This window comes from Anomaloglossus baeobatrachus, chromosome 7 (assembly GCF_048569485.1).
Source record: "Anomaloglossus baeobatrachus isolate aAnoBae1 chromosome 7, aAnoBae1.hap1, whole genome shotgun sequence".
Lineage (NCBI taxonomy): Eukaryota > Metazoa > Chordata > Amphibia > Anura > Aromobatidae > Anomaloglossus > Anomaloglossus baeobatrachus.
In genome coordinates, this window is record NC_134359.1 from 136,133,192 (window position 1) to 136,277,370 (window position 144,179).

Below are 144,179 nucleotides of genomic sequence, written 5' to 3' on the forward strand. Positions count from 1 at the left end.
AATCAGACCTTGGTAACTTACCTCCGCCATTTTATATCCGCGCACCACGACAACTGGGCTAACCTCCTTCCTTGGGCCGAATTTGCCATTAACAATTCGGTCCATGAATCCTCTGGCCAGACTCCGTTCCTACTCAATAATGGACAACATCCCAGAATCCTGGTTCCGATGCCCATTACATCACCCAATACTAGAGTGGAGGATTGGGGCGACCAAGGCCCGGGAGATCTGGGACGACACCCAAGAGGCTCTTAAAAGGGCTAAAGACCGGATGGTGACAATGGCTGATGTTCGCCGCCGCCCTGCACCATCCTTCGCCCCTGGTGACCTAGTATGGCTGTCCTCTAAGAATGTTAACCTACGGGTACAGGCAGCCAAATTCGCCCCTAGGTATCTGGGTCCGTTTAAAGTACTACAGCAGGTAAACCCAGTGGCATATCGACTCCAGCTCCCTCCACGCTGGGCTATAGCCAACACCTTTCACGTGTCCCTCCTGAAACCTGTACGACTTAATAAATTCTCGGGGTCCCTGCCGGCTCAAACCGACTCCCCATCCGACGACCCTGAGGTGGCAAAACTTGTGGAGACAAAAGTCATACAGGGCAAGAGGTACTACCTCGTGGAGTGGGCCGGCCGTGGTCCGGAGCATAGATCCTGGGAGTTGGAGGATCATATCCGCACCCCGGGTTTGATAGCGGCCTTCGAGCACGGACAGGGGGGGGGCCTAGACGGGGGGGTAATGTTACATCTCGTGGCTCTCCTGAGGCAAGGACTGAGGCAGTCTCCCATTCCTTGCCTGCCACGAGCACTCCTGCTCAGCAGCGCCGAAGGTCTGCCAGACTGCGCAGTGTGCAGGAGATACCTTCTCAGAGAGGCAGCAGAAGGGTGACACCTAGTGGTTCTCCTGTTACAAGGAGTGAAGCGGTCTCCCATTCCTGGCCTGCCGCAGACTCTCCTGCTCAGCGGCCCCGAAGGTCTGCGAGGCTGCGCAATGTGCAGAGGTTTACTGCTCAGGGAAGCAGTGAGATTCCCGTTATCTCTGCACATTGTGAGACCGAGGATCCCGCCTCTATTTCCCAGAGGCAAGAGGGTGAGCATGTGCAATGCGTGGTGGGTCCTGATTCGCTCACTGACGTCACACGGCTTGATGACGAGGCTGGTGACGTGGTGAATCCTGACTGGCCAGGCTGGGACGTCGTGGACCCTGATTGGGTCAAGTCCGTCATCTCCGCCTCGCGCCCGCCCTCGGGTGGAGCTGCACCTCCTTAAAAGCTCCCCCTGCCATCATGGCGGCGCGCGACCGTCCTTCTATGTTTGGATGTCTGGCAGCGTGCTGCCACGCAACTGCTCAGGCATTACTGTCTCTTGTGGGCTTGGCCCTTGCTGCTCCGGCAGTACCTCGTTTGCAGGCAGTGTTCCTGCCTTGCTGCTCCGGCAGTACCCCCGTCAACAGGCCGTGTTCCTGTCCCAGGTGAGCTCCTCAAGTCTCCATTGGACTCACCTGGTTATTGAAAGCACACGTGCGTGGGCACCTCTGTGCTACCCTCGTGCCATATTCTCGTGACTTCTACTGGCACACGTGCGTGGGCACCTCTGTGCTTCCCCGTGCAACAGGTACACCGAGCCGTGAGATCTGTGCCATACAACCCTCACGGGTTAGGGCAGATCGGTGTACATAGATCGTCTGTGACATTCCAGACGATCGCTAGCAGCAACCCGCTCACTCTTCACCCACCATAGCGGCGGTCCCTTACACCGCTCAGTGGACCTTGACCGGCGGAAGCAGTCCATTTCCCATCTTGGCACGCTTCCCCGGGTCCCCCTCGTAACACACAAATGTGCACCATGTACCGGAGAGTGCAATGACAGGACCTAGGACAAGACATGACGTCAAAGCCATGTGACCAGTCTGTAGCCAATGAGAAAATAGCCACGTGGCTGGTCACATGGCTATTTTGACGTCACGCTAGGTCCTGCATCACTGCTGGCAGTGCTGGTCACTGGGAGGATTCAGCGACCATCGGATGGAATAGCGGCAGGAGACAGAGTGCAGGAGGGATCGCGGGGACCGGTAAGTGTTATGGCAATGTTTATTAACTGTATGTGTACATTTATAATGCGTTTTTATGTGTCTTTGATTGCCTCCCATTATTTCCTATTGGTTCGAGTTCGGTTCGTCGAACGTTCGCCGAACTGAACTCGAACGAGACCTCCGTTCGACGAACCGAACTCAAGCCGAACCACGGCCGGTTCGCTCATCTCTACTCGTGTTACAGTTTGGGTCCAGGGGCTGTAAAAAAAAGATTATTATTAAATAACATTATGATTATACTTACAGAACCTGCGACGCGTCCTGCAAACTCTGTCTCCTGGCCGCTTCTGCTTCCGCGTCTGATCATTGCTGTGCCATGGGTAACCACTAGAGATGAGCGAACCGGTCCCGGTTCGGCTCGAGGTCGGTTCGCCGAACGGAGGTCCCGTTCGAGTTCGGCTCGTCAAACGTTCGACGAACCGAACTCGAACTGCATAGGAAACAATGGCAGGCAATCACAAACACAGAAAAACACCTAGAAAACACCCTCAAAGGTGTCCAAAAGGTGACAAACAACTCACAACACATGGGAAAGTGACAAGGACATATACTCATGCGAAAACAAAAGAGCTGGACAAGGAAAAAGAGGAGGACACACAGATATATGAGTATATGCAAGGAAACATCGATTCCATTAATGTGCAACTTGAGCCCTGCTCATTTTTGGCTTCCAATCTGGATAAATTGCCTGAGCTCGCCACGTACGCCTCGGGGATCTTGTCGTGTCCTGCAGCCAGCGTTCTCTCGGAACCTGTCTTCAGTGCTGCTGGGGGTCTGCTGGCAGATAAGCACACGTGTCTGTCCACTGACAATGTGGACATGGCTCTCAGAGGACTTTTCTTCCCCTGGGTCAGCCAGGGGACGGGAAAGGCACGCGTATTTTTGAGAGTGCTTCATGCAAAGCATCTTTTTCTTTTTCAAAAGGGGGGTCAACTGATGCCAGTCAAGTGGGGTGTGTGTGGCCCAGTTAGTGGAAACGAGGGAGACTGTGGTTGGAGTCCCCTCGCTGTGTTTCTAAAAGAACCAAGATGAACAAGTCATGGCTCTCAGAGGACTTTTCTTCCCCTGGGTCAGCCAGGGGACGGGAAAGGCACGCGTATTTTTGAGAGTGCTTCATGCAAAGCATCTTTTTCTTCTTGAAAATTGGGTCAACTGATGCCAGTCAAGTGGGGTGTGTGTGGCCCATTTAGTGGAAATGAGGGAGACTGTGGTTGGAGTCCCCTCGCTGTGTTTCTAAAAGAACCAAGATGAACAAGTCATGGCTCTCAGAGGACTTTTCTTCCCCTGGGTCAGCCAGGGGACGGGAAAGGCACGCGTATTTTTGAGAGTGCTTCATGCAAAGCATCTTTTTCTTTTTCAAAAGGGGGGTCAACTGATGCCAGTCAAGTGGGGTGTGTGTGGCCCATTTAGTGGAAATGAGGGAGACTGTGGTTGGAGTCTCCTCGCTGTGTTTCTCAAAGAACCAAGATGAACAAGTCATGGCTCTCAGAGGACTTTTCTTCCCCTGGGTCAGCCAGGGGACGGGAAAGGCACGCGCATTTTTGAGAGTGCTTCATGCAAAGCATCTTTTTCTTTTTCAAAAGGGGGCTCAACCGATCACAGGCAAGTGGGGTGTGTGTGGCCCAGTTAGTGGAAACAAGGGAGACTGTGGTTGGAGTCCCCTCGCTGTGTTTTACATGCTTTTAGAAGGGCATGACATGGCTTGGAGGTTGACTTTCAGCATCTGCAAACTGTTGGCTACCAAAATGCTGCCTTTCCAACACCTGTGGTTATAGACAATGAGGAACATACTGATGAAGATGAGACGCAGATACCCGATTGGGATGACAACTTAAATATTCGGTCAGGGCAAGAAGAGGCTCGGTCTGAGGGGGAGGGGAGTGCAAACACAACAATTGATGATGAAGTTCTAGATCCCACCTACTGTCAACCCACAGTCAGACACTCGAGGAGGTCAACAGAGGCGGTGGGGGAGGATGCAACCGACGACGAAGTTACCTTGCGCCTTCCTGGACACAGTCGGAGCACTGGTAGCACGTCTACAACTGTATCCTCAGCCCCCACTCTGCCTCTGAGCATTATTCGGGGTGGATCAACAGGTCGCATGGCCTCTAAGCCTTGCCTAGCCTGGTCCTTTTTTGACATAGAAAAAGATCGCCCAAATTATGTGATCTGTAAAATTTGTCATGGTTCTCTTAGTAGAGGTCAAAACCTCAGCAGTTTGACAACTTCTTCCATGAATCGTCACATGAATAAATATCATATGGCCTGGTGGGAAGCTCACCGTGCTGCAATGCGGCCTAGCGGAGCGAACCATCCACCGCCTGCCGCTTCCAGTGCATCCGCGAGCTCGTCATCTTCTAGGACTGTGGGGACAGCTGTCACACCTGTTTTTCCACCCACAACTTCCACCACTGTAACCGCAACAGGCAGTTTGCTTGGTAGGTCGTCAGTTGGTTTGGAAGGGGAAACAAGTGAGTGTGTACAGCTCTCTCAAACATCGATAGCACCAAAGTTGGATGAAGGCAACATCATGTCTCCGCCTGCACTTTCCTCACAAACCTGCATTTTTCCAGGGACACCCTACTCAACACCATCTACACACAGCAGCCAGATCTCTGTCCCTCAGATGTGGTCAAATAAAAGGCCACTTCCTGCGACCCATGACAAAGCTAAGAGGTTGACTCTATCCCTCTGTAAGCTGTTGGCTACCGAAATGCTGCCTTTCCGCCTAGTGGACACACAGGATTTTAGAGACCTTATGTCTGTCGCTGTGCCCCAGTACCAGATGCCCAATCACCACTGCTTCTCCAAGAAAAGCATGCCCGCGCTACACCAGCATGTCGCACACAACATCACCACTTCCTTGAGAAACTCTGTGTGCGACAGGGTGCATTTCAACACAGATACTTGGACCAGTAAGCATAGACAGGGTCATTACATGTCACTGACTGGGCACTGGCAAACTATGGTGAGAGATGGAGAAGGGTCTGCTGTACATGTCTTGCCGTCCCCACGAGTTGTTTCAATCCTTCTTCTGTATGTAGAAGTTAATACACTGCTTCTGCCTCTTCAACCTCGTGTGGGTCCTCCACCTTGGCGCAAACCCTGTGTGGTCAGGCCACCCTTCCTTGTAACTGCGCACAAGGACTACCACACACCTCCTTACTATGCTGGCAGCAGAGCTCAATGCCATCAGGCGGTCAAAGTTTTACTTTGAAATGTATGGGAAATGTGAGTCACACCGCTGAGAAGTTGTGGACGGTTAGCTCTGGATACCGAGCTTCATCAATGGTTGTCTCCACTCAACCAGCAGCCAGGGAAGGCCGGGTGCGACAATGATGCAAACATGGGTGCGGCCCTTCGCTGTGACAATGTGAGACACATGCCTTGTGTGGTTCACGTGTTGAACCTGGTTGTCCAGCAATTTTTAAAGCACTATCCTGGCCCACATGGCCTTCTGCAGAGAGCACGGTGTAACGCCTTCCTTGATCCACACACTCAGATGGGCTGTTAATGATAGGCTAGAGGGAAGCCACTCACCAAGCAGGACCCCTAGAACCCTGAAACCCTTTAACCCCTATACAGGGATTAGGAATTGCACAGGGCCCAAGGTGATTAATACCTGTGGAAGGCTGCAGTTCCAGAGAATAGTAGTCAGGCAGGGTCAAAACATTAATTGAGGAACAGGAACAGAATGGGACGGCCAGGACTTAATCAGAAAACAAGCAGAGGTGAAATGCGGATCGGCCAACAAGGTACATAAACAGCAAGCAGGAAAAGTAGTCAGGTAACAAGCACACAAAATCATAAAACTGAACTGGGGGTAAAATTAACCAGAGGTTCATAGCTATGTCTGGCAGTGGTCTGCAGACAGGATGTGCATAAAAAAGGGTGTGGTGTCTTCCCATTGGTTGTAGCTTAATGATGGTATTTCATCTGTGAGATACCCACCAGCTACATTCAGCCAGAGATTCTGCATCTGTCAAGGTAATGCAGCCCAGTGGGTGAGCATAACCTGCGTCCACCTGCGCCGCTGGCATCGACTCCTCTCCCATCATCAGCACTATTCATGAAAGGAACACGTTGTCACCTGGCGACCGGAGTACAAATTGACGGAGCGGACTCCGTTGGTGACTTAATAGCCGTGTGCGGCAATGATGCAAACCTGGCTGCGGGCCATCGTCAGGGCAATGTGACACACGTGCCTTGTATGGCTCACGTGTTGAACCTAATTCTCCAGCAATTTTTAAAACACCATCACGGCCTACATGGCCTTGTGCAGCGTGCACGCTCGCTATGTGCTCACTTCCATCGTGCGCACACAGCAGCTCAACAACTTTTGTCGCTACAGAAGTCTTTAGGTCTGGTGGTTAAACGCCTAAAATGCGATGTGCCCACACGCAGGAATTTGAATCTGCACATGTTGCAGCGTTTGTGGCAGCACCGCCGAACCCTGCTGCAATACGTTATGACATATAGCCTGGGATAACTTGATCCAGAGGTGGTGCAGATCACGCTGCTGGAGTGGTGTCAGATCAAGGACCTATGCACCCTGCTACACAGTTTTGAAATGTCGACGAAGATGTTTAGCACTGGCAATGTCATTCTCAGCGTGACAATTCTGGTCATCTACATGATGGAGCACACTGTAATTATTATTCGGAGTCAGGTGTTGGGACAAGAGGAAGGGGAGGAAGTACAGGAGGAGTCATATGTGGAAGGGATAACAAGATCTACGAGGTCCAGATGGTCAGCGGCACCTATGCGGCAGTCATGGTGAGGGAGAGGGATTAACAAGGGCGCATAGTATCAGCAAAAAGTGTTGAGGAAGGTGCAGGAGCCCATGAAGAAATGGAGGACGAACTGGCGATGGGCATGGAAGACTCAGCAGATGAGTGAGAGCTTGCTCACATTTCGGTTGTGCGAGGTTGTGGGGAGAGGGCAGAGGAAGGAGGCACGATTCTCACCTCTCTGCCACCAACACACCAAGGACTTGGTCCTCCTGGATGCACAAGACACATGAGCGGCTTCTTGCTGCACTACCTACAACATGACCCTCGGATTGTATGAATTCAAAGTAATCCAGAATACTGGGTTGCCACACTGTTACATCCCCGGTACAAGACAAAATTTGGCAAAATAATTCCTGCCATAGAAATGGACGCACGTATACAGGAGTATCTGCAGAATGTGGTACGCAATCTTAGATCTACTTTTCCACTAAACACCAGTGCTGCACAGAGTGAATCTCAACCCTTTGTCATGGATAGGAGGAAATGGTCTTTTACTTGTCCACATCTGAGGGACCGAGGGCTGGCTGCTGTGCTGAGATGGCGTTGAGTACGGTGTCCCTGCACAGTTGCACTTTTGGTCATATACCAAAATGAGTTGAAAAAGGACAGATGCTGTTGGAAAGGGGAACAGGTGTGTTGGAAAGGGGAAAAAAGTTTTGGTCCGTGGATTTGGTGGTTAAGCAACAGTAACATTTGCTGAAGAAACACCATCTGTTACAGTGGGACTGGCAGATTTGGATAAAGTGGTATATACTATGTTACCGCTATATAACGAAAATTAATAAGAAAAGAAAGAGAAAGGTATATATCCCCATCAGCAGTCAGTGTCCACCGTGCTCCCAGTTGGAAAAGGAGAGGTTGGCAACTGGAAGGTTTGGTGGAGGATACAGAGCTGTGTGGCTACGAAACTAATAGTAGCCTGAACCGAGTTAGACGCCATTCAGATCTGGAGACTGTGAGCCCTGTTAGCGTCACAGGGTCCACATGCCCACCCAGCCCAGGAACTCCCTGTTAACAACACAGGGGCCATTGAGTACGCTGACCGTGTGCGTAGGGGCACACCTGTGGACAGCAGGCGCATCAGCAGCAGCAGGCCTGTTAATGCCACTGGGCTGCACAAGCAGGACTGGTAGGACAGGAGCTGGTCTTAACCGTTCTGCATTACCAACTGTGGTGGTGGCCTGCATCGACACCCTATCCTTGCCTACCTCTGGCCTAAAGCCGCAATGGGTTCAACACATGGAGGTGTGCTCTTTCGGAGCATAATAGAAGACTGCGCACCTCCTTGTTGGCTCAAGCCCCTTTTATAACCTGGGTCCGCCCCAAACCAGGGTGAACCACAATGCACCTCCTGGAGACAAAAGTAGAGTGACACGTCATGAGTGGCATAACTAGCGTCCTATTTGGAACCGCAACTTCAATGATGACCTCATGGCTGCCATGACCCAAACACCTCACCAGTCATCGTCTGACCATCAATAATGCGGTGACAAGTCATAGGGGTGGCCCTCTGCAAGCCATTTGGGAGGACACCTGATGCCCTGTGGTCTATATGTGCCCCCCCACATCAGGGGCAGGGCCAAAGAGTTCATTACCGGACCTAGTCTCTGATGCAGTAAGTGCCTGAGCATTCTCAGTAGCATGAAATACAGTATCTGAAAAAAGACTATCAGCTTTAGCATGGTGTCTAGGCACAAAACAGGACTTAGACCCGGCACGTAATGCAAGCACCTGTGCAAAGAGGCTTTTCACACTTAGTGTGGGAGCATGCGCTGTATCCCGAAATGAAGACTTAGCGTCAGGAATAGCACAGTCAGGCTGAGCATACTCACTAGGCGAAACACTGTAATTAGGCTGCAGCTGGGGTAAATCGGCACACGCATGCGCACTAGCATCCTCTACACACTTAGACGTGGAGGGGAAATTGCTCTTGGAGATGCTGTCTATGAACAGAAGGAAAAGCTAAAGAAAGCCTGACTTTCTATCCCTCCGAATTATGAAATGCAGCAATGAATTCCATGAGTTTGCTATAACATTAGCGTAGCAAAATGTGCATGAGGGTGTCATGTAGAGGTGCTAGAAATAGCTTGGCACCAGTGGGGCACTAATGGAATACAACAGCCAGTTCTATGATGCCACTAAATGGCAGTATTTTTTGCTATCATTATAGCTTATTAAAAACAGAGCAGGAGGGTGTCATGCAGAGGTGCTAGAAATAGCTTGGCACCAGTGGGGCACTAATGGAATACAACAGCCAGTTCTATGATGCCACTAAATGGCAGTATTTTTTGCTATCATTATAGCTTATTAAAAACAGAGCAGGAGGGTGTCATGCAGAGGTGCTGCACATAGATTTGCACTAGTGTGACTAGACAAAAGTACAATAGCCACGTTTAGGATGCCACTAGGTACACTGACTGTTTGCTAGTATAATGGCTTAGTTAAAAAGAGTTGGAGTGTGCAATGCAGGCAGACGTGATGCAAATATCTTTGCACTACTGTGACTAGACAAAAGTACAATAGCCACGTTTAGGATGCCACTAGGTACACTGACTGTTTGCTAGTATAATGGCTTAGTTAAAAAGAGTTGGAGTGTGCAATGCAGGCAGACGTGCTGCAAATATCTTTGCACTACTGTGACTAGACAAAAGTACAATAGCCACGTTTAGGATGCCACTAGGTACACTGACTGTTTGCTAGTATAATGGCTTAGTTAAAAAGAGTTTGAGTGTGCAATGCAGGCAGACGTGCTGCAAATATCTTTACAATAGTGTGAATAGACAAAAGTACAATAGCCACGTTTATGATGCCACTAGGTACACTGACTGTTTGCTAGTATAATGGCTTAGTTAAAAAGAGTTTGAGTGTGCAATGCAGGCAGACGTGCTGCAAATATCTTTACAATAGTGTGAATAGACAAAAGTACAATAGCCACGTTTAGGATGCCACTAGGTACACTGACTGTTTGCTAGTATAATGCCTTAGTTAAAAAGAGTTGGAGTGTGCAATGCAGGCAGACGTGCTGCAAATATCTTTGCACTACTGTGACTACACAAAAGTCCAATAGCCACGTTTAGGATGCCACTAGGTACACTGACTGTTTGCTAGCATAATGGCTTAGTTAAAAAGAGTTGGAGTGTGCAGAGGACAGGAGGGTACAGTGCCAGGATTGTGGGGCTCTGGGTAGAGGAATGGAAGCCTGCCTTTCTATTCCCTCCTAATGGGGAAATGCAGCGACGAAATCCCTGACCTTGGCTACACAGACGCTGTCTCTGTTTTCAGGACCTGTCACCTATGGCTCTGACCCTACCGGTTTCAGCCCTTAAAAGGACTGATAGAAAGTGCTATCCCTATGCTGTCTAACGCTGTGTATGGAGCGCATACAGCTGTATCGGCGATAGGACTCAGGAGGACGGAGCTGCGACAGTGATGTCTGACACCAAAGACGCAGAAGAGATAATGGCGTCCTGGAGGAAAATGTCCGGTTTTATAATGCAGGGACATGTGACATGGACATCCTATCACACATGCCGTTGCTTCTCTGGCTAAAAGTCCACTTAGCTGTGTGTGTGTCTGGGATTGGCTGACATGCTGGCCCGCCCCACTACACGCGCGCGCTTAGGGAAGGAAGACAAGGAAAAAAAAAAAAATGGCGATTGCCATTATAGAAACAGCAGTGATCTGAAGGCGCTGTTCACGCACACTATACACTGAAATGTCATAATAGTGTGATTCACAGAGTGACTTACACTATTACAGCGGAAACCAAGCTAGGAATTAGCTGTTTTTTTGCTGCTAGAACCGTTCTCGAACGTTTCTAGAACTATCGAGCTTTTGCAAAAAGCTCGAGTTCTAGTTCGATCTAGAACAGGCCCCAAAATCACTCGAGCCTAGAACTGGAGAACCTCGAACCACGAACCGCGCTCAACTCTAGTAACCACCACTGACTAAAAGACCTTCAATGACGTCATAGCCATGTGACCAGTCTGGTGTGAATGTTGCACAGACATTGGCTTACAGACTGGTCACATGGCTATGACATCTTGGAAGGGGTATACACTGCACTGCTCGTCACTCGGCTGTTTTTTGCCATGTTCACGGTGACGTTAGGGTTCATCAGAGTCCATGGCTCATGGACTCAGTTGAAATTTGACTGACACTGTGCGAGTCTCGCATCACATCACCCGGCACGGTGCACACTCTCGCAACAGGAGCGGGTCGGCAGCATGTATTTTCATGCAGCTGAGGCACTCTTGTTAGGAGAGTGTCAAGCCCTGCAGGGTGTTGCAATGCGAGACTCGCACAAGTCATACGCAAGTGGAATCATACCCTCAGTGCAAGCCTGTTTCTCTCTCTGTAGAGTGGCTTGTCTTACAGAGCGATGAAGCAGAGCTAACAATGCTCTCTCTGCTTCTTGCTCTGTAGAGACACTTGTCTGTACAGAGTGATGAAGCAGAGCTGACATTGCTCTCCCTGCTTCTTGCTCTGTAGAGACACTTGTCTGTACAGAGTGATGAAGCAGAGCTGACATTGCTCTACCTGCTTCTCGCTCTGTAGAGACACTTGTCTGTCCAGAGTGATGAAGCAGAGCTAACATTGCTCTCCCTGCTTCTCACTTTGTACAGACATTTGTCTATACAGAACGATGAAGCAGAGCTGACATTGCTCTACATGTGGACTACATCGGACTAAGGATTTGTTATAATAAGATGGAGTCTCTAAATTTTTTTTGTTTTATTTCTATTAAAAAAATGTTTCTTTATGTTTTGTTTTTTTAGTGTTTACTAGAAAATCATGGTGGCCATGTTTAATTTGGCATGGACCATGATTTTTGGGCTTAGTGCCAGCTGAGAATACAAAACTGGTATAAACTCCTTTATTACCCAGCATGCCACCGCCACCAGGGCCGCTAGACAAGCCGGGTAAAGCGCCTGGAAATGGTGCTAAGAAACAATGGGCCATTTCCAGGGGCGGCTGAAGGCTGTGATATTTAGCGTGGGGGGCCCAGAACGCTTGGGCCTTACCACGCTGAGAATCCAAGCCTCTAGCTGCCTGGCTTTACCTGACTGGCAATCAAAATACGTTGGGAGCCCATGCATTTTTTTTCATTATTTTTTTAAATAGTTTAAAAAATAATTAATGGGCTTCCCTGTATTTTTATTGGCAAGCTGTTCGCTTTATCTGCGCTGACAATCAAAAGTACCGTGGAGCGCTACATCATTTTTTTAAATTAATTATTTATTTATTTTTACACTACTATATGTGTGAGGGACCCAACAGCCAATCACAGATGCTGTCATGCAGAATGGGCGTCTGTGATTGGCTGTTGGATTAACCTGGAATCTGCCCATACATTACTAGATGCTAGATTATATGGGCTAGTTTCAGGATACTCCAGCATCCAATCACAGATGCCCACTCTGGGATAGCATCTGTGATTGTCTGTTATTTTAATTGCAAAATAAAAAAACAACACAGAGAAAAAATATTTTATTAGAAATATAATAGAAGACATTTAGGACTCCATCTTTATTACTCAAAAAAAACCCTCTGACATAGTCCAAAGGCGGGCAAGCATTTTTACCTCTGCTACATCTGACTTTCAGGACCTTCCATGACATCCTCACCATGTGACCAGTCTGGTGTGAATGTTGCTACCTCGTGGGTTACTGGCCCCAGGGTTATGGGAGCGATAGTCCTTGGTTTTTAGTTGTGGCAGCAGCAGGTGTAGAGAATCTGATTTGGGTAAATAGATGGATGGATTCTCTATCCAAGGTGGATGGATGGACAGATGGATGGATGTGGCAGCAGTTGATGAGGATGCTAGCGGCAGCAGGAAATGTGGCTGGTGCGGCAGCAGCAGGATAGGTAATATGGCAGCAGCACACAAGAATATAAATGGATGTCAGCACTGGAACCAGCACAGTATAACAGCAGTAGAAGAGACAGAAGCACAGTGCTAGGGAACCTGACTACAGCAATGAATCTAACTCAAACTCATTGCCCAGGTAACTCTTAAATGTTTAGAGTTGCCTTAAACACTTGCAACCTCCCAGCTGTCCTGGGACACCCTTCCAGGTTCAAAGGACATTAAGAACGGGTGTATGGCCATGGGCGTGCCCTATGGGCTGAGGCCTGGAGCCTTTCAGGAGTACAGACGCTCTGTGGGGCTGCAGCATGGGATGGGGACAGGACGTCTGGATAGGTGAGGGAATCAGCGATCTCGTTGGGGGAGGGGAACAGGAGAGTGCAAGGACACCGGCATGGACATTACACCTTGCATGACATTAGATATATTTTTTGGTTTATATTTAACACAAGTTACACAAGCAATAAAAGCATAGATTTACTCTGAATGTATTACTTATATTTGAAAATGAGAGAGAAGAACATTTATTTAGTTAAAAAAAAAAAAGGGCTGATAAAGGTGGGAATGTAGTCCTTAAAGAAAGGGAATGTTATTTAAAAGATTCTCATAGGCAACTTCACAATGCAGATACATGATACATTATAATTTATCAAAAGATCCCAGATAAACCCCTTAACTATTTTCCATTTTTCATTTTAGTTTTTTCCTCCCCATCTTACTGAGCCATAACTTTTTTATTTTTCCGTCCATATAACTGTGACGGGGTGTACATCAGAGCAAAGAGAGACAACAGGCCGAGGATGATCCAACAGGTTTACTAACAGGAATACAGGAACAGCACACGACAAGTTCAAATAAAACAGATTCGGGGGCACCTCCCGATAATCCAAAGTGCCAGATCACGACGAAATAGTCCTCTTCAGAGTCCCAGAAATCCCACACAATCCACTGGACGGCGAGATCTGTCCGCAGAATCTGATCTCACACAATCCACTGGACGGCGAGATCTGTCCACAGAATCAGATCTCGCTCCCTTCCTCCTCAACACTCAGCTCCCAACTGCATTTAGAAACAGGAGTGAATTGTCTGAGCTCGTGGGCCCGCCCCTCAAGGGTAGGGGTCTATGCAATGGTTGGGCCCACTAGAAGATTCTAGAAGGTTGGCTCCGAGATGTCTACAGGTTTGTGTAGTTGGCGTTATCCACTGCTTACGAAACAATGAGAAGTTCCCCTGGCTGTGTGGACAAGAGATAATTGCATTATGGGCCCAGAGACACAGGAGATGGGGGAGAAGGTATGGTTACTTACATCCCAAGACATAGTATTACAGCAAATACAGTGAGAAGGTAAAATACTCATGACAATAACCATATGAGGGTTTGCTTTTTGAGGGACGCATTGTATTTTTGTAACAAATTTTTTATTGTCATCCATTATACATCATTACAAAAAAAACAAGGAGAAAAATTGTAGGAAAAATACCCTGACTATAAATAAATAAATTGCAAGTGCTTAATAACAGGGTACTTAGTATATACATTTTTGCAAAAAGGTAAGAAGCTGTCTCACCTCATCACGGTGTACCCGTCTGGGACAGTCCCTAACCAACTAAAGTTAAAACCATTATACATAACTGACTTGTGTTTATCAAAAACTCCAATGTGAATGGTAACAAGTGGTCAGCTGGGTCCCAGATTAACCTCTTCACGACCGGCCGATTTTTCGCTTTCCGGTTTTTTTTTTCGCCATTCTTTTTCTGAGAGACGTAACTTTTTTATTTTTCAGTCAATATGGTCAAGTGATGGCTCTTTTTTTGCGGAACGAGCTGTACTTTTAAATGAAATCATCAGTTTTACCATATAGTGTACTAGAAAGCGGCAAAAAAAAATCCAAATGCTGAAAAATTGCAAAAAAAGTGCAATAGCACTATGGTTTTTGAGATATTTTATTCACTGTGTTCACTATATGGTAAAACTGATTTATGAGTGTGATGCCTCAGGTCAGTGCGAGTTCGTAGACACAAAATATGTATAGGTTTACTTTTATATAAGGGGTTAAAAAAAAATCGGAAGTTTGTCCGAAAAAAGTGGCGCACGTTTTACGCCATATTCCGTGACCCGTAGCGTTCTCATTTTTCAAAATCTATGGCTCAATGACAGCTTATTTTTTGCGTCTCAAGCTGACGTTTTTAACGATACCATTTTTGTGCACATGCTACATTTTGATCCCCTCTTATTGCATTTTGCGCAAAAGTTGTGGCGACAAAAAAACATCGCTTTGGCGTTTGGAATTTTTTTGCCGCTACGCCGTATACTGATCAGATTAATTGATTTTATATTTTGATAGATCGGGCGTTTCTGAACGCGGCAATACCAAATGTGTGTATATTTTTTATTTTTTTAACCCTTTAATTTTCAATGGGGCGAATGGGGGGTGATTTGAACTTTTAGGTTTTTTGTTACTTTTTTAAAACTTTTTTTTAACTTTTTTTTTTTATCTTACTAGTCCCCCTAGGGGGCTATTGCGATCAGCATTCCGATAGCTCTGCAGTATCTGCTGATCACAGCTACAAGGCTGTAAACAGCAGATAAGCTCTCTTTCTCTTTTGCTGTGCCGCTGGCACAGCGAAAGTGAAACCAAGTCAGGTGTAGTACAGGAGTCATCACATGACCCTGTGCTACCATGACAACTATCGGGAGTCACGTGATCGCGTCACGTGACTTCCGGTATCGGGCGGTAAGGAAAACATTACCGCAATCGCGCTTATAATGGCGCTGTCACGTATTGACAGCGCCATATAAGGGGTTAATCGGCACGAGCAGATAATGATTCTGCTCGTGCCTAGCAGGCACACATCTCAGCTGTGAAAATCAGCTGAGATGTGCGCCGAACGCGGCATGCTGCCGCCGGAGGACCGCGGGCAGTAACATTATGACATTTAGGACGTAATTTTACTGCCCGCGGTCATTAAGGGGTTAACTACACAGCAAAGTAGGAAGCACTTAGTTGTCCAGCCTCAGTATAAGGAAGGCTGCGCCCCCAACTTGCAATAAAGCAAGATAGCAGACAAAAAACACCAAAAAACTGAGCTGTAACAAATGTTCAATAAACATGCAACATTACAAGCATGTGAATTGCAGCCTCAAGACTAGAAAAAAACAAGGAGAAAAATTGTCTGGATAGGTGAGGGAATCAGCGATCTCGTTGGGGGAGGGGAACAGGAGAGTGCAAGGACACCGGCATGGACATTACACCTTGCATGACATTAGATATACTTTTTGGTTTAGATTTAACAAAGGTTACACAAGCAATAAAAGCATAGATTTACTCTGAATGTATTACTTATATTTGAAAATGAGAGAGAAAAACATTCATTTAGTAAAAAAAAAAAAATAAAGAAAAAAAGGGCTGATAAAGGTGGGAATGTAGTCCTTAAAGAAAGGGAATGTTATTTAAAAGATTCTCATAGGCAACTTCACAATGCAGATACATGATACATCATAATTTATCAAAAGATCCTAGATACACCCCTTAACTATTTTCCATTTTTCATTTTAGTTTTTTCCTCCCCATCTTACTGAGCCATAACGTTTTTATTTTTCCGTCCATATAACCATAAGAGGGTTTGCTTTTTGACGGACGCATTGTATTTTTGTAACAAATTTTTTATTGTCATCCATTATACATCATTACAAAAAAGTAAAGTGTTATAAGCTCATAGTGTTCACATGGTATACTTGTATAAGCTATTGTAAAGCTTCTGGTATTTTTAGATAAACTGAATAACATTCAAACAAACTTTAACATAAAAGTATGTAGATATGTAGATAAATGAGAAGACATATGCACCTGTGAGTCACGCTTGTAATAAACATAGCTACTAGTAATGCTCACCAAGAGCTCACCACTCCTACCCCTAACTTTCAATTTCACATAAGTACGCTTCTTTCCAGCATTAAACGACTCCAACATTTATTACGATTCAACGTAGGTAGCACAAAAATTTAGAAAAGGCCGGCCATTTTCCCCAACTTACTTCAAATTGATATGCTTTGTCAATTCTTCTCGCAACCATATGCTCCATAATATACTTATGCATTTTCATAATAATTTCTTGTATAGACAGCACCTGCGTTTGTATCCAATTTTTCGCAATACTAGCTCTCACTACCATCAGGATATGTGCGACGATAATGGCATTGTCATGAGACATTGTTTCAAAACCCAAGAATACTAATGCCACTTCTGGACCCATGTCAAAGGCATATCCCAGAACTTTATTAAGGAGCTTTTGCACAGATTTCCATAGCTGCTGAATTCTTTCACACTCCCAACATATCTTCATTAAAGATCCTGGGAGATTATTGTAACTCCAGCAAATATTGGATGCATGTGGGAAAATTTTGTTTAATCTAACTGGCGTATAGTACCACCTGTAAAGGATCTTCCTGGAGACTTCTAAATTGTTGACGCAATGTGACTTTTTTTGTGTAATTGGAAAGCGTGCAAACACTCCATAGCTCATCTGAATATTGAGTGCCTAGGTCTTTCTCGCAGTTCTTTACACATAACAAAGAATGTGGCTTTAAAAAGCATCGAGATCCCTTTGGCCAAAAATAAATTTTCATATTTGGTTATTAGAGCGTCTGTGTAGCGCCTGGTCCCACCAGATTCCGAGGGGGGCGCTCTTCCTCTCACCTGCCCAGCCCCAGCATCACTCCCACGCGCACTCCCGCTCCCAGCCTCCGATAGCGACGTCCTTCCTCTTACCTGTCCCATGGCTCTGCAGGCTCTGCTCCTGATTCAGGTCCTGCTGTGCTTCCTACTCACTCCCAGGTCATGCACTCTGCTCAAAAGGCTGCTGCAGCCTCTTCCTGCCTCCCGGCCACACACAGATCTGCAGTAAGTGATCTTAGGCTGCGTGTGAGGCCACGCCCCCTTTTTTAAAGTGGTAGCGTCCCATTACCTGGAAGTGACCTCAGAGGTTACCTGTTACCAAAAGGGTATTTAAGTTCGCCTTCCCTGACAGAAGGCGCCCGAGCAACGCTCCTAATTGTGCATTGCTAGTATCTAGGCCCCTGTGTACTATTGTTTGTATCTGTGCACCAGCTACTTGTTCCTAACCCTTTGTCTCGCCATAGTGCCACTCCCGCGCTATACCTGCTGTGGACGCGCCCTGTAACATACCTGCTGTGGACGTCACCTGTACCATACCTGCTGTGGACGTCACCTGTGCCATACCTGTTGTGGATGCCACCTGTGCCATACCTGCTGTGGGCATCACCTGTGCCATACCTGGTGTGGACATAACCTGTGCCATACCCGTGTCCTACCTGCTGTGAACGTCACACCTGGGCAATACCTGGCCTTAAAGAGACTATTGCTACCGATTCCTGGCTGTCGCGCATTTAGGCCCTTTGCGGAGGCACCACACAGTCCCTGTACAGGGGTTCGCTGCTGGTTGCGTTCTCAAGGGAGTCCGGTGCACGGTCCAGTGGGTCCACCCCGGATGCTCGCCGCCCCTCGGTGAGCGTAACAGTCTGATTCCAATGTTTTACACGATCCAAGATGCCGGATTTGTAGAAACTTATAAAAGTCCCTCTTATGGACTGCAAATTTATCTGTGATATCTGAAAAGCTCCTCAAGTCGGAACCCCGCATAATGCTTCCTGTTGTAGAAATACCCTTAGATATCCACTCATCCAACTTTATATAGGGAATTGCCCTTTGAATGGCTGAAATTGGGATCTATTTACTCTTGTGGGGATCAGCCTTTGACGGATACCTTTTTCCAGCCACATTTTGGCCCACGCCTTGATTGTCGGATAGTTGGGGATCACCACATCTTTTGAGAGGCGGAGGTGCCTCAGAAAAGAGGACATTAAGGGATAATTTGTTATTTGTGCCTCTATATGTACCCATGCCTTAGATGGATCCTCCATCCACCAACACTTAAGCTGGTCCAACAATGCGGCTTGATAATATGCACGTATATTTGGGCACCCTAGTCCTCCTGCCTTAACTGGTAAGAACAGAAGTTTGAGTGGGACTCTCGCTTTTTGCTGGTTCTATATAAAGCTAGTAAAGGCTGACTGGATTTTTTTTTTTAGGGTAGGCGGCGATTATAAAATAGGTCGATTGCGGAAATAGTAAAGAACCTGAGGCAGGATCATCATTTTGACTATGGAGACCCGGCCTATCCAGGATACCAGTGTCATATTATATGTTTGCAACTCTTTAGATATAATTTGCAGTAAGTTTGAATAGTTAATACACACTTTGGGAGTTTAGCATACAACCTATTCTCCTTGAGAATGCATAGCACCTTTCTGATATGTTCAAAATGAAACCCATAATCCCATGAATATGTACGAATATCATCTAAGTAAACAATTACAGACTTCTCTAAAAGATGAGAAAAAACATAATTAATGAAGTGTTTCACTACTGCGAGTGCATTGGTAAGTTTGGAAAGCATCACAAGGATTTCAAAGTACCCTTCTAGTGTATTAAAAACTGTTTTCCCCTCCTTCCCCTGTTTTACGTGGATCAGATAATAAGCCCCCCTAAAATTAAGTTTTGTAATAGTATATTTGGACAACATTTAATTTATTTGCTGGATCTAGTTTGACACCACGTACATGTGAGGCAGATTCTACATGTACTAGGGAGAACAAACTCTATGCCAAGTTGGAAAAATGCATGTTTGCCATTCAGGAGATTCAATTTTTTGGGTATCTATTATCATTCACCTGTTTTCCTATGGATATCACTAAAGTCCGGGCTGTCCTGGACTTGGAGTTTCCTTAAAATCTGAAAGCTTTATAGAGGTTTCTTGGTTTGGACAACTATTACGATAGTCCATCAAGAAGTGTTCTATAGTGATCAAACATTAACTGATATGACAAGAAAGGGGATCAACTTTTCTAAATGGTCCAATCTTGCCCGTTTTGCATTTACTATTTTAAAGAAAAGTTTTGCTTCTCCACTGGTCCTCATACAGTCTGATGTTATTCAACCATTCATTCTAGAGGTAGATGCATCGGAATTTGGGGTGGGGGCTGTACTGCTCCAGGGATTGTCTCCTGGTAATTGGCGTCCGTGTGCCTTTTTCTCTAAAAAGTTGTCCTACACTGAAAGAAATTACAATATCGGCAATAGAGAACTCCTGGCAATAAAGTTGGCTTTTGAGGAATTGCGTAATTTTTTTGAAGGGGGCAGTACATCCGGTCTTTACAGATATTGGAAATTATGATTCTGACACTCCTAACCATGATTTCTCTAGTATTTCTGACTTACATGTTGTGAATGTCGTCTGTGTGGGTGCTGTTTTGGAGCTCCCTCTGGTGGCCAGGAATGGTAGTGACTCAGACAGGTGTCGGCGTTAATTGGGAATTAAGGAAGTCCTATTACAGACAAGCCTGGTGTATATAGGAGAGCACTTTTTGCCTTGCTGGCGCCGGTGATAGTTCAATTTTCCTCAGTCTCTGAACCTGGCTTGGAGTTCTGTCCTTCCCTGTTTTCCTGTGCAAGACTTCTGCAAATAAGTTTGCAAGGTTTTGCTTTGCTTCCTTGGTTACACCTTAGGGTGTTTGTTTTTCTTTTGTTTTGTTTTGAATCTGTTTCTTCCAGGTGAAAATTTGCTTTTCAAGTTTGGTGAGCATGGGGTTTTCCCCTTTGCTAGCTCTTCTGCAAGAAAAGGGAGATTCTCCCTGTCAAACTTGATTATTTGCACTTTTGTATTTTTTGTGTTCTTTTTGGCATTTTGTCTCTCCCATTATTTACAAGAGTACCTGATATAGTGGGGGTGAGGTCATTCGACCTCCAGGCCCATTTTTACTATCAGGAGATTTGTATTTTTCTGTAGGGTTTTTGTACTGACCGCAATCAGTTTCCTTTTCTTTCCTTTGTATCTAGGTAGTCGGGCCTCGTCTTTGCTAAATCTATTTTTCCTGTGTATCGTGTTTTCCTACATCATTGTAATCTTTATATGACCGGGGCTGGGTATTCCTTTGGTGACTTCTCTGAGGCAAGGTAGATTTCCTCATTTCTATCTGTGAGGTGTAGCTAGTTTCTTCGGCTGTGACGTGGCATCTAGGTGTGTTTAGGAACGCTCCACGGCTACTTCTAGTGGGGTATGATAGTTAGGGGATTGCAGTCAGCTCAGGTTCCAACTACTGTTGTTTTTCTTGGTGTTTTTCTACTAATGGGAGTTTTTTGTAATCTTCCACGGTTACCAGATCATAACAGTATCACCGGCCAACAAAAGAAGGTATTTAAAAGAAGGGAAAATATTTTTTTTATCTCTATTTATTTTTCCTCTTATTCTTTAGGTACCGTAGAAGATTTTCTGTTGACATGGATACTAAACAGTTGGTTGAGCGTGTTGAGAATCTCTCCTGTAAGGTTCAGGCAATTTCAGCTTATCTTACACAGACTCCTGTTTTAGAACCTAAAATTCCTGTTCCTGAATTGTTCTCGGGGGAAAGGTCTAAATTGTTGAACTTTAAAATAATTGTAAATTGTTTTTTGCCTTAAAATCTAAGTCCTCATGGAGTCCTGTGCAGCAGGTTAAGATTGTCATCTCTTTGTTGCGTGGTGACCCTCAGGACTGGGCCTTTTCATTGGCTCCTGATGATCCGATCCTTGCTACTGTGGATTCCTTTTTTCAGGCCCTGGGATTGTTGTATGATGAACCCAATGTTATTGATCAAGCAGAGAAAGCCTTGCTGGCTTTGATACAAAGTCAGGATTCCGCTGAAATTTTTTGTCAGAAATTCAGAAAGTGGGTAGTCCTTACCAAATAGAATGATGATGCACATGCGGCACTTGTTCATAAAGATCTCGCGGATGCAGTGATGGATGTTATGGTGGGATTTCCTTTTCCTTCTGGTCTCGATGCCTCTATGACTTTAGCTATTCAGATTGATAGGCGTTTACACGAGTGTGTCGCCTAGGGATAGGGGGTACTTAGAGGTATCACAGTGGCGTGATCCGGTCTGTGATCCCTGGCTCCACAACAAAAGGGGAATATGTAAAGGGGGATTGTCTGTGACGTTACCCGTGGGTTGTGGTGATGAGATGGTGGCACCGCCGCTGCCTCTGGGGACCGTGCCTGGAACTGATGGTGTGAGGCAGCAAGGTGGGATCTCCTCCACGGGTAGGGGAGTTGTAGTACCGGGGCTCAATTGGGAGTTGTGGTGGTGGCAGGTATTGCAGGGAGCAGGAAACTCACAGTTCGGTTGTCTTGGTGTAGGATGAAGCTAGGCTGATGTGTGTGGTCAGAAAACACACAGTCCTTTGTAAACCAACTTGCCAAATGGCCGGTCACCGTTGGCGGGTGTCTTCGGGTCCCACACCCAAATGTACAACCAGGGCCCTCCTTTCCACACATTCTGTCTGTCTCTTTCCTGTCTGGACTAATCCATTTGAACAGCCTCCAGCTCGGGTCCCTCTCCCAGCACCGGCAGGCTACAACCTTGTCCCGGTCACCTCAGGTTCCCCCCTTCCGGATATCCGTCGCTTGTGGCCTTCACAGCCACCTAGTCCGGTAGTCCAGGGCTCCAACCCCGGCTGCCACTTTCTCCGGGGAGCTGCAAGCTTCCCCTCTAAGCTTTCCACTGACTACAGCACGACTGAACTAAATTCTGCTCTGTCACTTCCTTAACTCCCCTCACCCCCTCCCTTTTCCTTGGGAGGGGGTGAGTAGGGCCTGATTGGCTGCTGTACATCTGTGGGGGATTGTGTAGCTGCCAAGGAGGAATAACTCTTTCTGTGACTACTTGGTTTTACCAGGGCGTCACACTCCCCCTTGGTTGAATACAGCCCATCCGCAGGCTGTCCAGCCACTGACGTTTATTTTAGCGGGAAAAGAAAAAAATGAACACATTACAACCATACATCTTCCCACATCGGGAGGTACGTTTTCTTAAACCTTTAAGTATCCTCCCACCCCCCACCTGCTATACAGATGGCCTCCTCCGGGAACTTGAGGACGTTCAACAGGGGTGACAGTCCACAAAACAGTCATTCTTTAAACTTGCGGGTAGCCGTCGTTGCGGCCGGGCGGACTGCCGTAGCCGACGTCATCACCATTGCGGCCATGCTCGGGGCCGGGTGAGATGTCATTGGGGTTGCAGCCTGGCTCGGAGCCGGACGGGATGTCATCGGGGTTGCAGCCTGCTGTGACATCTTGCCGCTCTTGTGTGCAGGAACAGAATTTTGCAGAGTCCTGGCGTCCCTGCACTTTACACTTCCAGTTACATGCCACTGCTTCTCTGCCCGCCCCCCCTTGATCTTTTGCGGGCTCTCCTTCCGGCCGTGTTCCCAGAGGGCAGGGCTTCACCTTTGCACCATTTTCGGGGAAGAAGAAGATGGTGCAGTTGTTTTGGCGCCAAAAATGGCAGGCAAGATAGCGGCAGGTCAACATTTTTCAAACAGTTCACGGATTACAAGGCGCACGTCATCCAGGTCACGGATGGGGTAAGAATCCTGTTCGTGATGTCAAATTGTGTCGCCCAGGAATAGGGGGTACTCAGAGCCGGGCCAATGGGGTCGCTTCTAGAGGTATCACAGTGGCGTGACAGGTCTGTGATCCCAGGCTCCACAACAAAAGGGGAATATGTAAAGGGGGATTGTCTGTGACGCCACCCGTGGGTTGCGGTGATGAGATGGTGGCACCGCCGCTGCCTCTGGGGACCATGCCTGGGACTGATGGTGTGGGGCAGCAAGGTGGGATCCCCTCCACGGGTAGGGGAGTTGTAGTCCCGGGGCTCAATTGGCAGTTGTGGTGGTGGCAGGGATTGCAGGGAGCAGGAAACTCACAGTTCAGTTGTCTTGGTGTAGGATGAAGCTAGGCTGATGTGTGTGGTCAGAAAACACACAGTGCTTTGTAAACCAACTTTCAAAATGGCCGGTCACCGTTGGCGGGTGTCTTCGGGTCCCACACCCAGATGTACAGCCAAGGCCCTTCTTTCCACACTCTCTGTCTGTCTCTTTCCTGTCTGGACTAGTCCATTTGAACGGCCTCCAGCTCGAGTCCCTCTCCCAGCACCGGCGGACTACAACCCTGTCCCGGTCGCCTCAGGTTCCCCACTGCCAGATCTCTGTCGCTTGTGGCCCTCATAGCCACCTAGTCCGGTAGTCCAGGGCTCCAAACCCGGCTACCATTTTCTCCGGGGAGCTGCAAGCCTCCCCTCTCAGCTTTCCACTGACTACAGCACAACTGAACTAAATTCTGCTCTGTCACTTCCTTAACTCCCCTCGCCCACTCCCTTTTCCTTGGGAGGGGGTGAGTAGGGCCTGATTGGCTGCTGTACATCTGTGTGGGGATTGTGTAGCTGCCAAGGAGGAATAACTCTTTCTGTGACTACCTGGTTTTACCAAGGCGTCACACGAGCGCAAAACGATGCGTCTTCAAAGCCTATGCAGTATGATAGGGTCCTCTCTAATGAAGAGTGGCAGGGTTTTAGATGGGAAAATAAGGTAGGTGTCTATTGTGGTGACGCGTCTCACACTATTTCTTTCTGCTCTAAACGGGAAAAGAGATTTGCTCGTTCTTTTGCTGTGTGGACTGTGCATCCTAAATTTCTTTTGTCCGTCTCTTTGATTTGCTCTTTATCCTCGTTCTCGGTTATAGCCTTTCTTGATTCAGGGGCCGCCCTGAACTTGATGGATTTTGGTTTTGCTAATAATTGTGGTTTTCCTATGGTACCTTTACAAACTCCTATTCCTTTAAGGTGCATTGATGCTACTTCTCTAGCTGAAAATAAACCCCAGTTTTGGACCCAGGTAACTATGAAGGTTGCGCCAGCTCATCAGGAGAATTGTACATTTTTAGTGTTACACAACTTGCATAATATTTTGGTACCCTTGGTTGCAAACCCATAATCCAGTTCTTGATTGGAGATCCTTGTCTGTGGTTAGTTGGGGTTGTCAATATGTGTATAATGATCTTTATGTGTTGTCTATTTCTCCTCTGCCACATGGTGTACCTGAGTATTTGTCTGATTTTCTTGACGTGTTTTCTGAGACTGGTTCTCATTCTTTGCCCCCCCCACAGGGAGTGTGATTGTGCCATTAAATTAGTGCCAGGTTGCAAATTTCCTAAGGAACAGATCTTCAATCTATCTGTTCTCGAACATGATGCTATGAGAACCTACAGTGCCTTGTGAAAGTATTCAGTCCCCTTTAATTTTTTAACCTTTTCCCACATTTCAGGCTTCAAACATAAAGATAAAAATGTTAATGTTATGGTGAAGAATCAACAAGTGGGACACAATTGTGAAGGTGAACGATATTTATTGCTTATTTTAAATTTTTGTAATATTATTTGGCCCCTTTAAGTTAATACTTTGTTGCGCCACCTTTTGCTGCGATTACAGATGCAAGTCGCTTGGGGTATGTCTCTATCAGTTTTGCACATCGAGAGACTAAAATTCTTTCCAATTCTTCCTTTGCAAACAGCTAGAGCTGAGTGAGGTTGGATGGAGAGCGTTTGTGAACAGCAGTTTTCAGGTCTTTCCACAGATTCTCGATTGGTTTCAGGTCTGGACTTTGACTTGGCCATTCTAACACCTGGATATGTTTATTTGTGAATGATTCCATTGTAGATTTTGCTTTATGTTTTGCATCATTGTCTTGTTGAAAGACAAATCTCTGTCCCAGTCTCAGGTCTTTTGCAGACTCCAACAGGTTTTCTTTAAGAATGGTCCTGTATTTGGCTCCATCCATCTTCCCATCAATTTTAACCATCTTCCATTTCCCTGCTGAAGAAAAGCAGGCCCAAAACATGATGCTGCCACCCCCATGTTTGACAGTGGGGATGGTGTGTTCAGGGTGATGAGCTGTGTTGCTTTTACGCCAAACATATCATTTGGGATTGTGCCCAAAAAGTTCGATTTTGATTTAATCTAACCAGAGCACCTTCTTCCCCATGTTTGGTGTGTCTCCCAGGTGGCTTGTGACAAACTTTAAACAATACTTTTTATGGATATCTTTGAGAAATCACTTTCTTCTTGCCACTCTTCCATAAAGGCCAGATCTGTGCAGCGTACAACTGATTGTTGTCCTATGGACAGACTCTCCCACCTCAGCTGTAGACCTCTGCAGTTCATCCAGATTGATCATGGGCCTCTTGGCTGCATCTCTGATCAGTCTTCTCCCTGTTTGACATGAAAATTTTAGAAAGATGGCCGGGTCTTGGTAGGCTTGCAGTGGTATGATACTCCTTCCATTTCAATATGATCGCTTGCACAGTGCTTCTTGGGATGTTTAAAGTTTTGGAAATCTTTTTGCAACTAAATCCGGCTTTAAACTTCTCTACAACAGTATCACAGACCTGCCAGTTGCGTTCCTTCATGATGCTCTCTGTGCTTTAAACAGAACACTGAGACTATCACAGAGCAGGTGCATTTATACGGAGACTTGATTACACACATGTGGATTATATATATATATATATATATATCATCAGTCATTTAGGACAACCTTGGATCATTCAGGGACCCTCAATGAACTTCTGGAGTGAGTTTGCTGCACTGAAAGCAAAGGGGCCGAATAATGTTGCACGCCCCACTTTTCAGTTATTTTTTTTTTTTTTTTTTAAATTTAAAATAAGCAATAAATATCATTCACCTTCACAACTGTGTCCCACTTGTTGTTGATCCTTCACCATAAAGTTAAATTTTTTCATCTTTATGTTTGAAGCCTGAAATGTGGGAAAAGGTTGAAAAATTCAAGGGGACCAAATACTTTCGCAAGGCAATGTATATAGGAGTCATTGGAGAAAGGTCATATTAGACCATCCTCGTCACCTATGGGTGTCGGTTTTTTCTTTGTGTCCAAGAAGGATGGGTCATTGAGACCTTGTATTGACTATCGTCTCCTTAATAAAATCACTGTTAAATATCAGTATCCATTACGCTTGATGTCAGACCTGTTTTCCAGAGTAAAGGAAGCTAAGTGGTTTACTAAACTTGATATTAAGGGGACGTACAATCTCATTCAAATTAAGGAGGGTGATGAATGGAAGACGGCCTTTAATACCCCGGAGCGACATTTTGAGTGCCTTTTGGGATTATTAATGCCCCCTCCGTCTTTCAGTCATTCATGAATGATATTTTTCAGGATCTAATTGGCAAATTTCTGATTATCTATTTGGTTGATATTTTGATTTTTTTCTGATGATTGGGGCTCTCATGTTCAGCAGGTTTGGAGAGTTTTTCATATACTTAAGAAAAATTAATTGTACGTTAAGGAATCAAAATGTCTTTTTGGCGTGCAGAAAATTTCCTTTTTGGGGTTATTTTGTCCCTGGCTTCTATTAAAATGGATCTGGTGAAGGTTCAGACCATTCATGACTGGGTTCAGCTAACCTCTTTTAAATCCCTTCTAAAATTTTTGGGATTTGCCAATTTCTACCGTATATTTATAGGCAATTTCTCTAGTGTGGTTAAGCCTTTGACTGAATTGACCAAAAAGTGAGCTGATGTTGAGAATTGGACTTCAGAGGCAAGTATAGCATTCTAGGAGCTTAAAAAGAGGTTCAGTTCTGCTCCAGTCCTGCAGCAACCTAATGTTTCTCCTCCGTTTCAAGTGGAGATAGATGCCTCAGAGATTGGACAGGTGCAGTTTTGTCTCATAGAGATCCCAGTACTTCCAAGCCTAAGCCTTGTGCCTTCTTCTCTCGGACGTTTTCTCCATCTGAACGAAATTATGATGTGGGTAATCGGGAATTATTGGCAATGAAGTGCGCCTTTGAGGAATGGAGACACTGGCTGGAGGGGGCGAGACATCAAATTGTGGTGCTCACTGATCATAAGAATCTGACCTATCTTGAATCTGCCAAGAGACTGAATCCTAGGCAGGGTAGGTGGGCTCTATTTTTTTACACATTTCAATTTTGTGGTCTCTTTTCCTCTGGGCACTAAGAATATTAAAGCCGATGCTCTCTCTAGGAGTTTCTTTGCTGATTCTCTGGATGTTACGGAGCCATCTAACATCCTGAATGAAGATGTGGTCCTCTACGCTATTTCACCTGATTTGAGGTTAACACTTCAGAGATTTCAGGGGGACAAACCTGAGAGATGTCCTGTGGGGAAACTGTATGTTCCTGCTCAATGGAGGACTAGAGTTATGTCCGAGATTCATTGTTCCGCATTGGCTGGTCATCCTGGGATTTTCGGTACTAGGCATCTCGTGAGTACGTATTTTTGGTGGCCTTCTTTGTCTCGGGATGTCAGGAGTTTTGTGCAATCTTGTGGGATTTGTCCCAGATCCAAGCCTTGTTGTTCACGTTCTAGTGGGTTGTTGTTGCCATTACCTGTGCCTAAGAGACCCTGGACTCATATTGCTATGGATTTTATTTCGGATCCTCCTGTTTCTCAAAGGATAATGGTTATTTGGGTTATTTGTGATAGATTCTCTAAGATGGTATATTTGGTACCATTGCCGAAGTTGCCGTCTTCTTCAGAGTTGGTGCCCTTGTTTTTTCAACAGGTGGTTTGTTAACATGGTATTCCTGAAAATATCGTGTCAGACAGAGGAGTTCAGTTTGTGTCCAGATTTTGAAGAGCAATTTCTTCTAGATTAGGAATTGAGCTGTCTTTTTCTTCTTCTTTTCATCCTCAGACCAATGGCCAGACTGAGAAAGCTAATCAGACCTTGGAAACCGATTTGAGATGTTTTGTATCTGCGGATCAAGAAGACTGTTTTTTTGCCCTTGGCAGAGGTTGCTCACAATAATAGGGCGAGCTCTGCTACTTTGATGTCTCCTTTTTTCTGCAATTTTGGATTTCAACCTAGGTTCTATTCAGGGCAGGTTCTTCGGCCTGCCCGGGGGTTAATTCTGTGGGGGAGAGAATGCAGCAGATTTGGGCTCAAGTAGTGGACAAATTGTTTCAGTCCCAGGAGAATGCTCAAAGGTTTGCCAACCGACGTAGGACAGTTGGTCCCCAGTTTAAAGGGGGGGACATGTTTTGGTTGTCCTCCAGGAATGTTCCTATGAGTGTTTCTTTACCTAAATTTCAGCCTAAATTTATTGGGCCCTATAAGATTTTGGAGATTATTAATCCCGTATCTTTTCATTTGGCTCTTCCTAAGTCGGTTAAAATTCACAATGTTTTTCATAAGTCTTTGTTGAAGAAACATGTGGAGCCAGTAGTTCCCACGGTGGCACCTCTAGATCCTGTGTTGGTAGAAGGGGATCTGGAGTATGAGGTAGAAAAAATTAACCTTGTTAAGTGGAAGGGTTATGGTCAGGAGGACAATTCTTGGGTCTTTGCTTGTGACATTCACGATGACAGATTGGTTCGTGCCTTCCATCATGCCCATCCTGGCAGACCTGGTGGTTCTGGTGAGGGTTCGGTGACCCCTCCTCAAGGGGAGGGTTCTATTGTGAATGTCGTCTGTGTAGGTGCTGTTTTGGAGCTCCCTCTGGTGGCCAGGAATGGTAATGAAGTTGAGTATGAGTCTGTGACTCAGACAGGTGTTGGCGTTAATTGGGAATTAAGGAAGTCCTATTGCAGACAAGCCTGGTGTATATAGGAGAGCACTTTTTGCCTTGCTGGCGCCAGTGATAGTTCAATTTTTCTCAGTCTGTGAAACTGGCTTGGCGTTCATTCCTTCCCTGTTTTCCTGTGCTAGACTTCTGCAGATAAGTTTGCAAGCTTTTGCTTTGCTTCCTTGGTTACACCTTAGGGTGTTTGTTTTTCTTTTGTTTTGTATTTAATCTTTTTTTTTGCAGGTGAAGATTTGCTTTTCTAGTTTGGTAAGCATGGGGGTTCCCCCTTTGCTAGCTCTTCTGCAAGAAAAGGGAGATTCTCCCTGTCAAACATGATTATTTGGACTTTTGTATTTTTTGTGTTCTTTTTGGTATTTTGTCTCTCCCATTATTTACAAGAGTACCTGATTTCCAGATGGTGGAATCTGTCTTCTACACTGACTGTAGCTTTTTGTGTTGGTCTGTTTGATCCCAGTCCTGTTGGTGATTACATTGTGTGGTGCTTGGAGTTGTTGTGAAATCCTCTTGTTGTCTTCCTGTTTCCTTTCTACTCCTATTTTCCTCCTTCTCTTAGGGTAAGTTCACACAGTGCGTTTAATGCGGCGTTTTTGCGCGTTTTTGGGGTGCGTTTTTGGCCTTAAAACTGCATGACTTTGCTTCCCCCAGCAAAGTCTATGAGTTTTAATTTTTGCTGTCCGCACACAACTTTTTTTTTAAGCTGCGTTTTTGAACTTTAAAAAAAATGGACATGTCAGTTCTTTCCTGCGTTTTTCTGCGTTTTGCCCCCATGCAATGCATTGGAAAAACACAGAAAAACGCAGAGATCAAAAATGCAGCAAAATGCAGCCAAAAATGCACCAAATCGCGGTAAAACGCATGCGTTTTTTGCCGCGTTGTTTTGCCGCGGGTGCGTTTTTGCAGCGTCAAAAAAATGCAGCGTGTGCACATAGCCTTATACCTTTGTATGAGCATACTGTGAGATAGAGTTTTGGTTTAATCTGTCTATCTGTGTTGGTTTTATCCCCCTGGGTAGGGAGGGGGTAAAAGATAAGGGCTGGAAAGGAGCAGGGTCAGGTTAAGGTACCGTCACACTAAGCAACATCGCTAGCAACATCGCTGCTGAGGCACAACTTGCTAGCGATGTTGCTGTGTGTGACATCCAGCAACGACCTGGCCCCTGCTGTGGTTGCTCGCTGATTGTTGCTGAATATCCTGGACCTTTTGTTACTTGTTGCTCTCCCGCTGTGAAGCACACATCGCTCTGTGTGACAGCGAGAGATCAACAACTTAATGTGTAGTGAGCAGGGAGCTGGCTTCTGCGGATGCTGGTAACCAATGTAAATATCGGGTAACCAAAAAGCCCTTTCCTTGGTTACCCGATATTTACCCTCGTTACCAGTGTCCGCCGCTCTCACGCTGTCAGTGCCGGATCCCTGCTCCCTGCATACATAGCTGGAGTACACATTGGGTAATTAATCCGATGTATACTCTGGCTAGGAGTGCAGGGAGCCAGCGCTAAGCGGTGTGCGCTGGTAACCAAGGTAAATATCAGGTTGGTTACCCAATATTTACCTTAGTTACCAAGTGCAGCATCGCTTCCATGCGTTGCTGCTGGCTGGGGGCTGGTCACTGGAGAGATCTGCCTGTGTGACAGCTCACCAGCAACCCGTGTAGCGACGCTCCAGCGATCCCTGCCAGGTCAGGTTGCTGGTGAGATCACTGGAGCGTCGCTTAGTGTGACGGTACCTTTAAAGGCACAGACATTCTCACCTTCAGAGTTAACTGTAAGATAAGGGATTGCTAGGGCCCCATAGTCTGAAAGCCAGTCTATGAGGCCCAGTTCCCTGCCCTCCCTATTCATCATGACATTATAGACCTCCCATAATTACATTTTTGGCATGGACCCAGTTGCTGCACTATCTAGGCAGTTGCAGTTCTTGTCCCTCCAGGTGGCAGAATTAAATGGGGTAGTACAGCAACAAGCTCAGTCTGCCACTCCGGTGTAATCTGCGTTGGTTGCCAAATCAAAACTGCCCCTTTCGGAAGATTTTCTCTGGAGTGCAGCCATTTTGTTTCCTTTAGGGAAGCATGCAAATGGTATTTCTGTCTTTGTTCCTGCTCTTCTGGTAGGATGGCGGAGCGAGTGGGAATTGTGGTCTCGCTCCTGAGTAGGGACCCACAAACATGTTTTTTTTCCTTGCCCCCTGAGTCACCTATATTTGTGTCGGTGGATGGATTTTTCTCTGCACTTGGACTTATCTATGGTGACCCAGATAAGGTTTCTTTAGCTGAGTTTAAAATCCATTTACTGCATCAGGTGATTATTGCGCTGAATTCTGGTGCTGGTCCATGAACACACAGTGGAACAACCCTGCACTCAAATACTAGTTTTTACAGGGTGTCTGAGAGGTTAAAGGAGGCGTTGGTGATGCCGTTTGGTCTGACCAACGCTCCTGTGGTTTTTCAGCACTTTGTTAATGATGTATTTGCTCACATATTAGGGAAGTTTGTAGTTATTTATCTGGATGACATTTTCATATATTCTCAGGATTTTGAGTCTCATATGAAACACGTTAGAAAGGTTTTTGAAATTTTCAGAGATAATAAGTTGTATGCAAAATTAGAAAAGTAAAAACACCAAGAAAACTGGATCTCATAGTAATTAGGTTACATTAGCCCCACATGGTTAATTGAATGCAGAAAATAGAAAAAGGGGGGTTCCATAATGGTAATATCTAATAGAAATAAGTAATATGCCTCATAAAATTCTTTTAAGCTGCTTTTTTAAATGAAAAAAGTGCGCATAATCCAGCCAGAAAAATGGCAAGTGATTTAAAAACAAGTGAACATAAAGTACCAGAAAAAAAGGGGTATGAGGACGAAAAAAGATCCCACAAATATAAAAACATCCACCTGGATGATTTAGTGAAGGTTACAGATTTTAGAAAAAGTTAAGATTAGTAAAACAGAGGTCAGACACAGGTCCACTTAATTAACAACCAACCAATAGTTCCATTAAAATAGCCAATATAACAGCATGTTTAACAATTGTAGAGGCATTGGTGATGAAGTAACACCTCCTCTGTTTTACTAATGCTAACTTTATATAAAATCTGCAACCTTTACTAAATCATCCAGGAGAATGTTTTCATGTGTGTGGGATCTTTTTTCCTCCTCATACCCCTTTTTTCTGGTACTTCATGTTCACTTGTATTTTAAATCACTTGCCATTTTTCTGGCTGTATTTATGTGCACTTTTTTCAAATAAAAAAGCAGCTTAAAAGAATTTTATGTGGCATATTACTTATTTCTATTAGATATTAACATTATGAAACCCCCTTTTTTCTATTTTCTGCATAAAATTAGAAAAGTGTGACTTTACCTTTCAGGAACTCCCATTTTTGGATTACATAATTTTTTCTTCCATTTTAATGATGCATCGCTTTAAGTTACAGGCTATATTGAAATGGGACCATCCTGAGAACCTTAAGGCGCTACGATGTTTCATATGGTTTGGAAATTATTACAGGAAGTTTATTAAAAATGTATAATTTTTATTATTTATTTTATCCATGGAGTTCCATCTAATATTGTTTCTGATAGAGGAACTCAATTATTGTCAACTTTTGGAGTGCGTTCTGCTCTTGGCTAGGAATTAAACTGTCTCATTCATCGGCGTTAGTGTTGAGCGAGTATGCTTGTCACTACTCGGTACTCGCACGAGTATCACTGTACTTGGGCTACTCGGCGGGGACCGAGTAATCTCGCGATACTCGTGCTGTACTCGTGGTCTTCAACCCAGCATGTTGGCGCTCTTTTGAGAGCCAGCCCTCATGCAGGGATTGGCTGGAAGACCACTGCAATGCCACAGCCCTGTTAGTTGTGGAATTGCAGTGATTGGCCGGCCTGCACAGCGTGACCGAGCCTTTATACCGGCGGGCGCGCTGTGCTCTGCACACAGCCATCCAGACAGTCAGTGCAGGGAGAGTGTTGCTGCTTCAGGGAAAGGTTTGCGGCCCTTTATAGTTATTTCCGTAGCAGGGTTGCAAACAGTGTGACCAGAAGTCCTTCTCAGGACTATTGTAGTTGTATACAGGCAGGCAGGGTATAGCCAGGTCAGAGTACAGGAGCAGAGTCCTTCTCAGGACTATTGTTGCTGTATACAGGCAGGGCAGGCAGGGTATAGCCAGGTCGGAATACAGGCTAGTGACCAGAAGAGTCCTTCTCAGGACTATTGTAGCTGTATACAGGCAGGCAGGCAGGGTATATAGCCAATCCTAGTGGTGACCGTATACCAGCCTTCATCATATCTGGGGCTGGTGTACACAGTCTAAAACAGTCCTGATAGTGTCAGACTTCTCAGTAATTGTCGCTCCTAAAAACCTGTTAGGTTCTTAGTGCGTCCGTGCTTGCATTTAAAAACCACACGTGTGTGCCTGTCGGTGGCAGCGTACATGTGCACGTTTTGCACAAACTAGTATATAATGCACAAGTCTAGTGAATAATACACGTCAGTCAGCAGGGTCTGATAGTGTCAAACTTCTCAGTAATTGTCGCTCCTATAAACCTGTTCGGTTCTTAGTGCGTCTGTGCTTGCATTTAAAAACCGCACGTGTGTGCCTGTCAGTGGCAGCGTACAGGTGCACGTTTTGCACAAACTAGTATATAATGCACAAGTCTAGTGAATAATACACGTCAGCAGTGTCTGATAGTGTCAAATTTCTCAGTAATTGTCGCTCCTAAAAACCTGTTAGGTTCTTATTCCGTCCGTGCTTGCATTTAAAAACCGCACGTGTGTGGCAGTCGGTGGCAGCGTCAGGCTCCACATTGTCCTTGGATAGAGACGTGCATGGTGGCCTGTAAACCTGAAGTGCCCATTGTAAGGAAGTGGGTCTATTGTAATATAGCCCTTAGGCAGGGCAGCCAAAAATTTGGATTCTCCACATTGTCCCTGGATAGAGACATGCATGAGGGCCTGTAAACCTGAAGTGCCCATTGTAAGGAAGTGGGTCTATTGTAGTATAGCCCTTTGGCAGGGCAGCCAAATATTGGGAGGCTCCACATTGTCCCTGGATAGAGACGTGCATGAGGGCCTCAAAACATTGTTCCCATTGCAAAGGAGCGGGTCTCCTGTCGTTGTAATGCCCATTCTGAAAGAATGGGCGAAAAAATTTGCCACTGGGGGTATACCTGAAACAACGGCCTAACTATTGTAACGGTCATCATGGTGGCGCATGAGGAGAAGGAGGAGCAGTCCAGCGATTAGCCAAAGTCCAGAAGTGTGTACCCATGGGTGAGTGGAGGTACATGGAAAATTCCCGTTACAAACTTTAAATTCCGCTGTCATTTGCTGGTGAAGTCTGGCCCAATCCAACCCTTGTTCATCTTGATCAGAGTCAGCCTGTCAGCATTTTCAGTTGACAGGCGGGTGCGTTTATCTGTAATGATTCCACCTGCGGCACTAAAAACACGCTCTGACAAAACGCTAGCGGCAGGGCAGGCCAGGACTTCCAAGGCGTAGAGAGCCAATTCATGCCACGTGTCCAGCTTGGATACCCAATAATTGTAAGGCACAGAGGAATGTCGGAGTACAGTTGTTCGATCTGCAAGGTACTCCTTGAGCATCTGGGCAAACTTAGAATTTCTTGTGGCACTACCCCGCACCTCAGGGGCTGTGGTATGTGAGGGGCTGAGAAAACTGCCCCACATCTTAAAGACTGTTCCCCTACCTCTGGCGGATTGGACTTGTGCCCCTCTCGGCTGTATGCCTTGGTTGTCCACTGATTCCTGACCTATGCCGCTAGCGTTTTGTGAGGGGAATACTTTGCCTACTTCCGTGACTATGGCCTTCTGGAACTGATGCATTTTGCCTGACCTCTCCACCTCGGGAATAAGAGACATAAAGTTCTCCTTTTACCGTGGGTCTAACAGTGTTACCAACCACTAATGATTGTCGGCCAAGATGTTCTTAACGCGAGGGTCACGAGACAGGCAGCTTACCATAAAGTCAGCCATGTGCGCCAGACTCTTAACAGCCATCACTTCAGTATCCTGACCAACATGATGACTGAACATGCTGTCCTCCTCCTCCTCCTCCTCCTCCTCATCATCTACCCTGCCCTCTGGCCAGCCACGCTGAACCGAGGATATGACTGCATGTCATATCCTCAATTTGGCCAGAGAGTTGCTCAATGTCTTCATCCTCCTCCTCGTCATAGTCCTCCACTGCACGTTGTGATGAGACTAGGCTGGGCTGTGTGTTATCACCCACACCCACTACTGTTTCTTGCTCCAACTCATCGCGCTCCGCCTGCAATGCATCATGTTTGTTTTTGAGCAGAGACCATTTTAGAAGGCAGAGAAGCGGTATGGTGACGCTAATAATGTCGTCATCGCCGCTCACCATCTTGGTGGAGTCCTCAAAGTTTTGGCGGATGGTACATAGGTCGGACATCCATCTCCACTCCTCAGGTGTTATGTGTGGAGTTTGACCCATTTCCCGACGGCTTAGGTGATGCAGGTACTCAACAACTGCCCTCTTCTGCTCACATATCCTGACCAACATGTGCAGAGTTGAATTTCAACGCGTGGGGACATCACACACCAGGCTGTGAGCCGGAAGATGCAAATGGCGCTGAAAGCCGGCAAGGCCGGCTGAAGCAGTAGGTGACTTTCGAAAATGTGCAGACAGGTGGCGAACTTTTACCAGCAGATCAGACAGCTCTGGGTATGACTTTAGAAACCGCTGAACCACGAGGTTGAGCACATGGGCCATGCATGGAACATGTGTCAGCTGGCCTCGCCTCAAAGCCGCCACCAGGTTCCGGCCATTGTCACACATGACCTTTCCTGGCTTTAGGTTCAGAGGTGTGAGCCAGTGATCTGCCTGCTGTTTCAGAGCTGTCCACACCTCTTCTGCATTGTGGGGTTTGTCACCTATGCAGATTAGCTTCAGCACAGCCTGTTGCCGCTTCGCCGAGGCAGTGCTGCAGTGCTTCCAGCTTGGGACTGGTGTGGAGGGTAAAGTGGATGAGGATGCGCAGGAGGAGGAGGAGGCTGAGGAGCATGACATTCCGGAGCTGTAGAGTGTAGGTGAAACCCTGACTGAGGTAGGGCCTGCAAACCTTGGTGTGGGAAGGACGTGTTCCGTCCCTTGCTCAGACCTGGTCCCAGCTTCCACAATATTAACCCAGTTTAAGGGATGACATGCAAAAATATGTTGCAGAAAATAATATAATAACTGACAGACAGCATGGATTCATGAAAGATAAGTCGTGTCTAACCAACCTGTTGGGGTTCTATGAGGGGATAAGTGGAAACCTGGATATTGGTAATGCAGCTGATGTGATTTATTTGGACTTTGAAAAGGCATTTGATACTGTACCACATAATAGCCTTATACTAAAGCTCCAGAAGCAAGGACTAGGGGAAACTATATGCAACTGGGTAAGGAATTGGCTAAAAGATAGGAAACAAAGAGTAGTCATAAATGGAACATTCTCTAAATGGGCCATAGTCAGCAGTGGGGTGCCGCAGGGATCTGTGCTAGGACCAATTATTTTTAATCTTTTTATTAATGACCTTGTGGATGGGATTGATAGTAAAGTGTCAGTCTTTGCTGATGACACCAAACTATGTAGGATATTAAAAACTGAACTTGATAGTATAATATTACAAAAAGATCTGGATAAGATGTCAGAATGGGCAGATACTTGGCAAATGAGATTTAATGTTGATAAATGTAAAGTAATGCACCTAGGACGGAGTAATCCTATAACTGCGTATACATTAAATGGAAGTAAACACGGGACTACAGAACAGGAGAAGGACTTGGGTATTCTCATTACAAATAAGCTGAGCAGCAGCACTCAATGTCAAGCAGCAGCTGCAAAAGCAAACAAGATTCTAGGGTGTATAAAAAGAGAGATTAGATCCCGTGATCCCAACGTATTGTTACCCCTCTATACATCACTTGTAAGGCCACATCTGGAATATGGGATTCAGTTTTGGGCTCCACATTTTAAAAAGGACATTCAGAAGTTATAGTCAGTTCAAAGGCAGGCAACTAGACTACTACAAGGAATGGAAGCCTCCCATATGATGACAGGTTGAAAAAGTTAGATATGTTTAGCTTAGAAAAAAGACGTCTCAGAGGAGATCTCATTTATATGTATAAATGCATGTGTGGTCAATATAAAGGACTGGCACATGACTTATTTCTTCCGAAGACAATACTAAGGACCAGGGGGCATTCACTGCGAGTGAAAGAAAAGCGATTCCGACAGCTAAATAGGAAAGGGTTCTTTACAGTTAGAGCAGTCAGACTGTGGAATGCCCTACCACAAGAGGTAGTAATGGCAGATACTATAACAGCTTTCAAAAAAGGGCTGGATGATTTCCTCAGTACACACAACATTGTTGGTTATAAATGACTTGGTGACCAGGTGTAGAACTGGTGGAGGAAGGTTGAACTAGATGGACCTAGGTCTTTTTTCAACCTTAGTAACTATGTAACTATGTAACTATGTAACTATATGTGCCGTCAACGAGATGTAGCGGCCTTGCCCACAAGCACTTATCCACGTGTCTGTGGTTAGGTGGACTTTGGCTGAAACAGCATTGTTCAGGGCACGTGTGATGTTTTGTGACACGTGGTTATGCAATGTGGGCACGGCACACCGGGAGAAATAGTGGTGGCTGGGGACCGAGTAACGTGGGACAGCTGCCGCCATCAGGTCGTGGAATGCTTCTGTCACCACCAGCCTAAAAGGCAACATTTCCAACCCAAGCAGTCGCGAAATGTTAGTATTTAGAAGTGTGGCATGTGGGGCGTTGGCAGTGTATTTGCGCCTGCGTTCAAAGGTTTGCTGAATGGATAACTGAACGCTGCGCTGGGACAAGGACATGCTTGATGATGGTGTTATTTCTGCGTGGGCAACTGCAGGTGCAGGGCTGGAGGAGGCTTGTTCGCGGGCAGCATGGACAGGGGATTGGCTCGCATGCACAACAAGCGAAGACCCAGCAGTGACATCAGCAAGCACTGTTCCTCGACTCTGTTGTACATCCCACAAAGTCGGGTGCTTGGCTGACATGTGCCTGATCATGCTGGTGGTGGTCAGGCTGCTAGTTTTGGTACCCCTGCTGATGCTGGCATGGCAGGTGTTGCAAATGGCCTTTTTAGAATCATCTGGAGCCAACTTAAAAAACTGCCAGAGTCGGGAAGACCTAACATTTGTACAGGCACCTTGTGTCGTGTTGTTGTTCCGGGGAACAGTTGCCTGACTTCTGCCTGGGGCCACCACCCTGCTTCTTACTGCCTGTTGGGATGCTACGCCTCCCTCCCCCTGTGCACTGCTGTCCTCGCTCTGCATATCCTCCTGCCAGGTTGGGTCAGTTACTGGATCATCCACCACGTTGTCTTCCTCTTCCGCACCCTGCTCCTCCTCCTGACTTCCTAACAATTGTGTCTCATCATCGTCCACCCCTTGTTGAGACACATTGCCAACTTCGTGAGAACGTGTCTGCTCAAATATTTGGGCATCTGTACATACAATCTCGTCATGACCCACTTCAACAGGAGCTGGCGAGAGGCCAGAATGTGTGAATGGAAACGTGAACAGCTCTTCCGAGTGTCCGTGGACGTGTACTCGGCCTGGTGGTAGGAAGGACTGCGGTGTACTGCTGCGGTCCCCAAGAATTTGGGACAGGATGTGCGAGCGAGTAGATGTGGCCCTTTGTTGTGGCGAAATTAGAGCTTGCACACGACCTCGGTCTCTGCCTGCACCACCATCACGTCCACTTCCTTGTTCGTTGCCAATGCCCTTGCGCATTTTGCAAAGCTGTGCTGATGTGTATTCACTAGACTTGTGCGTTATATCCAATTTTGTGCAAAACGCACACAAGTACACCTGAACGCTGCCACGAACAGGCACACACGTGCGGTTTTTAAATGCAAGCACGGACGCACTAAGAACCTAACAGGTCTCTATCCAGGGACAATGTGGAACCTCCCAATTTTTGGCTGCCCTGCCAAAGGGCTATACTACAATAGTCCCACTTCCTTACAATGGGCACTTCTGGTTTACAGGCCATCATGCACGTCTCTATCCAGGGACAATGTGGAGCCTCCCAATTTTTGGCTGCCCTGCCAAAGGGCTATACTAAAATAGACCCACTTCCTTACAATGGGCACTTCTGGTTTACAGGCCATCATGCACGTCTCTATCCAGGGACAATGTGGAGCCTCCCAATTTTTGGCTGCCCTGCCAAAGGGCTATACTACAATAGACCCACTTCCTTACAATGGGCACTTCAGGTTTACAGGCCCTCATGCACGTCTGTATGCAGGGGCATTGGTGAACCTCACAATTTTGGACTGCCCTGGCAAAGGAAAATACTACAAAGACTCACTTCCTCAAAATGGGCACATTAGACTCAAGAGGCCTTCATGTACGTCTCTTCTCAGGGACATCGGAGTGCCACACAATGTTTTCACGTAAAATCTTTCATGTAATCTCCAAAAGTAACATACACCAGCTCTATCTCACTATTGGGTATGTGCCCTTAACATTTCTGCCATGAAAATTCATTTTGGTGTCATTTTTGAAGGTTTTCTGGTGAGTCCGTAAAAATGGCGTAAAACGCGGACAAAATTGTTCACAGCTGTGACTTTTGAGTGATACATGCTTCAAGGGGTCTTTCCCATGCTGTTATCATGTCATTTGAGCACTCTTCTGAGACTTTTGTGACATTTTTAGGGTTTCTACATGCTGCCGGGGGGTCATTTCATAAAAATACTCGGGTCTCCCATAAGATAACATTGGGCTCGGTGCTCGGGCCGAGTACACGAGTATCTTGGGATGCTCGGCCCGAGCCTCGAGCACCCGAGCTTTTTAGTACTTGCTCATCACTAGTCGGCGTCCATAGTCTAATAGACAAACAGAGCAAATGTATAGAATTTGGAGCAATATTTCTGCTGTTTTCTTTCCGATAAACAGAAGGAATGGTCCTCATTCCTTCCTCTTGCCAAGTCTGCTATCAATAATCGCCACCATGAATCCTCTGGTGTGATTGTATAAGCGTGCAGTTGACTGTAAACGTGTGTCTGGTCTTGACCTGTGTGTGGGTGATCTAGTGTGGTTGTCCATGAAAAACATTCAGCTTAAAGTGACTTCACTAAAGTTAAGTTCTTCATAATAACTGCTTTCCTCAATCCGTTTCCTTTCCCCCTGGTGTTACCAACATCATATAAAATCCATAACATTTTTCACAAATCTCTGTTAAAGCAGTTTGTGGGGTCAGGAGCCCCTCTTCCCGTACCTCCACCTTCCAATATTTTAGGTAAGCCAATCCCCCTTACAAATTCTTGAATCTGGCCCTGTGTTTTAGAGAATCTAGAGCTGAATAGAAGTCACAGAATAGTCTATACTGCTGTATAAAGTTTGGAGCGTCACATAAGCAAGACCCCATCTCCATCCCTTAATGTACATCATGTTCCAAATTATTATGCAAATGATATTTTTCTCTGATTTTCCTAAATGGTCAGTGCAAATGACAGTCAGTCTAATAAAAGTCATCACCTGTTAGAGTATACATTGCATTTTATTGAAGAAACCTCCCAATGATAACAGTATAATCTTCAAAATTAAAAAAAGAACTAAAAAGGCACTGTTCCAAATATTAGGCACAGTAGACTTTCTAAACATTTTAGATGTTTCAAAGACCTTTAAATGCTCATTTGTGGAATGTGCAGCATTAGGAGCTCCAATTCACTGAAATAAAAAGCTATCTAAATCCAAAACATCCTAACAGACCAAGTTACATTTTAAAATAGGAACCCTTCTTTGATACCACCTTCTCAATTCAATTCTTGCATCCATTGAACTTGTGAGTTTTTGGAGAGTTTCTGCTTGAATTTCTTTGCATGATGTCAGAATAGCCTCCCAGAGATACTGTTTTGATGTGAACTGCCTCCCACCCTCATAGATCTTTTGCTTGATGATACTCCAAATGTTCTCTATAAGGATGAGATCAGGGGAAGATGGTGGCCACATCATGAGTTTATCTCCTTTTATGCCCATAGAAGCCAATGACACAGAGGTATTCTTTGCAGAATGAGATGGTGCATTGTCATGCACGAAGATGATTTTGCTCCTGAAGGCACGTTTCTGCTTTTTATACCATAGAAGAAAATTGTCAGTCAGAAACTCTATATACTTTGCAGAGGTCATTTTCACACCTTCAAGGGGGTCATTTTCACACCTTCCAACCCTAAAAGGGCCTACCAGATGTCTCCCCATGATTCCGGCCCAAAACATGACTCCTGCACCTCCTTGCTGACATTGCAGCCTTGTTGGGGCATAGTGGCCATCCACCAACCATCCAGTACTCTATCCATATGGACCATCGAGGGTTGCTCGACACTCATCAGTAAACAAGACTGTTTGAAAATTAGTCTTCATGTATGTCTGGGCCCACTGCCACCGTTTCTGCTTCTGAGCACTGGTTGGGGGTGGCCGAATAGTAGGTTTATGCACCACAGCAAGTCTTTGAAGGATCCTACACCTTGAAGTTCAAGGGACTCCAGAGGCACCAGCAGCTTCAAATATCTGTTTACTGGTTTGTAATGGTTTTTATGTTTTTTTTAGCAGCTGCTCTCTTAATCTGATGGACTTGCCTGGCAGACACCTTCCTCATTCTGCCTTTATCAGTACAAACACGTTTGTGCTCAGAATAAGCCACAAATCTTTTCACAGTATGATGATCACGCTTAAGTTTTTGTGAAATATCTAATGTTTTCATCCCTTGTCCAAAGAATTGAACTATTGGATGTTTTTCAGCAGCAGAGAGATCCTTTATCTTTCCCATGTTGCTTAAAAACTGTGGCCTGCTTAATTTTGTGGAACATCCAGTTTTCCTTATATTGGGCTCACCTGGCAAACTAATTATCACAGGTATATGAGATTGATTTCAGTGATCCAAAGAACCCTGAGACACAATACCATCAATGAGTTTCATTGAAAAAAAATAATAATAATAATTGCTATGACACTTAAATCCAATTTGCATAATAATTTGGAACATGGTGTAGTAATGTGTACATTTCATTACTGTGCCTCTGCCACCAGTATCAGAACATGTCCCACTTAATCACCTTCTTCAAAATAAAATTGTTGTTGAAATGCAATTTTAATTTTGCATCTAATGGAACCATTCCTTGGGAGTTCCAGGGGAGGAGTGGTTCTCTTCATCCATTTCTACTGTGTGGCAAGGGGTTCTGAATAATTTGAAGGTGATAGGTGCCAAATATAAAAGTATAGCTGATTATAAGCACTTGGCTGGTCCGGACCTGTGTGTGGATAATATGGTTTGGTTGTCTACCAAGAGCATTAGGTTGAAGGTCCATTTTTGGAAGCTGGGACCCAGGTTCATTGTGCCGTATAAGGTAGTCGCCGTTATCAATCCGGTAGCTTTTGACTTGCATTGCCACCTTCATTCAAAATTTATGTGTTTCATAGTTCTCTCCTCAAAAAATATGCTGCTTCCTCAGAACCAGCTCTTTTACCAGAACAACCTCCTTCCCCAGTTATTATTGATGAAAATTTAGAATTTCAGATAGCAAAGATTATTGATCCTTGCTTAGTACACCGGACACTTCAATACTTGGGTACATCATAAGGGTTACAGTCGAGAGGAGAGAATGTGGGTACCAACATCTGATGTCCATGACATTTCATTCTTCACATCCATACAGGCCTGGTTCTCAAGGTGCTGAGTCCCCTCTTAGGAGAGGGGTTACTGTTACGAGGGTACCATGACCAAGAGGGGTCCATCCTATTTCTGGTGTCAGGAGATCGCAGCACAGGACTACATACACAATTGCACAAGTTAATATTGCTGTCTGTGCAAATTCTCCTTTATCCAGTGCTGCTAAGGTTAAGTAGTTCCTCTGGTCTTCTATGCTGTGGATGAAAGCTTGTATCAGCTATTTTATGTTTGTAATTATCCCGCTATAAAGACTTCCCTCCCAGCTCCGGTAAATGCTGATGATAGTTTCTGCTTAGTTTGCCTCTAGAGGGAACCTGTGAGCTGGGACCAAGAAGTCATTGAGAGATCGTTTGCTGTGTGAAAGCTGGGTTGTGTTTTTACCTTCCTTATTCCTCTTTGGTTTTGCCTCTCTTATCCATTCCTCATTACTTCCTCCTGTCGTTTTGAGTGCCTTATATGATTGTTGTTTATTTTACTTCTGTCTGTCCAATCCTCTGTGTCTTTAATCTAAAGCGGGACTAGCATTTTTGTTGTCCTGCTAACTAGATAGGGCTAAGTCTAGGGAAAGATAGGGATTAGTATGTGATTGGTGATTGGGTGAAAGTACCCGTGTAGGGATGTTAGGGAGTGGAGGGATCATCCTCAGGAGTTTAGGAGCTTACCCTTCTCCCGTTTCCCTAGCACTAGGGCCCACCGTTGTAACATGTACCCTGTTGGTTGTGGGGCTCACCAGGGGTTCCCGTGTACCTTTCAGAACCCCAGTAGTCACTGAGTGACACCACACAGTACTTTATAGTACATAAAATGGAACATGTGATGTGCATAATAAAATGCCCCTGAATTTTTTCTGTGTTGTAAAAACCATAAGGAACATGCAGACATATTTTGGAAAATAGTTTAGATCTACTTCATCGGCGACTACATTTCCTAGATTAACAAGGAACGTGCGAGGAACTGCAGCAAAGTGCAGGGATTGCAGATAAGTGTGGCATAGTTTAAACACAATTTCATAGTTTGACACAAGAACATAGTTTGAATTTATCCTTATACTTTTCCCATTTTTTTTTTCTTTCTTTGCTTTTCTACTTTACTGTTTATCCCCATTTAATAGGTGCTCCATGGACAATGCTACCAGGTGTTTATCTTGTCAGATGTATGCATGCCTTGAGCAGCCGTTCGAGGGTGAATATGTCTACACTCGATGCAAGCATGTTGCGTATTTGGAAGCCAAGGTAACTGATCTAAATAAGCAGCTTGCAACACTCAGGGGCATTGCAAACCTGGAGAGGAGTTTAGAGCTCTCTGAGCTTTCTCTGGCTGGGGCCAGTGATATGGAGGAGGGTGGAGGTAGGGAAGATCAGGACCCAGAGGTAGGTAGCTGGGTAACAGTTAGAAGAAGAGGTAGGGGGAAAAGTGTCAGGGAGCTGAGTCCTGACCTGGCACAACCTAGTAAATATGCCTGTTTGGCTGATATTAGGAATGAAGGGCCAGGACTAGGGTCACTGCAGCAGGACGTTGCTCCTAGCAACCAGGAAAATGACTGCTGTAGGAAGGAGGGAAATAGGAGTGCAGCAAAGCCCAGACAGATGTTGGTGGTAGGGGACTCTATAATTAGGCGGACAGACAGGGTCATCTATCACCGAGACCGTGAATGCCGAACAGTCTGTTGTCTGCCGGGGGCTCGGGTTCGGCATATTGCAGATCGGATAGACAGATTGCTAGGTGGGGCTGGGGAAAACCCAGTGGTCATAGTGCACATTGGTACTAATGACAAAGTTAGAGGCAGGTGGAAGGTCCTAAAAAATGATTACAGGGAACTAGTAGAAAAGCTGAAGTCCAGGACCTCCAATGTGGTGTTTTCAGAAATACTACCGGTGCCACGAGCGTCACTAGAAAGACAGCGGGAGCTTAGGGAGATAAATACGTGGCTTAGAAATTGGTGCAGGAAGGAAGGGTTCGGGTTCATGGAGAACTGGGCCGACTTCTCAATCTGCTACAGGATCTACGGTAAGGACGGGCTGCACATCAATGGGGAAGGTGCAGCTGTGCTGGGGGAGAAAATGGTCAGACGGATGGAGGAGCTTTTAAACTAGGATCTGGGGGGAGGGAGGGTAGTGGAGCAAAAAAGAGGGTAGATAGAGCAGATACAGACAGTGAGGCGGTAGGGGTCAATGAAGGATTAGGGGGGATGGGACATGCAAGGAACGTAGGGAGGCTAGGAGTAATAAAGGTGTTACTAGTATTAAATGTCTACTGGCAAATGCAAGAAGTCTTGCAAACAAAATGAATGAATTGGAGACACTTATGTCAACCATGGATTATGATGTGGTGGGCATTACGGAACCCTGGCTGGATGAAAGCCATGACTGGGTGAAAAACATACAGTCACGGCCAAAAGTTTTGAGAATGCTACAAATATTAATTTTTACAAAGTCTACTGCTTAAGTTTTTCTAATGGCAATTTGCATATACTCCAGAATGTCATAAAGAGTGATCAGCTTAACAGCAATTACTTGCACAGTCAATATTGGCTAAGAAAATTAACATTAACCCCCAAAACACATTTCAACATCATTGCATTCCTGCCTTAAAAGGAGCAGCTAACATTGTTTTAGTGATTGTTCCATTAACACAGGTGTGGGTGTTGATGAGGACAGGGCTGGTGATCAATCAGTCATGATTAAGTAAGAATGACACCACTGGACACTTTAAAAGGAGGCTGGTGCTTGGTATCATTGTTTCTCTTCAGTTAACCATGGTTATCTCTAAAGAAACACGTGCAGCCATCATTGCTCGGCACAAAAATGTCCTAACAGGGAAGAGTATCGCAGCTACAAAGATTGTACCTCAGTCAACAATCTATCACATCATCAAGAACTTCAAGGAGAGAGCTTCCATTGTTGCCAAAAAGGCTCCTGGGCGCCCAAGAAGGACCAGCAAACGCCAGGACCGTATCTTAAAACTGTTTCAGCTGCGGGATCGGACTACCAGCAATGCCGAGCTAGCTCAGCAATGGCAGCAGGCTGGTGTGAGTGCTTCTGCACGCACTGTGAGGCGGAGACTCTTTGAGCAAGGCCTGGTTTCAAGGAGGGCAGCAAAGAAGCCACTTCTCTCCAGAAAAAAATATCAGGGACCGACTGATATTCTGCAAAAGGTACAGGGAGTTGACTGCTGAGGACTGGGGTAAAGTCATTTTCTCACATGAATCCCCTTTTCGATTGTTTGGACATCTGGAAAACAGCTTATTAGGAGAAGAACAGGTGAGCGCTACCACCAGTCTTGTCTCATGCCAACTGTTAAGCATCCTGAAACGATTCATGTGTGGGGTTGCATCTCAGCCAAGGGAATCGGCTCACTCACAGTCTTGCCTAAAAACACAGCCATGAATAAAGAATGGTACCAGAATGTCCTCCAAGAGCAACTTCTCCCAACTGTCCAAGAGCAGTTTGGCACCCAACAATGCCTTTTCCAGCATGATGGAAACCTTGCCATAAAGCAAAGGTGATCACTAAATGGCTCATGGAAAAAAACATAGAGATATTGGGTCCATGGCCTGGAAACTCCCCAGATCTTAATCCCATTGAGAACTTGTGGGCAATCATCAAGAGACGGGTGGACAAATAAAAACCAACAAATTCTGGCAAAATGCAAGCATTGCTTATGCAAGAATGGACAGCTATCAGTCAGGATTTGGTCCAGAAGTTGATTGAGAGCATGCTAGGGAGAATTGCAGAGGTCCTGAAGAAGAAGGGTCAACACTGCAAATATTGACTTGCTGCATTAACTCATTCTAACTGTCAATTTAACCTTTTGGCACTCATAAATTATAATATGATTGCAATTATATTTCAGTATGTGATGTAAACATCAGACAAACACAATTAAAAACCAGAGGGCAACAGATCATGTGAAAATATAATTTTGGTGTCATTCTCAAAACTTTTGGCCATGACTGTACAGGGTTATAGTACATTTAGGAGGGACAGGAAAGACAAAAAAGGTGTCGGGTCTGTATATTTATCAAATCTTACCTAAAACCTGTGTTCAATGATGACATTGGGAGGAACTGCAACAATGTAGAGTCATTATGGGTAAATGTACATGGGAAGGGGAATAATGGAAAAATGCTAATTGGAGTTTGCTAACATACCTGAACAAATAGAGGGTGAAATGCTGCAACAAGTTGAAAAGGCAGCTAATAATAATTTTCGGGTTCTTATTATGGGGGATTTCAACTATCCAGACATACAGTGGGACATAGAATCTTCTAGTTGTGCTAAAAGCTGTAAATTCTTATCTACTATTCAAGACAATTTCCTCTCTCAGATGGTAAATGAACCGACGAGGGGAGATAATTTGCTAGATCTGGTCCTGACAAATAGACCGGATACAATTTCAGATCTACAGATCCGGGAGCACTTGGGCACCAGCGATCATAATATGGTAAGCTTCAAAGTAATATTCAATAGAACATTTCAAAGGGGGAATGCTAAAACCTGGAATTTTAGGAAAGCTGATTTCAACAAATTAAGGGAAGAGCTTAAATATGTAGATTGGGACAAAGTCATGGTAACTGGGGATACTGAACATAAATGGGGAAAGTTTAAGGATATACTGCTCGAGTCCTGTCAAAAACTTATACCCTCTAGTAATAAAATGTCCAGGAATAAAAAGAAACCACTATGGATAAATAAGACTGTACAAAGTATAATAAAACAAAAACAAAGGGCGTTTAACATCTTAAAGGCTGAGAATACAGAAATAGCATTTCAGATGTATAAAGATTTTAATAGGAAATGCAAAAAAAGAAATCAAACAAGCAAAACTAGCTACTGAAACAAAAATCGCCAATGACAATAAAATAAATCCCAAAATCTTTTATAAATACATTAATGCCAAAAGGAAAACAAAGGATATTATTGACCCCTTAAAATATAATAACAAGTTAGTTATAGAGGACAAACAAAAGACTGAGATATTAAATAGGCATTTCTCATCTGTGTTCACCAAGGAACTGACTGTACCAGGGATCATTCAACAAGTGAAAAATCAAAGTACACCTCCCGATATAATTAATTTAACACAAGAAGTACGCCTATGTCTGAGTAAATTAAACATTGACAAATCCCCAGGGCCAGATGGCATTCATCCACGAATATTGAGGGAATTGAGCTCCGTAATTGACAGACCGCTGTATCTCATCTTTTTAGACTCACTTGTAACAGGGTTGGTGCCTCAGGATTGGAGGATTCCTGATGTGGTACCGATATTTAAGAAAGGTAAGAGGGTAGATCCAGGCAACTACCCTCCAGTAAGTCTGACATCAGTAGTATGCAAAGTTTTTGAGGGCATTTTAAGGGATGACATGCAAAAATATATTGCAGGAAATAATATAATAACTGACAGACAGCATGGATTCATGAAAGATAAGTTGTGTCTAACCAACCTGTTGGGGTTCTATGAGGGGGTAAGTGCAAACCTGGATATTGGTAATGCAGCTGTTGTGATTTATTTGGACTTTGCAAAGGCATTTGATACTGTACCACATAATAGCCTTATACTAAAGCTCCAGAAGCAAGGACTAGGGGACACAATATGCAACTGGGTAAGGAATTGGCTAAGAGATAGGAAACAAAGAGTAGTCATAAATGGTACATTCTCTAAATGCGCTATAGTCAGCAGTGGGGTGCCACAGGGATCTGTGCTAGGACCGATTCTTTTTAATCTCTTTATTAATGACCTTGTGGATGGGATTGATAGTTTGGTGTCATCAGCAAAGACTGACACTTTACTATGTAGGATATTAAAAACTGACCTTGATAGTACAATATTACAAAAAGATCTGGATAAGATGTCAGAATGCTTGGCAAATGAGATTTAATGTTGATAAATGTAAAGTGGTGCACCTAGGACGGAGTAATCCTATTACTGTAACTTGTATACGTATTTTGTATGTAATCCCCTTCTCATGTACAGCACCATGGAATTAATGGTGCTCTATAAATAAATAATAATAATAATAATAATAATAATAATAACTGCATATACATTAAATGGAAGTAGTCTCGGGACTACAGAACAGGAGAAGGACTTGGGTATTCTCATTACAAATAAGCTGAGCAGCAGCACTCAATGTAAAGCAGCAGCTGCTAAAGCAAACAAGAATTTAGGGTGTATAAAAAGAGATCCCATGATCCCAACGTATATAAATCACTTGTAAGGCCACATCTGGAATATGGGATCCAGTTTTGGGCTCCACATTTTAAAAAGGACATTCAGAAGTTAGAGTCAGTTCAAAGGCGGTCAACTAGACTACTACAAGGAATGGAAGGCTTCCCATATGATGACAGGTTGAAAAAGTTAGATATGTTTAGCTTAGAAAAAAGACGTCTCAGAAAAGATCTCATTTATATGTATAAATATATGTGTTGTCACTATAAAGATATGGCACCTGACTTATTTCTTCCAAAGACAATACTAAGGACCAGGGGGCACTCATTGCGAGTGGAAGAAAAGCGATTCCAACAGCTAAATAGGAAAGGGTTCTTTACAGTTAGAGCAGTCAGACTGTGGAATACCCTACCACAAGAGGTAGTAATGGCAGATACTATAACAGCTTTTAAAAAAGGGCTGGATGAATTCCTCTGTACACAAAACATTGTTGGTTATAAATGACTTTGTGACCTAATGTAGAACTGGTGGTGAAAGGTTGAACTAGATGGACCTAGGTCTTTTTTCAACCTAAGTAACTATTTAACTATGTAACAACACATATAAAAGAAAACATGATGGTAATCGGAATGGTATCAGTTTGCCAGTATTAATAGAATAGATATGCCCCCATATGGATAGGAACTGAATCATTTTAAGTTGTGAGGCTAAATTGGATACTAAAGACCAAAGCTTTAGGAACCATGGGTCTTAATAGTCATAATTACTTAAACATTTTCCTGTAGGACTATAGTTTGACATTTATAGCATGTATTTTATGTACTTGCTATTGATAATTACTCTTAAGTGTATTTTGTACTTTCTCTTAATAATGTTGTGCAATACAGGAGCATGTTCTGCATTGTTTCTATGGTAATAGCATGACAGATGCAATTAAATATCATCATTAATCATCAAATGTTAGCTACAGAGGCCAGTTGAAGAGTATGTAATGTAAAACCACTGAGCTCTAGCTCCCTCCCCTGAAAGTACAATAATGCATGTTGTTTTCAATGAAGACCGAATAGAAAACCAACATTATTAATCTACAGTAAGTTCCCTTTATATCACTCATTAAAGATGTTCACCTTTTCCTAATTTTATAAAAAACAGGACTGAATGAATAACGTGAATTCAGTGATGAAGAGGTGTGCCCCAATACTTTTGACCATATACAAGATAAACAGTGTGTGCAGATTTATACACTCCTCTGATACTGCAACACCAAGAAGGGAAAATTGTGGAATTATGGAAATTACTGGGTGGATAGTCATATTAATAATATGCAAATTATAAGAAATGGAAAAAAGGTTTTTAAACTATCTTGATTTACTCAGTATCGACTATGAACACTACGAGATGGAATCCATACACGTCCACACCTTGGCTACTATCACTGAGGTTATTAATGGTTGAGCCATGCTGAATGCACTTGCTGGCAGCTCCCTTTATAATTGCTGACCAATAACATGCCAGATGTGTTAGATGGGAGGCAAGTCCAGAGACGCTGCAGGCCATGGTGCAATGCATATGCCACACAGGTTTCTCACAGTAGCAGTAGTAACATGCGGCCCTACATTGTAGTTTTGATAAACAGCTCCTGAGGCACTTTAGAATATGGACCGTACCACTGGATCTGTGACGCCCTGGCCTATCAGGTCGTCACAAGGGTGCCATGCAGTCTGCCCTTCTGCATGGTACCCGCTCCTCCTTGGTTACGGGTCCTGTCACTTTGGTGTTGCTACCAACAGGCATACACAAATCCTGATGAACACTTTACACCACACCCACCAAACACCCATTGGGCAGCCTGAGGGGAATAGGGCCACCCGGATGGGGGGGGCTGGTAGCAGGAGGGCAGAAGTGTCAGGCAGTTGTAGAGTTGTAGAGTTGGAGTTGGAGGAGAGAGACAGCAGTGACAGTCCAGGTCACGCTGTGGAGCTGGGCTCCTGTACCCATCCCAGGTGCCAGATGTTGGCCTGGCCAGAAGGAGCTGGAACCCCGGTCGCAGGGGGTAGTGGCAGGAAGCACGGTGCTGCTACAGAGAGCAGGCCGGCTGCCTTGTGCTACAACCGGGCAGGGACTAGGGCACGGCGGGGTGCGCGGACCCTAGGCTTGGAAGTAGCTTCACGCAGCCCAGTAATTCACCTGTCGGGAACGGAATCTTCAGGAACTGTTCCCCACCTGATCCAGAATCAAATGGCGCATTCTAACGGAATCCGCCACCATAGGCGTCCATTATAAAAACAATGGACGCCGAACGGATTTCTGAAGGTTGCGTTTTTTTGACACTCCGCCAAGCGCAGAAAAACGTTAGGCTAGTTTCACACTTGCGTTCAGCGCATTCTGTCACTATGGAGAATAGCGCAGTCCGTTAACGCACTGCGCTATTCTCCATAGACTTGTATGGACGACGCACTGTAACGCAAGTGTCTGCGTTGCATCCGCTGGGCGACGCAGCGTCGTTATTTTGACGCTGCATCGGGCAGATGGAACGCAGCATGGACCGTTTTTCTGCGCTTGGCGGAGTGTCAAAAAAACGCAATCTGCAGGAATCTGTTAGGCGTCCGTTGTTTTTATAATGGACGCCTATGGTGGCGGATTCCGTTAGAATGCGTCATTTGACGGATTCCGTTAACGCAGCTGTCTTTACACAACTGCACATGCTCAGATGTGTAAAGTCAAGGAAAAAAAACTACAACGGATTGCGTTATTTTGTACGATCTGTAGCATGCGTTGTGCCACTATATGCAACGCATCCGTTGCATGCGTCACACAACGCAATGCTACGGATCCCGTCCAACGCAAGTGTGAAACTAGCCTTACATGCTGCGTTCCATCCGCCCGACGCAGCGTCAAAATAACGACGCTGCGTCGGCCAGCGGATGCAACGCAGACACTTGCGTTACAGTGCGTCGTCCATACAAGTCTATGGAGAATAGCGCAGTGCGTTACCGGACTGCACTATTCTCCATAGTGACGGAATGCGCTGAACGCAAGTGTGAAACTAGCCTAAGGTGTTTTCATTGTGTTACCCACATGGTCTTGTCAAATTGGAAGAATGGTGAGTAATGGTCCAGTCTGCACTACAAGTGAAATTAGACATCAGATACCAAAGCAAAAGTATCAAACAGTGTCTACACATACCATCAGATTGCATTTGCACCACATTGGATTACAAGCCAGAGGTCCTGCTACAGGGGCTCCATTGACCTTATGCAACTGCTCTCAAAGACTATAATGATGCATAGCAAGACAGAAATGGAGGCTGGAGTGGCAGTCTATCCTCTACAGCAAATAGTCCCTTTTTGGTCTTTAACACAATGTTGGCCAGAAATTTGTCTAAAGACCATGATGAAAATGTCATAAAGAAGCCTTCAAGAGGGAATGTGAAAGTTTCTCAGGAGACATATTTCAACATGACAATGCTGGCTGCTTGTTGCTTGTGCTTCTGTGAGTGTGGCCTAAATATGCTAGCATGGACTACAGCGTCTCTGGATTTAACTTTAAATGCACATAGGCACATATGCACAATTCAAGTGGCAGGACATTCCTCAGACAACCATTAATAACCAAACTAATCGCATGCTAAGACCTGTAAATGTGTATTTCTGCATGTGGCTCTTGCGCTTGATACTGAATACATCAAAATGTATTGGAAATGCTGTTTCCATTTTTCATCATTTGCATATAATTAACATGTCTATCAATCCTGTGATTCAATAATTCCAGAATTTTTCCTTCTTGTTGCAATTTCAATATACGTTCAATAGCTGTATTGATACATGTATGTGTGTGTATGTGTGTGTGTGTGTGTGTGTGTGTGTGTGTGTGTGTGTGTGTGTGTGTGTGTGTGTGTGTGTGTGTGTGTGTGTGTGTGTGTGTGTGTGTCTAAATGCTCAGTATTTCCTTTCTTTTAAGTATCTTAAGTGAAGTGCAATAGCCTCATCCTCAGCATTCTGGTTTGCAATATAAAGTTTATTGGCAGAGTAGCCTTGTCCTTTGAATTCACTGTTAATGGCACGATCCTATGCTGCACTATTTATCACCGTGGCGTAAGCATCATGTCACATCACTGACTCTGCTCATTGGTCCTCGGAGCCTGACCATCTCTCAGCAGTTCTTTTCCTGAGATAAGAAGCTTCAGTTATGAGCTGATCTGCATGAATACATTAGCAAGTTGAGGTCTCCATTGCATTAGGCTGCATCCTGTAATCATTTTAGTATTGATCCACTGCTCACAATGATGAAACTGCTGGAACAATCTTAACACAGCTTCTTCACTCTCAGGACCTTTTCTTTTGTAAAAAAAAATAAATAAAAAAAGCAGAACATATGATAATGACTAATTATATCTCAGTTGATACACTACATTCATCAGGCCTCCTCAATTATATACAAGCATGTTGGAAAAATTAGAAAGGCAGCCATTTTAAACTCCCTTGAGACGTGGGGAGGAGGAGAACGCTGCAGACTGAATGGCAGAGAGATTTAACATTTTTTTAAATGCATAGTAGCAATGCCTCTAATTAACTACATAAACTATGTTGAATGCCATAACATGCTTCTGAGATAGGCACAGCAGCAGTAGGCTATATCCCCATCTCCAGTTGCTTCTAGCAAAAGATAAATTAAAAACATTATTTTTCATTTGCTTATTGGGACACATGAAGAATGGGCTTTCATTTTAACTGCTTATTCACCTACAAGTAGCTTTTGCAAGTAAGGACTGATGAATCATTTGAGGTTTCCATGATCCCATAAGAAATGAAGAATAACATATCATTAAACAATTTGATATAGTGTTTTAAAACATTTTTCCACATAAAGTGAATCTTTGATTTCTTTATATAGAAGGTCTTCAACATGGCTGCACATCAAATGGCCCGCGAGCCGCATGCTGCCCACTGAACAATGTTATGCAGCCCGCAGAGAACCGGAAGGCTCAGTTTCACCCCCCCTATATTTAGTTGCATGCAGTCAAACACTTTGTCACTAAGAATAGGGCAGAGTAGAGCAGTGCTTGTCATCCCTCGCCCTGATGTACAGCAGCATTATGAGGTCATCACATCACGTTGTGACCTCATCACACTGCTGCTGATGCCGCAGCTGAGGGGAGGCAAAGACGTATTAGAAAAAGTAAAAGGTAGGAATAAGTTACTTTGAGGCCACTTTTCGGGGCATCAAGCAAGAGGATTGTGAGGCAGGCATGGTATGCAGGTAGGCAGGGTGTGAGGGTGTAATAAGGAGAAGAGTTGTGTGTGGGGGGAATTATGGAGAGAAGATGTATGGGGGAGAATATTGTGAAGAGGAGTTGTGTGGGGATGAATGATATGAAGAAGAGCTGTGTGGGGTGGGAAGTTATGGAGAGAAGGTTTGTGTTTTAGGGAATATTATGAAGAGGAGCTGTGTTTGGGAGGTAATTATGGAGAGGAGCTGTATGTGTGTGGGTAATTACAGAGAGGAGCTGTGTGTAGGGAAATTACAGAAAGGAGCTGTGTGGCAAGAATATTATGAAGAGGTGATGTGTGTGGGAAGATTTAGGGATATCAGCTGTGTAATGGGGAAATTACAGAGACGAGCTGTGTGTGGGGAATATGACAGAGATGAGCTGTGTGTGGGAGCAAATTATGGAGAGGAGCTGCTTAGTGGGGAATATTATGAAGAGAAGCTGTGTGGTGAAAAGGAATTACAGATATGAGATGTGTGGGTTGAACATTTTGGAGAGAAACTGTTTCGAGGAATATTAAGAAGAAAATCTGTGTCGGGGGAATATTAGAGAGAAGAGCTATGTGGGGTGAATTATCGAGAGGAGCTGTATGGGGGGATTACAGAGAGGAGCTGTCTGTGGAGAGATGAATATTAAGGAGAGGAGCTGTGTGTAAGTAGTAGTACATTATGAAGAGCAGCTGTATGGGGAGGATATTACAGAGAGGAGATGTGGTTGGGGTAATATTATAAGAGAAACTGTGTGGATGATAATAGACATAGAAGAGTTGTGTGGGAAGAAATATTGTGGAGAGGAGTTGTGGTGGGGGTGATACATGGACAGTAGCTGTAAAATGTGGGGGCAACATTATAAAGAGGAGCTGTGTGGGGCACATTACAGACAGGTGTTGTGAGGGGGGACATTATGGAGACAGTGAGGAGGGAAATATCAAAGATGGGTACTGTGGGAGGGTTATTAGGGAGAGGGGCAGTGTGGGGGGAATATTATGGAGAGGGACAATGTGGGGAGGATATTATAAAGAGAAGCAATTTGGGTGGATATTTTTTGAAGGAAGCACAGTTAGGGGCAATTATTTATACAGGACTGCAGCATGGAAGATACTTTTACTACTGAACAGTATAATGATTCTTTTATTTTTAAGGTCAACGTGTCGGGGTATGCTGCTGAAGATGGAGAAGAGGTAAGAGAGATGAGCACTGGGCACGAAATCTCATCATGGCATCTGTACTACATGGATACAAAAGGAGTGGTAACGATCAGAGAAGATGTCACCTATAAAGTACCTGTATGTAAAGATTTGGGATCCTTTCTGCATCTCATTAGTACGGTTGTTCTTGGATGGTCTATAGTCAATCTATTGTTTAGGATATACAGAGCATTGCAGACTAACATGATACAAGTATATGTATAGTGTAACACCCTGGACTATTCAGGTAGTTACAGGTAGGCCCCCCTGCACAAACACCAGCCCCTAAAAAGGTATCAGCAGCCAACCTAAAAACCATGAGCCACCCCTCTCAGGTCTTGATGTTCACACCCGGGACCGGAGCCAGGCGGTTGGCCAAGCCCACCGAGGAGTTTGGATAGCCTGAGGCGGGAAAAACAGAGAGACCAGTTTGGGAAGTGAAAGGGAGAGGAGGTGAAGTGGAGTAGAGAGGAGTAACGTCTGTCAGGGATCTAGGTAGGAGTCCGGATACCCTGTGGCCAGGAGGCAGACGGCGGTGGCTGCCTGCAGGAGCCGGAAAGACAACCAGTGGAACCGTCAGGGACCGGGAAAGGGTAGTGGCCCACCGGTACTGAACTGGGGAACCAAATGGAAACTGGAGCACCAGGAGGGGTACTCAGACCCAGTACGAGGCCCAGAAGCCACTGGACCGAGTCAAATTCACTGATTGGGGTCTGGACCTTAAGTTCTTTCCCACCCAAGTCCCGACTAAAGGCAACAGCCCAACGAGGGGGATAGAAAGCCACCGCCCAGGGATAGAGATCCCACGGGCCAGCGTCTGCGGGCAAATGGGCTCCCCCGACATCCACTAGCCGGGGAGCAGACTCCCATCGCTGAAGTGAAGGAAGTCAGCATTCTACTACAGAGGTGCAGGAGAAAGGCGGGGACCACCAACCTGAGTAAGGGGCAAAGCGCAGCCGGCTGCGGGCACCGACCACCATCCTTTTGGTTTACCAGAGACTCTGGTGTATTTATAATAGTGAGTACAACACTGCCTTCGGGCAACGCATCGCACTGCACCATCCCGCCCGCACCTCTCGCCCAATCGGGCACCCGGGGCCACCAAGCCCTGCCCACGGAGAGAATCAACACCAGGCTGCACAACACCGTCCCCGGGAGCCTAGTCAACAGCAGCGGTGGTGCCCACTCACTCACCACAACCCGTGGGTGGCGTCACGAACTTAACCCCCAAACAATCGCGGCCCCGGCCGTGAACCTCCCCACCGAACATCACCCCTCATGTAGCGCCAGCATCCCTTCAGAGCAACGTGACCCCCGGGTCCGGGAGATGCTCGAGCCACCCACCGACATGCAGGGATCCGAGTGGCTCGGCAGCCAGCCTAGCCCCGGGGCGGTACAATAGTATATGGGGCTAATCTTAAATTGCAATTGATCACTGTACTAAGCTTGGTGATTAGTGATGAGAGAATGTTCTCGGCACTATTTGCTACTCACACAAATATTAAGGTATTCGCAATATCTGTTACATGTCAAGTATTTTGGTATTCGCCTTGTGAGATTCAAAGCCCTCCCAGCATGTGTAGCGCCTGATTTTTAGCTACAAAAACATGTTAGGATTGCCTTCCAATATAAGTAATGCTGTAGTCATATTTGCTACTGGCATTAATATGATTGGGAGGTGCAGTGCAAAAAAAAAGTGACTTATTGAGATTCCCCGCGGCTGTCACACTACTTCCGGGTCGACTCATTAGATCTCACACATATGCACTGTTTCCCCCACCCACCTTCTCTGCCAGCGTCTGTGATTGGCTGTAGTCAGACTGCCAACACTCCGGTGTGTCTGATTGGCTGCCCTAACAGTAGCAGACTGGGTCCCCTAATGGAGTATAAAAATAGATAAAAAAGTCACAAGGTTTCCCGTTTATAGATACCCAGCACAGATAATGCTGTGTGCATTATCTTGGCTGTGTGTCAAAATAAGAGGGAACCAACGTGGCTTTTTTAAAAGTATTTAAAAAAATAAGTTAAAAAAAAAAAACAAGGTGTGCGATTCCCCCCAATTTTGATACCCAGCTAAGATAAAGCCAACAGATGGGTGCTGCTATTCTCGCTCTGGGTATGCCCATGGTTATTGGGGCATCCCCAGCCTAAAAATAATATCCAGCAGCTGTCCAGAATTGTCGCACCCATTAGATGGGACAATTCCGGTGCTTTACCCGGCTCATTCCAATTGACCTGGTGTGGTGGCAATCGGGGAAATATAAGAGATTAATGACAGCTGTGATTTGTCAAAAATAACAGGTGCCCCTAAACCCTGGATTAGTAAGGGGGAAACACATAATACAGCAGAGGTAGAAAATTAATTAAAAAAAACTTTTAATACCACAGTTAAAATTGAGTACCCAATGAAATGCAAACACAAAAAGAAAAACCTGTGTGAACAATGAAAATTATTTGAGTTTCCCCTTGACTTGCATTAGGTTTGTTATTTTATATGGATACACGAATAATATAAATTATTCGGCTTTAATAATCCGAACACGAATATTTCACTATTTGCCCATTGGTGATGCATTCATATTTCACTATTTGCCCATTAGTGATGCATTCAGGTACTGCCAGTGGTTTTGATCATTTAGCAAGCCATACCTTGCTTCATGTTAAAACTGAAAAATTCTTAAAATTAACTTTTGAGATTATGAGGAGGGTTTAATTAAGTTTCTGCTCAAAAATTCAGAGAAGTTTGGGTGTGTTCACATTGATTTATTGGAGCAGAAACACTCAAAATCCTTCTCAAATACTCGAAACTTGGTTTAGCAGATGAATTCATGGAAATACCCTTTACATTTTTTTTTTGCGGTCCTTCAGATTGGTTTAGTATGACAATGTGGCCCTTGAACCAAAAAATGTTGTGCACCCCTGGTCTTCAAACTTCTCATAGTGCTGTAGTTTAGAATACTGGAAAAATACAGAATTTCTGCAAGAAACATTGCAAAGATCACAAATTTTCTACAGTTTTTGCTGTTAGACTGTCATAATGGAAAGGCTCAGCCAAAGGACATGGTTTACCTTAAGTAGTCATCTTCAGCAATAATTAGACTTACTAAACTGTAATGTGCGCAGTAAAGATGAGCAAATGGATTGGAGGTAAATTTAATTTGCCTCAAACATTGCAAATATTCATATTCTCTTGAATGGAAATTTTTTTGTTATTCACTTTGTTCGACTTCAGCAAAATGGCGGCTGGTTAAACGTTTTATGATTTGTATAGCCAAAAAAAACCTAAAAGCAATATATATTAATTAAATCACAATCCCCGTCTAGTGTCACTCACAGACTAGGGGATGTCCGGCGATGTGCGCAACACAGATATTACAATGGGATGGAAAGGTAGAGGAAGACCCTGACAATAGAGAGCATATGATGGGACATCTCCTGACACTAACATGTGTCTTGCCCCTGAACTCCCCTATCGTCGATATATCGTCCAGTCTTTTCCCTTATCGCCATCACGTGCGTAATCCCTAACTGACCCTGATCTAACCCTGTGTAGTGCCAAGGCCAGTTAGTACACTAGATGTCACCGCTACTGTAATATAACAAAAGGGAAGGAGAACAGAAAGGGAAACATAAACAAAAGGATATTAAACAAACTTGACTACTTCAACCGAGCACCAGGGCTGCAGGCAACACGACTCCAACAACAGATCTCCAGCAGCAGATCTCCAGAACAAGGTCTCCAGCAGCCACGTCTTACTTTCAAGGTGGTCAGAACAGAATAATCTATTAACGGCATCAGGTGATGGATCATGTTACTATTTAACGGGAAGGAGAGTGGTCACAAGCCTACTACAGCTGAGCTGAACTAACCAGGAGCTACCATAAAGGAAAATGTTATTAACTCTTGCTGCACCAAAAGAACAAATTCAAAGTCTCACTAGATCATATAAAGCACAGATCCCCTAGCTGTCACAAGTCTCCGAATTACGAGAGATACCCCTGACAACCGGTCCTTCACACAATTTCTTCTAGTCTCTTATTTACTTTTGACACATATGTGCAAAGTCCTCTACGGCATTTCGAATGCTAACACATTGATGTTTTAGCACCTAATTAAAGGGATTGTTCAGCCTTGGTGTACAAGCTCGGAGTCACTCTATGTACCTTAGGTTAATAGTACCACTTCAGCTGTGAAAAAAAAAATAAAAATGCTGGAGTGGTGCTTTAAGCAGACCCTCCGAAGTGATCATGGAAATCCCTACCTACAGTCATATGAAATAGTTTAGGCACCCCTATTAATGTTAACCTTTTTTCTTTATAACAATTTGGGTTTTTGCAACAGCTATTTCAGTTTCATATATCTAATAACTGATGGACTCAGTAATATTTCTGGATTGAAATGAGGTTTATTGTACTAACAGAAAATGTGCAATCCGCATTTAAACAAAATTTGACCGATGCAAAAGTATGGGCACACTTATCAATTTCTTGATTTGAACACTCCTAACTACTTTTAACTGCCTTACTAAAGCACTAAATTGGTTTTGTAACCTCATTGAGCTTTGAACTTCATAGGCAGGTGTATCCAATCATGAGAAAAGGTTTTTAAGGTGGCCACTTGCAAGTTGTTCTCCTATTTGAATCGCCTATGAAGAGTGGCATCATGGGCTCCTCAAAACAACTCTCAAATGATCTGAAAACAAAGATTATTCAACATAGTTGTTCAGGGGAAGGATACAAAAAGTTGTCTCAGAGATTTAAACTGTCAGTTTCCACTGTGAGAAACATAGTAAGGAAATGGAAGAACACAGGTACAGTTCTTGTTAAGCCCAGAAGTGTCAGGCCAAGAAAAATATCAGAAAGGCAGAGAAGAAGAATGGTGAGAACAGTCAAGGACAATCCACAGACCACCTCCAAAGACCTGCAGCATCATCTTGCTGCAGATGGTGTCAATGTGCATCGGTCAACAATACAGCGCACTTTGCACAAGGAGAAGCTGTATGGGAGAGTGATGCGAAAGAAGCCGTTTCTGCAAGCACGCCACAAACAGTCGCCTGAGGTATGCAAAAGCACTTTTGGACAAGCCAGTTACATTTTGGAAGAAGGTCCTGTGGACTGATGAAACAAAGATTGAGTTGTTTGGTCATACAAAAAGGCGTTATGCATGGAGGCAAAAAAACCACGGCATTCCAAGAAAAGCACTTGCTAGCCACAGTAACATCATGCTTTGGGGCTGTGTGGCCAATGCCGGCACCGGGAATGTTGTTAAAGTTGAGGGTCGCATGGATTCAACTCAGTATCAGCAGATTCTTGACAATAATGTGCAAGAATCAGTGACGAAGTTGAAGTTACGCAGGGGATGGATATTTCAGCAAGACAATGATCCAAAACATCGCTCCAAATCTACTCAGACATTCATGCAGAGGAACAATTACAATGCTCTGGAATGGCCATCCCAGTCCCCAGACCTGAATATCATTGAACATCTGTGGGATGATTTGAAGCGTGCTGTCCATGCTCGGCGACCATCGAACTTAACTGAACTGGAATTGTTTTGTAAACAGGAATGGTCAAATATACCTTCATCCAGGAACTCATTAAATGCTACAGGAAGCGACTAGAGGCTGTTATTTTTGCAAAAGGAGGATCTACAAAATATTAATGTCACTTTTATGTTAAGGTGCCCATACTTTTGCACCGGTCAAATTTTGTTTAAATGCGAATTGCACGTTTCTGTTAGTACGATAAACCTCATTTCAATCCAGAAATATTACTCAGTCCATCAGTTATTAGATATATGAAACTGAAATAGCTGTTGCAAAAACCCAAATTGTTATAAAGAAAAAAGGTTAACATTAATAGCGGTGCCCATACTTTTTCATATGACTGTATTTAAAACCATGAAGAAAAACAAGAAGCCAACACTAAAAATTCCAAACTATAAATATAAAAATTTTGAGATTATTGTCAAAGAAATTGCAATTTTTTGAGCTACCCCGCCACGTCACGGCAAATCTCATTTGGGGCAGTTCTACACTAAAATATTTTTATAAAATGTGCCATACGGCCTCACATATGAATAGTAGAACTGCTCTTAGCAGCACTCACCTGGTCTATTTCAATCCCGTACCCATGACTGAGTCATGGCTGTGGGCAGGATAGGTCCAAGCAAATGCTGCATGAAGTAAATAGCCTATGGACAGGGCCTGATGACTGCATGTGAACAGTCAGCAACCGCCATAATCTAGATAGGTGGAATACATCCCAAATTGGGGTGCATAGCACGGTGGGGTCAGCCACCGACCAATTCAATGAAGAAAAAACAAAAGCCAGCACTAAATGTGCACTTCAGAACTAAAAATTCCAAACTGTACATATTATAAAAATGTTGAGATTTTTGGCAAAAAATTGCAATTTCTTGAGCTACCCCGCCATGTTACGGCTAGAGATGAGCGAACCGGTCCCGGTTCGGCTCGAGGCCGGTTCGCCGAACGGGGGTCCCGTTCGAGTTCGGTTCGTCGAACGTTCGACGAACCGAACTCAAACGTATAGGCTATAATGGGAGGCAATCACAAACACATAAAAATGCATTATAAATGTACACAAACAGTTAATAAACATTGCCATAACACTTACCGGTCCTCGCGATCCCTTCTGCACTCTGTCTCCTGTTCCATCCGATGATCGCTGAATCCTCCCGGTGACTTGCACTGCCAGCAGAGATGCAGGACCTATCGTGACGTCAAAATAGCCATGTGACCAGTCACGTGGCTATTATCTCATTGGCTACAGACTGGTCACATGACTATGACACGTCATGTAGGACCTGCGAGTGCATCTCTCCGGTACACGGTGCACATATGTGTGTCGCCGTGTACCGGCGACATGCTCTAGCACACGGTCGACTCCCCGTTCTGTTAGGGACCGGCTGACACAGCCGGTCATTAACGGAGATCACCGTTGCCATAGCAACGCAGTTAGCGGTGACGTCACCGCTAACCGCGGCTCCGAGAGCACGGTTGCTATGGTAACGCGTCTGTCAGCGTTACCGCTAGCAGCCAGCAGTGATCACTCACGGAGTGAAGGCTGCACGCTGCTTCCCGATTGTAGTGATGATTGTAGTGAGGATGGTGGTTCCCCAGCCCCAAGTGATGAGCTGGTGAATCTCATCCTTCCTCACTACAATCGTCACTACTACTACACTAGTGATGATTGTAGTGAGGATGGAGGTTCCCCAGCCCCAAGTGATGAGCTGGTGAATCTCATCCTTCCTCACTACAATCGTCACTACTACTACACTAGTGATGATTGTAGTGAGGATGGAGGTTCCCCAGCCCCAAGTGATGAGCTGGTGAATCTCATCCTCACTACAATCGTCACTACTACTACACTAGAAAGAAAGAAGACAGAAGAGCAGGATCATGGAGGGCTGACAGGTGGTAATAAAGATGGAGTCTCTAATGTGTCTGTGAATTTATTTCTATTAAAGTATTTTTTCTCTGTGTGGTGTCTTTTTTTTAACCCTTTATTGGAGATTCTTAATGGCCGGGTCAAACGTGCCTGACATTAAGAATCTCTGGCTTAATACTGGCTGGTAAAACAAAGCCAGTATTAACTCATGATTACCCAACAAGCCACCCGGCTCCAGGGCTGTTGGAAGAGTTGGATACAGCGCCAGATGATGGCGCTTCTATGAGAGCGCCATTTTCTGGGACGGCTGCGGACTGAAATCCGCAGTAGAGGCGCCCACAAACCTCGGGCTAACCTGTGCTGCGGATTCCAATCCCCAGCTGCCTAGTTGTACCCGGCTGGACACAAAAATGGGGCGAAGCCCACGTCATTTGTTTTTTGATTATTTCATGAAATAAGTGAAATAATTAAAAAAAACGGACTTCCCTATATTTTTGGTTCCCAGCCGGGTACAAATAGGCAACTGGGGGTTGGAGGCAGCCCGTGGCTGCCTGCTGTACCTGGCTAGCATACAAAAATATGGCGAAGCCCACGTCATTTTTTTGGTGGGCAAAAAACTTCTGCATACAGTCCTGGATGGAGTATGCTGAGCCTTGTAGTTCTGCAGCTGCTGTCTGCTCTTCTCCATACAGACAGACAGCAGCTGCAGAACTACAAGGCTCAGCATACTCCATCCAGGACTGTATGCAGACGTTTTTTGCCCCCTGAAACAATTATGTGGGCTTCGCCATATTTTTGTATGCTAGCCAGGTACAGCAGGCAGGTACGGCTGCCCCCAACCCCCAGTTGCCTATTTGTACCCGGCTGGGAACCAAAAATAAAGGGAAGCCCTTTTTTTATTATTTCATGAATTTCATGAAATAATTAGAAAACAAATGACGTAGGCTTTGCCCCATTTTTGTGTCCAGCCAGGTACAACTAGGCAGCTGGGGATTGGAATCCGCACCACAGGTTGGCCTGAGCTTTCTGGGCCCCACTGCTGCGAATTGCAGTCTGCAGCCGCCTCAGAAAATGGCATTTTCATAGAAGCGCCATCTTCTGGCGCTGTATCCAACTCTTCCAGCACCTGCCTGCTATTCCTGGCTAGCATACAAAAATATGGCGAAGCTCACGTCCTTTTTTTGTAGTTTTTTGGCAAAAAAAATAAAAAATGCTTCCCTGGATTTTCCATTGCCAGTGAAGGTAACACCAAGCAGTGGGGGTTAGCAGCCAGTAGCTGCTTGGATTACCCTTAGCTAGCAATACAAAAAATGCAGCGGGAGCCCATATATATTTTTTTTAATTATTTATTTAAATAACTAAAAATAAAATGGGCTTCCCTGTATTTTGATTGCTGGACATCACAGTGCTGTAAAAATAAATCTTTAAAAAAATGACGTAGCGCTCCGCGGTATTTTTGATTCTCAGTGCAGATAAAGCAGACAGCTATGGGTTGCCACCCCCATCTGCCTGCCGTTACCTTGGTTGGCAATCAAAATACAGGGAAGCCCATTAATTTTTTCTATTTAAAAAATAGTTAAAAAAAAAAAATGACGTTGGGTCCCCCCATTTTTGGTAGCCAGCTAGGGTAAAGCAGACGGCTGTAGCCTGAAAACCACAGCTGGCAGCTTTACCGTGGTTGGGGATCCAATGTGGAGGTCCCCTCAGGCTCTTTTTTATAATTATTTTATAAATATTAATAATTACACAATAAAAGTAGGGTCCCCCCCAAATTGGATCACCAGCCAAGGTAAAGCGGACAGCTGTGGTCTGGTATTCTCAGGGTGGGAAGGTCCATAGTTATTGGGCCTTCACAGCCTAAAAATAGCAGGCCGCAGGCACCCCAGACGTGGCGCATCCACTAGATGCGCCAATTCTGGCGCTTCACCCCAGCTCATCCCGTGCCCTGGTGCAGTGGCAAACGGTGTAATAAATCGGGTTGATACTAGCTGTAAAGTCACCTGAGATCAAGCCCAGCAGTTTGTGATGTCATGGCGTCTATTAGATACCCAACATCATAAACTGTCAGTACTAACAAAAACAAAAAATCGACAAAAGAAATTTATTTGAAAAAACAGTCCCCAAAACATTTCCTCTTTCACCAATTTATTGTAAGAAAAAAAATAAAGGGGTCCCACGACGACTCTGGACCGTCTAGAATATGGGGGGGAGACACTCAGGAAACGTATCCCCCATTTTCTAGGAGTGCGGACCCTTCATGTGAGGAGTGTGGGTGCAATGAATCTGCACTCACTCTCCCCGGGTCCACAGCAGCAGAGTCCATGTCGTAATGGTTGCTACCAAAGCTGCAATGCCCTGCTCATGAGGTAAGGGCATGCCTAATCAGGAGAACTACTGTAGAGGAAGCTCTGCTCACTGGTATATAGGTGCTCAGAGGTAATAATAGATAAAATTAGTGAGTAACCTCGGCACTCTAAATCTCCCAGACTAAGTCAGTAAGTCACAATGGATAGTAATGCAAAATCACTTTTTATTGGTCCGTATTAAGAAATTTTTTTTTTTCATAAGCATATATGTTTTTGTCCAAAACAAGTTACAAATGACGTTTCGGCCTGAGCCTTCGTCAGATTGGACTTATCTGCATGTAATCATGAAAAATGACAATAATCAGTATCACATAAGAGCGAGAGAACAATAACATAAACTCGAACAATGTAGAGGTACAATTGGCATGCAGCAAAAAAATTGCAACACAGCAAAAAATGAAACACATGATACACATGTCATAATACAGTACAAGGACAATATAGTAATGACAAATATGGGGTCAGAGTAGGCTTAGACAGCTCTGGTACGAAAGAGATGTCAATCATAAAGTAACATGTGCAGTAGGTGTAGAGCTACAGTATGCATGGCAGAGCTAATGGGTAGACCGACCATAGAAAAAGAACGGAGAAAAAGTGGAGAATAAGTGGAGAAAAAGTGGAGAATAAGTGGAGAATAAGTGGAGAAAAAGTGGAGAAAAAGTGGAGAAAAAAATGGAGAAAAAGTGGAGAAAAAGTGGAGAATAAATGGAGAAAAAGTGGAGAATAAATGGAGAAAAAGTGGAGAAAAAGTGGAGAAAAAGTGGAGAAAAAGTGGAGAAAAAGTGGAGAAAAAATGGAGAAAAAGTGGAGCACCCTTTGGTGCCTTTTTATGTGGCACTAAAGGGTGCTTAGCTTTGTATTTAGCCAAAAAAATGAAAAAAAAAAATGACGTAGGGTTCCCCCTAGTTTTGTAGCCAGCTAGGGTGAAGCAGACGGCTGTAGCCTGCAGTCCACAGCTGGCAACCTCACCTTGGCTGGTAATCCAAAACTGAGGGCACCCCACGCTGTTATTTTAAATTAAATAAATAATTTAAAAAAAAAAAACACGTAGGGGTCCCCCAAAATTGGATCACCAGCCAAGGTAAAGCAGACAGCTGGGGCCTGATATTCTCAGACTAGGGAGGTCCATGGTTATTGGACTCTCCCAAGCCTAAAAATAGCAGGCCGCAGCCGCCCCAGAAGTGGCGCATCCATTAGATGCTGTCACGCTCCCCGGGTCCTCGGCTCCCCTTCCCGGGTCCCCTGCCCCGCTCCCCGGCTCACCTGCCACGCTCCCCGCGTCCCAGTCCCTTGTGCCCGTCCTTCCTGGGCTTCCTGGCCGCCGATCCCGGCGCCCGACGGCCTCCCAGGCCCTGCTCGGCTCCCCTGCGTCCTCCTCTCAGCCTCCTTCCCTGGCTTCTGGCACCCGGGCCGCGCGCACGCGCATTAGGGCGCGCGCGCGCGGTCACTGACCCTTTCTTAAAGGGCCAGCGCCCATTAACAGGAAATGAGGTTAGACAGGTACGGGGTATAAAGGGGGTTATTGTCCAAGGGGGCGGGGCCTGATCTTCGTGTTTTCTGAGCTAGGAGTCAGGTCTCCTTGTGTTTTCCTGCCATACTTACGTATCTCTCTTCTAGAGCTGATCCCGCCTCGCCATCCAGTCCTGCTGAATCCCGAGCCCCGCACGCTGTCCGTCTGCCATCTGACGGTCCGTACCATCTCGGATCCCTGCGGTGACCCGTCATCTCGCTCCCAAGGTTCCGGACCCCGCCTGACATCATCTCGGCCTCCGAACCTGAGCTACGTCACCCGGACTACCATCTGTGACTCCGTGGTCCCAGGGACTCCTTCGCTACCTTCACTTGCACGGACTGTTCTGCTGCCCATCAGTGCTTCAGCTACCGGACTCCCTACCACCATCTTAGAGTTCGGTCCAGTGGATCCACCTCCTGGGTCTGCCCGACCGCCCGGCCCTGACAGTAAGATCAGGCCATGGATCCCGCTGCAGCACTATTGGCCCTGCAAGAGGAACTCCAACGCCAGCGTGAAGTCCAGACCCGCATGCTGCAATTTATGACCTCCGTGGACACTCGCCTGTACACATTACAAGCATCAATGACGCCTGCAGCACCCAGGTCTCCCACTAGGCAATCCACGGCTCCCGCACCAGTGGCAGCCGCGTCGGATGCTTCCCGACTCCGTTTGGCGTCACCTCCTCGTTATGCTGGAGATCCCAAGACCTGCAGGGGCTTCATAAACCAATGCTCCCTTCACTTCACGCAGCTGCCCCATCTGTTCGCCTCCGACCAAGCCAAGGTCGCCTTTATAATGTCTCACCTGGAGGGCGAGGCACTGGCGTGGATGAACCCCTTGTGGGAGAAGGAGGACCCCATGACCAAGGATCTTCAAGAGTTCCTGCAGGCCTTTCGCAGTACCTTTGACGAGCCGGGACGCGCCTCTGCGTCTGCTTCATCACTTCTCCGCCTACGTCAAGGAACCCTGACGGTGGGCCAATACGCCATCCGTTTCCGCACTTTGGCTTCTGAACTCGGGTGGAATAATGAGGCCCTGACAGCCGCCTTCTGGGAAGGACTGTCAAGTCGCATCAAAGATGAGTTGGCGGGTCGTGACATGCCCTCCACCCTAGATGCCCTGATTGCCCTAGCCACGCGAGTGGACATTCGTTTTCAGGAGCGCTCCAAAGAGCTGGTTCGTGAGCGACGTGCGGTACGGCACTCCTCTCCGCCACAGAAGTCCTCTGTGCCACAGTCATCTACAGCTGGGATTCCTGTCCACGAACCCATGCAGGTTGATCGAGTACGACAGTCTGACCAACGTCGAGCAGAGCGGCTCGCCAAGGGCCTCTGCTTTTACTGCGGAGGGGACACACATCTCCTACGCTCCTGTCCGGAAAGGCCGGGAAACTCCAAAGCCTAGGGTTGGTAGGAGAGGCCACCCTAGGTGCTGGGACTCTCTCCGACCCAGTTATGTGGACGGTACAAGTATCAACAGGAGAGACGCGCTTCACGGCTGAGGCATACCTCGACTCCGGAGCAGCAGGCAATTTTATCCAGCAGGCCACGGTGGACAAATACCAGCTGCCTGTTACTCTACTCGAGAAACCCCTACTGATTGCCTCGGTGGATGGGAGACCCCTCTCTGATACCATCTCCTGGATCACGAAGCCGGTGGAACTGCGTATCGGTGCTCTGCACACCGAGAACATCGCTCTCTACGTCCTTCCACACATGTCCCACCAAGTCCTGCTGGGACTTCCTTGGTTGCGAACACACGAACCCTCAGTCAACTGGGGTACTGGCGAAATCACCCGTTGGGGCTCTGCCTGTCATGAGAGATGTCTAAAGGCTATACAACCAGTCCGACGACCTCCGGTTCCTGAGAACCTACCGGGTCTGCCCTCGGCCTATTGGTCCTTCACGGACGTTTTTGACAAGAAGGAGTCTGAGGTACTTCCGCCACACCGTCCCTACGATTGCGCCATCGACCTGCTCCCAGGAACAACACCACCTCGAGGACGGATATATCCGTTGTCTCCAGCCGAAACCAGGGCCATGTCCACCTACATCATGGAAAGCCTGGCAAAGGGATTCATCCGGAGATCCTCCTCTCCTGCGGGAGCAGGCTTCTTCTTCGTTAAGAAGAAAGAGGGTGACCTTCGCCCATGCATTGACTACCGGGGCTTGAATCAGATTACTATAAAAAACAAGTACCCCCTACCGCTCATCCCCGAACTGTTCGATCGGCTCAGAGGAGCCCGTGTGTTCACCAAACTGGATCTTCGGGGTGCCTACAACCTAGTTCGTATCCGCTCTGGGGACGAATGGAAGACCGCGTTTAATACTCGCGATGGGCACTATGAATACTGTGTGATGCCCTTCGGTCTGTGTAACGCTCCTGCCGTATTCCAAGAACTGGTGAACGACATTTTTCGGGACCTCCTCTACGTATGTGTAGTAGTTTATCTGGATGACATTCTTGTTTTCTCTCCGGACCTCCAGACCCACAGAGAGAACGTAAAGCTGGTTCTACAAAGACTGAGAGAGAATCGTCTCTACGCCAAATATGAGAAGTGCGTCTTTGAGCAGTCTTCTCTTCCTTTCCTGGGATACATCATCTCGGGGACTGGGCTGCAGATGGATCCCAAGAAGGTCTCCGCCATTCTCAACTGGCCTCCCCCTTCTGGGCTGAAGGCAATCCAACGGTTCCTGGGATTTGCCAACTACTACCGCCAGTTTATTCCTCACTTCTCCGCCCTGACTGCTCCTCTCTCCGCTCTGACCAAAAAGGAGGCTAATCCAAAGGACTGGTCACCTGCGGCCGACGCCGCATTTTGCTCCCTGAAGCGAGCATTCGCCTCCTCTCCTGTACTCCACCGACCAGAGTTAAACCGCCAGTTCACCTTAGAGGTGGATGCTTCCTCCTCAGGAGCCGGAGCAGTGCTCATGCAAAAATCCTCCTCCGGGAAGATGGTGACTTGCGGTTTCTTCTCTAAAAGCTTCTCAGCACCTGAACGTAATTACACCATCGGTGACCGAGAGCTATTAGCGGTCAAACTGGCTCTGGAGGAGTGGCGCTACCTCCTGGAAGGAGCAGTGTACCCCGTGATTATCTACACGGACCACAAGAACCTGGAATACCTGCGGTCCGCTCAGCGACTGAACCCACGGCAAGCCAGGTGGTCCTTATTCTTTGCCAGGTTTGACTTCCAGCTTCATTTCCGACCCGCGGACAAGAATATACGCGCTGATGCCTTGTCTAGGTCTCTCATGCCCCTGGAGCAGGAGGAAGAGACTATCCAACCTATCATCTCTCCTAACAAGATTGTTCCGGTGGCTCCTGTCACTCTGGCCCAGATACCACCCGGGGAAGACCTATGTCTCTGAGACCGACAGGGAAAAAGTGTTACACTGGGGTCATGCCTCGAAAACAGCCGGCCATGCAGGCCAGAAGAGAACATGGGGTGCGATTGTACGCCATTACTGGTGGCCATCCCTTCGCACGGACGTTGCCGCCTTTGTCTCTGCCTGCCCCTCTTGTGCCAGGAACAAGACGCCCAAACACCTGCCCTATGGCCGTCTTCTGCCTCTGCCGATACCCTCAGTTCCATGGCAACACATAGCGATGGACTTTATTACGGACTTGCCAGTATCCTCCGGACACACAGTCATATGGGTCGTGGTGGATCGGTTCTCCAAAATGGCTCACTTCGTCCCTATGCCCGGACTGCCCTCTGCTCAGGAACTCGCGGAAGCCTATATACAACACGTCTTTCGCTTACATGGCTTTCCTTCCCACATCGTGTCCGACAGAGGAACTCAGTTCACCTCCCGCTTCTGGAGGGCTCTCTGCAAACATCTGGGAGTGACTCTGGACTTTTCTTCCGCTTACCATCCTCAGTCTAATGGCCAAGTGGAGAGGGTCAATCAAATCTTGACATCCTTCTTACGTCACTATGTCAACGTCCATCACGACGACTGGTCCACGCTTCTGCCTTGGGCTGAGTTCTCCCATAACCACCACGTCAGTGAGTCGTCCTCCAAATCTCCCTTCCATGTCGTTTACGGACTACAGCCTTCCGTCCCGTTGCCTATATCCCCTTCTTCGGATGTCCCTGCTGCTGATACTGTAGCCCGTGACTTCGCTACCATTTGGGACTCTGTCAAGGCGTCCCTTGGGCGCGCTTCCCAGCGGATGAAGAAACACGCTGACAAAAGGCGTCTAGACCCTCCGTGTTTCTCTCCTGGTGACCTGGTCTGGCTTGCTTCCCAGTACATCCGACTGAAGATTCCTTCCTACAAGCTGGGTCCTCGCTACATCGGGCCGTTTAAGGTCCTCAGCAAGATCAATGAGGTCTCCTACAAACTGAAGCTTCCGGCCACGATGAGAATACCCAACTCCTTCCACGTCTCTCTCCTCAAGCCGGTGTTCCTTGGTCCCTTCTCCGCTGCTGCCAGCCCGGCTCCTCCTCCTATTGCTGAGGACGACATCTACGCGGTAAGAGATATCGTGGCCATGAAGACTGTTCGTGGCCGGCAGTTCTTCCTGGTGGACTGGGAGGGGTATGGTCCTGAGGATAGATCCTGGGAACCCAGGGAGAATGTGGGCACTCCTCTGATCCGTGCCTTCATGTCTCGGTTGCGGGGAGGGGGGCGTGGGGGGGGGTACTGTCACGCTCCCCGGGTTCTCGGCTCCCCTTCCCGGGTCCCCTGCCCCGCTCCCCGGCTCACCTGCCACGCTCCCCGCGTCCCAGTCCCTTGTGCCCGTCCTTCCTGGGCTTCCTGGCCGCCGATCCCGGCGCCCGACGGCCTCCCAGGCCCTGCTCGGCTCCCCTGCGTCCTCCTCTCAGCCTCCTTCCCTGGCTTCTGGCACCCGGGCCGCGCGCACGCGCATTAGGGCGCGCGCGCGGTCACTGACCCTTTCTTAAAGGGCCAGCGCCCATTAACAGGAAATGAGGTTAGACAGGTACGGGGTATAAAGGGGGTTATTGTCCAAGGGGGCGGGGCCTGATCTTCGTGTTTTCTGAGCTAGGAGTCAGGTCTCCTTGTGTTTTCCTGCCATACTTACGTATCTCTCTTCTAGAGCTGATCCCGCCTCGCCATCCAGTCCTGCTGAATCCCGAGCCCCGCACGCTGTCCGTCTGCCATCTGACGGTCCGTACCATCTCGGATCCCTGCGGTGACCCGTCATCTCGCTCCCAAGGTTCCGGACCCCGCCTGACATCATCTCGGCCTCCGAACCTGAGCTACGTCACCCGGACTACCATCTGTGACTCCGTGGTCCCAGGGACTCCTTCGCTACCTTCACTTGCACGGACTGTTCTGCTGCCCATCAGTGCTTCAGCTACCGGACTCCCTACCACCATCTTAGAGTTCGGTCCAGTGGATCCACCTCCTGGGTCTGCCCGACCGCCCGGCCCTGACAGATGCGTCAATCCTGGTGCTTCGCCCCAGCTCATCCCGCGCCCTGGTGCGGTGGCAAACGGGGTAATATATGGGGTTAATACCAGATGTGTAATGTCACCTGGCATCAAGCCCTGGGGTTGGTGAGGTCAGGCGTCTATCAGATACCCGACATCACCAACCCAGTCAGTAATAAAAAAAAATAGACGACAAACACATTTTTATTTGAAAAAACACTCCCCAAAACATTCCCTCTTTAACCAATTTATTAGAAAGAAAAACAAATCCAGGTCTGGTGTAATCCAAGGGGTTGCCATGACGATCCACACTGTCCCAGTCAATGAAGAGCAGGATGTTCCCCATTGGCTGGGAGAGCAATGCAGTGACCTGAGCTAACATCAATGGGTCAGCCCAGGTCACTGCAGGGGATGACAAGTGCTGCTGTCAGCGAGGTACATTACCTGCGCTGATCTCCAGCACACTGACAGCCCCTGTCACTGAGGTCAATGACCGGCGCCTTCACATCAAGTATCGCGAGAGGTCCGTGACGTCACCGCCAGTGTCAGTCTCGGGTCGGAAGCGATAGGTGATGTGACAAGCGGCGGCCATGGAGGACAGTGACAGCGCTGAGGTCGGGATGGCGGGACTTCATCACCGCAGGTAAGCCGAGCGGGGGGGGGGGGGGTGAGAGTGTGTGTGTGTGTGTGTGTGTGTGTATATGTATGTATACATGCCGCGGGCAGGAGGGGGCGGAGCGAGCTGAGCGGGGAAGTGTGGGCTTCCTGCACGTAACTAAGATAAACATCGGGTTACTAACCAAAGCGCTTTGCTTGGATACCCGATGTTTATCTTGGTTACCAGCTTGTGGCAGGCTGCCAGCGATGGCTCCTGCACACTGTAGCTGTAAAAAGCCCTGCTTTTTGCTGCTAGAACCGTTCTCGAACGTATCTAGAACTATCGAGCTTTTGCAAAAAGCTCGAGTTCTAGTTCGATCTCGAACAGCCCCAAAAACCACTCGAGCTTAGAACTGGAGAACCTCGAACCGCGAACCGCGCTCAACTCTAGTCACGGCAAATCTCATTTGGGGCAGTCCTACACTAAAATATTTTTATAAAATGTGCCATACGGCCTCACATATGAATAGTAGAACTGCTCTTAGCAGCACTCACCTGGTCTATTTCAATCCCGTACCCATGACTGAGTCATGGCTGTGGGCGGGACAGGTCCAAGCAAATGCGGCATAAAGTAAATAGCCTGTGGACAGGGCCTGATGACTGAATGTGAGTGCTGCTAAGAGCAGTTCTACTATTTCATATGTGAGGTCGTCTGACACATTTTATAAAAATATTTTATCGTAGGACTGCTCCAAAGAGATTTGCCGTGACGTGGCGGGGTAGCTCAAGAAATTGCAATTTTTTGCCAAAAATCTCAAATTAATAATAAGTAAAGTTGGAATTTTTAGTGCTGTAGTGCACATTTAGTGCTGTTTTTTTTGTTTTTTCTATTTAAAACCATGTAAGTCTAAGAGTGGTGGACTGTTGTTGTTGCGTTCCTGCCCCTGAAGACACTCATTGTGTAAAGTCATGTATTGCTATGTGTTCTTGTGTAATCTATCCTGTGATATGTGATGTATAATGTATAACAAGTTTACATGTGGTTGCTAGACTGAAAGGCAAGAAATAGTTCAGTGTTGGGACTAGATCACAATGGGAGGGGTTAGTTGATAGGGAAAGAGACAGTTCTTTCTAGAAAGTTATTAAAGAACCAGTACGTAACAGAGTCAGACAGGTATTCTGGAGATTTTCGAGGCCGTATGCAGTGGGTGACTTGTGGCAGGAGGAAAAATGAGACCTGAATGGAGACAGCATGATCTTCGGGTGTTAACTGGAACATCAAGAGAAAACAAAAGTGAATCTAGAGACTGATCCTCATACTGAGCAACCCCAGACAATAGGAGCCAGAGAACAGGGATGTAGCATAGTGGCCAAGCCCATAACAAACAAGGTAATGGGTTAAAAATGATTGGCGAGTGAACAGACGACTTACCCTGGTGGATGCTCTAAAAGCATCAAAAAGCATGGGTTTCTATTTAGCTGAAGTGACAACAATCCCACACACCCTCTTCTACTAGGGGGATAGTTGTGAAGCCATAGAAAGGGATGTAACTGTCATGGAATTTACTATTGTAGTGATTGTGACTCGCCCACCCCAGGGCCTTAGGTGACTCGGTGTTGGGCCGGCCTAGTCCAGGGTAGTCAGCGGTGGCGGGGCCCGACTCCGTGACCCTAGTGGAGTCAGTTAATGTGGCGGTATTGGGGGTGATGATAGTGTTAAAGTTTATATAAGATTCGTGACGCCACCTGTGGTAATTTGCAGCTATGGAGCCGCAGCTGCTGGAAGGGACCTCCAGGGCTGATGTTATGGCAGCTAAGGTGTTTCTTGCTCTCCACAGGTAGAGCGGGTACCCCGGGGCAACGTTTGGTGCTTGTAAAGTCTATGGTGTTAGTGGACGAGGTGCAGGATAAAGCAGACAACACAGGATTTGCAGTTAAGATCTTTACTAACAGTTAAGCGGGCTTTACACGCTACGACATCGCTAATGCGGAGTCGTTGGGGTCACGGAATTCGTGACGCACATCTGGCCGCATTAGCGATGCCATTGCGTGTGACATCGATTAGCGATTTTGCATCGTTGCAAAACAGTGCAAAATCGCTAATCGGCGGCACGGGGGTCCATTCCCAATTATCGTTACTTCAGCAGTAACGAGGTTGTTCGTCGTTCCTGCGGCAGCACACATCGCTGCGTGTGACGCCGCAGGAGCGAGGAAACTCTCCCTACCTGCCTCCCGGCCGCTATGCGGAAGGAAGGAGGTGGGCGGGATGTTACGTCCCGCTCATCTCCGCCCCTCCGCTGCGATTGGGCGGCGGTTCAGTGACGTTTCAGTGACGTCGCTGTGACGCCGCATGGACCGCCCCCTTAGAAAGGAGGCGGTTCGCCCGTCACAGCGACGTCGCCGGACAGGTAAGTATGTGTGACAGCTGTGGGCGATGTTGTGCGGCACGGGCAGCGATATGCCCGTGTCGCGCAACAGATGGGGGCGGGTACCCACACTAGCGATATCGGGGCCGATATCGCAGTGTGTAAAGTAGCCTTTAGTCTCAATTAGGCAGCTGTCTGACTGCCCATAGTATGCTGGGATCCACTGTTAGGTGACTCCGCCGATCCCGGGTAGTTCAGAGGTCAATACCGGTGCACCCCTCCTGTGTTTCTTTCCTGACTGTCTTCCTAGCCTTGACCGTTGTAGTGTCGCGGGCAAGGAGGACGTCGTCGCTGCTGCGCTTTCGCTAACGCTCGGGTCCGGCGCTGCTGTGGCTGCTGCTGCTGCTCGGTGGCTCGAGCGGTGGGCCGGATCCGGGGACTCGAGCGGCACTGCTCGCCCGTGAGCGAAAGGGGTGGTTGGTTTGGGGGATTTAGTCCGTGACTCCACCCACGGGTCGTGATGAAGATAGGCACCACCGCTGCTGATGACGGGGATCCCGGGAGCGATGGTAGGGAGCAGCTGGGATGTTGTTTTCATCCTCCGTGGGTAGGGGACGGTGGTCCCGGGGCCCAGTGATGTTGTGGGGAGGCAGGGTTGGTGAGGTGCAGGGTTGCAGGGACAGCGCGGCGCGGTGCCGGATGGCACGGGTGTACTCACTCAGCAAGAAAGGTACAAAGTCCTCGGTAAACCAAAAGGCTGGATGGACAGGTCCCGCAGCCGGCTGCTGTGTCTCTCCCCGGACAGGTGATGGCGGCTGTCTTTCCCTGCACCTTGATGTTTTCCTTCTGACTACTATGGATTCCCAACGCTAGTCCGCTCCCCGGTGTATGGGTACCAGAGCAGGCCGTTTGCCCGCAGGCACTGGCCCTTGGGTCTCTAGCCTTAGGCGGTAGCTGTATACCCTCACAGTGTGGGCGGTAGCCTTCAATCGGGACTTTTGCTGTTGCGAAACCCCTGGGGTTCCAGTCACATTCGGATCTGACTATTGACGGTGACTCCAAGCCTGGTCGGGGTCTGATGGCCCTGCCTGTCTGTGCTGGCTTCACGTCGCTCCCCAGTCGGTAGCGGCGGGCCGTCACCCAACCCCGGTCCTACGGTTCCGCGTTGCTCCACCACTCCTGCAGACGGCCACTACCATCTGCCAACCTTGCTGTTAGTGCCTGGGCCACAAACCCAGACATCCAAGTGCTTGCTCCTCTCACTTCAAACTCCAACACTCAACTACTGTCACTTTTCCCGCCTCCAGGCCTGTGAACTCCTCGGTGGGTGGGGCCAACCGCTTGGCTCTGTCCCACCTGGTGTGGACATCAGACACTGGAGGGAGGCAACAAGGGTTTTTGTTTGGCTGGTGTCCCTGTCTAATGGGGGTGGGGGTGTTTGTATGTTATCTGTGACGACCTGGCTAGGCCAGGGCGCCACATTCCCCCTTGGTGAAATGCAGACCGTCCGCGGGCTACCCATCCATCACCAGTTTTATTTTTTTCAAAAACTGAAAATGTTTATATGTTAATTTATATTTTTACAAACATAAGCATTTTTGTTAGAACACTTGAACGTTGCACATATATAAAACAAGAACATTTTTAATAATAACAGACGGACGGACGGATGTCTTCCGCTCTCCCACCCAAACAAGCTAGCCCTGATGCTGCCCCTAAGAAGTGGGCAGCACCCCTTGACCCCAGTCCAGGTTCAGGCTGCCCGAGGAGGAACGGGTACGGTTACTCGCACCCGGCTGACACTTCAGGGGACCCCACGTCTTTGGGGGGCCCCTGACCCCCGGAGGATGGCCACCAGTCCTGGTGGTGGCCGGGCCCCAGCCTGCTCTGCTGCGGGCCCTTCCTCCAATCTGCCTCTCCGGAGGCGGCTCCGACGGAAAATCACCCATTAACTTATTTACAAGCCCACAAGTTCGTGGGTGGCCTGCCAGTTCTCGGCCATGTCCATGAGTAGTCTCTCATGCAGGTTGTAAAACACACAGGGGCCCTCCGGGGACAACTTGCCGGCAACGGCCGGAATAATCACACAGTCAATCAGTTAAAGGTTCACGGTTCATTAAAGTCATTCATTTAAACTGCTGAGGGTCCCAACGGGGGACAACTGCTTGCAACGGCGAACCGCTGACACTACTTAAGGTCATACTCCTCCAGGACCTCTTCCTGCTCCACATCCGGACGGCTTGCTGGAGGAGGGGGCTGGGGCCGCGTCTGCTCACTGCTGCTATTCCTCTGTTTGACATCCAGGGCGAACAAGCCCCTCTCTACGCAGTGGCGGGTATAAGTCACTAGGTCGCCCGGCAATAGGTCACAACCTGGATGGCCCGTGGGGAGGTGCAAATTGACATCGCGGCGGGCCACGAACACTTCGGCCTCCAGGCCCGGCTCATAGATGAAGCCAAACTTCCTCCATTGGTCGAACTGCCTGACTTGACCCTCGTACACCGGGCCCCGCACCCGAAAGGTGGCATGGCAGAGTGCATCCTTCTCTCTGATCACCCTCGCCAGTTCTTCGGCCCTCTGCTGCTCTCTAGCAGTGATCTCCCAGCCCAACGGGTTTGGTTCCCTGTCCCAGAATGGGGCGTTGGCAGACCCCTGCGCCCGGGTCGGGCCCCGCTGGACTGCACCCACACCGGCCACTACCGGTTCTCTTTCGTGGGGGTCCTGCGGTGACATGGCCTGGACTGCGGCTCTGCAGTTGCAACCCGGCGCAGCCTCAGCCAAGGAGGGGGACTCAGGGCCGGTTCTTCCATGGCCGGGCGGACAGCCGGAGCTGGGACGGCTTCAGGTGCGGCCACTTCCGGGGTCGATGGCTCCTCTTCGCGGACGGCTACTTCCCGCGGGGCCTTCCACAGTAGCGAAAGGGACACAGGCCGTTCCTGAAGAACGCCCCCAGGCAGGTCCTCTAGGGCGGACGGGTTGGCTTCCGCTACCGGTGTTGGGGGTAGCGGACCGAGCGGAGGGGCAACAGCAGCCGGTACGGATGGCGGGGGAAGCAGGAGGGTGAGCGGGCACAGGCCAGGCCCCTCAGCCGCAACGGCCGGTCCTTCTCGGACATAGGGACGTGGGTCGCTTACCCGCTCCTCCAACTCTGTCTCCACCTCTCGTCTCCGTTATTTTTGGGGTCTGAAAGGCGAGTCAGGGCCAAGGTGCACCTTCATAGAATGCAGCCCAGGAGCTGCAGAAGGTGATTTTTTTAGTTTAATAGGGACAAATCTGGTGACAGGTTCCCTTTAAAATTGTGTGTAAGAATGCTTTGTACTGAAGAAATAACCTGGAAGTTATGTGCCCACTATCTCATGTGTGAAGTTATTACAGAGGAACTCTTAAGTAAAGAAGCTAGTGGTCTTCTGAATTGACATCTGGTCCTGGCCAGCCAAAATTAACGGCAGTATGTGGCCTGCGTGGCTGAACACCCCATATGTCACAAGTCCACACATGCAGCTCAGACCATGTATTTCATGTAGCGTGCCAGGTCTTGGGTCAATACGTTTGACACGACTATCGCCGCATGGAACCATGCATAAGTTGTAGTTAAAAGCACTGTTGGTGGGTTTTTTTGCTTTATTTTGTAAAATAAGAGTGAGGACTGCATAGCAACTGATAACTTTAGATGACCAGGAGCGGGATTGCTAGCAATGCAAATACACCGTCCTGGTACGTAGGATGGTGAGTAACTGATATGCGCCAGAGGCAGTGCCCTCTGTCTCTCCCTTGCCTGAGGTTCCATTTGTAGCCACTGCTTTATCTAGGCACTGGTCTCAATGGATGGCTCAATCTCATGATGTTCTGCGGGCTGAATCTGCTCAGTCAGATTCTAAGTGCAGAAAATGAGCCACTGAGCATATGCGGGCTGAATCTGCTCTGCCAGATTCTAAGCACAGAAAACAGGCCACTGAGCTTGCTCATGACGTGGCACCTTCTGATTGGCCGTGCGAAGTCAGCTGCTCTGATGATACGGCATCCCTGGATTGGCCGGTGGACGACACCCACGCTGCTCGGGCGTGAGTTTATTTGGGGAGATGTTTAGGTTATATATGGACGCCGATGGACGGTGCTCAGTCCTATTCAGCCTTATGGTGTGAGGGTGTTAGGCAGGTCGCTTGAATTGCGTCTTCAGTACCAGTGTGTGCGCTGGTTAAGCGCGCTGTCTACTGCATACAGGCAGGTCGCTTAAATTGCGTCTTCAGTACCGCTGTGTGCTGGTTAAGCGTGCTTTGCACCGCATATAGGCAGGTCACTTGAATTTACTTTTATGTTACTACTTGTGCAGTCTTTGTGCAACTAAGGCTAGTTTCACACTTGCATTGTGTGAAATCCGCTGGGTCCATTGTTGCGTCGTTTTGACGCATCTGTTTTTTTTCTGGTGTCAACGGAAGCAACGGATCCGTTATTTCACAGGAATCCGTTAACGGTTTCCTGTGGAAAAACGGATCCGTTGCTACCGTTGCGTCCGTTATGCGTCCGTTAAACGGAATCCGTCGGATCCGTTTTGTTTTTTTTTTGTTTTTTTGGGACAGTCCAATGGGAGTGCCAGACGTTTTGGAGACTTTATATATATATATATATATATATATGTGTGTGTTCCGACCGGCCATCTGTAGAGGCTGCCAGAGAAAGAAGAGAGATGGATGTTATTACCGGGAGGATCGTCCAAGCGTACATCGATTATTCTTATCAAGCAAATGCTCTTGCGTTTTACATTGCTGAAAAGGAGCGGCAACGTAGGAGGCGTCGCATTCGCCGCTTCTGGGTCCACCCCATCAATGATGTACGTCTATCCCGTGGCGTTTTTACAACCCTCTATTTAGAGCTAAGGAGCCATCCGGACCAGTTTTTCCGATACGTTCGAATGTCAGCGGCGATGTTTGACACCTTGGTGGAGCGGGTGGAGCCTCTCATCCGTCGCAATGACACCTTTTGCCGGCTGGCAATAACTCCTGCAGAGCGTCTCATGATCACTCTCAGGTAAGCCCAAAAATTGTATTGTGCTACCCATCATGTGATGTAATGGTTGTTTTGTGACCGTTAACTAATTGTTCTGTTTTTATTTTTTCAGATTTTTGGCAACTGGGGAGTCTTACTGCATTATCAGTTCCGGGTAGCAATCCCTACTATTTCCGGCATCGTAAGTAACACTTGCAGGGCATTATGGGATTCCTTATATGTAGAATACATGCCGCAACCAACGCAACAACTCTGGATGTCCACAGCAGCCCAGTTTTATGAAATATCTGACTTCCCCAATTGTTGCGGTGCGGTGGATGGAAAGCATGTTCGGATAGTGAAGCCAGCAAACACCGGATCCGAACACTTCAATTATAAAAAATTATTTTCGGTAGTCCTGATGGCTATTGCCGATGCCAATTATAAAATTCCTGACAGTGGACATAGGAGCCTATGGAAGAAGTAATGACTCCCAGGTTTTTAAAACCTCTACCATGGGCCGTAATCTTTATGGAGACCGATTCAGCTTCCCACAACCAAGCCCACTTCCCCAAACGTCTGGTCCACCCCTGCCTTTTGTCTACCTTGCTGACGAGGCATTCCAATTGGACACACACCTTTTTAAACCTTATTCAAGTCGTGGGTTGTCATACCAACAGAAAATACTTAATTATCGTTTGAGTCGTGCACGGCGCATGGTTGAGTGCTCGTTTGGCATCCTTACGGCTAAGTGGAGAGTTCTGACCACTGCCATAAATGTAAAAGTTGACACCGTGGATGATATCTTTAAAGCCTGCGTTGTGTTACATAACTATCTGTTAACCAATGGAGTTACCCCAGTAGAAGAGGAACTGTCAAATTGTAATCTGCCAGACTACACCAACATTACCTTCCGCAGCGGTAGGGAAATCATTGCAATCCGCGACCAATTTGCTGCCTATTTTGTTACTGAAGCAGGGAGACTGGAGTGGCAGGACAGCATGATTTGATGTTTTATTTTCTTTATCCTTTTCTTTTGTGCCTTTTTTTCAGGCATTTATATTTGTTTTATTTCAATACTTTTACTGAGAGATTGTATTAAAATTACAATATTGTATTTTCTAACACATGCTTTTGTTTTTGCTACAGTTATGTAATGCAAACCACCTGTTTTAAATGTTTTTAGTCATTTTCACAAAATTTGTTATTTCATTAAAAACATGAGACAATATATAAGTTGAATAAAAAAGAATTTTATTAAATAATACACATTCAATTTTTTTTTAGAAATTAAAGTATCTATGTGGGGTGGAGATATCGCTGGTGTTGCGCGCAGGACTGACCCCTTCAACATGCGGTGTATTCAGAGAGGATGGGGAGGGAGAAGGTTGGACAGTTGAAGAAGGTGAGGGTGTGGAAAAACAAATGGATGTTGGTGGAAAAAATGGTGTAGCAACAGGAGATGGCTGAGGGCTTGGAGATGGCTGAGGGCTGGGAGATGGCTGAGGGCTAAGTGATGGGTGATGTACGGAAGGTGTATAGGTGGGTATTGCAAAGGATGGTTGGGTTTGGATTAAGAGGGGTGAAAAATTAGAATGATGGTATGGGGAATGGAGTGTCGGTGTAGAAGACAGTGATGAAGGACATGTACTTGGGACAGGCATGACATGTGAAGACAGGGACTGAAGGGATGTTTGGACAGGGTAAGTATGCTGGGAAGGGATTTTGTGCTGGGTGGGTAGTGAAGAGTGGTAATAATGGGGAGGGGGCTGCATCGGGGCAGGGGGCTGCATCGGGGCAGGGGGCTGAATCGGGACAGGGGGCTGAATCGGGGCAGGGGGCTGAATCGGGGCAGGGGGCTGAGGAGGTGCTGTGGGATAAGGTGGTGCAGTGGTGGTAGGGGGTAGTGGATTCAGTAGCATAATAGCATTCTGGAAAGCCCTCATCACATGTATTTGCTGTTCAGACAGTAGGTTTTCAAGCTGACAAATTACTGAATGAAAATAATGCTGGCTAGGTGTCTGTCTTACAGCTGAAAGCACCTGATCCATCTTGCTGGTCAACTCCTGTAAACTATGGTTTATCAGGTTGAAGCCAGCAATAATTTGGTCAGATATTACTTTAATAAAACTATGGATGGATGCATTCAGATGTAAGAATTCGGCGCTGCCCCTATCCTGTCCCCTCTGTTGCTGTCGCCCAGAACCTAACACGGTTCTAGTGTCGGGAGCGTCAGAAGGGTTGGATAAGGGAACACCTACTTTCTGACCAGCCTCATGTAATGAGGACTGCCAGTATGCTGATGGGCAGGGTGGGTAAGATGGGAAAGATGGGAGGGTAGATTGTGAGGGATCAGAGGTAGAGGTGGACGGGACGGAGGGATCAGAAGTAGAGGTGGAAGGGAGGGAGGGATCAGAAGTAGAGGTGGAAGGGAGGGAGGGATCAGAAGAAGAGGTGGAAGGAATGGAGAGAGCAGAAGAGGGATCACCAGACATGTTGGAGGGGTCACTGGTACCGGTCACTTGTGGGATCACTCCAGGAGGGTGATGGCCGGATGCAGGCTCCAATGTGTTCGTGAATGTTCTGTGTGAAGAAAAACAAAAAGGAAAAAAGAAAAAAAAATCAATGAAAATTAGATTAGGAACTTTACACTGAAATGCTGTTGGAGACAATTTTTTGACAATTAAAAACATTACAAAATCAACCAAAAACAGTTTACTTAACGTCTTGGCAGCATCGTGCTTCTAAGGAACGCAAGGGCTACTGGCATATCTGTATTGGGAGCCCTTGCGTCCTGCCGATCCACTTGGAGCCTGCATCTCCAAGTTGTAGTCCCTCCTGAAGCGATCACGTAATGACCGCCACCGGATTATCAGACGTCGCACTGAAAATAAAATAGAAGAACAAGGTTAACCCTTGAATAAGGAATTTGACAACACCGATTTTTGAAGTAGTTTACTTACCTGTTTTTGATTTTGTCCTTTCATTGAGATCCTCCCATCCATCTATTACTTCGGAGGCAACATGTTCCCAGAGCCGTCGGGTGATGACAGAATCAATATGGCGGTGGTCTTGCATGTCCCACAACGACTGCTGGGCATGGACGAGGTTGATGAGGAGGTCCATGTCTATACCCGGTTCCCCCCCCATCAGATTCCTTGTCCTGCTGCCGTTGTGAAACCTGTGGCAAGGACAAAAAAAATATAAAAAACCTGATATTAGTTATAATGCATTGTACAAATTTTATTTACCCAAAAATGTTCTGCCAAAAATACTCACACGCTGTTGACCACCGCCGCGCCCTAGACGTCCCCGGGAGCCCCTGGGAGGAACTCTAATGCCTGCTTTACACGCTTCAATAAATCTTTCAATCCGTCGTCGGGGTCAAGTTGTAAGTGACGCACATCCTGCATCGTTCGTGACGTATTTGCGTGTGACACCTAGGTGCAATCAAGATTGAATGAAAATACGGTGATCGCATACACGTCGTTTATTCCTCATACATTGGACATTTTGTTGTATGAACCTAGTCAATTGTAACGTGTGACATCCCTCATACGATTTTGATGTCTGAGGCTATGTGCGCAGGTGTGCGCTCTGCACCGCAGCTTAAAAAAGGTCCGCTTCAGAGCGCAGCTGAAAAGCTGCGTTCTGAAGCGCCTCACAATGTCTGTCATTCACTAATCTCTGTCAGTCCGTCACTATCTCTGTCCCTCTCTCTCTGTCCATGTCAGTCTATCCCTCTTACCCCCTCTCTCATACTCACCGATCTCCGATCCCCGGCCCGGCTCTGCACGGCATTCACACTGCTCCGGCGGCTTTTACTGTTTTGAAAAAGCCGGCCGCCCATTAAACAATCTCGTATTCCCTGCTTTCCCCGCCCACCGGCGCCTATGATTGGTTACAGTGAGACACGCCCCCACGCTGAGTGACAGGTGTCACACTGCACCCAATCACAGCAGCCGGTGGGCGTGTCTATACTGTGCAGTGAAATAAATAATTAAATAATTAAAAAAAACGGTGTGCGGTCCCCCCCAATTTTAAAACCAGCCAGATAAAGCCATACGGCTGAAGGCTGGTATTCTCAGGATGGGGAGCTCCACGTTATGGGGAGTCCCCAAGCCTAACAATATCAGTCAGCAGCCGCCCAGAATTGCCGCATACATTAGATGCGACAGTTCTGGGGCTGTACCCGGCTCTTCCCGATTTGCCCTGGTGTGTTGGCAAATCGGGGTAATAAGGAGTTATTGGCAGCCCATAGCTGCCAATAAGTCCTAGATTAATCATGTCAGGCGTCTATGAGACACCTTCCATGATTAATCTGTAAATTACAGTAAATAAACACACACACGCCCGAAAAAATCCTTTATTAGAAATAAAAAACACAAACATATACCCTGGTTCACCACTTTAATCAGCCCCAAAAAGCCCTCCATGTCCGGCGTACTCCAGGATGGTCCAGCGTCGCATCCAGCGCTGCTGCATGGAGGTGACCGGAGCTGCAGCAGACACAGCCGCTCCGGTCACCTCCACACAGCAAATGAAGACAGCCGCGCGATCAGCTGAGCTGTCACTGAGGTTACCCGCTGTCACTGGATCCAGCGGTGGATGCAGCGGTGGCCGCGGGTAACCTCAGTGACAGCTCAGCTGATCGCGCTACTCACCTCAGTTGCTGCATGGAGGTGAGAGGAGCAGCGGTGAGTAGCGCGATCAGCTGAGCTGTCACTGAGGTTACCCGCGGCCACCGCTGCATCCACAGCTGGATCCAGTGACAGCGGGTAACCTCAGTGACAGCTCAGCTGATCGCGCGGCTGTCTTCATTTGCTGTGTGGAAGTGACAGGAGCGGCTGTGTCTTCTGCAGCTCCGGTCACCTCCATGCAGCAGCACTGGATGCGACGCTGGACCATCCTGGAGTACGCCGGACAAGGAGGGCTTTTTGGGGCTGATTAAAGTGGTGAACCAGGGTATATGTTTGTGCTTTTTATTTCTAATAAAGGATTTTTTCGGGCGTGTGTGTGTTTATTTACTGTAATTTACAGATTAATCAAGGAAAGTGTCTCATAGATGCCTGACATTATTAATCTAGGACTTATTGGCAGCTATGGGCTGCCAATAACTCCTTATTACCCCGATTTGCCAACGCACCAGGGCAAATCGGGAAGAGCCGGGTACAGTCCCAGAACTGTCGCATCTAATGTATGCGGCAATTCTGGGCGGCTGCTGACTGATATTGTTAGGCTTGGGGACTCCCCATAACGTGGAGCTCCCCATCCTGAGAATAGCAGCCTTCAGCCGTATGGCTTTATCTGGCTGGTTTTAAAATTGGGGGGACCGCACGCCGTTTTTTTTAATTATTTAATTATTTATTTCACTGCACAGTATAGACACGCCCACCGGCTGCTGTGATTGGGTGCAGTGTGACACCTGTCACTCAGCGTGGGGGCGTGTCTCACTGTAACCAATCATAGGCGCCGGTGGGCGGGGAAAGCAGGGAATACGAGATTGTTTAATGGGCGGCCGGTGTTTTCAAAACAGTAAAAGCCGCCGGAGCAGTGTGAATGCCGTGCAGCGCCGGGGATCGGGTATCGGTGAGTATATGAGAGAGGGCTGCTCAATTCACTTACTCAGGAGTTTAGCGGTCACCGGTGAGTCCTTCACAGGTGACCGCTAATCAGGACGCGACACAGACAGAGCCGCAGCATGACAATGAAGTCGGGTGAGGTTCACCTGAGTTCATTCTGACAGTGCGGCTCTGTCTGTGTCTGCTGTCATCTGCCATTCAGCTCTGCTACATGGCTGTCTGTGTCTGCTGTTAGCGGCCATGTAGCAGAGCTGAATGGCAGATGACATAGTAAAAACGCATCCCTACACATTACACACGCTTGGCAAGTCAATAAATAAAAAAAAAAAAGGGTGCCCAATGCATACGTCACAGAACACATGATCTAAAGGATCGCTCACAAAATTGATCAATTTAACATAGACTACTAACGCTCGTGTGACAGCAAATGAACGACCTACGTGCAATCTCATTCAATCGCATATGCGACCTGGGCGTGTCACATCGCATACGAGATCGCACACCTAATTGTAAGGTGTAAAGCTGGCTTAAGACGGACAGGCAGTGCAACCTGAAAAAAGAAAAAATACATTACAGATAGGCAAATGTATAGTTTTACTTTTAAATATGTCAGGCATGATGGTAATGATAGCAACCTATGATTTTTGGGGAAATTTGTCGTGTTAGCATGTCTGGTGTAATGGTTATGATGTCATTGTTGTGGATACACTTACATCCTGAGAGCCTTCACCACTATTTTCTCTACCCCGTCCTGCTTCTGGCACCCACGGTTCAGCTGCAGCTTCCTCCTATATCCAAATTAAAAAATTGTTAGTACTAGTTGCATTCAACATATTCAAAAAAAAAAAAAAATTACTTGAACATTTAACCTCCATTCGCTGACGCCTTTTAGGGGGGCTGTCATCAGAAGACATTCTGGCTGGGCTGTTTGGGTTGCTGCCGCTGGTTGAGCTGGCTGGGTTGCTGCCGCTGCTTGGGCTGGCTGGGTTGCTGCCGCTGGTTGGTGTTTGATCTATTGGAGAAAAAAACAACACATTAAAAAAGTAAACAGCTTTGGACCACTCACCTGTTCAGTTGGGCTGAAGAAATACTTACATGGGTACCTATAAAGTTGGGCGTCTGGCTGGCTGGGTTGCTGCGGCTGGTTGGGTTGGCTGGGTTGCTGCCGCTGCTTGGGCTGGCTGGGCTGCTGCCGCTGCTTGGGCTGGCTGGGCTGGCTGGGTTGCTGCCGCTGATTGGGCTGGCTGGGTTGCTGCCGCTGGTTGGTGTTTGATCTATTGGGGAAAAAAACAACACATTAAAAAAATAAACAGCTTTGGACCACTCACCTGTTCAGTTGGGCTGAAGAAATACTTACATGGGTACCTATAAAGTTGGGCGTCTGGCTGGCTGGGTTGCTGCCGCTGGTTGGGCTGGCTGGGTTGCTGCCGCTGGTTGGTGTTTGATCTGTTGGAGAAAAAAACAACACATTAAAAAAATAAACAGCTTTGGACCACTCACCTGTTCAGTTGGGCTTAAGAAATATTTACATGGGTACCTATAAAGTTGGGCATCTGGCTGGCTGGGTTGCTGCCGCTGCTTGGGCTGGCTGGGTTGCTGCCGCTGCTTTTGCTGGCTGGGTTGCTGCCGCTGGTTGGGCTGGCTGGGTTGCTGCCGCTGGTTGGCGTTTAGTCTATTGGAGAAAAAAACAACACAAAATTTCTAGGAGTTTTGCCAAATAAAAAAATTTGGTTGCTTATTTGTGAGCCAACGCACGACCCCCCTCAAAAAAACACACTAATTAAAATTAGCAACATAACAAAACTTACCCCCATTACCAATCAATAGCCACACCCTAACCCACCTCCCATGACCAAACAATAGACCCACCTCCCATGACCAAACAATAGACCCACCTCCTATGACCAAACAATAGCCCCACCCTAACCAACCTCCCATGACCAAACAATAGACCCACCTCCCATGACCAAACAATAGCCCCACCCTGACCCACCTCCCATGACCAAACAATAGACCCACCTCCCATGACCAAACAATAGACCCACCTCCCATGACCAAACAATAGCCCCACCCTAACCCACCTCCCATTACCAAGCAATAGACCCACCTCCCATGACCAAACAATAGCCCCACCCTAACCCACCTCCCATTACCAAACAATAGCCCCACCTCCCATGACCAAACAATAGCCCCACCGGAACCAACTTCCCAATACCAAACAATACACCCATCCTAAAACCCACCTCACACCTCCAATTACCACATTTGAAAGTTAACCCCAATTATAAAAAAAACCCACATTAGCTAAAAAGGCGCAAAATAAATCAACAAAACAAAAATTGGGTACATTTTTATTAGATTTTTTTGGGGGGTTTCATTTTTTTAAAAATTATAAATCATAAAAAGGAGCATAAGTTCTTTATTTAAGATTTAAAAATATAAACATGAAAAAACAAAAATAAATAAATAAAACAGCTAGACAAAATATGGGCACAATGGGGCGATGATTTTTCTCACCTAGGAATTTCCTCCAGGACTCCAGCTTCTTTCTTCAGCTTCTGTCTTCAGGGCTTTGCTTCAGGGCTTGTCAGCAGGTCGAAAGGCATTGTTTGCTGCTTTAAATTAGAGCTTTTATATACCTTTCCAGAGAAGGAGCCTGGACAACCTGATTGGTTGCATTCTGGGCATGCTCAGTAAAAATTAGCGGAATCCAGCAGCGGATTCCATTGTAAAGCAACTTACAACGAAATCCGCCAACATAGGGAACCATTATAAATTTTAACGGAACCAACGGAATCCGCTGGTCGGCGTCATTTTGATGCAAGCAATTAACGTAACAATCAGCATTGCTTCCGCTCGGCGGAAGCAATGCAGCGTCGCCCAGCGGAAGCAACGCAGGTACTTTTGGCACCATCCGTCATCTATACAAGTCTATGGGAAACAGCGGAATCCGTTAACGGATTCCACTGTTTTCCAAAAGGGCGGATGGCACCAAAAGATAAACAACGCAAGTGTGAAAGTACCCTAACACAGAACCTAGTGCGCTCATTAATAACCAGCTATACGTTAATCTGCTGTTATCTGCCCTGCTCTCTGAATTCTTACCACCTATATTCTATCCTTAGCACAGTGGACCCCGGGTTGTGCTTAGGATTGTACATTCCTTCTTTCCTAAGTCGTCAAACCCGCAACAGTAGAGTTTAAGTGCATGAGGGCAAACAATATCAACATGCTTCATCTCTCCTTTAATCAGCAAGCACCATGTCTACTAAATCATTGATGGGTTACCAGATCGTTTTTTTTTTTTCTTAATCACACTCAACTCTTATAAGACTGCTATATGATCATATACAAACATACAGGGCTGCCACTAAGAATTTAAGGGCCCCATACTGGCAAAAGTTCGGGGCCCCCTTGAAGCTCCGCCCCAGCTCCGCCTCCACCCCACGAATCTTCCACAGTCCCACCGCCACTCTTGGAAAACTTCACTTCTGCACTACAGCCTCACCAATCACACATTAACCCTTTACACTGAACACCGTATCACACACGCAGCCATCAGATTTTTTTAAGCCTGCCTCCACGACAAGGCAGACTCTTTTGGCCGGGCCCTACTGTACTCTAACTTTTTTTTTTCTTTTTAAATCTAACTTATTTGGTATATATTTATTTTTGGTATATCTGTTTTTTTTCTTTAAGGGAATGTGTCACATACAGTTTTTAAACTAATTGAAAACAAATGGTAATAATGCAGACTTGTGGATTAAGACCTAAGTAACAACCCCTTCAAAGGGAATCTGTCACCAGGTTTTTAAAACCTAATCAGAGCGCAGCATAACATAGGGGAAGAGATCCTGATTCCAGCAATTGTCCCTTATTGGGCTGCTTAGTGCAGTTTTGATAACATCATTGGTTAATCAGCAGGAGATTATCATTACAGGGCTACTTGTCATGCTGCAGGTAGTCCAGCATATTCATGAGCTCTGTATAACTGCTAGATCTGCAGCAGAGAAAACATGGATTTTATCACAATGAAAGCAAACAGCCCAGTAAGTGACACACCGCTGGAATCAGGATATCTGTTTCTACTTTATGCTGCTCTCAGATGGGGGAGCAAAAACCTGCTGACAAATTCCCTTTAAGGCTCTTTCAGCAGATAGATAGATAGATAGATAGATAGATAGATAGATGGATATGTGGCACCCCTGAGGCTTCAGTCACCACAGGGTACTGCACCTCACTTAAGGTGCAGTACTCATCCTGGATCCAGAGGAGGTCGGTACCAGTTCCACAACACAAACTCATATACACAACCAGGATGCCCTCCCCATTGGGGACCAGGCTAGGGTCGGGTCTTAAGCTAGTCACCAAACATGGGGGGCGGCCACCCACTAGTGACAGGGAACTGGGGGAGGAGCAGCCACCAGGGGGCGTTAGGAGCTTACACAACAGTTAGAGTGTTCTCCAGCAGGAGAGAACAGGAGTGGGACCGGTGCGGTTCAGGGTGCAGAGCCTTAGGGTGGAACAGACCACCTTGTATCACCAGAATCTGCAGGACAGGGGGATTGCAAGCTCCTCTGACCACCACGAGATCCCGGAGCACAGTGCCACATAGGGTCCGGAGTCGTGATTACAGTCATGTCCCACAGCGGCCCCGCGTCACCTACACACGAGACAGGAGCTAACACTACACGAACCGGGATCCCCAAGCAGCATCAGGCTCGGGGATCCATCTGTAAAGGCACAAGAAACAAGGGTCCATCAACCACCGTACCGGTTCTAGCATCCAATGGATCCGGGATCAGCTGGGGGCCATCACGGCTGGAACCACAGCAGCTAATTCAGCCTTTTGATTGCCGTCGCCTCGCGCTTTGTCACCAACGGCCACTACTCTCCTCATCATCCTCCCCGGGGCCCCGCTCCACCTGTGGGGAGCAGAAACATCCTTGCTGCAACACCACCTGCGCTGGAGGACAGAAACAGCAGCGGCGGCTATTCTCTGACCACGTACCACAGGTGGCGTCACAAGACTATCATCCTTATCATTCCCCCACCATCATCCAAATCCCCTTTTATTGTACTCCTCGGGGACACGAAGCCGGGCAGGGCCACCTGTGACATCCCCCTGATCCGATATCACTGGCCTGGCGATGAGGGACAGAGGGACGGATAGACAGAGGGACGGATAGACGGTGGGGGGTCTCACAGCAGGTGGGGGGTCTCACAGCAGGTGGGGGGGTCTCACAGCAGGTGGAGAGGTCTCACAGCAGGTTGGGGGGTCTCACAGCAGGTGGGGGGTCTCACAGCAGGTGGGGGGGTCTCACAGCAGGTGGAGGGTCTCACAGCAGGTGGGGGAGTCTCACAGCAGATGGGGGGTCTCACAGCAGGTGGGGGGGGATCTCACAGCAGGTGGAGGGGGTCTCACAGCAGGTGGGGGGTCTCACAGCAGGTGGGGGGGTCTCACAGCAGGTGGAGGCGTCTCACAGCAGGTGGTGGAGGCGTCTCACAGCAGGTGGGGGGGGTCACAGCAGGTGGGGGAGGTCACAGCAGGTGGGGGGGTCACAGCAGGTCGGGGTGGGGTCACAGCAGGTGGGGAGATCACAGCAGGTGGGGAGATCACAGCAGATGGAGAAAGGTGAGAGGTGGGAGGGGGGGCAGCAGATGAGGGAGGGGGGGCAGCAGATGAGTGAGGGGGGACAGCAGATGAGGAAGGGGGGGCAGCAGATGAAGGAGGGGAGCAGCAGATGAGGGAGAGGGGCAGGAGATGAGGGAGGGGGGCAGCAGATGAGGGAGGGGGGGCAGCGGCTGATGGGGGAGGGGGTAGCAGATAGGTTCAGTGCCACTGGATCAGGGGCAGTGACTGCTGCAGCCGGCAGCTGAAGGCTGGGGGCTGGGGCAATGGCGGCGGCTGAAAGGAGACAGTGTCTTTAAACTTACCGATCGCTCCCCTCACCTTCCACAGACGCTGGAGTGAAGCTGAAGGGAGTGGTCACCGGCCCCAGATCCACAGTGATTGGAGAGATCGGTCACAAGGCTGATCTCTCCAATCAAAGCTGGGGGCGGGTGAAACCAGCTCTAGCCAATGATCGGTGCTACAGCTGCACTGATCAGGGCTGGATTTTAATGTTTCAGACATTTTCAATGGCTATAATTATAACTGGACAAGGAGAAATATTTTCTCCCATTCTCTTCCTCTTTCCCTTACAATGCATATTGACAGGGGTCTAATCTACCGATGCTTTCTTATATGGAATACTAATGAGTGATGAAAGATATCCATATGGATTTGATTTTTTCTACTATGACTGTTTAATGACTGTTCTATATAATCATGCATCAGTGTATTATATGATTATACTATAATAATTATATGACATGTTTTTTTTTAACCATTTATTTTTAACCCCCTCCAATTTCTCACTAGCATTTTTTCCATTTTCTTTCTCTTTCTTCTTCTTCCTTTTCTCCTTTTCATCTTATTCTTCTTTCCCATTCCTCTATTTTACTGTTTTTTCGTTTTCCTCTTTATTCTTTCTGCATTTTCTCTCTCTTTTTTCCGTTTCACTATGGAAAAACCGCAATGCATATACCCTTATAATGGGATGTGTTCTATTGTGAAAGTTCCCTTGATGGAAACATGTGTTTTTAATTTGGGAGGATGTGTGTTATATGATATAGGAAGCCGACATCCCTTCCTCCCCAGAGCATGATTAAGACTCACGTCGAAACGCGTAGCTTTGTGGGGTCCTAATAATATCTATGCTATATCTTGCTGACCGCCTGTAAACCCCTATTTTATGGATTGATCAATAAAGATGACTTTTTATATGAGAACTTGGACCGCGCTGGAAATTTTTCTTCCTTGACTTTTGTTTTGGAAGGTTTTGCCGCATGGAAATAGCGTTTATCGGCTATTACCCATCGTATGGAGGTTTATCTTTCGGCCCCTGAGGTTCCTAAGGTATGAACTTCAACTTTGCGGTTAAGGTCATTTCTATTGCTGTCATTGTTTCCAAGGCGCCTTTCCTAGGCTTTCCGGTGTAGGACTATGCGGCAGGGTCACGTTACCCGGTATCGGTACATTGGTCCAACCCTAGGTGCGGTAAGTTTAAATTTTATTTTCCGCTACATGGGATCAGGGACCTGAAAAGGAGGAACTGATTGGCAGCTGAATTTTCTTTAAGCTTCAACGGCTACATTCGCTTCAAGAGCAGTAACGGTTGAATCGATAGGGGGTGTATTTAACAGCAGCAGGTCTGGCTGTTCGGGTTTGTTTTCAACACAACGATAATAAAAAAAAAAAAACTGTCTAACCACCTGTTTACAACTTTTCTTTTCAGTAGTGGGCTGTTTAGGCTTTTCGGTTTTTAGAATGCGCATAAGTTAACGAAAGGTTAAGTCATACCAGGTATCCAGTTGCTGGGATAGTATGGTTTACTCCCTATTGATTTTCCAATTCCAGGTATCCTCCTTAACTCCGTCCGCTGGCAGGTCCAAAGGGTTTTGATTCTTTAAATTCGTAATGGTGCTCCCATCGAAAGGAGGCCGAGGACCCGGCCTCTCGTTAAAACACAGACATGATGGGCTTATAGCAGGGTATGCAGCGAGTGGGGTTTACCAGGCGGGTGAAAAGCATGATGATTTTCAAGCGATCCCTTGCTAATGTATAACCGGCAGTATTTAGTGTTTCTACTTCACCAACGGGTACCAATTTTTCCTGTTATGAGCAAACTGGTATGGGGTTTTTGCCCTGAAATTTTTTCAGGTGCGGAACTGGACCTGCGTGACCAAGGCCTAGTGGGACCCACGGTATGAAATGGGTAATGGTTTAGCGGCAGGTGGGTGGATGTCAGGAGGCCTAATACTCCTGGCCATTTGTCGATCTTATAAGGTACCGGGCCAGGTGGTTACGTCCATTGTGATTTTGATCTTAAAGCTTAGTCACACAGGCTGAAGAAAGGCCTAGGTCTCTCTAGCCAAGCCTGTCTTTCCTCACAGTTTTGGGATCTTTTTCCCCACCTCTGGTTGGTATGCCTAAGGTGTTAGTGATAGCCCTCAGATGAACAGGGATGACGGGGAGCATTTTTTAACCATGAATATTTTTTCCCATATTTGGCGGGCAATTTCATGGCGGTAAATTGGTGATGGTTATTGTGGGTGCGTTAGTTGCAGTACCTGGGATGTAAACACCCCTCCCTTCCCCCCCCCCAGAACTGGGGTGCTGCTGAAGCTTTGGGGCAAGTGTGTATGAGCGTGGTTATAATGGGATGGGTTTGGCAACGCAAATGCATTTTGGGGAACGTCCGTACTGAGTTTGTTTTATAAACAGTCACTAGTAGAAGGGCAAGAGGCTAATGACTATCATATAGGTTAGCGTAACATTACATACGTTTCAGATTTGTGTATTAATTAAAAAAAAAAATAACGCGAGTTTTTGCCAAATCAACCCCAAGGGAAAGGGGGTCTGCTGTTTAAGAGAATTTGGATGGTTTCGAGAGTTTTTCCTTTCTGACAATGTTTTCCTTTTCAGATTTAAACGGCCTAGGTTTCAAGCTTAGGTCATGCCCATACTTTTCGGGCAGCGGGAAAAGGTGATCCTCGCTCTGGCGGTTGGTCCGTGGTTTCTATTGGCCTGGATGTGATTGGAGAAGTTGCCGGGAGCTGGTTGAGCTGAGTGTGCTACCTGAGGTGTTTAGGATTGTGGAGCCGCCCTCCACAGTTGACTTGGCGACACAAGTAGATGTCACAGATTTGGTCTCCTGCAACCTAGCTGCGCTTCGCCTCGTACCCTCATCCGGGCAGAGATGGTACAACTTTTCCTGTTATTTTCCTAATTTAAGATGGGCAAGCCAGAGGTGATTTTCAGCTCATATTGGAACGTATCCAAGGAAGGATGTGTTACGGGGCTGCCCTTGGTGCACGGGAAACCAATACCTACCTAAGTTGATCGTGTATTAACTTTGCTGTCCTTATGAGGGAGCGGGTGCATTTTCCATGATGCGGTTTTCGGATGGATTAATGGTGGGAATGTGTGAGGAGATGGCTCAGGTATTGTGGTTTTTGGGGGGGGTCGCAGCTTGCTAGCGCTGTGCTGCTCCTTGGCGGAAGGGGTAGGAAAAGTGGTGGTGAAATACCCGCACCGGACGGCCGGTGGCGGAAAATTTCCCAAAACCCCATGGTGTTGGCTGGTAATGCCTAATTTGAAAGCTGCGACCATAATTTATGCCATAGTAAAAGATGAGAGTGTTTTTTCCCTATGCCTCTCCATAAGTGAAAAATAAAAGTAATTTAATTTATAAAGAACTGTGTGGTTTCTTTCTAGGGGGGAAAAGGTGGTGTTTGGGTCCTGGCAGTCTGAGGGGCACTGCAGCCAAAATTTGAGATGCTGCCACCTGACTGCAGGCCCCCTATGCTAATTTTAGGTGGTTTCTCCCCCTGGAAAGACTCACCAGCTACCCCCACCCGGCTCCTGTGGTATGATCTGCTCTGATATAAGTCACTGCGTTGCCCAGCTTCCGGTCTCTTTGTTCCTGGACCCGGACCTGTTTCCCACCCTCCCTCCCTTTTGTTTTATGAGTTTTGTGGAGTGTCTCTGTGTTAAGTCGCAGCAGCGGAAGGGGTAGGAAAAGTAGTGGTGAAATACCCGCACCGGACGGCCGGTGGCGGAAAATTTCCCAAAACCCCATGGTGTTGGCTGGTAATGCCTAATTTGAAAGCTGCGACCATAATTTATGCCAAAGTAAAAGATGAGAGTGTTTTTTCCCTATGCCTCTCCATAAGTGAAAAATAAAAGTAATTTAATTTATAAAGAACTGTGTGGTGTCTTTCTAGGGGGGAAAAGGTGGTGTTTGGGTCCTGACAGTCATATACAAATTATAAAACTCAAGAAAGGGTGACTGAGGCTTTACACAAAGAGAACAAAAGGCTCAGTGCCCTAAGTGAGCTACATTTTCAGCCCCCCTGAGAATTTTTCAAACATTATTAAGGCTTACGTATTTTAACTTTTTTTTTTATTATAAAATCCTTTCTTATGTTTGTATGCAAGTAATAAAACTGAGGTTAGTAGACTTTAGTTTACAGTAGAGTCCTCTGTTATTTTACCATGCAGAGGAAATGAGACAATAATGATGTTTATATTTAGATGCTCAGCTTGCTGACTCAGAACTTCTCCTCATAAGTCACAGCTCACAAGGGGACAGGGGACTGCAGGGATGATATTTATATCTGAAACTGGAGAGGGCAAGATTTACATAAGAATTACAAATGGAGATGTTAAGTCTCCTCTTTACAGTATATGTAGTCATTTCCACTTCTTCCTAAGCATCTAGTTCACATGTCATCAGGCTAAAATGTGATATACTGTATGGATATAAAAAAAAGAAAATTGGGCCACTTTTTTGAATTAGCAATTGAGTTAGTGGTTACAAAATGACCAATTGCACATTATACTGTCGCCAGGATAATTCTTTAAATTAGAAGGATTCAGCATCATTCCTGCAGGTTCTACCAGAGCAATGCAGCCTATATTTATAGTAGTCAGAGATTTATGCATACTCTAAAAAAGTAAGTAGGATCCAATAACGGTGGCATTTTTTTTAATTAAACCCCTGGAGTGGTGCTTTAAATGTATGTCCTCTGACCCCTGTCTTATACTCGCCTGCCGCCATCTTCATCTGTTTCCAACAACGCTCTCGTCATTCTCCTGTGATTTGTGACCTGTTGCACCAATATATCATGGAGCGCACCGGAGGTCACAAGTCAATACAGCTCTATGAGAGCCTTTTTCTGGCTCTCATGGAGTTGCATTGAGACCTTGTGATGTAACTTCTGACTTCCAATAAGTAGATCATTATTTCTCCCATCATCAGTGTCTGGCTGAGTGCTAGTAGCCCCAATGTTACATACAGTATATTTCCATTAAGACATGCAGTCAGCATGGAAAGAACGCCACTGTATCTAATAGCATCATGCATCATGGACCTCCAAGCTTGCGGCAATCACATACAGACAGTTTTCTGTCCCTCCGTATCAGCTGATGAATTCCTTGCAAGACCATAAATGAGGAGGGAAACATGTCAGGCAGATGAGTATTAGTTTTCTAAAACCAATGTATATGACTTTTGGAATTATCTTTTCTTATTTTCTTTTTTTAAAAAGCTGTGATAGTTTCTTATAAGAAGTAAATTTTTGGTTGCACTGATGTGCACTCTTTGCTAATCTATATTGGTTTGTGAATCTATGTAACCCATAATTGCTGATTACACCACTTGTATTGATTAACATACCACCTATGACCCGTAACACACATCCGTGTAATTTGTACGTGTGCGGTACGTATTTGCACATACCGGAGACACGGAGACACGGAGACCCATGTTATTCAAAGGAAGATGGCACACGTACGTAAAATCACACGGAACGTGTGTCCGTGTCGTAAGTACGTGTGTGCGCTTTTCTACATGGACGACATGTCCGTTTTTGGCCGGCAGCACGCAGGCACGGACCCGCTTTAGTCTATGGGTCCGTGCCTTCACGGACCGCACATGGAGTATGTAAATGTAAATCTGAAACACTTGTTACCAATCTATCAGGTCAATTGATGGCCATTAATTTTGGTGCCAAACATACATTCCGTGTCTCATTTGCACGCCAGACAGCAGCTGGGCACCTGTCCTCTCACTGCAGGGGAACTTTGAGCACAGCGAACAACACAGGTACTAAGCATGGCGCCCAGAATCGATACAGAGAGGCTGATTGGAGAAGTAGAGAGGCATCCAGAGCTGTGGGACACACGTGTTGATGGCTACCATGACAGGTTAATGGTGGAACGAGCATGGATGGCTGTGGCAGAGCTAGTCTACCCTAGGAATGGATGGTCTCAATGTACCCCTGGAAGGAAAAATAGATATGGTGAGTACAGATATTTGCATTGCTTCTGTCTTTACCTGTATGTGCACATTCTGTAGGCAGAGTATAAACATATCTGTATAGTTTGTTTGGCATTTATTAATGGGCCTGACTCATTTTGAGATACACTGGAGACTCACAAACAGGAGAGTGTATTTATTTGGCCTTTTGAAGTATTCATTGCAGTTTTCTAGTAATATCAGCATGTGTATATGTGGGCTGCAAAGCATTTTATGCATGTCCAAAAGGCATTTCAGGGTGGGGAAGCCACTATTAAACATGTTTGGGGTTTGTTTTGGTTTGCATTTCTGTGCTTTTTCTATTGCTATTGTGCAGAGATTTCTCTATACATTTTGAGTTGTATTTCTATGTTTGGTTTATTATGCATGTTCCTTAGTGTCACCATGTCTGGAATGGTAACAGTAATGTGTAGTGTATAATGGAAAATATATGTGGAACATATGGCACTTCATGGGTTAGTAGTCATTTTGTTGCTCATGGCTTACTGTAGGATTATTTTTTTTTTGATAAATTAAAAGGAGATGAATGATTATTCAGTGGTTTAAGATTTTTACTGGTGAACTTTTTTTCTTTACCATGGTTATAGTGTTATTATGTCACTATATGAGTGGTATGGGTTGTTGTTTTCATACACATGGATGTGTGTTCCTATTTTTGACAATTGCTGCAATACAAGACTAATGTCTAATTTTTTGGAATCTACAATTGTTAGAATTTGTGAGCTTATTTTTTGTTTTTTGTTTTTTTTTTACAGTGGATCTTGTCAAACGGCGATGGCGCTCAGCCCGTGACCAGTTCCGCAGAGAATATAACCCTGTGGCCACCACAGCTGCCGCAGCCAAAAAAGAAGAAATATGTCCATTATGAAAAACTGAGCTTCCTTATGCCCATTATGGAAGTACCAAAGTAAGTTTATACCATTACATCACATGGTGATTTTATTTAAAAGGCACACACTAATTTTTTTTTTTGTCATCAAAGTACAGAGGATAACCTAGAAGATAGTAAGGAAGCCCAGTCAGCAGTATTAACAGCGACCTCTGCTTCTGAGATGGAGCCTACCTCATATCAACCTTCACCAATCCCCAACACCAGCCAGCCAGACGCAGAAGAAATGTCCTCTGATTTGGGTTTGGGCACAAGTCAATCCACTAATGTAATTGCAGGCCAGTCTACAGGGCAACAAAGTGGCCCTTCACCAGTTCTTGCAGAGACTAGTCCACAGCAACATGCAGGCACACAGCCAAGAATATCAACTAATACCATGCGCACAGTAGCACAATCTATCCGTGGTCGCAGACATAGGCGTTATGAAGATTTACGTTCCCTGCCAGATATCATTAATACCAGAATTATACACATGATGAATTCACTGATACCAGAGAGTGGTGGAGAGAGACTTTGCCGCTCCCTTTCTCCCTCTCTTGCATTGGTTGCACCTGATAGGCAGGACAGATTGAGGACGTCCTTAATAACACTAATATCTGCTACCCAACGTGAGCCAGAACCCATTTATTGTTTTGAAGTGATAGAACAATGGAGAGCCAATCCACGTGGCCCACACACAAACACAACTCAACAAACTGTGGAAACCAAAACAGATGAACATGTCTCTAATTTTCAACTAAATCCTGTAGTGCAAGAAACACATATACAGTGGCCTTCTTCTTCTATGGTAACTGATGTACAAATTAGGCCAACAGTTTTCCCACACCAAACAGGTACATTAATGACACAAAGGCCATCTCAACAACCAACATTTGTCCCACAAATACCCCAACAAACACCAATGCAAACCTCTTTTAACTATCCCAGTATTGGTAGTAATGTTCATAGACTACCTCAAATGTTTCAACAACCAACATCCTACCAGGTTCCTAATAATCTACAACAACAGTACTTTCAACAACAGACTTACCCAACTAACTTCACATACACACATACTCAGCCTCTTCCAACACATCATTATGTACCACCTACACTTGGTCTTCCATCTGCTCAAACAACTGCATCATTATTTGTTCCAAGTACAACTGTTACTAGTGGAAACACTAATCAGTCACTCACTACAACATCTACTGTTGTGCAGCAAACATATTCTGTAGATGTCAGTGCAATGGAGCCTACACAGGAAAACATCACTAGCCTAGAGGATTTAGTTGAATCATAATGTGATATTGTATGTATTATATTACATTTTGTTATGTTTTCTAGGGTATTGCTGGTGGGGAAACATATCAAAATGTAACACATTACTTACTCTATATACATGTGGTCATATTTTTTGTTTTCATTTACAAAAATTCTATACAAATTACTCTTTCACTTCAAATACAATACCTGCCTGTTAGAATGATGTCTTGCTCAGGACATGTTGTTTGGACCATCTATTAGAATAAACTGGGTTTAGGGAAAAAATGCACACACATAAACTACTACACTAACATTCAGACACCTTTATTATTAAAAATCCAGCCACTATGCAGTATCTGCATATGGTCTGGTCCCATACTTGTATTCCAATAGTGTCAAACAAATTATGTTTGCGTGACATTATTGCAAAATAAAGTATGGTGTTTTGTATGGGCTAATGTCCCTGACAAAATTGTATTTTAAAAAAAAAAAAAATACAGGGTGTCTTGCAAAAGATAACATACATACAAAGGTAAAATAGTAATTCTGGACTAACTTTTTCAAATCAAAATTGCCATAATTTTATTAGTCATGTACATTCAGTAGTACTGTTTTTAGATTAACAAAAATTTCTGATGTTAAAACAATATAGTTATATCACAATAGCTTATGGGGACCATAAACACAACCAACCAACAAAAACACCACAAATTATACCTATGTATGGTCATTTTCTCTTTTGTATTACATACCGTATTTTTCGCTTTATAAGACGCACCGGAATATAAGACGCACCCCAAACTTAGACATAAAAAAGGTAAAAAAAAGAAAAATGGGGTCCGTCTTATACTCCGGTGTTCTCTTACCGGAGGGGGGCAGCAGTGGTGGTGAAGCGGGGTCACAGGAGGCACAGGTTGTGCTGGCAGGCGCGGCAGGTCAGTGGCAGCGGGGTCCGTGGTTGCAGGTGCCGTGGTTGCAGGCGCGGTGGCGTCCGCGGTGGCAGGATCCGTGGGGTCCGTGGTGGCGGCAGCAGCCGTGGCGTGTGAGCCGTGCAGCAGGCCGGTGCAGTGAGTGTCCGCGGTCCCGGTTCAGTGGTGGCAGCGGCGGCGGCAACTGCTCAGTGGTGGCAGCGGCAGGGACTGCTCAGTGGTGGCAGCGGCAGGGACTGCTCAGTGGTGGCGTGTGTCCGCGGTCCCGGTTCAGTGGTGGCAGCGGCGGCGGCGGCTCAGTGGTGGGAGCGGCGGCAACTGCTCAGTGGTGGCAGCGGCAGGGACTGCTCAGTGGTGGCGTGTGTCCGCGGTCCCGGTTCAGTGGTGGCAGCGGCGGCTCAGTAGTGGGAGCGGCGGCGACGGCTCAGTGGTGGAGTGTGTCCGCGGTCCCGATTCAAGTAATGGCGCCCGGAGCGACGCATGCGCAGATGGAGCTCTCATCCAAGGGCTCCATCTGCGCACGCGCTGACTCCCGGAGCAGCGCGTGCGCAGATGGAGCTCTCATCCAAGAGCTCCACCGGCGCCATCATTTGAAAGTGGGACCGCGGACAACTGGTAAGCTGCACAGCCGCCCGCCCCGCATGCACAGAGTGGCAGCCAGCAGGCTGCCCGCCCACCCCGCGTACAAGCCGCCGGGTACCTGTGCTTGCGTGCGGTGGCAGCCGGGTACCCATGGCTGTGTGCGGGCGGCAGATGGGTGACTGTGTGAGGGCGGCAGCCGAGTACCTGCACGGGCACCCGACTGCCGCTCGCACACAGCACCCGGCTGCCGCCCGCACACAGCCATGGGTACCCGTCTGCCACCGCATGCAAGCACAGGTACCTGGCTGCCGACCCCACACAGCACCCGCTGCCGCCCGTACACAGCCACGGGTACCCGGCTGCCGCTGCATGCAAGTACAGGTACCCGGGCGCTTGCATGCAGCCACAGGCACCCGCCCGATCGCCTCAGACAGGACCCCCCCCCCCCCGCTACCGCTTTATAAGACGCACCCCCCATTTTCCTCCCAAAATTTGGGGAGGAAAAGTGCGTCTTATAAAGCGAAAAATACGGTATGTGTTTGTGCTTATGTAACCAAGTGATAAAAAATATAACAATGCCAAAATTATAAATAACTATGGCCATTTAAACTAAAATAATCTTTAAACTGATTCCTCACTTGTAGACCAGAAGTGGACACAGTGGTTATAACACTACCATTCTGTACAAATGGTGCATTTAAAGCTGGCAACTCCTCAATGTCTTCGTCATTGCTTTCATTTAATCTACAGTAGTTATGTAACACTACTGTCGATTTAATGACAGCCTTGACGGTGGTTGGTTGGAGTTGGATGGTGGTTTGATAAATGCGCCATCTTGAGGCCAAAATGCCAAAGGCACCTTCAACATAGCAACGTGCTCTTGCCAATTTGCTATTAAATAGGGCTTTTGATCTGTCCAGCCCCCTTCTGGGATATGGACGCATCAAATGCCTAGACAATGCAAACCCCTGATCTGCAACCATTACAAAAGGGACAATTGGGCCATTAGTACCAGGCAATGGTCTTGGTGCAGGCAAACTTAAACTATTAGACATTAATCGTCTTGCTAAACGTGAACTTCTGAAAATGCGTGCATCTGAGGCACTGCCATAGGCCCCAATATCAGCAAATAAAAAGCAGTAGTTTGTATCTACCATGGCCAAAATAACTACAGAAAATAACTTATGATAATTAAAATATCTTGATGCAGAGTTCGGTGGTTTCTTCACTCTAATGTGCTTTCCGTCAATGGCACCAATACAATTAGGGAAAGCTGTTTTCTCCAAAAATTTATCTGAAATGTGCATCCATTCCTATGTTGAAGGCTGCTGCATGACATGATTCCCAAGGATCTCCCAAAGCACAGTGCAGGTATGCAGGATAATCTTGCCAATTGTGGACCTTCCCAATAAGAATTCGAAATGTAGACTGCTGATGGATTGCCCAGTTGCTAGGTAACTGAAATAGAATAAAAACATGACATTACTTTGACTATTCATGTAATTTGTATTTCTCACCAAATATTTGTATCATCCAATGATTGGCGAGATACTGTGTATGTTTTTTTTATAATTTCTTTGGTTGGTAAAAGCATATGTGATCTTTACTTTCCATATTGGAAATATATTTAATTTTGTGTTTAATAAACAAGCTTGTTTGAGTTAAGCCTCTTGTTTCTTCAATTTTGGTAGAGATAGAATGGTAGATGTGACTTCTCAGATCTTAATTTTAAATTGCACTATGGTTAAGTGATCTACAAAATTATGCCTTAGCGACTTTACATGTATTTCAATATAACCGTTAAAGCATGAGTATACATGACAACACCTACCGTAAAGTCACCAACAGTCGTTCCTCAGGGGAGATGCTGAGGTGCATAGAGGTGTCCTGATGCTTAAACGATGGTACACAAGGCCAAGGATGTTGTCAAATGAATTCATGGTGAGATCGCAGTAGGCTTGGAATTTAGGAGGAAATTTCCGCATTTCTCCATATAAAATATTAAAATGCCCATGTGTTTTCCTGAGCTTCACAAGGGGGTGAATCCACATCCTTTTCTCCAGTGGTGGCTCTTCTTCAATCATATGTCGCCTAACCCCAAATCTCCTAGATATCAACCAGAGCAAATACATGGTTGCTTCATTGGAGAGAGACATTTTGTAGTGTGTCCAATGTGAGAATGAGCTCTGAAGCCATGTTTTTTAAGGTGTTTTAAACAAACTAAACAAATTGGGTAGTTAATTGACCAATTTAACACATCAGGAGCACATTTGGAAGGGCTAACAAGGTTTTTTGTGTGAAAATACGTATCTGAAAAAACGGACGGCATACGGACTGCACACGTACGTATTTTGTGTCAATACGGACATTTCACACGTACACACGGCTCGCATACGCCATCACACGGATGTCATATGTACCGGAGAAACGCCCCAAAAAAACGGAACATGGACCCGAAAAACGGACCGTGTCACACGGACGTTTTTTTTGCGGAAGTGTGTTTTAGGCCTATTAGAGTATTTGCCTTTTTTATGCAGTCATGGAGTATAATAGTAAATAGGTTTTTAAGCCAATACATGAGATTTCACTTGCAGTGGTTGTGAGGCTGTTTCATATTTTAGGAAAAAGACCTGGCGGGCTACTCCATAAATCATTCACCATGAAACTCTATGGATCAAAAGCAATATCTTTTGTTATAGGGTGATCGACAGTGGTCCCACTGGGCTGGACAGCATCATTCAGGCGGCTGGGGAAGAGCTGAGTTAGGCCTTGTGCGCACTATGCGTTTTTGCTGCGTTTTTAGAGGCGTTTTTTACCGCATTTTTGTGCTGAAAACGCAGTGACATTGCTTCCCCAGCAATGTCTATGGGTTTTCAGAAGTGCTGTCCGCACACAGCGGTTTTTTGTAGCTGCGTTTTTGTGGTGACCACAAAAATGCAGCAGTTCAATTATTTCTGCGTTTTTCACTGCGTTTTTCACCCATTGAGTTCAATGAGATGTTCAACAACGCAATGAAAAACGCATATAGCTGCGTTTCTATGACTAAAAACGCAGCTATAAACGCAAGGGGTGGGCAGTAAAGTGACGTGTACAGGAAGAGGATTCCTTGTGTTGGTAAACACAGAAGCATGAATCCTCCCGGTACCGTCACCGCTGCGTCCACAACCCGCCCGGTGCCATGTCAGCTCCGTGCGGCGCCATGTCTGGGCGGGAGGTGGAGGCAGCGGCGAAAACAAAAGTGAACAGTAGAAAAAAAAAATGTCATATATACTCACCTGTCTGCAGGGTCCCGGTGCCATGCCCGCTCCAATCTCCTCCCGGTACCGCCGCTCTGGCTGTGTGCAGTCTCCCCGGGGCACGTACGAAGCTTGCAGGACCTGGCGGTGGATCACCTGATGCAGTCACCTGACGCATCAGCTGATCGTAATTCTCGCGGTGTCGCCGGCTTTTTCGCGCCCGGCCGGCTATCAGCTGATCCTGCCGTCAGGGGACTTCATCAGCTGATTACCGGCAGCTCCTGCAGCGATCGGACAGGATCAGACTCTCATGCGATCGCTGCAGGAGCTGCCGGTAATCAGCAGAGACGTGAGTATTTATTTTTTTGTTTTGCACTGATGCTTCAGCTGATTGTATAATCTGCTTTTATACAATCAGCTGATGTGTGATGTGCTTCAGCCCCTAGAACCTGACACATCATCTGATCGCTCTGCCTTCCAGCAAACCGATCAGATGATATTGGATCCGGATTGGACAGCGCGGGACCCTTTACCCAGAATTACTGCGGAGGGGGGTTCTTTATTTCAATAAAGATGGAGTCACTAATTGTGTTGTGTTTTATTTCTAATAAAAATATTTTTCTGTGTTGTGTTTTTTTTTATTATTACTAGAAATTCATGGTGGCCATGTCTAATATTGGCGTGACACCATGAATTTCGGGCTTAGGGCCAGCTGATAATATACAGCTAGCCCTAACTTTATTATTACCCAGTGAGCCACCCGGCATCAGGGCAGCTGGAAGAGTTGGATACAGCGCCAGAAGATGGCGCTTCTATGAAACCGCCATTTTCTGGGGTGGCTGCGGACTGCAATTCGCAGTGGGGGTGCCCAGAAAGCATGGGCACTCTGCACTGCGGATTCCAATCCCCAGCTGCCTCGTTGTACCTGGCTGGACTCAAAAATTGGGCGAAGCCTATGTCATTTTTTTTTTAATTATTTCTTGAAATTCATGAAATAAAAAAAAAAAAAAAGGGCTTCCCTATATTTTTGATTCCCAGTCGGGTACAAATAGGCAGGTGGGGATTGGGGGCAGCCTGTACCTGCCTGCTGTACCTGGCTAGCATACAAAAATATAGCGAAGCCCATGTCATTTTTTTTTCTTTTTGGGCAAAAAACTCCTGCATACAGTCCTGGATGGAGGATGCTGAGCCTTGTAGTTCTGCAGCTGCTGTCTGCTCTCCTGCATACACTAGTTCTGCAGCTGTCTGCTCTCCTGCATACAATGAACATTTTGAAGAAGGAAATGACATCAGACCTTTTTCTTTTTTATCATCAACAATCTTTAATGGCATTGTGCACTGATTAAAAACGCAGTGAGTAAAAACGCAGCAAAAAACGCACCAAATCGCAGTAAAAACGCATGCGTTTTTGTTGCGTTTTTTAGCCGCGGGTCCGTTTTTTGAGACAAAAACGCACATAAAAACGCAGCGTGAAGAAAACGCCTAGTGCGCACATACCCTTAAGGGGGAAATGGAATGGATATGTGTGGACCCAGTGGGAGTCAGTGAATTGCACTGGATTGGATCTAAGGTCTTTTTCTCAGTTGCTTATGTCGTGGGCGGGGAGGACGCCACTGCGCTGCGCTCGCTAATGCTCGGGTCTGGCACTGCTGCGATGGCTGCTCGGTGGCTCGAGCGCTGGGCCGGATCCGGGGACTCGAGCGGCGCTCCTCGCCCGTGAGTGAAAGTGGTGGTTGGTTTGGGGGATTTAGTCCGTGACGCCACCCACGAGTCATGGTGAAGATAGGCACCACCGATGCTGATGACAGGGATCCCGGGAGCGATGGTGGGGAGGAGCTGGGATGTTGTTTTCCCCCTCCGTGGGTAGGGGTCGGTGGTCCCGGGGCCCGATGATGTTGTGACGGGGAGGCAGGGTCGGTGAGGTGCAGGGTTGCAGGGACAGCGCGGCGCGGTGCCGGATGGCATGGGTGTACTCACTCAGCAAGAAAGGTACAAAGTCCTTGGTAAACCAAACGGCTGGATGGACGGGTCCTGCAGCCGGCTGCTGTGTTTCTCCCCGGACAGATGATGGCGGCTGGCTTTCCCTGCACCTTGATGTTCTCCTTCTGACTACTATGGATTCCCAATGGTAGTCCGCTCCCCGGTGTATGGGTACCGGAGGAGCCCATTTGCCCGCAGACGCTGGCCCTTGGGTCTCTAGTCTTAGGCGGTAGCTGTATACCCTCACGGTGTGGGCTGTTGCCTTCAATCGGGACTTTTGCTGTTGTGAAACCCCTAGGGTTCCAGTCACATTCGGATTTGACTATTGACAGCGCCTCCAAGCCTGGTCGGGGACCGATGGCTCTGCCTGTGTGTGCTGGCTTCACTTCGCTCCCCGGTCGGTACCGGCGGGCCGTCGCCTGACCCCGGTCCTACGGTTCCGCGTTGCGCCACCACTCCTGCAAACGCCCACCACCATCTGCCAACCTTGCTGTCAGTGCCTGGGCCACAAACCCAGACACCCAAGTGTTTACTCCTCTCTCTTCCACCTCCTGGACTAAACTGTCACTTTTCCCGCCTCCAGGCCTGTGAACTCCTCGGTGGGTGGGGCCAACCGCTTGGCTCCGCCCCACCTGGTGTGGACATCAGACACTGGAGGGAGGCAACAAGGATTTTTGTTTGGCTGGTGTCCCTGTCTAATGGGGGTGGGGGTGTTTGTATGTTATCTGTAACGACCTGGCTAGGCCAGGGCGCCACATTCCCCCTTGGAGAAATGCAGACCGTCCGCGGGCTGCTCGCCCATCACCGGTTTTATTTATTTTTCAAAAGCTGTAAAAAGATATAAATTAACATATAAACATTTTCAAACATAAGCATTTTTGTGAGGACATTTGAACGTTACACATATATAACATTTTTATTAATAACAGATGGACGGACGGACGCCTTCCGCTCTCCCACCCAAGCAACCTAGCCCTGATGCTGCCCCTAAGAAGTGGGCAGCACCCCTTGACCCCAGTCCAGGTTCAGGCTGCCCGAGCGGGAACGGGTACGGTGACTCGCACCCGGCTGTCACTTCAGGGGACCCCACGTCCTTGGGGGACCCCTGACCCCCGGAGGATAGCCACCGGTCCTGGTGGTGGCCGGGCCCCAGCCTGCTCTGCTGCGGGCCCTTCCACCAATCTGCCTCTCCGGAGGTGGCAACGGCTTCCATCCCATAAAACTATTTACATGCCCACCAGTTCGTTGGTGGCCTGCCAGTTCTCGGCCATGTCCATGAGTAGTTTCTCATGCAGGTGGTAAAAACACACAGAGTCTCTTCGGGGACAACTTGCCGGCAATGGCCGGGATAATTACTGTAGCTAATCAGATGATCTTTTTGGTTGATTTTTGTCATTCATTCTGCTGAGGGTCCCAACGGGGGACAACTTTATGCAACGGCGGACCGCTGTCGATTCAACTCTCTACAGAATAAACGCGGGCATGCACATCCGCTCTCCTGCCCAGGGGCCAGGACCACCTGGGTGCCCACAGCGCCGGCCATGACCGGCCTCTCACACTGCCGTGGGCCCCACCGATCAGTGGCTTGCTCCGGATCAGCCTGCATGGGGGACGGGCCCAGCTGCAGTCCCTCCATTCCGGCTACGACCGGCACTTTCAGTAATGAGGGACCCCACTGTGACGTAGCCTGCTCTGCCACTTGGCAGCTGCGTCCCTGCCGTGCTTCAGCCGAGGCCGGGTGTCTGGCCTTCTGGGCAAGGGTCACCTCCCTTGCGGCCGGGCGGACTGCCGGGGCCGTCGTCAGCTCCGTCGCGGCCAAGATGGAAGCCGGGACGGGTGCCAGGGCGGTGGCAAAGGTAAGGCCCGGGGGCTACAGGTCTGGGCCCTCTCCCACAGATGCTGCGGGCTCCGCTACCGGTGGCAGGGGTAACGGGTCGGTCGGGGCGTTGGCCGCGGGCATGGGCAGTGAGGGAGGTAGCGTGGTGGACGGCAGCAGGCCAGGCCCCTCAGCCGTATCAACCGATCCCTCGGGGACATAGGGGAGTGGGTCGCTTACCCGCTCCTCTGAGACCACCTCCACTTCGGATGCCCAAACGGTTGCGGCCAGGCCCTTCATCTCCGGCGTCCACTTCGCCAGCATGAAGTGGACTTGGGCCTGGTGCTCATGGCACATCTTGTGGCTGGATCCAGGAACGTGTTTCAGCAGAGTCCTGGCGTCCCTGCATGCTGCAGCGCTAGTTACATGCCGCCATTCCATCTGTGGGTGCTGACATCTTTTTCCCGTCCCCCCTTGGTTCTCTTCAGCACTTCCGTTTGTTGGGGGTGGGGCTTCGCTTTCGCGCCTTTTCTGCTCGGAGAAGATGCTCGAGTGGGAGATTTTCGCGCCAAGATGGCGGCACTTCAAAATTTTCGGCCGGACGCCCAGGCGGAGATCACAAGGCACACTTCTACTGGTAAGTAGAGGGGTTAAATCCTGTTCGTGACGCCAAGTTGTCGCAGGCGGGGAGGACACCACTGCGCTGCGCTCACTAATGCTCGGGTCCGGCGCTGCTGCGATGACTGCTTGGTGGCTCGAACGGTGGGCCGGATCCGGGGACTGGAGCGGCGCTCCTCGCCCGTGAGTGAAAGGGGTGGTTGGTTTGGGGGATTTAGTCCGTGACGCCACCCACGGGTCGTGGTGAAGATAGTGGTTCCTATCTTCACCATGACCCGTGGGTGGCGTCACGGCGCAACCGCTGCTGATGACGGGGATCCTGGGAGCGATGGTGGGAAGCAGCTGGGATGTTGTTTTCCCCCTCCGTGGGTAGGGGTCGGTGGTCCCGGGGCCCGATAATGTTCTGACGGGGAGGCAGGGTCGGTGAGGTGCAGGGTTGCAGGGACAGCGCGGCGCGGTGCCGGATGGCACGGGTGTACTCATTCAGCAAGAAAGGTACAATGTCCTCGGTAAACCAAATGGCTGGATGGACGGGTCCCGCAGCCGGCTGCAGTGTTTCTCCCCGGACAGGTGATGGCGGCTGTCTTTCCCTGCACCTTGATGTTCTCCTTCTGACTACTATGGATTCCCAACGGTAGTTCGCTCCCTGGTGTATGGGTACTGGAGGAGCCCGTTTGCAAGCAGGCGCTGGCCCTTGGGTCTCTAGTCTTAGGCGGTAGCTGTATACCCTCACGGTGTGGGCTGTTGCCTTCAATCGGGACTTTTGCTGTTGTGAAACCCCTGGGGTTCCAGTCACATTCTGATCTGACTATTGACGGCGGCTCCAAGCCTGGTCGGGGCCCGATGGCCCTGCCTGTGTGTGCTGGCTTCACTTCGCTCCCCGGTCGGTACCGGCGGGCCGTGCCCGACCCCGGTCCTACGGTTCCGCATTGCTCCACCACTCCTGCAGACGGCCACCACCGTCTGCCAACCTTGCTGTCAGTGCCTGGGCCACAAACCCAGACACCCAAGTGTTTACGCCTCTCTCTTCCACCTCCTGGACTAAACTGTCACTTTTCCCGCCTCCAGGCCAGTGAACTCCTCGGTGGGTGAGCCAACCGCTTGGCTTCACCCCACCTGGTGTTGACATCAGACATTGGAGGGAGGTTAACAAGGATTTTTGTTTGGCTGGTGTCCCTGTCTAATGGGGGTGGGGGTGTTTGTATGTTATCTCTGACGACCTGGCTAGGCCAGGGCGCCACACCTACACCATTTATTACTTAGACAACAAGACAATAAAATAAGAAAAGGAGTTACACATTGCATATAGAGCCGCTATGACATCAATGTCTATCTGTATCCAAGGGAAAGTGAATATGACCGTCTTCCATATCTATGTACCAACAGCAGACACATCAGAGCAGGGCATTGAGTACTTCTATGCGCAGGTGCAAAGTGCACTAAACAGAATCCCAGGAAAAACAGTTTATATTATGTCTAACTTCAACACCAAGGTTGGAGAAGGACATGATACAGAAGTGGTCAGAGATAGTGGTGAAGGAACTCTGTCCGGTGGTGTATCAAGGCCTTGTGGGAGGGGATGCAATTAGATTCATGTGGGACTCCATGAATTTACTAGCTGTCACTGTGTTGTTGAAACAGACAGTTTTAAGGCCGCTTTACACTCTGCGACATTGCTAGCGATGTCGCTAGCGATCGCACCCGCCCCCGTCGTTTGTGCGTCACGGCAAATCGCTGCCCGTGGTGAACAATATCGTTAGGACACGTCAAACGGACTTACCTTACTAGCGACGTCGCTGTGGCCAGCGAACAACCTCATTTTTAAGGGGGCGTTTTGTGCGGCGTCACAGCGACGCCAATCAGCGGGCCATCAATAGAAGCGGAGGGGCGGACAACAGCCACATTCATGTCACTCCCACCTCATTGCCGGAGGACGCAGGAACGCTGTTGTTCGCTGTTTCTGGGGTGTCACACGTAGTGATGTGTGCTGCCTCAGGAACGACGAACAACCTGCGTCCAGTACGAGCAATGATATTTTGAAAATGAACGACGTGTCAACGATCAACGATTTGGTGAGTATTTCTGATCGTTAGCGGTCGCTCGTAGGTGTCACACGTAACAACGTCGCTAACAAGGCCGGATATGCGTCACGAATTCCGTGACCCCGACGACATATCATTAGATACGTCGTTGCGTGTAAAGCGGCCTTTACAGTAGCCAGAGAGATGTGCAGGAGGAAGCAGTGTGCAGCAAAAATGTGAAATGAAGCCACAGCATAACATGCCTAAAATGTTCAAGCTATGTGCCCGCAGCGAATGTGCTCCACAGAAACTGTGAGTTATTCAGTAAAGAAGTGTTAAACGTTATCCTGGACTTCATGTCTGAATTTGTCCTGAGGAGGACAAAATGCATTGTAGCTGGTTGCACTGCGGAGGTGGCAGGAGTGTAGCACCGAAGAGAGATGCTACCTGGAAGCAGTGGCTTGCCTCTGCCCATGACTACAGCCCCCTGCCACCTCCACAACATCAGCAATCTGAGATATGCAAATAATACAAACTATCCTGCAGAGAGTGAGAAAGACCTGAAGAAGCTGATCCTGGATTTGAATTAAGAGCTAAGATGGGACTTTTCTTGAACAGGAAGAAGATAAAAATCATAACTACTACCAATGAGAAAGTCCACGAAAAGATCAAAAATGAAGAAATAGAAGAAGTGACTAACATCCGTTTTTCTTTGGTCTTTCATTAATCAGAGTGGCAGTTCAAAAGCAGAGATCAAGTTATTGTCAAGTCGCATTAGTTGTGCAGACATGGTGAGCATGGAAAAACAGTGGTGTACTGCCAATGGCAGCAGACCACGCAATGGCTATGGGGCCCGTCAGTCAGGGGCTGCCACTGCCAGCACCAATACAGGGCCTTTCCACCCAGCATTGCACTTTCAACTGTATTGGCATCACAGATGAAGAGGGAGTGCTCTGCACCTTCTTCCATCATTCTGCTGCTGTGTTTAAACTCACATAGTCCTTCATGTAGTATAATGCACCCAATAGTCCTCCATATATTATAAGGCACTCTGATAGTCCTCCAAATAGTATAATGCACACTCCATAGTTCTCCATATCTTAAAATTCACATTCCGTAGCTCTCCATTTAACATAATACCCCCTATAGTCCTCTATATATTGTGGCTGCCTATATCTCAGATAAGTGTTTGTCTTTTGCTATCTACCAGGGCTTTGGTGCTTGCAGTCATGTTTTGCCTGTATTGTTCTCTTGTGTCTTCCTATTGAGTTAGTGGTGATGACTAGCGCTCATACCCGCCATCCCTACTTACTGCCCATTTACCAGGGGAAGACAGGGCTTCAGGTATCCAGCTCGGTGACAGGTGCAGAACCTGTATAGGGTTGTTGAGGGCAGTGAGGATGAGTTACATGTTGTTATCAGGGGCCACCACTTCCCATCTTTCCCTAGCTATAAGGCTTTCCTTCCCCCTTCCTGTGTGTTATCCTATACGACTGGTATAGCCTCTCTTCCGTGCCGTGACATAAGCTTTAGCAATCACAGAATGGCGCCGACGCCACATGTCTGCATTTTATATGCAGAGGCATGTGACTTAGGCAGCCAATGACACAAGCCCTTGTTTCTTAACCTTTTGGATGTTTTCTGTGAACTGATTGGCAGCAGGAACATCTGCAAATAAAGTTAAGAAAATAAGAAAAAGTGCGCTGCTCCTCTGGCCTCTCCTCAATCCCTCCCATCATTAAACACATCCCCCTGTTCATCATGCAGTACCACAATCCTATCCAAAATCATAATATGTTATTACAAAATCATTTTCGAAGCCCCCTGAACAGTTACTGAACATAGCCGATCATTAATGATTTTTCACAAAAACAAGTTGGCTCATCTTTAATCTTAATCGCCAACAATTCTTGGTCACTAATCAAGCAGCTGCACTCAGCTGGAGAGAAGGCCATGGAAAAGAAACTGCAGGTTATCATCTTAACAGCAGCCAATATCTGAGTGAGAACCTGTAACGCTCGCTGCAGGATCTGGTAAGGCAGTGAGCAGAAGTGGACCCACTGGACCTCAGCGAGGCCCCGGGCTTGCCTTTTAGTGGGAGGAGCTTGACTAAGTGCCCACCATGAGGCACGATCCAGGTGCCACTCCCAGGGCAAAGACTGGGACTATGGCAGCTGACCCCCAGGTCAAGGAAGGACACATATGCAAACAGGCAGAGTCTCGACTGTAGATAGGGACTACCAGGCTGGCTGAGGCAGATAACACAGCCAAAATGGACCATTATAGTCACTAGTATAAACAGGGACCACCAGGACGGCTGAGGCACATAGCACAGCCTGGACAGACCGCCAGAGTCACTAGTACAGGCAGAAACAACCAGGATGGTTGAGGCTGATAGCGCAGCCAAGGTGGACAGGCACAATCACTGGTATAGGCAGGAACCACCTAGATGGCTGTGTGACGCCCTGGCACAGCCAGGTTGTCACAGAAAGAGTTAATCCTCCTTGGTAATCTGATCCCACACCGATGCAGCAAGACAAACCACATCCCCCAGGGTAAGAGAAAAGCAGAGCAGAGGGGAGGGGCTGAGCAGAGTGTTTGGAGAGGCAGAGAGAAGAGAAGCCTGGAGTTGTAGCTCCCAGGCTGATAGTGAAGCGTGCTCCGAGAGGGCCGGGACAGGCTGTAGTGAGTAAGGGGCCAGAGGTAGCCGGAGCAGGGCGGTGGCCCCTCGGTACCTGGGTACCCGGATCACTACAGGGGAGTGGATTCCCCGTTCCCGGCTGAGGAGAAAGAGGAAGAGAGTGGAGAGAAAGGCACCTGGCTGCAGGGAAAGAACAAGGGCTGCTGCACCGTGTGTGGGACACTAACACCCCCGTACCGAAGGCTGCGGACACCGGCAATTCCTAGTTTACCAGTGACTCCGTGTGACTTACTTGTGAGTACACCCGTGCCCTCGGGCACCTCACTGCAGCACTGCGCCCTGCTCCCTGCTTACCCCATCACCGGGCCCCGGGACAACCAACCCCCTACCCACGGAGGGGAGAACTAACATCTAGCTGCTCCATACCATCACTCCCGGGATCCTCGTCCAGAGCAGCGGTGGTGTCCCAATCACCACAACCGTGGGTGGCGTCACGGACAATATAAATCTCCCTTACCAAATCCCTTTATACTGTGGAGCCTGGGATCACAGACCGGGTCACGCCACCGTGATACCCACAGAAGTGACTCTGTGGCCTGGATCTGAGTACCCCCCTGGTCCCCGGGTGACACATTTGGTGTCACGAACAGGATCGAACCCATCCAGTTACCTGGAGGAAGTGCGCCTTATTCTGGACTGTCAGCGGTGATCCGCTGCAAAAATTTTGAAAGTCGCCATCTTTGCCGCCATTTTGGGCGCGAAAATCTCCCGCCCAGCCCCTTCTTCCCCAAGCGGTGGGCGCGAAAAAAAAGGCTCCGCCCCCTGAGAACGCGGGCGGAAGTGAAGCTCCGGAGGACCGGAAGCGAAAGAAAAAACTTTAAAAGTTGTTGGAAGGACTGCTCCCGAGTACCAGGGGGGAGCAGGAAGAAGGAACCGTAGTTTATGTGACTAGGACTGTAAAGGCAGGGACGCCAGGACTCTGCCAGCATTTGGTTCCTGGAGAGGCCGCCGCAGCGATGCACCGACCTGTTACCCCTGTTACCGGTAGCGGAGCCCGCAGCGCCTGTTGGGGAGGACCCAGATCTGGGGTCCCCAGGCCTCACCTTTGTCACCGCCCTGCCACCGGCCCCGGCAGTCCGCCCGGCCGCGACGGAGATGACGACGGCTCCGGCAGTCCGCCCGGCCGCAACGGCAGCAAAGTACCGGTCCCGTTGACCAATCTGGAACCGTTTCTGGACTGGGGTCAAGGGGTGCTGCCCACTTCCTAGGGGCAGCACCAAGGCTAGGTTGTTTGGGTGGGTGACTAAAGGACCCGTTATGTTGCCATTATTAAAAGTGTTATTTGTTGTCGCAACCTTGAAGCAATGTGCATCCCGCTGTGGGAAGATTGAAAATGCATGTGTGAAAATGTTTAAAATGTTTTATTCTTTTCCCAGTTTAATAAATGTTGGTGGCCAGACGGCCCGAGGACGGGCCGTGTTTTACCAAGGGGGTGTGTGACGCCCTGGCACAGCCAGGTTGTCACAGAAAGAGTTAATCCTCCTTGGTAATCTGATCCCACACCGATGCAGCAAGACAAACCACATCCCCCAGGGTAAGAGAAAAGCAGAGCAGAGGGGAGGGGCTGAGCAGAGTGTTTGGAGAGGCAGAGAGAAGAGAAGCCTGGAGTTGTAGCTCCCAGGCTGATAGTGAAGCGTGCTCCGAGAGGGCCGGGACAGGCTGTAGTGAGGTAGGGGCCAGAGGTAGCCGGAGCAGGGCGGTGGCCCCTCGGTACCTGGGTACCCGGATCACTACAGGGGAGTGGATTCCCCGTTCCCGGCTGAGGAGAAAGAGGAAGAGAGTGGAGAGAAAGGCACCTGGCTGCAGGGAAAGAACAACAAGGGCTGCTGCACCGTGTGTGGGACACTAACACCCCCGTACCGAAGGCTGCGGACACCGGCAATTCCTAGTTTACCAGTGACTCCGTGTGACTTACTTGTGAGTATACCCGTGCCCTCGGGCACCGCACTGCAGCACTGCGCCCTGCTCCCTGCTTACCCCATCACCGGGCCCCGGGACAACCAACCCCCTACCCATGGAGGGGAGAACTAACATCTAGCTGCTCCATACCATCACTCCCGGGATCCTCGTCCAGAGCAGCGGTGGTGTCCCAATCACCACAACCGTGGGTGGCGTCACGGACAATATAAATCTCCCTTACCAAATCCCTTTATACTGTGGAGCCTGGGATCACAGACCGGGTCACACCACCGTGATACCCACAGAAGTGACTCTGTGGCCCGGATCTGAGTACCCCCCTGTTCCCCGGGCGACACAGCTGCGGCTAATAGCATGGCCAACATGGACAGGCACAGTCAATGGTATATGCTAGAACTACCAGGGCAGCTGAGGCTGAAAGTCCAGCCAGGGAGGACAGGTAAAAGCTACTAGCAGGCCAAGGATACAGGAATTTACACTGACTAGAGAATGGACAGGGGCCAAGTGGACCTGACAACTAATTGGCTAGGGAACAAACCACTAACAAACTAATCACATTCCTCAGGTACTTTCCCTAGTGGGAGAGTGTATTAAGTACCCAGGGCCTCTTAGGGATAGGCTGAGAGGCACTGCCACAAAATGATGTACTGGTCCATTAATAGAAGGGCAGCGGTGCGCGCGCACACCCTAGGAGCACTCCCAGAGAGTTTATGCGGTGTGCACAGGACCCCGGAGGGGAAGCAGACGACACCCATGTGGAGGACCAGGGGAAAGCCAGGCAGCGTGGTGTGGGCCAGCCGTGGGAGTCAGTGTGTTAGCATCCATGCAGGGGAAAGAGTGAACAGCCAGGGTTGCTGGTGCTACATAACTGCAGCAGCAACAAAGGACTAAGCATCCACTTCTAGAAGAAACTGCCTACTAATCTCCAGTCTATGCAATGCCAGTGCCAAAGAGAAGACCTACTTGAGGGCAATAAACGCTTCTGGAGTCCACACTTTAGGATTTTCTCCCTTGTGGGTCAGGGCCAAGATGAGGAGAATCCGGGACCAGAATTGGGGGTTAAACTCAAGATAATAGTTTGCAAAAAAGAGAAACCACTGGATTGCTTTTAATGCATTGGGACAAGGCCAATTTAGTACTGCCGATACCTTGTTCGGATCCATCCTTAAGCTGGTGTGTGAGAATATGTAGCCTAGGAAAGGCAGGAAAGACCGCTCAAAGAAACAATTCTTGAATTTGGCAGAGACAATTCTCCCTAAGTCTCTGCAGCACCTGGATAATATTCCTCCTGTGTTTGGGGAGATCGGGCAAGAACACCAGTAAGTCATCCAGGTACATCACCAGGCATGAGTAGAACAGATCTCAGAATATATCGCTAATGACTTCTTGGAAGATCACTGGAGCATTGCTGCTGAGTCTGAATGGTATTACCCGATACTCATAGTGGCCATCACGGGTAATGAAGGCTGTCTTCCATTCGTCACCTGACCGTATCCGGACGAGGTTGAATGCACCACGGAGGTCGAGTTTGGAGAAGATCCTGGAACCAGGGAGCTGGTCGATTAATTCCGGTATAAGTGGCAATAGGTATTTATTTTTTATATTATTTATTTATTTTATTTGATTTTGTTGAGACCTCTATAGTCGATACAAGGCTGAAGAGTATCGTCCTTTTTATTCTCAAAGAAGAATCTGGCGCCAGCCAGTGAGGAGGACTTTGGATGAATCCTTTTGCCACTTTTTTCTTTATGTAGTTGGACATGGCTTGGGTTTTGGTCGGCGAAAGAGAGCAAGTACGACTATGGAACCAGGAACAGGACGATGGGGCAGTCATACGGCCTACCTGCTAGTAGAGTCTCAGCCTTCTTTTTGTTAAAGATGTCCTTATAGGTCCAATAGGTGGACTGCAGACCTGGTCGATTAGTCGGTCTCACAGACGGCTGAGCAGATTGGATCATTCTTGGAACTGAATGTCAATGTGAATAGCAAGCGATACTAGGTTGTCCAGAGAAGATGGCACTTCTTGACCAGCTAGCTCATACTTTATCCTTCCAGACAAACCTTCCCAGAATATATCCACCTGTACTTTGTTATTCCTACCCAGTTTGAAGGACAAGGTGCGGAAACGGACAGCATATTGGCCTATGCTCAGAAGAAGCGAGGATGTCGCCAAGGAGACCCAGTTTGTGGAACACCTTGCAGAACATTACCAGGAAGGTTGGCAGGCTCAGGATGATTGGATCATTCCTCTCCCACAGCTGGTTGATCCAGGAGATGGCCTCGCCAGTCAGGTGCCACATTATGAAGGTCACTTTGGCCCGCTTCATGAGAAACAGATGCGGCAAAAGTTTGAAGTGCAGGGAGCACTGATTTATGAAGCCCCTGAATAGATGGGGATCACTGTCAAACCATGGAGGAAACAAAAGGTGGGGACTGGGCCTTGAAACCGAAGTTGCCAGTAAAACATCAAGTAAAGATAAGGCTTGATAATAGGTATTCAGTGACTGTAGATGAGTCAGGATCTGGTTCTGTTTTATCGCTGCTACACCACTTCTTGCTACAGGCCGCTAAGCAGGACAGCACTTGAATCAGCCAGATGCATGCTCTTGGCAAACTGTAAAGCTCAATGAGTCGATCTCTGACCTGAAGGAGCATACCTATAAAGCTACTAAGGTATATTCAAGCAGGATATCCAGCAGTCACGTTCCGGTCATATTAAAATCCAAAAAATTTTATTCAAAGTTTAAAAATTCCATCCACTTTTAAAATCCATGTTGAAATCTAATGAACAAAATAAACCAGCAAGAACTAGTTTCGGACGGCATGTCCTTACTCTTTCTTGGACAGGGTGAGAAACATCATGTGCTTGAGTGGCTGGCAAGCACTGCATCAAGTGGCCTCTCCTTCTCTTCCTGCACCTCAACATCACACACAGTTCATTCCTCAGAGGTGCGACACCAATTACACTTGTTTCCCCTCACGTCTCAAACCTCTAACAATTAGACTGTGGGGTTCAAGCAGGATCCCGACTAGAGATGAGCAAACCCAAGGTTCGGTTTTCAAACCAAACACCAACTTTAAAAACCAGTGTTCGGCGTTCTAATACTTTCCATGCAAACTCCACTTGCGCGAGCAGCACTGTGCTCAGGTATGCTTGTGTGCTCAGCCCTGTGCAAGCTTCTTGCAGTGTTTGAATGGTGTGCACTGGGGGTAACAGCAGTTTCATTTGATGTGGCTGGGTGTATGTAGGCAGGGACTCAAAATGCCAATCAGTGATTTAAAATAAGGCTCTGTAAAGTTCGAATCAGTGGAGATTTAGTTTGATTGCTGCCAGCAAACTGAACCTCTAAAGGTTTGCTCATCTCTAAGACAAGGAGGAGGAAGACAAAGAGGTTATGTTGGTGATTCCCACATACACACATAGTGATTCAACCTTGAGAAGCAGTGCATCCTCAGCCACAACTCTGGTCAACAGCAGTGGTTGCAGGTCTGCAGTTTACAGGAAGGTTTACCTAGCCTGGGCCTTTTGAGACCATGAAGGATAACTCAACTTTTGTTATCTGTCAATGCTGTAACCAACAAATCAGTAGAGGCAAGAATTAAAATTATTTGACTACTACATGCATGAACCAGCACATGTGCAACCAATAGCCATTACTGGGGGAATCTCACTGCACTAAAATGCAGCCTACCTGGCTTACCCAACCACAGGCTGACAAATTAACTGAATCTGCTGCTTCTTCCCCCCATTGCGTCACCATTGAAACTATTCTCACATAGGTCTCAGGCTAAAGAACCTTCACTCGTTTACCCGCTACAGTCGGGGTGAATGAGAGCCTGTCAGCTGTTACAGAAATGACCATGCCTGGTATTTTTGACCATGTGAAACACCAAGCACACCACATGTTTTTCAATACATCATTACATCTCTGCCTACACCTCCCTCCCTGTCCAAAGGTTTGTTATATACACCTTACTCCACCCTTTCTCAGCACAGCAGCCAGCCATGGGTCCAGCACTTTTGGTCACGTAAAAGATCATTTCTAGGGATGAGCGAATGTATTCACCACTATTCGGTATCCGACGGATAACAGGCTATTCGCACCATTCGGTATCCGACAAATAAAACAGCATCCGCTCCGATACTTTTATTTGTATTTCTGACTTCCTGGTGCCTGTTTTCCAGGTGATTCAATATACAAAAAAAAAACCTTATTGGTGGACAAAAAACCTCGTTGGTTGACCTCTTCTTCAACTTCTTTTTCTCCTCTTGAAAATATTCCTCTGAAAAAAAACTCTTGTGTGGAGGTATGCTATACTGTTGTTGATTTGTCGCAATATAAACTGATTAGTCTGATACAAACGCAATATGCTGTTGCTTCAGTTCATCCGACTACATTTTTGCTGATGGATTTTTCAACCAAAAATTTATGTACATAATGTAAAATTCCATGTAAATATGTAATTTTTGTACTGTATTGTAAAATATTGATTGTTATTCTTTCACTTTTTCCAGTGACTTGGCGTGAAAAAGGCCTCATAGGGCCGAAACGTCCCATGTCTTCTCAGTCACCTTATTAATAAATATACAAGTTCAATTGCAAAGAAAAATTCAACTCTGTCTTTTTTTTCAAAAAAAATTTTTTCTATACTAGAAGAGAATGCAGTGTTAATAGTGAAGATATACAGTTTGAACCTCCGTTCCCTCACTAACACCTCAAAAGAATCCCCTTGGCTGAGTGCACATCATTAACTTATATTATCGATATTTTCTTGGTGTTTGCACCAGCCTATCCATGTCAACAGACACTTTCGCATATGACGACAAGCAGCAGTATACTTGCACAAGTCACCAATTCAACAGAATTTTTGAAAACCCCTATCAAAGAAGTCAGAACAAGAGACTGGGAGCAGGAAAATCGGAAATATATCTCACTAGACTTACATTGTACAACGCTGGCAGAATATCATTGCCAGAGTCGTATACCTAGAGGCCTGAGGTGTAACCTTAAGCCAAACCTATTTTCTAATATTGACGATTATTGTAAAAAATACCAACAGATTCTAAGCAAGTGTTCATTGGATCTAATTGTCCTGACAATAGAATATTTGCAAATAGCCTTAAAAGAATCCAAAGAAAAAATCCAAACAATAGAGGTACAACTACCAGATAGCTTAACCCCTGGTGACCTCTCCACCTTAAAAAAGAAATCAGAAGATACATTGAAAGAATTTAAGAAAAATTTGGAAGATAAAAAGAGACAGAAGTTTCAAAGAGACACAGACAACTATCTGAATAACAGGGTCTACAGATAGAACGATTGGTCAGCAGGCAATATTCGACAGTAGCAAAGACAACCCCGTCACTACCAATCTCAAAGTTCAGGGAGCGAATCCAGTGGCAGCATACAAAATTCAGCTATTTTTTTAGGACATGGAAAGAAAAGAGGAAACCCATGAGGAGGTCGAGGAGCAAGAGGAGACTGGGGAATGACTCTGCGATCCCAGGTAAGGGTCCCAATCTGGTAGTCAATATCTCTAATTATACTCTATCACCTGATGAACTTGCTGTATTAAACAAAGGCTTAACATTTTGCCCCACACCTAGATGGGACTCCTTTAATTTAGAAAACGACATGAAAAAGTTCTATAGATCTGTAAGGCTTAAGACACATTTTGGGCTTAATCAAAACCAGAATGTAGACATACAACCACCCTCTAGAGAAATTGGTATAAAAAACTTAGGCCTACGTAATCCCAGTCACTACATGACTCCCAAAACATATCATGCAGTGGAAATCTTTATATCTCTAGTAGATCGAGACATCAAGGAAAACATTCATGAACATGCACTAGGCTTCTACCCAACACACAACAACCTCAGTGCCTCTGAAAGAGCAGCGATATCTTCCTTAGGAAATAATAAGGAAATAACAATTAAGCCCTCTGATAAGGGAGGAGGGATTGTAATACAGAATACATACGATTACATCAAAGAAATTAGACGTCAACTAGGAGATACCAACACATATCAGAGAATAACTTTTGATGCAGTATTTAAGATACAACAAAGAATCAAAATCTTCTATCCACCTACCTAGATAAGGACACCTATATAACAAGAGTAGGGATGTTTGGGCTATTCATGGTTAATGTCTAAAGTCACTAGACTCCATGATGAACATGTAGAGAAACAAGAGGAAAAGAAGGGGTTTCTACTAGTGAAGCCACAAAGTGGTCAAAAATAATGCACAATAAATCAACCTCTTGAAAAAAAGCCAATGAAATTTTATTGTCACAAAATTACAATCATAACAGGAGAAAAGTAATTTAATGATATAAATATAGGTATAATAGATAGGCTAAAACCAGAAAATACCAGGAACCAGTAAAAATCGGGCAGTGCACATAGAGGGTAGTACAACAGTACCAGCAGAAAACAATATCCAGCAGTAGTACAGGAATATTACCCCTCAAATGGGTGGTGAATGTCACTGAACAATCCGAGAGTAAATGAATTACCATAAATGGAGATGCTCAAGCTATTATTACATAGGTACAAGTCAAAAGAAATTACCTGAGCAAGTCACAATCGGAAATCAGTGGCATAAACCATTACCCAGAGGGGGAGAATTGAGTCAAATCCACTTAGAGGTGAAGAGTAATAAGGCTGAAAAACAGCCAAACCCTGTCAAAAAAGGGAGGAGTAAAGCTGGATAAAGATGGAAGGTAAAGACAAGCAGTGTCAATCAACACAGAGCTGCTGATAAGGTGCATCTATGAAGAGCGATATGCTCAGTTTCACTTTTGACAGCTCATAAGTAAAGTAAATTTCATTGGCTTTTTTTCGAGGTTGATTTATTGTGCATTATTTTTGACCACTTTGTGGCTTCACTAGTAGAAAGCCCTTCTTTTCCTCTTGTTTCTCTAGATAAGGACACCATAGATAGTACTACCTGTACCTTTCTGACAAAATTACATCCCATTACACCAGTGTTCTACGCAATTCCAAAAATACTTAAATCCTTAAATAATCCCCCAGGTTGACCAATAGTTGCCTCCACGGAATCCATTCTTTCACCTTTATTAATATACCATGAAAAAATTCTCACCCCTCTAACCCTAAACAGCATATCCTTCATTTTAGATACACACAACTTTTTACATAAAATTAGAGTTTTACAAAAAGTTCCCCCTAACAGTCTTTTATGCACTTGGGATGCAAGCAGCCTCTACACCTCCATTTCACATGAGAAGGGACTCCAGGCAACTAGATTGGCACTGGAGAAAACTAACTTCACTAGAGATATTGTTGAGTTCTGTCTAAGCCTCCTCGAGGTGGTCCTGAATGAAAATTACTTCTTATTCCAAGATGACTACTATATCCAGACACACGGGACCGCAATGGGGTCAAATATGGCCCCAGCTTATGTAAATGTATTCATTGACCACTTCGAGGGATGCTTCATTTATCCGTACCCATCATTTGATGAACGGGCCCTTATAAGGGTCCGTTTCATAGATGATATTTTCTGTATCTGGCAAGGCAACCTTAACAGTTTATTAGTATTCCATGATTACATCAACTCTGTGTGGCCTGAACTAAAATTCTCCTTAAATCACCATGTTTATACGATTAACTTCCTTGATACATGTATCAAGAAAGATACAACAGGTAACCTATCGTCTGATTTATACCGCAAACCTACGGATCGCAACTGCATGCTGCTCTATAACAGTTGCCATCCTAAATCCACAAAAAACAGTCTACCGAGATCCCAGTTTAAAAGAGTGACTAGAATTGTATCAGATGAAACAATCAGGGAGGAGAGACTGGATGATATGACTAACAGATTCTTGGAACGCAGTTATCCTAAGGCATTACTAACAAAAGAAAAAGAAAAAGCATTGGCCACCATCTCTACTGAAAAAAATCAAACAATGAGTGATAGATTGCCTTTTGTGTATACTTATCACAATATTATTACCAGACATTGGCCCCTTCTGAAGCAAGCATACCCACAAATAGCCACTTTCCTTCTTCCCCCACTAATGTGTAAGAAAAGACCAAAAAACATCAAGGATTCCCTAGTAAGAGCGGACATAGGCAGTGACAAAAAGGGCTGTTCACAAACCTTTTTAACCACAAGACGCACGGGAACATTTACTTGCCTCAGTTGTCCATCATGCTCCAACATCATAAAAGGCGATCACTTCACACATCCTAGGTCAGGAAAAACTTTTCGGATAAATGAGTACTTTACATGCGAGAGCAACTTTGTTGTTTACATCATCAAGTGTCTGTGCGGTCTCCTATATGTTGGAGAGACCATCCAGCATGTGGGAGACCGTATAGCCAGCCATAAATCAACCATCAGATGCGGTAAATTGTGGTTGCCCATCCCTCATCATTTCCACGAAGCCAAACATACAATTGCTTAATTGCGCTACCAAGTTATTGAGAAAGTACATAGACCCAGAAGAGGGGGCAACCATATCGAACTCCTAAAAAAAAGAGAGAGTTACTGGATTCACACACTACTTACTTTGGCACCAAAAGGTTTGAATAGGGAAATTGATTGGCCACTATAATGTCATCTAAACATGTTGTTTTTAATGTTTTAATAACCAACAGTAAACTTTACGGATAATGTTTGACATATACTAACCTTCATATGATGTTATTTACAGAAATCTTGAAGGATATCCTCCATGCTTTTCCTTCTTCTTCTATCATCCTGCACTCATTCATAGATGGTAAAGTATAAATCACCTGATCCCTTACCCCTCCTGCCTATTCTATATAATGATAGCATATAGAATGTTAATATACTCTTCTTTTGTTTGCTTATAGAACATTGGGACCCTTACCTTGTCATGTATGTGTCTAACCTAAGTTCATTTCAGGTCATTTCAGATCTCCTTTCAGGACCTCTAAAATTGAATATACAGAGGTGATCATATATATGTTTATCATATTGTTATCTTATTTACTGATTGCTAATAATTGCACTATATATTCCTGTTTGCCAATTCATGTTTTGCATAATACCGCTTATATCTAATGGTTATCACCTCCTCTCCTCGTCCTACTCTCTGTATTCAGACCCTACAAGCATAATTCTTCTAAGTCCAAAAAAAACAGTACTGCGCATGCGCGATGCGCGTATATTCAAGGTATAGCAGTAAACATACCGTTCATGCCTTAATAGTAAACACATCACAAGTGACAACGGCGCATGCGCCGGCGTCCTTCATCACTTCCGGGTATTCAGTATTTAATAACATGGGGGTGCTGAGAAACGCACACACAGCCACATCTTGGGAAGGCGGCGTTCAGGTAAAAAAGCAACCCATCCATTCCTATGCCCCACTATCCACCTCCATTATTATCAGAATTTTGCTTCCTTAATCTTGTTACTTATGTTTGCCGATGAAACTCCACTCCACCAATGCAAACGAACCTTTACTCACTATTATACAGGTAAAAAAAACCCTCAATATCTACCATACAGAAACTGTCACATAAAACCTAATAGCAGATATAAAAATGGGTAATACTTGTTTTATAAACTTGTTATACCCTGACACCTGCCAAATGTCTCCTGCAGTTATAAAATATACCCATATGGGATGTTACTTAATGCCAACTGCTATCTGATATACCCTGATAAGATTACAACAGGTAACATAATTCTATCTATCTCTCTCTAGATGGAGGTATCTCTAAATATAACATAGAATTTCTCCCCTATGGTCTTCACACTCTGAAGCAAATTCCAGGTATTGAAACATATATCATAAATCACTAGTATATAGCACCATTCGACCTTTATTATCATTTCTATATCCATAAAGGTATATTCAAATACAGTGAATTTCCTAGTAAGGGCCTTTATCCCCAAACCAAAGGACGCGACTATATAAAAGAAAAACCTGACAAAAAAAACTAACCAGGTATCCCATCACCCCCTCTGTTTTTTGTTATATAGATGATATATGCAAATCACTCATATCCATATAATTTGTCAACAGAACTTATCTCCTGTGATTCATTATACAAAAAAAATTGAAAATATTCCTCTGAAAAAAAACTCTTCTGTGGAGGTATGCTATACTGTTGTTGATTTGTCGCAATATAAATTGATTAGTCTGATACAAATGTGACTCGCCCACCCCAGGGCTATGGGACACCCGGTGCCGGGCCGGACTAGTCCGGGGGTCGTCAGTGGTGGCGGGGCCCGACTCCGTGGCCCTGGTGGGTGTCAGTTAAATATGGCTGGTGAATAAAGTTTATGGTTGTCGTGACGCCACCTGTGGTTTGCGGCTATTAAGCCGCCACTGCTGTATGGGGCCTCCGGGGCTGATGGAATGGCAGATTGGATGGTCCTGCTCCCCACAGGTGGAGCGGTACCCTGGGGCAACAGTTAGTGCTCGTGAGAGTCTATGGTGTGATGTTGTGTGAATAATACGGTGCAGGGCCGACAGGCAGTGAAAGAAACAGGCACAAACAGTAGTCTCTTTACCTTCTCTGCTGGAGTCCACACCGGGCCCTTGGGATGCAGCTGTACCTTCAGATTGCTTCTGGGCCAGGGGGCTTGCAGCTCTCCTGCCCTCCGGATTCGGCCACCAGGGAAGGATTTTATACCCTGGCAACCACAGACTCCGATGTCTGAGTCTCTTCTGTGCCTCTCTGCAAATCTTGCTTCACTGGGCCAAGCTATTCCAGCTCCAGGCCCCAGTTCCACAAGCCAGCACACTCTGCGTCTGCTGTCTCTGCTTTCTCTCTACAGACTGACTCTAACTCCTCCCTCAGGTCAGACTTAAGGAATGCTCCCTGGAACTCCAGGTTCAAAGCTCCCCCTGCTGGCCTGAGGGAGAAACTACGTTGGATGTTAAACTTACTGGCCAATGATTCCCCCAATTACCTCCACACTCAGCATTAACCCTTTGGAGGGACAATGCTGTTGTGGCAACCAGGTCCTGGGGCGCCACACTCCCCATTAGTTAAACTCAGTACTCCCGTACTGAAGAAAACAAAAAACATAACATGTCAGAACATTTCATCCCATTATGGGAGGCACATTACTTAAACGTTACAACTTAAACAATACTATAAGAGTCCAGTGTGGCTCCCTGCCGGGTGTCCATTACACTGCTCCATGGGGGACCCGCCGCAATAAAACCCCCAACGTAGGCTCTGGGCGTGCGTCAGAGCATTGATGACCCCACTCTATGCACGCCGGACGGGTTTTTCTTCAGGGGTGCTGAGCACACTGGTGCTAACTATGTACAGTTAGAGTGTTGGCCACCCATAGTCAAGTGGCCCATTTGTCCATTTACTGAATCATTTAAATAAAAAAAAACCATTTTATACACAACCTTACAGACATTTTAAATAACTATTTACATTCTAATAGGTACTCTTTCTTTTTACTCTCTATACCTTGGAGGGGGCTGTCCCCGAGTGCTACGTTGGGACCTGCGTAGCTCTGGGGTTTGTCCCTGACTATTTGCAGCGGCTGCTACCTCAGCACTACGGGTAGGCCTAACCCTGATAGGTATGTGTGATGATTGCCTACGTAGTCTGTGAGTCGCCAAGGGTACGACAGGTTCACCACTGACAGGGGGTTGATTCTCCTGTTCCACTGCTGGTGTGTCATCTTGTGTTGGGGCGAACAGTTCCTTAGGTGGATCTGGAACCTCTTCTGTCTCTGGCTCAACCAACTGCGGGAACGTCAAGACTGGTACCACTATGGCATTATTTGTTCGGGTCCAAGTTTTGGGGAATTTTCCAAGGATTGTTTGTATCATCTCTTCCTCTTTTTCTTGAATTTGGGGACATTCTTGTACTTCTTCCACTTCTTTTTGGATTTTGCACCGCTCAGGGCACGCTTTCAGGCGGTCTCTAGAAACTGTTTGATAGGTCTTGCCTTCATCTTTGCTTATGAGGCATACCTTACTATTGTCAAAGTTGGAGGAAATAATGGTGTAGGGTTCATTCTCCCATTGATCATCTAATTTATGCGCCCTCCGCTTTTTCTTGAGTACCTGTTCTCCAAGTGCTAAGGGAGTTGCTGGGGCTGTTTGATTGTAGTTCTGCTCTTGTCTCGTTCTTGCTTGGGACAGGCTCTTTTCTACGCATTCCTGGACTTTGCGGTATTGCTGTTGTCGCTCTGTATCCCAATCTTCTATCTCTTGCACCGCTTCAGGTGACACAGTTCCCATCTCAAAGTCTACAGGTAACTTGCCAGGTCTTGCTTGCATCAAGTAAGCAGGGCTGCAGTTGGTCGAGTTTACTGGGATATGGTTATACAGGTCTACCAGATCTGGTAACTTCTCTGGCCATTGGTTTCTTACTTCCAGAGGTAGAGTCTTGAGCATATCAATAACCACATGGTTCATCTTCTCGCACAATCCATTGGTTTGGGGGTGGTATGGAGTCGTTCTGATTTTCTTACAGCCGTACATGTTACAGAACTCTTGGAACACTTCTGCCTCGAATGCAGGACCTTGATCAGTCAGTACCCTTTCCGGATAACCGTGAGGTCGACAAAAGTATGCCTGAAATGCTCTAGCTGCTGTTCTGGCTGTCTGGTCTTTAACAGGCACTACTACCAGGAAACGAGAGTAATGGTCCACAATGGTGAGGGCGTACACATAGCCTGACCGGCGTGGTGTTAACTTCACGTGGTCCAGGGCCACCAACTCCAGGGGCTTCTTTGTGAGAATTGGCTGTAGGGTAGACCTCTGGCTGGCATCATCCTTCCGCCTCAGGTTACACGGACCACAGTCTCGGCACCACTTCTCGACTGTCTTTCTCATGTGCACCCAGTAGAACCGATCGCGGAGTAGGGTCTCCAACTTCTTCCAACCGAAGTGTCCTGCTTTATCATGGTAAGCTGCTAGGACCATTGGAGCATCCCTCTGTGAGACCACTATCTGCCAGACGAGTTCATTCGTTCGCCAGTTGACATATCTCTTGCAGAGCTTGCCTTGGTAGGTGAACAGTTGTCCCCTCTCTTTCCACAGCTGCTGGGCTTCTTGTGGAGCATCTGGACCGAGATGGGTCTCAGCTTGTGCTAGCTTTTCTTTGACCAATCGCACGGCCGGGTCACCGTTCTGTGTCTCTTCCCAATTATGGTGGAGTAATGGGTTGACCGAGACCTCGTGCTGGCTCGAGCGCTTCTCTCCAACAGCATGCTCACACTTGGAAACACCTTGGTGATGGAAAGCCGGTAACTCTATCTCTTCGAGTTCATCCAGGTCTTCTCCAGACTCGGGTAAGTGAGGCATTCTGGACAGCGCATCAGCATTGTTATTCTTCTTGCCAGCCCGGTACTTGATGGTAAAGTCAAAGTTAGACAGCCGGGCCATCCATCGCTGCTCCAACGCACCTAGCTTGGCTGTTGCCAGATGTGTCAACGGGTTGTTGTCCGTGAAGATGGTGAACTTGGCCGACGCCAGATAGTGCTTGAAGCGTTCAGTCACTGCCAAAACAATAGCGAGGAACTCCAGCTTGAAGGAGCTGTAGTTTTCTGGATTCCTTTCTGTGGGAAGAAGCTTCCTACTGGCGTAAGCTATCACCTTCTCTCTGCCTCCCTGCACCTGGGACAAAACTGCTCCCAGTTCCACGTTGCTGGCGTCTGTGTACAGTACAAATGGCTGGCTGTAGTCAGGGTAGGCCAGAATTTCTTCTCCCGTGAGAGCCCCTTTCAGCAGGACAAAAGATGTTTCTATTTGGCTGTTCCATTCAAATGGAGGGCTTTGCTTCTTAGCCTTCTTTGGCTGGCCCACCAGGAGAACTTGAAGAGGCGCTGCTATCTTGGTGAAACCATCAATGAACCTTCGGTAGTAGCCCACCAGCCCAAGGAACTGCCGCACCTCCTTTACCGTGGTGGGTCTTGGCCAGTCCTTGATTACGGTGACTTTCTCCGGATCAGGTGCCACACCTTCTGCGCTGACCACATGACCCAGGTACTGTACCTTTGGCTTCAAGAGGTGACATTTGGACGGCTTTATCTTCAGGCCATACTCCGACAAGGACTCAAACACTTCTGCTAAGTGCCTCAGGTGGTCTTCGTAGGTCTTGGAGTAGACTATGACGTCATCCAGGTACAATAGCACGGTTTCAAAGTTGTGATGGCCCAAGCAGCACTCCATCAATCTCTGAAATGTCCCTGGGGCGTTGCAGAGCCCGAACGGCATACAATTGAACTCGCAGAGACCCATTGGTGTCGTGAATGCAGTCTTCTCCTTGTCCGCCTCTGCCACGGGAACCTGCCAATACCCACTGGTGAGATCCAGGGTGGAGAAATAATTAGCTGATTTTAAGGCTGTTAGTGACTCTTCTATTCTGGGTAGTGGATAAGCATCTTTATGTGTAATGCGGTTAATTTGTCTGTAATCTACGCACTGCCCAGGGGCTACAACTATCTCTGATAACCCCAGCCTCCTTCATTTCCCGTAACATTTCTTTGGCACGCTGATACTGTGCTGGGGGTACAGGGCGGTATCTCTCTTTAATGGGATGATGATCACCCGTGGGGATTTGATGTTTAACCCATTTTACCTGCCCAAAATCTAGGGGGTGTTTGCTGAAGACCCGCTCGTACTCCTGTACCACCCGGTAAACCCCATGCTTTTGGTGTGAGGGGGTGGAGTCGGTGCCCACATGTAATTTTTGGCACCAGTCTTCCAGCTGTCCCTTGGAGCCATTGTCTTCCGCCTGGTCGGAGGGGATCAAAAGTTCCACTGCTTTGATGGTATTGTTACTGACAGTGTACAGTTTTGCTACAGTGGCGTACTGGGGCAATTTGGCTTCCTCCTCCCCACAATTCAGGACGCGGACGGGCACTCTTCCCTTGCGGACGTCTGCTTCCCCTCTGGCTATCAGGACTCCAGGCCTACTTTCTGAATACACAGGTTCCACCAGGGCCTGGTAATCTTGACCCTTGAGGCCTATTGCTGCCCGACACCATATCAACATTTCACTTTTTGGGGGGATTGCAATGGGGAGAGGGTCACTTACCCTTACACTGCCAATTTCTCCTCCGGCCAGCTCTACCTGCTGCCTCCTCATCAGGGCTCTGATCTCCCTCTGTAGGGCACGCTGCTGCCCGGAGCTGGCACCTTCAGACGCCTGCTGCAACAAAATTATCACTTCGGCAAGACAATTTTCCATCACATTTGTACCAATGGTTAGCAGTGGGTTAGATTCTTTGCGATCAATATCTACAATCATCATCCCCTGACATGGCAATTCTACCCGCCCCACTTTAATGGTTACTTCCTTATACCCCATTTGAGGCAATAGCTGACCATTACTGGCCACAATTGTTAAATCATCATCTGGGCCATGGTCAATGTCCGAATCAGCCCAATATCTTTTGTACAGTTTATAGGGGATGGTTGTTACCTGGGACCCCGTATCCAGGAGGGCATTCAAAGGAATCCCATCCAGCACAATAGGAAGGACCGGTCGTCCTCCCACATACTTGCTGCGGCTGGGGTTTGAGCCGGGCTTCCTTATACCTGGGGGTTGGCTCCTGGCCCCAGGCTTGGCCCGTTTAAAGGACAGTATCTTGCAATGTGGCCCGCCTGGCTGCAGCGGCGGCAGATCGGTTGTCCAGTTGAATCATACCGGTCTGTGTCTTTTCCTCGGGTCGGCGGAATCCTCCTCTGTCGCATCCACGGGACGTCATCTGGGCTGGAGGCCAACTCGATTCTTGCAGGCAATGGGGTCACTTGTAGAGACTGCACGGTCTTGGCAAGGGCAGCCACTGTCTTGGTCAGCTCCTGGACCTGCTGTCTAAGCTCTGCAGCTGCTGTCAGTCAGGTAACTCACGGCCACCGCTGTATCCAGCGGTGGCCGTGGATAACCTTAATGACAGCTCAGCTGATCGCGCTACTCACCTCAGTTGCTGTGTGAAGCTGACAGGAGCGGCGGTGTATTCTGCAGCTCCTGTCACCTCCATGCAGCAGAGCTGGATGCGACGCTGGAGGTCCGTGGATTACGCCGGACACGGAGGGCGTTTTGGGGCTTATTAAATTGGTTACGAGGGAATTGGTTTGTGTTTTTTATTTCTAATAAATGATTTTTTCAGGTGTGTGTGTGTTTATTTACTGTAATTTACAGATTAATCATGGAAGGAATCTCGGGGAGACGCCTGACATGATTAATCTAGGACTTATTGGCAGCTATGGGCTGCCATTAACTCCTTATTACCCCGATTTGCCAACGCACCAGGGCAAATCGGGAAGAGCCGGGTACAGTCCCAGAACTGTCGCATCTAATGTATGCGGCAATTCTGGGCGGCTGCTGACTGATATTGTTAGGCTGGGGGGCTCCCCATAACGTGGAGCTCCCCATCCTGAGAATATCAGCCTTCAGCCGTCTGGCTTTATCTGGCTGGTATTAAAATTGGGGGGACCGCACGCCGTTTTTTTTAATTATTTAATTATTTATTTCACTGCACAGTATACACACGCCCACCGGCTGCTGTGATTGGGTGCAGTGAGACACCTGTCACTCAGCGTGGGGGCGTGTTTCACTGCAACCAATCATAGGCGCTGAAAAGCAGGAAAGCAGGGAATACGAGATTGATTAATGAGCGGCCGGCTTTTTCAAAAGAGGAAAAGCCGCCGGAGTTTAGTGAACAGCTGTGCAGCGCCGCGGCAGTGATCGGGGAACGGTAAGTAAGAGAGAGGGGGGAGAATGACTGTGAGAGGGGGACAGACAAGACAGAGAGAGACCGACAGACAGACAGAGAGACCGACCGACGGACTGAGGGAGATAGAATGGAAAAAAGAAAAATGACCGACATCGCTAGTAAAAAGCACAAAACGTGCGTTTTGGACATCGGAGTGCCACAAAATGTTTTTACGTAAAATCTTTCATGTAATAATCCCAAAAAGTAACATACTCCAGCTCTATCTCCCTATTGGGTATGTGCCCTTAACATTTCCGCCATGAAAATTCATTTTGGTGTCATTTTGGAAGGTTTTCTGGCGAGTCCGTAAAAATGGCGTAAAACTCGGACAAAATTGTTCACAGCCGTGACTTTTGAGTAATAAATGCTTCAAGGGGTCTTCCCCATGCTGTTGCCATGTCATTTGAGCACTCTTCTGAGACTTTTGTGACATTTTTAGGGTTTCTACATGCGGCCGGGGGTCATTTCATAAAAATACTCGGGTCTCCCATAGGATAACATTGGGCTCGGTGCTCGGGCCGAGTACACGAGTATCTTGGGATGCTCGGCCCGAGCCTCGAGCACCCGAGCGTTTTGGTACTCGCTCATCACTAGTAATTAGGGAAAATTCACTGGAAAAGGAGATGATAATTGGACTGGTCAGTGGTAAAAGGAAATCGGAAAGATAGAAAGACATTGGCTGGAAACCAATAAGTATGACACAGGAAAGGACATCAAGAAATGAAAAGTGGCTGTGAAAAATAAGGAAACCTAGCAAGAGCTGGCCTACAGAGTATCCAAGGATCAACCACAACTAAACGGATAGAATCAGATCAGAAATAGGAAATATGTGAAATTCTCTATGTTTCACTGGAAATAATAATGGAATTTAAGACTTTGTGTCTTAAACTGTAATTATTACAATTCAAAATGACTACATTCTAGTTTTACTGCACAGTCCTTTTATTTGTTAATCCTTTTGTACAATATAAAACCTGAAAAGAAAAAAGAAAAAACAATCAGAATTTTTGTTCTTCAATGGAACATTAAAGCTCAATTGAACCATCCTCTCAAAAATCAGGCCATGTAAGCTGACATTTCCATCCAAGTCCTTAAAATCATAATCATTAATAAATCAAGAGTCTAAGAGCTCAGCTGTGGGAGCGGGATTCAGATTTAGACTGCCGGTCGGCTGTTCATATATAAACTCTGAGTCTGAAATATTATCTTAATCTTAACCCATTAAATGCTTGAATACACTAAACTATTTGATTGCCAATAGAAACAAAAAGATGGATGGTACTCCCAAACATGCAGTGTGAACAGTTGCATAACTGAACATGACATATAATGACAAAAAAGACATTTGCACTCTGTAATGCTAAAGCATGCAAACCAAGAATGTAAGAATATAGACATGTATTACTGCTAAGAAAATCGAAGAAAAAAACTGCGATATTTAGCATACAGAAATGGCCATTTCTATATCTGCCCAGTAGGACTTCAAGGCAATCTCACATACTGTGTACCTACTCTGAACTAAAGCATCTCTCTGGGGTTTAAAACCTCCTGTGTGCGGGAAGTAGGAACCTGCTACTAGAGAATAAAATCATCTGTGGTTTATGGGGGAGTGGTGTACAGGCAGATAATAGTCATTATCTTTTGTAGTCCTAAGATAAAGTAATATACAATTAAGTTCAGAAATATTTAAACAGTAACAGAATCTTCATGATTTGGGTTCTGAATGCAACTTTTTTTTTAAATTTAAAATAAAACAACTGAGATGTAATTGCAGTGAAGATTTTAAATTTTAATTAACAGAGTTTAACAAAAATATCCTGTGAACCATTTAGGAATTGAAACAATTTTGCAACAAAGATTCCTCATTTTGGGAGCTCAATAGTAATTTGAAAAAATTAGTTTGCCATATATAAAGTGTTCATTTTTAATACTTTGTAGAGAATTATATGCAGGTAATGACTGCCTGAAGTCTGGAAGCCATGGACATTACCAAACGCTTGGTTTCCTCCTTTGTCATTCTTTACTGGTCTTTACTAGAGTTGAGCGCGGTTCGTGGTTCTCGGTTCGCTAGTTCGCGGTTCGAGTGATTTTGGGGGGTGTTCTAGATCGAACTAAAAGTTCGACAGCTCGAGTTATGTTCGAGAATGGTTCTATCAGCAAAAGCGTGGCTTTTTACAGCTACAGTGTGCAGGGAGCCATCACTGACAGCCTGCGGTAAGCTGGTAACCAAGATAAATATCAGGTATCCAAGCAAAGCTTTGGTTAGTAACCCGATATTTACCCTGGTTACATGTGTAGGGAACCGACACTTCCCTGCTTGGCTCCGTCCCCCTCCTGCACTCAGCATGTACACACACACACACACACTCACCTGTCCACAGCCATGCAGTCCCCGACACTGATGTCTTCAGCGCCACATGGCCCCGCTAGGCTCCACCCACCTCACACTCCGCCGCCCGCACACATGGCCCCGCTAGGCTCCACCCACTTCGCACTCCACCGCCCACACACATAGCCTCGCTAGGCTCCACCCACTTTGCATTCCGCCGTCCGCACACATGGCCCCGCTTGGCTCCACCCACTTTGCACTCCACCGCCCGCACAAATGGCCCCGCTAGGCTCCACCCACCTGGCACTCTGCACACATTATCCCACTTGGTTCCACCCACCTCGCACTCTGCACACATTACCCAGCTTGGCTCCACCCACCTGGCACTCTGCAACATTACCCCACTTGGCTCCACCCACCTGGCACTCTGCACACATTACCCCGCTTGGCTCCATCCACCTGGCACTCCGCACACATTACCCCGCTTGGCTCCACCATGTAGCAGCACCATGCAGCAGCCCTCATGTAGCAGCATTATGCAGCCCCATGTAGCAACATTATGCAGCCCCATATAGCAGCACTATGCAGTTCCATGTAGCAGCATTTTGCAGCCCCATGTAGCAGCATTATGCAGCCCCATGTAGCAGCATTATGCAGCCCCATGTAGCAGCATTAGGCAGCCCCATGTAGCAGCATTATGCATCTCCATGTAGCAGTGCTATGCAGACCCATAGTCTTTTGGCCACCGTGATCAATACATACTCACTTCTTCCTCGTTCCCCCGCTGCTCCGGTCTCCTCAGCATGTCCACTGTTATGCCGCTCTGACAGCTCAGGACACAGGCATGCACAGTAATGACATCATCGCGCTCCTTGTACTGAGCTGTCAGAGGCAGAGCACAGGAGAATGATGAGAGAGGAAGCGCGTTGCTCTCTCTATCATCATTGCTTTCAATTCTATTGGAATGTGTGATGTTGATACAATTAAGAGTGCGATCATCAGCGGGGGGAAAGGGTGGCCTGTGGAAGGTGAGGGAGGCCCCGCAAGAGGTGAGGGAGGCCCGTGCAGCGCTGGCATTGGGTCTCTCCTCTCAAACTCACGTGCTCCAAAGCGGCCGTGTGGCCTGCCGCTATTGGTGGCATGCCACCCTGGGTCCCCTCGGCGGTCCAGGGTCCCGGCACTTGCCCATGTGTTCCGGGTGCTGACGCCGGCCATATCAGTACCCCCGGGCAACAAAAGATTAGTGAATAAAAAGACCTGGAACCACAGCAGCTGACTTTGCCTCTTGTTGCCTGCGCCGGTGCCCCGCGCTTTAGCGCCAGCCATCACAACAACCCTCATCATCTTCCCCGGGGCCCGCTCCACCTGTATAGAGCAGAACCATCTTTGCTGCGACACCATCATCCCTGGAGGACATCACCCTCAGCGGTGGCTAATTCCTGGCCACGTACCACAGGTGGCATCACAAGACAAACTATGTGTCAAGCTGCCAACAGGGGGAGCCGGAACTCTGCAGCAGAAGACACTACACGGAGCAACAAGAACCAAGAAGTAGATAAACAGTGTGTGCTCATACACTGCCTCGCAGCACAGCTGGGGAGCAAGAGCTGCGGGGCGTGCGAGGAATGGTCAGGCGGGTCGGGTCAAGCACAGTACGGGCAGAAAGAGGACCGGAGGAAAGAGCAGAAGCGGAGTCAAAGAAGATGTCAACCGAATGTCGTTCCGGGGCCTAAGGGGGTAGGAAAACGCCCAGGCCTGGGGACCCCCTCTAAATAACGACATAATGATCCCCACCCGCTGAGTCTCATCCCCTTAAGACCGAGGTCGGAGAGTGAAAAGATGTTGGCAACTCTCTCTAAACGTCCAGAATAGGTTTTTCTCCCCAGAGAATTTATCAGGGAGCATCACCGTGGGTTCGGGAGTGTTGAGTTGGACATCAGTGGGACTATTGTGACCCACTTTTTGTAAAGTAGATGCCCCTGCGGTGACCCTCGCGGAGGAAGAGACCTTACTCTGCGGCATATTATGTGAAGCTACCAGGGTGCGATGCTCTGCAGCCAAATTCTGTCCCAACTGAGTGAGGTTGGCTACTTACTCACACAAAGTACTAACTGGGTCCATTACAGTATCCCTTAAAATGCATAGAAGGATTCTACTACCAAGGTAACTGGCATGTAATTCTTATGGGAAAACCAATGCCTATTTGGGTTCGGCTATACTGTTAAGCTGCCACCAGGGGGAGCTGGAGCTCTGCAGCAGAAGACACTACACGGAGCAACAAGAACCAGGAAGTAGATACACAGTGTGTGCTCGTACACTGCCTCACAGCACAGCTGGGGAGCAGAGCTGCGGGGCATGCGAGGAATGGTCAGGCGAGCCGGGTCAAGCACAGTACGGGCAGAAGGAGGACCGAATGAAAGAGCAGAAGCAGAGTCAAGGTCAGGCCGAGGTCAATACCAGAGGAAGCAACTGAGTGGGGAGGTAGAGAAATGAGAGGAGAGGGGACAGAGGAATAGGAGGACGACTAGGGGACGGAACACAGACAGGGCCATGGGGGCACAGGCACAGACAGATCAGGATAACACTTACAGGACCAACAATCACAGGCAAAGTAGCGCTAAGCTTATAGCCGGCGCTGGTTTACTGGAGATGTCAGTTTTTAAAGCATCCAAGCTCTGGAAGTGAGGCTCGGGAGAAGGCTACGCCCTCAAGCCATGTGAACGGGGAGGTGGAACCGTGATACTATCCCCATCATCCCATCCTCCATTCATCGTCTTTTATTGACCTGATATCACCGGCAGGGCGACGAGTAACGGTTAACCCCTTTCCGCGTGGGTGCTACTACTAGGTGTCATGAACAGGATTCCATGCCCATGACAAATGGGTACTGTGCGCCTTACAGAACTGTGTTCAACCATGTTTCTTGGAAAGGACAGTCGCCATTGATCATTCCGCGTGGGAAAAGGAGGGGCGTGCCATCATGGGCGGAACCCAAAAAGAGCACAAAAGCGTAGGGGAAGCCCAGAATGAGCATGTAGGAGAGCCCCCACAGCCAGAAATCAGCAGGACACCCTGTGCCTGCAAGGTCATGTCGACTGAGGAGAATTGCATACCTGAGTGACTTCAAAGATAGACTGTACAGCATGTTTCGACTGCGGCCCCAGGTACTGGAACTGATTTGAGGCATGGCCACTTTGATCAAAGCAGTGCAAACCAGGCCAGGGGCTCAGCAACCTGCAACCATGGAACTGGCTTCCAGTGCTGATGACCTCCCTTGGCGGCGATGTGGAAGGAACCTGCTGCCTCCAGTTCTTGATCATTACAACGCTGATGGGCAACCAATCTGCCGGTGCTGCGACAAGGTTGGATACTTTGCCCGAGGATGTCCCTTGAGTGGCCAGAACCAGGGGGCTGGGACCAGCCCTCTGGCACCTCCAGTAGTCAAGAAAGAGCAAAATGTTTTTGTGGTGCCACAGTGGTCTGGTTGCCACAGTGATGTTGTCCCACAAAGGTCAATACTAAGCCTAGAAGCAAGAGGGGGGAGTCCCTTGGCCAGTAATTACCTACAAACAATGCAGTTCCTACTCAGTCATCAGGAGGAGCTCTGACCTGGGGGAGGAGTAGTGAGGTAGTGAGAAGAACTGGTCAGAACCAGCCAGATCTGGTGTGAGTGAGTTTTCCAGTCAGAGAGAAAAGTGACAGTTGACAGGAGTCCAGTCCAGTCAGGAGTTGAAAGCAGATGGCTGAGGAGAGAGGAGCTTGAGTGAGGAACTGGAGTAGTGCGGACATGCGAGCTGGGGTCTGGGGCTAAGATAGCTCAGCCCAGAAAAGCAAGGTCTGCAGAGAGGCACAGGAGGAAGATTCTGGGGAGAGCGGAGCTGAACCGGCTCGCCTCAGAAGAAAACGCTAAAAATCGGACATCGGAGTCCATGGTTGCCAGGGTGCTTGAGTTCCGGTAACCGAATCCGAAGGGCAGGAGGACTGCAGGTCTCCTGGCCCCAAAACAACCCGAAGGTACAGCCGCACTTTAGGGGCCTGGTGTTGTCTCCAGCAGAGTGGCATTAGTGAGGCCCCAAGCAGCCTACCATACGGGAACGGAAAGTACCACAAGTCCCAGCAGAGAGGGCCTCCATCGAACCAACGCAGCGGGGTCCTGTAGAAGAGAAGAAAGCGTAGGGAGAAGGCTTCAATACTCACTTGGCCAGGGAGATACCCCCCAACTGCTTCCAGGCCAACCGGATCACTACCACCATCTGTACCGGTCTCCCAGGACTTCACCGGGTGTTGCAGAGTAAAAGGAAGGAGGTAAAGAAACTGCTGTGTTGGTCTGTTATTATCCGTACCCCGACCCCGAACCATGAAGTCAACCAGGCTCCCAAAATAGACTTGGATACTGTGCCCCGGGGTCTCGCTCCACCAGTGGGGAGCAAGAGATCATCTCAGCTGCACCATCATCAACTGCCCCGGTGAACCGGAAGCGCAGCTGCGGCCTCATAGCCGCAAAATACCACAGTTGGCGTCACGAATTTTACTAAACATTAACTACAACTCCCATCATCATCTCCCCTTTAATATTAAAAGACACCACCAGGGTCACGGAGCAGGACCTCCGCCACCGCTGACATCCTCAGACTAGTCCGGCCCGCTTCCGACTGCCCCAGGCCCTGGGGCGGGCGAGTCATTTTCATATGTAAATGTTGATGTTTTGTTTCATTAATAACACTGATGACCGGTAATTATAAATATTTGAAACTGTTGATTGAAACTGCCTCCCATTAAGGGAAGACTGTTAAACTGTTCAATGCATAACAGAATGCGGTATACCATTGTTATTTTATTGCAGCCCGGGAGTGCTGCAATTTTCTGTAGGGAATGTGGCACCCCTGAGGCTTCAGTCACCATAGGGTACTCACTTAAGGTGCAGTATTCATCTCAGGTAAGGAGGGGGTTAACCACCGTTTTTTCCACAAGTCACCTTACATACAGCTTAGGTACCCTCCCACCAGGGACTGGACTAGGGTAGGCTGGGAGGTTGCCATCACGATGCATGGGACTTTCCCGGTCACTAGGACAACCACCTAGGGGGCAGGCACAAGTTGGGGTAGAAGTAGGAGCAACTCTCACACAACTTTAGTCAAGTCGGGACTTCAGTTCTGGCAGCACAACACCACTCTTCTTCTTTTTCTTCACGGAGCCTGTGGCTTGGAGCGGAAAGCTTGGCTTGGGTTTCTCACTTCTGGAGGGACATCCCTTGGGAAATCAACTCCAAAATTATCCCCGGCACTCCAAGAAGAAAGAAAACAATGTCTGGGTATCTTTGATGTTTTTTATTGTGTAATAGTCTTATCTCAACGTTTCGGTCACACCTTGACCTTTATCAAGAGAATATATCAGACTATAAAGAAAACATAAAAACAAAATTAATACATAACACAAGAGATAATTACCAGGAGACACAGCTCCGGTCACTTATATACAATGTACAAAAAAGAACATGTAACACGCATTACAGTTGCAGGGTGAAAAAAGTACAAACATATGGGGTAATAGCATATATATACCCAGGGAGAAGATTAGGACATCATCCGAAGAAATTTGTGTGCAAACTGAAAGTTTATCATGCGTATGTATGAAGAGACGAACAAATGCACATACCTATGAGGCAGAGGAGTCAATATATGAACACTACTCGAAAAGGAGCGATACGAGTCACCACTCAAAAGGAGAGAATGATTGGTGCGTGTGAGCACTAGGTGAAAAAACAGGATAATCGTATTAAAAATCATGCAGTGAATCATGACATGTACACGACTATTGAGTGATTTGTGGGTACCTGTGACTAAACGATTGAAAGTCGGGGTCAGCCAGTCAAAGTCTTAAGGAAATCATGTAATGGTATGTTACCAGGGTAGAAGATCACATGTCAAAGCTAGATATAAGTAAAAGAAGAGTGAAATGTAAAAGAAGAGAAAAGATTGTGGAAGGGGAGAGGGGAGGAGGGAGGGGAAAAAAAGTTCTCAGGGTAAGGAGAGATGTATAAGATATGTATAAGAAAAGGTACCTGTCCAATAGAGATAAAGAGTTTCAGTGGCTACCGTATAGGTACAGCGCCAATCTCATCCGGGAGGAGACAGCCTAATAGAGGAAGATGGAGTGAACATATCAGTAAGTGGAGAAACGTGTATGTAAGGATAATTATACTATGTTCACTACCTGTCAACCGGCGTGGGAAGGTGTACAAGATATAATATGTATCCGGAAACCAGTGAAACTGATCTGGAATTGGCACAAGTTATCCAGTGGGTAATGCAAGTCTCCTATACTTGCTTTAAAACATATAGCCCATAATGGCGCAGGTTAATATTCTATAAGAGAGAAAAAAATCTCTTTGACTAAGCAGTTCCACAAAATATGCAGCATAAGGTGAGGTAAAACCTCCATAGGAAATGACTCGCGCTTACTCACAATCTATAAACAGCCGTGAGGAGGAATTGTATAGGAGTCCTTGTTAAAGGTGGTAGTGGGATAGCAGGAGTTATCCTGATTGCCAATATCAGTGTCCTATATTCGTTGCGGACTTATGACATAAGAAACAAAGGTTAATGCAATGGTATGCCAACAATTTCTCAACCATAAGCAAAAATGGGTGAATCAAATAACAGTACCTCTGAAATGAAACAGCCTGTGTGAAGACAATGCCCTGTGCAGTAGGTTATTCCCAGGGGGGTTGCTTGGAAATGGAACGGTCAAAAAGTCCCATGAGGAGCAAAGGGAACCTATAGTTGTAGAGACATAGATTATGGGTGAGCGAAATGAGGAAGTCATGTTAGGGAAGCCCGATGTATGGGGTGATACAGACCTGTGTCCAGTGGAGAAAGTGGCTGGCTGCTGCGCTGGTCTGTGCACTAACGCTGTCTTAAATGCAGGGTTAAATGAGAAGATCAGCTGCAGGTGAAGCTGACTTCCTCCTTTGTTATGTCTTGCATAGGGACGGTAGTGGTGAGAATTGGTACTGCGGCGCTATATCACACTGTGGACTGCTGGACACTGTGTGTCGCTACATTATACGGTGAGGAGTGGTATACAGACCTCCGTGATGTGAGGGAGTAAGTGCCTTTCATGTGACCGCTAGGACAGAAGAGTGAACCAGTGGTGTGTAGAAATCACGTGGTGAAAGGAGCCTAAAAGGAAGAAAAACAGATTAGTAGGCATCTGACAGGGAAGAAAAAAAAAAAAAAAAACAACAAGTACCTTTTTAATTGCCATGGATCTAAATCTAAAATCACTTTCATATAATGATGTTATGTATTATATAGCTGTGAACATGTGGGTAGATAACACACAAAAACATACGAAACATAAAAATAGAGAGGTTTCTATGGACAGGAATCAAAGAGGACCACAACCAGATCCTGAATGTATTAAGTGTATCACAGATGAACCTCATATTCTCGGTTCAACCCACGGGGTTCCAGAGTACCCAGTGTGAAAATCCAGAATGCTTCTCTTTCTTTGAGTCTGCGGACCCTATCACCGCCCCTGCGCATTAATGGAACATGCTCAATGACATGGAATCTCAGTTGGGCTACTGTGTGATGGAAAGTGTCAAAGTGATGGGGGATGGGTAGTAAAAGCTGCTTACATCTAATGGTTGATTTGTGTTTACTTATGCGGTCTCAGATATGTTGGGTAGTCTCCCCAACATATCCGAGACCGCAAGGACACTTGATCAAGTACACCACATAAGAAGACTCACAAGTATGGTACCCTCTAATAGTAAAGTTTTTGCCAGTATGAGGATGTGTGAATTTATTGCCCTTGGTAAGATTATTACATTGAAGACAGTGTAGACATGGAAAATTACCAGTTTTGGGTGGTTCCAAGAAGGTCTGTCGTGGTGAAATGGACGACCCTATGTCGGCTCTAATCAGACTATCCCTCAAGTTCCTCGCTCGTTTGTGACAAAAAAATCGGGAGCTTCCCGAACTCCTTGATGGAAGGGTAAGCCTTCTGTAACAATGGCCAATGTCTTGTAATGATCTCCTTAAAAAGTGGCGCAAAAGGGTGATATGTCTGGACACAATGGATTCGTGGGGTATTGGCACCATCATCGCGGGCACGGGTTGTACGGTTAAAGGCCACAGAGGAAGGGTAGCCTCGTGAGAGGAATTTCTCTCCCATCTCACAAAACCTAGATGATTGTGTCTGAGGGTCAGAAACGATCCTTTCCACTCTCTTATGCTGTGAAATGGGTAGTGATTTTTTGATGTGTGGAGGGTGGCAGCTTGAATACAGCAAGAGGCTGTTTTTGTCAGTGGGTTTGACGTATAGATCGGTTGTAATGGTCCCTTCAGAGGATAAGATGACGAGGGTGTCCAGAAAGTTGATTTGGAAGGGATCGCTGTGTACCGTGAAGGTAAGTCCCGGACGGGCGGAAGAGATATATTGATGAAAGGTGTCTAGGGATAGAGGATCACCTTGCCAAATTACGAAAATGTCATCAATATATCTCCTCCATCCAATGGCATGTTGTTTCCAAAGTGAGTGATTGTACACAAATGTATCCTCGAAATGCGCCATGTAGATATTTGCGTACGGGGGCGCTACGTTAGAACCCATTGCTGTACCGCGTTGCTGCATATAAAACTGATCCTCGAAGAGGAAGAAGTTATTACCCAATACTAGTTGCAGAAGGTCAAGACAAAATGAGTGTTGTAGAGGGGACAATGACCCATAAAGTTCCAAAAACCAGTTGACGGCTTGGATGCCATCACTGTGTGCTATGCTTGTGTAGAGACTATCTACATCAAATGTTACCAGAAGACAGTTGGGGGGCAGAGAAGTGAAGGATCTGATGTGAGAAAGAAAATCGGACGTGTCCTTCAGGTATGACGGTATCACAGGAATTAGTGGTGTGAGAATTTTATCCAAGGAAATGGCCAATGGTGAAAGAATCGATTCGGTGGAGGCTACAATGGGTCGTCCGGGAGGTTGCTGTAAATTCTTGTGGATCTTAGGTAGAACATAGAAGACGGGTGTTACGGGGTTAGATTTGATAAGATACTCAGCCAGTCTCTTATCAATCGTACCTTGTGAGAAGTGGTAATCCACAATGTCCCTGATCCGATCACGTATTTGAGAAGTAGGGTCTCTAGGAACGGGCAAATAGGTAGAGCTGTCACGTAATTGCCTGTAAATCTCGGAAAGATAATATGTTTTGTCAAGAATGACAATAGAACCCCCTTTGTCGGCTGGTTTAATTACTATACTTTTATTATCTTTGAGTCCCCTGATGGCTTTGTCTTCCTCAGGAGTATTGTTATGTCTGATCTTATACTGACCCTTATCAATATCGTTCAAAATGCTATTCATGTCATTGGAGACCAGAGAAATATAGGTCTCAACG